This window comes from Prinia subflava, chromosome 1 (assembly GCF_021018805.1).
Source record: "Prinia subflava isolate CZ2003 ecotype Zambia chromosome 1, Cam_Psub_1.2, whole genome shotgun sequence".
Lineage (NCBI taxonomy): Eukaryota > Metazoa > Chordata > Aves > Passeriformes > Cisticolidae > Prinia > Prinia subflava.
In genome coordinates, this window is record NC_086247.1 from 81,734,096 (window position 1) to 81,878,274 (window position 144,179).

Genomic DNA, 144,179 nt, shown 5'->3' on the forward strand with positions numbered 1-144,179 from the left:
AGTCCCTGGGTGGGGAGGTGAGAGCCCCCCAGGGGGAAGGTGTCGCACCCCCGGCTGCTGTGTGCCCTGGGACTGAAGAGAGTCACACAACGCGACAAGAAAGAATATATATTATTTAATTTATCTTGAAATTAAAAGTCTAGAAAAGGGTCCAGATGTCAAAAGCACTTCTCTTCAATGGGAAATATGTAAAAATTGTGCTTGCACCCTGTGTTCGACTTCTTAAACTTGAGCTAGTAGGGAAAATCAAGGAAATGTCTTTGCTTTTTCACTTTTCTCAATACTTTATGTAAATTGTCAGATACACTTTATAAATGTCCATGCATTGAAGGCAAAAGGAAAATTTAGCATGCTCACTTAAAAGGAATTTAGGCATGGATTTGCTGGGAGCCTAACTGCCTAAGCCTATCAAAATCACTGCTCATGAGCAAGTAGTAAGCAACAGTAAGAAAACACTGCTAAGGTTGGGCTTCCAGAGCAGAAGTGCTCTGGAAATTCAATTTTGAAAATCTGATATGCCAAAATCCAATTTAACTTTTTCCTTAAGTATGTAATTTTTCACATGAGACTTGGAGGAAAGTCTAGACACCAGTCCAGAGACTCTCTCCTCCCAACACCATTTCAGCATCTTCCCCATTTAAAGTCAAGTGCATGCACAGTCTTTGAAACAGAGACCAAAACCTCAAATTCTCATTCTTAGCAGTGGCCTATGAAGCATTAAACTATTTTGTGTTAGGAGAACCTATCTTCCCCAGCAATTGCTGTCATCTGGGATCCATTATGCAAAAACGGAGGAAAAAAGTTTCTTTGAGCCTAACCTGGACACCAAAATATGTACTAAATGGAGTGAGCCATGATACTCAAAGTGGAGCTTGCTTATTTACCTTCTCATCAGCTGAATGCTTAGCAGCTCCTTTCTGAGATTAGTCTATTTATAAAGAAAAAAAGAGAAACACTGTATTCAAATGCAGAGATAATGTCTCAGACTTAAACTACAACTGCAGTTCCAAAGCAAAGCTGAGAACCTTGGAGCAGGCAGCTCTAAGCAGTCTGAATAAGTTTTGAGCCTTTCCTTCAGACACAAAATCCAATGTATACATAATGCACAGTATACAAGAAATCACTGTAGACTAACATGATTCCAAAGGAACAGGTAGTAAAAAGAAAGGTATTGCAGTAAAATCTGGAATATCTGACACATGTGAGCCTCACTCCTGCCAGAAATGATTTGTCATGCATATTCTTTTGAAGGAATAGACTACTTTCTTCTAATAGAAAGCTGTGAATCATTTTCTGTTAAGGAGAGCAGTATAAGAAGATAGTAAAAGAGAAGAAACAGATCTGTGCTTTCTTTGTGTTTATAGAATCAATCATAAAACAGCACAGGTTGGAAAGGACCTTGATGGATCACCCAGTCCAAAATTCAGTGGGAAAGGAAACCTAGATAATGTTATCTAAAACCCTTTTCAATTGCATCTTGGAAACTTCCCCATGATGAGGACTGCCATGACCAATGGTTCCAGAGAATGACTGTTTTCACTGTAAAATACTCCTTTGTTATGTCCAGATGAAACCTTTCCCAGTACAGCTCTTACCCACTGCCATGTGTATTCTTTGCATGGTCCCTTGTGAAGAGGAGGTCTCTGTCATCCTAAAAGTAGTGGAATCCTGTGATGAGCTTCCCACTGATACCTCTCTCCCCAGGGAGGAAAGACTTAACTCCTTCAGTCTTTCCTCCTAGGGCAGGCTCTCCAGCCCTTTGATGGCCCTTCATGGCCCTCCTTTGGACCCTCTCTAGTCTGTCTGCATATTTTTTCAATTGCGGGGACCAAAACTGGACACAGTATTCCAGGTGCACCCTCACAACCGCTGTGTAACCTAATTTACATAATACACATCATTATAAGCATGTTTCTAGCCCTTTGAGTCCCTGTGTTGATGTGAACCTGAAGTTGCATCATTCTTGTTTACTCTGATAAGGAATTTGTTGTTTTTATTTTATTTTGTGTTCTTTCGCTGTAATGGTTAGATTTTTGGATCCAATTGGGATTATCACATTGTACCTCTGTAATTTAAAGGTGCAATATTGGAAAATTACCAGACCATAAGAAAAGATGTGACTTAAAAGAAGTTCTATTTGCAATTACATTAACATAGGTGATGAACTGGAAATTAAGAAACTTTTCTTGATGCAGAACTGCATGTCTTGGATTACCTAAGACACTGGGTTTTTTTCTCTCTGAGAAGCTCAGACAGCCAAGCACTTTGCTGCATTTTAGTAATTCTGCTTGTTTTTTTCATAGTTAGATTGTCTTTCAAAATACCCACAGAGCAGTCATAATGCCACTGCCAAGTTAATCTGAAGAGGTCTCCAGCCATCACCATCAGCAACTGAATTGCTGTAGAATAGAGAATACATTTTTGTCCCCTACTAAAACTGAATACACCTGGCTCTATTTCACAGTTACCTAATACCACATGCTCCAGTGAATAACTGTGTGTCTATCTGCACAAAGATGTTCATAAGTGCACACAAACAAGTTGGTTTATGATAATCTCTCTTTTTCAGACATCTGCCATAATGATCCCAGATCCCCAACAGCTTCTGAAGTTTGTTTCAGTTTGGGTAGTGTTCAGTTTATTGAAGACACAAACACAGTCTGAACTTTACATGCCTCTGGAGTCTGCAAAAGGCAGCTGCAGCTTCCTCAAGATTTTCAGTACTTCCTGCTATGGGGCCTGATTCCCTACCGAGAGCTGCACATGAATAAGAACTCAGCCTCTGTAAACAATTGTTTCTTCTGCAAAAAAAGAAAAAATAGGATCAGCCTTAGGGATGCAGTGGTCTTGAACAGAAAGATACTCCTGCAGAAAATGCAACCGAACAACAAAGATCAGGACAATACCTTCAACTTTCTCCACTCTCTGCACGTTCATACCTCATTGTGATTATATAGAACTCTTCATATTTTTGAAAGCTGTATCCTTGCAGCAGAGACCTCCTATCACACATTTCTAAGATCAAGGAAACGAGAGAGTGGTTTTGAGGGTACATTGTTGTAAGAGCCTTTGTACTTTTCTGTAGAATATCCAATTGATCTACACACTGCAAAGTTATCCTGGCTGATGAGTGAAGTGTTGAGGAGTTAGCCCTAATTCATCTCTCTGGACTTGCACAGATAACCTGGGCCCAGAACTTTACCTTCCTCACTCCTATCTTGACAGACTTCTCTGATGTGCTTGAATGAGGGGCCTGGCCCTCCTAGGCTCTCTCTATAGTAAAAAGGAAGTGTAACTTCAATTTTCTGAGTCTTTCAGTATTATTGAGTTGGAAAATAGGAGATTAAGATACCTAAATTTTATTTTATTTTCCTTAGGTAATTGCTTTAAGTAAAGAGGATTAAATGAAATCTTTGGAGCAAAGCAGTGATGGAGATCCTAACTGTTCAGTGTTCAGTGCCAGTTAACAGCCTCTGTTACACAGAACAAGATGCTTTTGGAGCTTACTTCAGACTTCTCATGTTCTTAACAATGCCCTTTCTAAAGCAAACTCAGCTCCCAAGGCTGAGCAACCAGGCTGGCCAAGCCCTTATGAGAAGCCATACCTCTGTCATGTGGTCCTTGTCAGTTCTGCACCCTCAAAAGTCCTTCTGGGTGTCTTCTTATATCCCCTGGGCAAACCTAATTGTTGTTTTGGACATTGAGGATAGCGGGGACATATTTTGGAGGGATGTCATTACACAAATAATTTAGCTTGAATCTTTACTTCTGGGCAATTTTCCAGACACTGGACTATTTGAGTTGAAAGTTCTGCTACACCTAGGACAGTGAAATGGTGGGTAGTGAAAAAGGCCGGTACCCAAATGTGCTGTGAAATGTAATTGTCACCAGCAGAGAGCATGGAGGCAGAAGCTCATCATGGAGATGTAGCTTCATTCAGGCATTCTTCATCCTTATGATTCTGTAAACAATGAAAACTGTCTAACCTTCACATGTGACATTTCTTTGAGTGTACTTTTTTTTTTTCCTTAAAATAATTTCCATAAGTTTCTACACATTAATTGAATTTGAGTCAAGAGCATTATTTTTACATGGGAAACACAGAATCATAGTAAATAAAGTCCCAAGGGGTCATCTAATACATCTTATTGCCCAAAGGCAAGATCAGTTATGACTAAACTATTCTTGAGAGATTTTTGTCTCACCAGTTTTTGAAAGCTTCCAGTGGCAGAAGTTTGCATGTTCCCCCTTGACAGTGTACATTAGTGCTCTGCCATGCCTATAGCTGAAAAGGTTTCTCCCAGTTGCCAACCTAAATCTTTCTTGCTGTCATTTAAACCCATTTCTTCCTGTTCTATCTGCGAGGAATAAATAGAAAGCTTATTCCATTCAAAAAATTTTGGGTTCTGAAAATTACAGTTTTACTCTGTCTGATTATTCCCCGGATTTATAAGCAGCATACCCGTTAATCTCTTCAGCTGTGATGCTTTCCACTTCTTCTACACACATGATCAGCTAGCTTTAATTAGAAAAGCTAATAAGATTGACCTGATATAATTTCTTCTTTAAAAATCTGTGCTGGATGTTACTTCCCAATTTATTCTTTAGAGTGTTAAAACCAGATTTTTTTTTTTTTTAATTTGGTTGATTTGTTGTTAATAGTTTTAAAACATAATAATTTTTATATCCATGTACACGTATATATAATCTATATTTATCTATTCATCTATGTTACTAGGAACTTTGAAAGTCTGATCCATAATTTCCTGGTTTGTGCTTCCTCCTACCTCTTCTTTTACAGATTGGTACTCTGTTTTTTCCAAGTGTCCTGAAAATGTACCTGTTCTCCAAATGTGCACATAGATAAGTGCAATACTGTTTGAGCATGTTTCAGATACTCCTTAGGGGTACTAGACTAAATATTTTTTTGTTCAATTTAGTTTCAACAAAACTTCTACAAGGTGTCTCTAAGCAGTTCTGTTTTGAACTGAGTTCTTATCCCGCTGTGAATAAGGCTAGTCAGCCATCTGATCACAGCTAATATTTTTCTAGTGAAACTTAGAAACAAAACCTCTCATATCTCAGATCTTTCAGCATTCTTACTTTCATTCCTCAATAACATTGACTCTCCTGAAAAGCAAGTAATCTCTTCCTTCTAATGAGGTGTTAACTATCTCAGCTAGGAATGAGCATTTTCCTCATTGTGCATAAGAATCTCTGTGCTGATTTTAAAGACATATGACTTTAATAAGCTGATACCGAAAATCTGAGCTGCCTCTTATGTTTGCTGACTGCCAAATGTTCCAAATGTCCCCAGACAATATACCCAGCTTTCTTCTGGCAGCTTGTATAAAATATGAAATATTAGCCATAGAAAGCACCACAAGACATCAAAAGTTATTTTGCAGTATGGAAATTAACCAAATTTGAGCTCAAAAAGGGGTTATTTAAATACTGTGTTCATTTCAATATTTGTATGAGTAGCCACATGTATTTTCTGATGTGCTTGAAGCTCTGAAAGGCTCCCTGTTTTGTTGCAGTGGAATACCATGCAAAGTAATCAGCTGGTGTTTTAGTCAACTCACATACTCAGCAAGGGACAGTACCTGAGAATCTGATGGATCATGGGAATCCATCTGACTAGAAGACCAGAGTTGTCTTGCTTTTCCAAAATGAATAATGGACTCAAATCTCTGCTGACACAAAGCCCGGGAAATGAAGCAGCAAACTCTCTGTGAGAATGAGGGAAATATGGCCTTTGTTCTGGCAAAAACATTAAATTCACCTTTTTTAACAGTACCATTTTATTCTTTTTCGAAGTGCTGTCTGGTCACTGTTGGACCCAGAGCCAGAGAAAACAGGCACAGTGGTTATTCTTGAAGACCATTTTGAAATACTAATTTTACCTTTCTGTTTGTGTTTCTTCCTGATCTCACCAGAAAGATACATTATATTAATCCAATATTATTTATACTGTCTAGTCCTTGAAAGGGGCTTAAGTCAGAGGACAGAAGGGAAAAATTTTCAGTCATTTTTGGTTTACCCATATATCTTTGTTTGACCAAGTCCCCTCATAAAAGATGTCTTTAATTCTTGCTTAAAAAATTCAAGTGGGCTTGTAGAGCCTGATTTAAAATGAAATTTTCAAACAATAGCTCAGAAGGATAAGGCCCCATTTAGGAGGGGAATTTCATCAGAGCAGTGTTCTCAGAGATTCATTTTATGGCTTATTGAAAAACACTTCTTTGAAATCTGACAGTGTTTATGCAAAATTGCTTTCCCCAGTGGATGGGTCATATCTTAAATATTTAACTTCTGTCTACTTTGTATTAATCTAGGATAAACAGAGTGTGTGGTACAAGTCTTTATTTTATTTTTTTCTATGTTCAAAGACCTGATGAATTCACTAAAGATTTATTTTCTGGGAGAAAAGACCTGCTTTTCATCATCTGATTACTTGGGTCCCATAAAAAAGTTCAACGCATGGCAGAATCTCAACTCCTAATCTTTGTTGGCAAGGTAACATCCAAATAACATAAACCATGGGTCTTCAGCATTTTTCAACTGAACTTAAGTGGTCTATATTAATTATACATAAAGTAGCATGCCAAGACTTCAATGATACTGAAAACTTGCTGCAGCAAAAAAGATTTCAGCGAGAGAGAGGCCCATTCAAAATTCACTGCCAGGGTTCAGCACTCCAGAGTAGATTGGAGTGATTCTGTGGACATACTGTCTCAGTATATAGAAAAGGCAAGATTTGAAAGATTATTTTTCCAAAACCAATTAAAGACAGTGAGTTTGAAATTTGCTGAAGTGCTGAAGTTTGATGGTTTCCTTTCTTTTGGTTCACTTTAAAATCTGGTCATGAAAATATTTTAAAAAACAGCATATTCAGTCCTATCTATGCTCAGCCAGTCAATCAAATTTCAATTGGTGGCCAAATAGTGGCGCAGGAACTGGATATTGTGTGGTATCAGCAAAATCAAGATGGAATTGATTGTATTATAAGGATATGGAGAAATAGGGATCTTGGACTTGGGGAATAAAAGCAGATAAAAGAGGAAGTAGATATGGACTTAGATTCTGTGGAATACGAAAGGGCGTAGAAAGGCAGAGACTGAGTCATGCAAGGAAACAGAGACGTGAAGGAATGAGAAATAGAAAATATAGAATATAGCAGCTGATTAAAAACAAAAAAAAAAGTTAGCAACCGATAAAATTCTGGTACAGACTCGGAAAAAAAGGACATTGTGGTGCTGTGTGGTTTCTAGTTGAGTGTTTTCTTGCGGTGCCTATAATGGTCCATTCCTGTTTTCCCCCATGTTGTTTGGTATCTCCTGGGTCATCACCTCCCCTTTGCCAACTGTCCCTCATTCCCTGGACCTGCCCTTGTTCCAGAATGTCCCATGTCACTCCTCCCTTGAGCCAACCCTCTGCCCAAACTCCTCCCCTGACCCTGCCTCCCAGTGTTGTCAATCCATAGTCAACCCCTCCTTCAGGTCCAGAAGTTTCCATGCTCCTCGACACCCTGTTGGTTGTCTTAAGTCGTATCCTCCCTCGCGTTCCCCCATTGGCCCCTGTTTTGTAGGTCCCTCCTTGAGTTCCTCCCCTGTTTGCCCCTGACTGGTTTCTGTTCTGTACTCTCCCCTTGTTCCATCCTCGTTTAAAAATCCTGGTTCAGACTTGATTCTTGTCTTCTATCCCTGAGCGTTCCTCGGAAGTAAGCCTTCCTTGGCAAAGATACAGAATATCCCTCCCTTGTCTCCTACTCCGACCCTGGGCGCATTCCATCCAAGGTGTGCTGCAGAGCAGCCTTGCTGCTGCCAGGGAGAGCGGTAGCCCTGCTCTACCCCTACCCAGACCAGAAGTGGTCAGGGAGAGGCCGCTTTCGGCACAGTCTGGGAAAGGCGCTAGTCGGAGTTTCCCAGGCACCAAGTCAGGACATATAGCAGAGTCATGTAAGCTGTTGTAATTCTGGTAAATAGGGAGACATTATAGTCACCTGGCACACATTCTGTGAGGTAAATTAACAATTACATTCTTACATGGTATCTGTTAGTATTGGGGGTTTTTGTCAAGATACTTCCAGTTTTAAGAAATAATCAAGTACTTTTGAAGATTAAGTGCATTATCCATCATGAAAGTGTAGTATTTGTAAAGTTCATGGAAAATGTAATTCTGAAGATATACAGTTCTAGATTTAAATGAGAAGTAGAATTCTAATTCAAATTGTGAGTTATCAAGTTCAAAGGCCTCGCACAAAAGGTCCTGAGGACTGAGGAAATGAAGGCTATTTAAACTACAGATGGTATGAAACTGGCCAGTAAGGTCATGCTGATGGCTGGTGATGGCTCTGTTCTGGCACATAGTTATCTAATAGTTTATACACTTGCAGTTAAATTAAAGTCAACAAGAATACAAAGATATGTAATGCTTGTTTTCTGATATGAACATAGGAGAATACTTTTCACTGGATATGTAAAATCCATCTCAATTAATCAGCATTACTTCTTATTTCAGGTTAATAATCATGTGAGGCATCAATAGATTTGACTGTTGTTTTATATACCTATGATATTTACCCAAATATTTTCAGTGTCGCTCTTCCTGACTTGACTCTTGATTTTATTTGGAGCTGTACAGAGTTCAATGCCTGCAACAAAGCATTTCCAATTTAATTGGAAGATAGAAGGATAAAGAAAGATAAAGTGATCACACTCTATATTTGGGTCAGGAGCTGAAATAAGCCCAGTATTGTGATTTCACAATTGCAAACTAATGCTGCCTGTGCTTTCTTGCATAAATTTTTGCATTGGATACATTCTTTATTCTTTCAGCTGTTCAGTGCAAAATCCTGTCCTCCTGTGCTGGTGATACTCTAAAGGTTTTCCTCTTTTTCTGAGAGATGCTTCCTGGATGTCAGGAAAGGAAATTGAAGCAGCAAAAATGTTTTTGCACACATCGTTGCTACTCAGTCATTTTAGCTCCTGACCTCACCCTCCTCAATTAAGAAATCCTTGGAGCCTCAAGACAGCATCTGACTTGCGAAGTACTGGGTGCTTTCTGCTTCATTTGCTGTTCATGGCGCCTTGACAGGAAAGCATGCTTCTCAAATTAGGAGGACTGTGGAGACTGCTCTTGTGTGTCTGTACGCACACACAGCTCACATACCCACACGCGCGCACGTGCGTGTACGTACGGACACGCGCTACGGCTGCATTCAGCCTGTGACTCTGCAGTTCCATAAAGACACAGTTTATCAAATAGTTTATGTTACTTCTTAGAACCAAAGGCAGAGGCACAATGAAGTCTGTGTTTATGCACTTATGTGTGAAAATATGTTTTAATGCACAGAGCTATATCTGAATGTGTAATGTATTTTCATATGTACGTGGGTGTGTATCTTAATGCATGTGTATGCGCTCTCTAGACACAGCTGATGGTGTTTGGGTCCAGCAGACACTTTAGACTTTGAAAGAATGTGACTAAGCACAGAAATAACTTAGATGTAAAACTCATGTGGGGAGGGAAGAAGGATTTTTAACTTTTTATTTTTATAGCTAAAAATGGGCTCTGTTAAATGAATGCAGTTATGCTGTGAATAAGGGAACAGTGAGCTGAATATAATTCCAAGCCACATGCACAATGTGCATCCCACAGAGGAATATGGTAACACTGAAGTGCTACAGCACTTTTATCCTACCTAGCAACTGTCTGGTTTTGGGCTTCATGTTACTAATTTCTCTTTCCACATCTCACCCTTAGTCTCATACAATGGATAAGAACTCAAAACAAATGCTTTCTCCTTTGACCACATAATTTTCTTCAAGCACCTTACACGAGATAAAGGGTAAATAGAGTTCATCAGAGATAATATTAGAATACTGAAAGCAGAAGCACCATTTTCATGTAAGGTTTTCTTCCTCAAACACTGTGGCAGCAGCTTGGAAAATACAGTGATGGCAGGAGGCAAGGAGGGGACACATGCCCCCATGTTTGCAGCAGGTTGGCTTCTTGATGGATAGGTGAGCTGCCAAAGGTTGATCACACAGAGCAGAAGGGCAAATGACTATGCAATTGCAACCCTATTGCACTAATGAGAACCCAAAGTGCACCTTGCCACAAAACTTGCAATTATTGCTGCTGGATCAAGCCCCAAAAATGCTGCTGACACAATACACTTTAAATTTCGTGTTTATGTTCCAGAAAATGACTCCTTTGGAGAAAACACTGAACTGACCTTCAGACCATAAACCCATGTCCTCTTGCCCTTAGTAGTGACAGAATTGATCCCCAGAAGCCTTTTTAAACTTACTGTTCATCTCATGTTTTACTCTTTCTCATTTTGAGAGCTATGGGATAATGGAGAGAAGTTGGAGGAAATTGGAGGTGAGACTGCTGGTAAATAACTCATTAGTTTTGAAGAAAAAAAAAACAAAAGGAAAAAATACAGTGAAAAAGGACAACTCACATTTTTGTTTTACTTCCATACTGAAGGAAAACCATAGCAGTCTCAGCTTTGAACATCCTAAGACATTAAGAATCAGCTTAGTTTACCTGAGCACAGTGCTACTTCACCAGCAGAATAATTTTTTTCTGAGCCCTAAAGTACACAAATTCCTTCTTTTTCCTTTCCTTCATTTTCCTCATGTCTGTCCTGAGATTAATCTCTTATGCTTCTTTTTCCTTTATATCTCATTGTCTTGTGAAATCAACGTGACAAGTGCAGTATTTCAGTAAACATTATCATTTTTACTTATTGTGCCTAATTTTTAAGTTCTTATTTGGGTTTTTTCCAGGCACATCCAAAGTTTTCATTCCTAGAGGTGGGTCAGGAAAAAAATAAGTTGCTTATTCTTTTTCTTTATGAAGAATTTGAAATCTACTTGACTCTTAAGGGAAGCATATCTTCAGATAAATATAGCACTTTTTTTTCTTCTAACTTCCTATTACTTTTTGAGTTATGAATTAATTCTAACTCACACTGATTTCTGAGCAGTAAAATCAAGAAAAGAAAGATGAGATCCTTGAATTCATAGACATATTTATAGTAAAAAGAGAAAAAAATACCAGAAATATTAAAGCTTTTTTGTCACCCCACCTCTAAAGTCAAGCCCACACCAGTGTTCACTGGGACCAAAAGTTAGTTAAATCTAAAAACCACAAGCAGCAGTGATCTATATGGAATCACCACAAAAATGGTATGCACAGCTAGTAGGGAGTACTGTCCTAGCTAATTACACTTCCCTCTCATTTGGGCTAATTATCTTGCACACTAAATTTGCATCCCTAATATTTCTAGCTCTAGACCTAACGTTTCAAGCCAGTTTGGAGAATTCTGCCCCATGGTATATTGCACAGCTTAAGTACTGCTTGCAGCACCAAGGTATACAGCCAGATGCCATCTCATGCTCTTCTACTTTGGACATCAGCACTTAGCCCTTTGGGGGTTTTTTGAAAACCTGTACTTGGGAATGCTGCAGGAAATCAATGGAAAGACCTGTTTGGCTCTCTCTGTGGACAGAGCCTTACACAAGGTGTGCTATAAAATGTAAATAATAAATAAAGTTCTTTCCCTGTGGACTCAGTTGTATGACCTACTAATGTAAAAGTGGTTTTAAGGATGCCTTTGTTGTGTATGTTGTTTGAAAATTATATAAAGACTGTCGTGAAAGGCAGAGTTGCAGTTCAAAACTAATCTTAGCCAATACTGGAAGTTGTTTGGGGTTATTTTAAACCTGAATTTAGCTTTGTCATCAAGTTAACAAGTATCTTTAAAATGCTCAAAGGAGGAATTGTATCAGAGAAGAGAAAAAGATGAGACTAAGCAGACAAAAGTGGATATAAATAAAAGTATATCTGTGTGTGTGCACATGAACACACATGTATTTATACATGTGTGCATAAACTATAGGTAGCATCTGTAAAACAAACTACAGATTGCAATCTTGGCCTGTGTGACTCCTGTTAAGGGCAATTTGTCCAGAAGAATGAAAGGTGCAGCAGCAAAAACAGTTTTATAGCTCTCCAATCACTTCTCTCATTCCTGCTTACCTATAGCCCTGAGGGAAGTGAAATCTTCACAGACTGTCTATATGAGTAAAGAGAAGCTAGCTTGTTCAGTTGTGCTTTTACTATTTTGTAAAATAGGTTTCTTGGACTAGCTGACAAATTGTGGGAGGGTAAATGGAATGATTCATTTAGGCCAAGAAAAACTTCTTCAAAGAAGATAAAAATTAATTTCCCCTACCACAAAAAGAAAATGTAGACATCAAAAAAATGTTAAAACAAAGCAGAAGCAGAAACATATTAAAAAAACATGACTGCAAAAGGATTTTCTCCTAAAAAATTACTGTTGAAAGTTTCTTGCTGCTCTGACCAGAGTTCAGCATTTTTATCTCTTCTCCTGGTACCAGTTGCTAAGATTTCTCAAAATAAAAAGCAGACTGATCTTGATATCAGAAGTGGTCAAATCCAGCTCTAAATTGTCTAAATTTCGGTGAAATCTTTGGCAGTGGCAACTGTATTCAACTCATAGTATATAATCTGTACAGAATAAGTAAACTTGTGAAAGTATTTATGGGGTCCTTTTGAATTCTTGTTGTCTGCCAGTGTTGTTTAAAATGCCAAGTAATGTTGTGGAAACCAATATCACTGTTTCACTGAGGCTCTAAGCAATGTTTTATTTCTCGTCTCTTAGTTTTAATGAGAGCGTGCTGCTTGCTGTTAATAGAGCTGAGTAAACAATCTATGTACATTTTATTCAATTACTTTAGTTCTCTTTCTTCTTATGGTAATTACCTATGAGCGGACAATGATTGCTGCCATTTGCTTGTTCCTCCCAACTACTTGCTGATTATTCTGCACAAGCAACTTGTAGCCTGTGTTATTGCAAACTGAGTGCTTGCAAGTGCTCCTTTGGGTATCGGTGTTTGGTTGCCTAAAGCCAAGTACTTGCTTCTTTTCCATGATTGGATGATCTACTTTGTCACAAAACTCACTCTATTTAATAAATTTATAGCATCATCCTGAAACATGCTCTCTAGACTAAAAATGTGGAGCTACATCATGGTGATTGAAACCTACATATTAAATACAGTCTGTATCATGATAAATATAGTTATTCTAAAGTTGATATACTTCTCTCTGTGCAGATATTTATTTAATTTTGTTGTTGGCATTAACAACTAGAAGTGTTTCTTTTAACCGGTTTCCTGTCAAGACAATTTCAGTTGTCATTAAGGAATGCAAATTAATTCATAAGATGACATTGAACATTTGGTATTGTTTCTTTACTGGATTGTAATGTTGCTTTTTAGTCCCCGGGTTCACTTTATATGGAAAGTGCAACGGACAAACAACTATGATTTGCATGAAAGCAAATATATTTCTGAAAGTCTTTTCAGGGCTGCTATCATAGTAAATCTTTTCCCAGCCTTCTACTTATTGTAAACAACCTAATTTTTTACTATCTGTAAGATTAACATTTGTGCAGGTCCTTTTTTGAAACAACATTCTGAACTACGGAAAGCTAATTTATTCCAAAATCACTAACCCATTTCTAAATTACTTTGAAACTGAGTCATATCTGAAATTAACTGAAGGCAATAAGGAAGATCTGGATCCTTAGGAGAACATCTCGTGCAGTCTGGCAGAACTGTGTATCAGTTGCCACTGTCAAGGTCACTTTAGAGTCAGCACCATTTGAAACAGGTGGCTGTTGATCTTTTCTGATAATACAGCATATAATTCCACATAGATGTTTAATCTAATCTACCATGAAATCACAGCAGTAATTAAGCCATAGACTTGAACCTTTTTCTCAGAGCTCATTTTTGCTGGTCAGATCTGGTTATTGGCTGAATAAAGTTATTTCACTGCATGTCAGTTTCTTGTGTTTCTCATTATTTCATTAGCCTGCTACCTAGCATTTAGGTTCCTATTTTTCCTCAAAGGAGATTAACAGGTCTGTCCTCTCAGTTATGGACTATGCTGACAGTCAGAAGGTAAGGGAAGGCACAAGGGGAGTTTCTCTGTACTGGGTGCAACAGAAACAAATTTAACAATATGCAGAAATTACAAACTGTGCAGACAGATGTTGCCTTCTGATGGAAGGCAAGGCGACTTGGGTTCTAGAAAGCAGCATAGCAACTTGGCTTCTCTCTGAGTTACTTGGTCTACAGACACACTGGCATCAATATGATGGATGGTCTAAAATGGTGTTTATTCTTTCACCTCATGGTGTTAAATAGTCAAAGGGGGCTTTACTACGTAAGAGGGGGGCAGAGGGTCCTTATCTTTCCATGACATCCGAAATCTTCTGGGCGCCTGTCCTTATCTACCACACAGACAGACTGTGATGTAAGACCATGGTAACTCAAAATGCTTTTACAAGTCTCTGTCAGCTAAATAAGACCATGTGAAATGATCTGTCCTGCCATAACATCAAAGCAAAAGACAGTAAGCTAAATAAATATTTTACAACCTTTTACATTTAGTAATTGCCATGTTTTCTACTTCAGACCGAAGAAGCTATTTAAGTCCAGTTCTAGTTTCTGTTTCCAGGTCTGAACCTCTCCTAAAGTGGAAGTGACTAGAGCATTTGCTTTCAGACTTCAGTTTCTCCAGCTGTAAAAATTTTGTTTGTCGTCATTATTTTTAAGGTGATTGTAGACTAATGAATGAAACTATTCATAAGTCATTGACTTTTGTCTCTGTTTGACATCCATCTGGACATTCTGCCTGTAGCATACCTCTGGAAATTGAAAAGATTGCCCTTCTTCATTTACGAAAATGAAAGGAATTCGGCCACATTTTGATATTATTTTTCTTCTGTGTTATCTTGAGGTAGAAGACATAAATTTGAAGTTTTATGACATAGAAATTTGTGTGTTTGAATTATCCATAATAGGAAGTGATTCATAGTGTCTGGGATGATTTAATAAAACATGAATGCGAAGTTCACTTTAAGGAGGTCTTTGTGGTTTTAATAGCTGAACCAAGTATTCCCTCCCGAGAAAGATAGCATCTTGGTCATACATTAAATTCCAGCAGCAGTCCAATCAGAATGTCCTGTAGCTGATGGATACTAATGAAAAAGAATGAGAGGCTAATGTCGAGTCCTGCAGTGTTGTCATTGAAAGAAACAGATATTAACAGAGGCAGCATTTCTGAAGCAGCTTTTAACTTTTGGTCCCAGTAGATTTTGGATGAAAACTTGTCATGTCTTGAGTTTCATTGTCTCTGTTACCAGAGATTTCAGTAGCCAGATGGGCAGGGAAAATCTAAGGTTGCAGTGCATTTTATAAAGGTTAGTGATATGTGAGAAAAGATACTGTTAATACACATTACCTTTGAAGTGGAGATAATGTTCAGTGACACAAGAGCAAAACATATCATGCATTATGCTTTGCTGTTACCCTCATTATTGCTGTGCTAATTCTTCTCAGGAAGATTTTGATTTTCTTCCTAAATGCTTCAAATTCAACTGGATTGTTGCAGTCAAGAGCTGATTTTTCAAGTTTTTTATTTTGTTTTTAACCCTTATCAAGCACCAACTTGCCAGAATTACTGAGTCTTCTGAAACACAATTCAGCTGACAAATAAAATGGCTTGTCATGTTCTAAGTTACAAATGTAAGGAGTCATAATATCTTCAGAAATACAAAAATATAAAACTCAAAAAGAAATTGTACATATCTCAATAACAATAAAGATTGACTTAAATTGTCTAAGTAATACTATGGTGGAGAGTTGTATATGACCATCTCCTACTTTTGGCTTTTTAAGACAGTTAAAATTAGATTGACTGTACCTGTTTATTATGCTCAGGTATTCTCTATCATGATACAAGGACAAAAAAAAATACTTAAGAGATTATTATCTATAATGATGCTGACTCATAGGAAAGTAGATGAACTTTTTAAAATTAATCTCAGAACTCCTTGCTGTTTAATTGCCTAAATCAATTTTTCAACACCATTTCTCCAAGAAAGTTTGGAGAGGTTTTTTTATTATATATATTTATGTATGATATGTATGTGGGAACATTATCTAGTTTCTGCAGAAAGAGAAGTGTAAGAAAAAGTCTTCACTGTGTAAGAAAAAAATGTGGTTTATTTTTAAAGATGAACTGTTAAACATTTTCTTATAAGATGCTGAAATATATCATGTGAGTTATATTTCATGTTTATTGTTGACCTCAAGAGGTGGAATACTTAAGTAGATATGGACCATTCATGAGACTCTTGAGGTAGTTGCAAAATATGCCCTTCCTCTCCAAGGAAGAGGAGAAATAGAATTATTGAATGGAAAGTGATACACAGCTAAGGATCCTTCTAAAAAACCCCATTCACATAAATTTTCTTTATACTTTGCCAAGACATATTAGGCACAACTCCTGTGAAGTTTCTAGAGCTCATCATATTTAAGACACAATAGTTTTGATAACATGGTAAGTCATACACTGAAAGTTCAAGGTTATGGAAGGGCTGCTTTTGAAATGCTATGCCTTTCATTTACCAGAAACACACAGAGATGTATCAACTAGGCATTGTCTATGAGTATAGTGAAGATGCAAGAAAAACATGACTGTTTTTTTCACCTGAGGGAGTTGCATTTTTTCATTTTAACTCAAGACTGACAGCTGAGTATTACATGAAACCAGAGGCACTCATCTAAAGTCTGTACAAGCCAAGGTAAAGATCTATACAGATTTCAGCTGTGTTCCTCTTGAAGTCAGTAGTAAAACTCCCAGTGGTACAGATTTGTTGTCAAATAATTTAGCTTTAAAACAGATGTGGTGTAAGGAAAAAAGAATACATTAAAAAAAGGGGACAGGTGTTTTCAAAACTGAATGGGGCAGCATTGCACTGTCAGTTAAAAAGACAAACAGCAAAAGATCCTAGCCATTACATGGTTTAAAGTATAGCGGGGTATCAGAAGCAACAACAGATGGTTTTCCTATGAATGAAACAACTGAAGTGGCTTTATAGGGAAATTCTGTAGATCCAAATATTGAGCTTTAATACAGCAAAACAGCTTATTCCTTCCTTGCCACTCCCTAAGCAAACTTCAGTTAAAATTATAAAACAAAAAATCACTTTTTTTTAAATTATAAAGTCCTGATATATAGCAGTAATAGCATAACCCTGACTCTAAGTGTGGCTAAAATCCTCTCAGGGCACAGCTGTAGTACACTGTGAATATCTGCTGAGTCTTCACTACATCTACCTTCCGCTAACTATTTTGTGAGATATATTTACTTCACATTATTATTATTATTATGCATATTCTGTTGCTGCTGCTTCTTCTAGCAGGACGGCTTGTGGTGCACCCACACTGTGGAGTCTGTCTGGGATGAAAACTTACACTTCTCTTGAACAACCAGATGGGGCCTCATTTAGCATTAAGGCTTACTAAGCATGCCTTGCTTATTTTCTGAGCAGGGCACTAAGGAAAAATTCAGACACCTTTCCCAATCTTCCATTCAGAATGGTTTTCCCTATCCTACATAGATTTTAATTGGAAAAGGGCCTAGTTAATGCTGCCTCTCTGCATCTTCTGGCAAGGTGCAGGTGCAGAAGGCCAGATTGGGTCTCACTGTGTTCTAAGTTATGTTACTGAGTGTTAAAAACCCCACTCTGTTTGTTTCCACCTATCAGGACTGGAACTGATATTGCAATTGTTGCCTGCCAGCAGACTAATCACAAGAACTGAGAGATGGCCGTGCCCAAGGCAAAGGGCAGGAGCAAGGTGAGTGAGAGGGTTCTGGCAGTCAATTCTTCGAGGAGGATCAGCTCTTTCTACTTGTCAGTTTTATTAGCTCTCCTGACAACAGTAACCACAACAATGGCTACCAAAGACATATTATTTACAGAACATCATATCCTTTGAAGGGATACAAGCCTTACACTGACAGCAGATCACCTAAGATATATCTCTAAGACATGGGTTGAACCACTTTCAGAAATGAATCACAAGCATCTGTCCCTACAGATACAGCAACAGCCAAAAGGAAAACTTTATACTTTTCTAGGATTTTCTAGGAACTTATGGTGTTTGGGTGCATTCAATATTCTGAATTAATTACTAATAACTTTCTTTGAGTTGTTTATCAGCATACTCAGTAGTTTAAATCTGTGCTGCTTTTATCAGATACACTCCTAAGTGAGATCTTTGGGTAGTATAAACTGCATAGCTCCAGTAAAATCTAGGAAATTACAGTGCTTTACATGAACTGAGAGTCTGATAGCTTTGAGCAATAAAATAAATTTAAGTTCTCTAACAGAATTGGTTTCACTCTTAGATTCCAGTTTCTGAAGTGAAAAGAGTTCCTATAATGAATTCAGGTTTGGCTCACAGCATGTATTTTATATTGCTCACTTAAATTTGCGGTTCCTATTAATATGTCTTCTGGGTGGCTCATTTGATGGTAAATCTGTGCCTGAATTCACCTGTATCAATAAACCAAAGCTAAAAAAAAATACACTTTTTTTTCTGCCACATTTCGTCTCCTTGTATATGCTAACAAGTCTCATGATAACCTTGAAGTGTGTGATGGAAAGAAAAACACGCACACACATTTCTAAACTAGAGGAAGCCAAATTAATTCCAATTAAATACAACTGACCTTTGGGGTTTAAGAGACAAAACCTCTCGATGTCTTTTTTTTTTTTTTTTTTTTTTTTTTTTTTTTCCCCTTTGGAAATGATCCCTGATCAGTGCTCCTAAGTTGGTTGAAGTAAAAGTCCTCCACTGATTGCAATAATTCAGGTCATTCTTTATATACTTAAGCACTCAACGCTGAAAATAAGGAGTACACATATTCAGATAAATTGTCTACACAAGTTTTGGCAAGAAACAGCAAGACATTTCTGCAAAATAAGTCAGCCAATGCATGGTGCTTGATAGGTCTTCATGTTGCAAATGCTGTTTAGCTACACAGTCCAGAGAAGTAAGTAATTCCAGAAATATGCATCGGATAGGGGAAGGTGGAAACTCACGGAAGGGTTTCATTATCTGCCCCACCACACAGATAACTCTGCTCATTCCAACTCCTGCTCCTCATTTTAAGTGCTGTTAGAAATTGTAATCACTGTGATCACTATATAATTTACCACACTATACAAAATATTTAAAACATTCTGTGCCTATTCATAAATAAACAGTCCCCAATTCACAGCTGTTTTGGTAAAATTTTCTCCAAAGAGTCTTATATCATTTTTCTTTTTTTCTCCAATGTTTCTTTCATAAAGAAGTGAAAAGTATTGCTTGTGATGGGCATGAAGTTAACTATCAGATCTGCTTAGATCTGTGGAAGAAGAGTTGGACGTTTTCTCTGACATTTTTCTTGCCTTCAAGAGGATTTTAAAATTTGAGTTCTTAAGGGAGTCTGAGCATCTTTGGCACTCATCTCCTTTTCAATTTATAATAGATAACTAAGCCTGTAAGGTCTTCCAAGAATTCTTACTCTTAATTTTTGATACAGATTTGTTTTCATTAAGTGTAAGGACTTCTTTCATTCTTTGCTGAGTTCAATTCTAATTCTCCCCAGAGAGTCTAAAGAAATAACATATTAAAAAACAACACGAAAAAACTTAAGTGAATCATTCAATTTTGACATACTGGAGAACGCAGTCTTAAAATTGGAAACTTAAAATATTCATTCTGATTATGAGAATAATAATAGGAACAGCTGCCAACAATTTTGTAACTTTCACAGTAGTCTTGAGCCACCCCTGAGCGTATGAAAACGGTTTGACCCTCCACAGAACTACTGATTTTTTCAATTTGGAGACAGACTAAATAGAACAGAAGAGAAATAAATCTGAAATTTTGAATTACATCATTTAAATTTAAGACAAAGAACTGACCCCCATAAACTATATGACTAATTAAATAGCTATTAATTTTCTTCTTTCAAACACGACTCACATCAAGAGTGCAAACCTCCCTGATGTACAGTATGGGACAGAATTGTACAGATGAAGTTCTGCACAACCTGAAGTTCTACAACCTTTATTCTACAAGAATAAAGCTTGTAGAAGTGGAGATATTTGTTCATTTTATCCATTACAATAACAAAGTTTATACTGTAAAAGGAGTTCACATTTAGCATAGTTCCTTTGTATGCTTAATATCAGTGATGTTATTCAGCTGGAGACTGAGCCTCACACTAAGTTTAAACAAAGTCTTTTCCTTTTCCAAAGTTGGTGTTTTGGTAAGCTTTCTCTTTTCTGCTCACCTGTCATCTTTTTATGTTTCTGTCTGTTCTATGTTTATCCATTGTTTCTTTTTATTCCTTCTGGCTTTATCTCTGCAAACTTTTGACTTTGAGACATCTTAATCTTTATACAAACTTTTCTATATACAAACCCATTGAAGATTACCTAAACTGGCAATGTTGTCTTTAAAGGAAATAAACTAAACTCTAAGATTATTGAAAATCACAGATTATAGACATGTTAAAGAAACTCAGGATTTGCAAATACTTTTTTTTTCCTTTTCATGTACTCATGCAATGGAAAAAGTTTACATTGCTGCATGTCACAAATATGTCCTTTACTCCACCAAATGTCTTAATTACATAACTTTATACATATTAATTAAAAGCTGCAGAGGTAAACTTTCAGAACATCAGTCTGTAAGTTCATCCCTCTTAAAACTGAACCAAGTAGGAGTGGTGAAAAAGACCTTTCAGGACTGATGCTATCTTCCTGCATGGAAAACCATAGATTTCTTCCACCTATCTAGAGTCTTAAATGTCTTAAATGTTGCAGCTTTATTTAGCCCCATTGTAAGGATTTGCTTCTGTTAAGTTCCTTCATTTAATCCATGTAATATGCACTGTTTTTTCTGTTATTTTGAAAACTTTCCATACACAAAGTTGGAATTGCTCTATAAAATGCTGCAATAAAGAAAAACAGCTTGATGTGTTCTTTCTTGCTCATCCTACCATTTCAATGTTAAATTTATTAAATTGGCCCTAACTTTGTGTAATTAGTAAAGACATTTAACTTGAACCTTTCAAAACTGGAGATCCTGTTTAGGAGACTGGGCTATAGTCATTGCAGAGAATGTTCTTCTGTTGCTGTGTGAGCATATTGGGTCGCATGTATTTCAACTTCCCCAGAAGAAATTCCTAAAGCTTTATTTTTGCCTTGGCTATCAAATGTATGATTGGGTTCGTTTGTTTGCATTTTGTTGGCAGTGGCTTTTCTCCTGTTTTCCTTGTAATAATAGTGGGAATTTGTTATGCCCTTCATCCTGGGTATTCACAACGCTTCACTGCTGTTCAGCATGGTTTATGGCAGTAAGGCTAATGGCGTGCCTTTAACAGACTGGAGCCACAATTGCTTCGGAGCACATGAGGGCATGCACCAGGGAAGTATGTAAAACACTGCTGGTCTGAATTGGTAGCATTTTGTAGACTGTATATCTTGCTCCTGGTACAAAAAGCTAATATGCAAAGTGCAAAGCAGTAACAAACCAAGCCCTACATCTCTAGGTGGACATAGCTGTATAAAACAAACACATTCTCTCACTCTCTCTCTCATGCACAAGCAGAGCAAGACCTCTTAAAAACTGATCTACCAGTATTTACCCTCAGTGGATCCCCAAGACATTCTATACTTTAGAAACTTTCATATTGATACAAAACATGCTTATCTGGAATGGAATTTTAAGTAAGCAGGAAAAAAAAAAAAAAAAAAAAAAAAAAAAAAAAAAAAAAAAAAAAAAGATGGAGAGTGTGTGTCAATACCACTGCAATAATAAAGGTTTTGACTGTCTTGGAGGATAAGCAGGATGTTACCATGTGAGAAAGCCCTTACCCTCTTTTGAACTGAAACTTTCCTGCTGATTTACATATGTGCTTTTCTGAAGTTTTTATTGTTCACTGGTGAAAGCAAATAAAGATTTAAAGTTAAGTTAGTGCTTATCCAGCTAGGCTTCTCTATGCAGTCTGTAGCTTCTAAGTGGGTCAAGCCAAAACTTTGCTGGTAAGTCATTGACTAAACTTGGTACAACAGATATAAATAATAACTGAGTCTTTTCCTTTACTGTCCTTCAGTGTAATTGAACAGGTGCCTAGTTGTACCATGTATGCCTGATCCCATCAGAATAAATTGAGGCTAGAGAAAGGATGACAAAAAAAATGAAATTTTAAAAGATTGCCCCAGAGGGAAAGCTGTACAATGCCTTTGGTAGAATTCTCTATTGGCCTCAGTTCTGTAAACTTGAGAGTAAAATCCTGTTTTCCCAACTTTGTAGGAAAAATTTGAACTGATTTCCTCTGAGTAAAACATGGTCTCTATTTCCCTCCACCCTCCTACCCTCAAGTTATGGGTTTAAGCAAAACATAAATCATTGCTCTTATTTGTCCAGATCCCAGTCAGGATTATTCCCCCACTGTCCTATGTCATTAGGAGTGCTGTGAGAGAAGAACAAATTCTCACTTGTGCTTTCATATTAATCCAGCAAACCCTCCTGAGCTACATCCTTGCATATACTATGAAGTCAGGCATTTGTCTTTTCCACAGGACATTTGCCTTGGTGGTAGCTAAGGACATTCCAAAGCACAAGGCATTTCAAGCTGTGCTATTTCTACTTCCCCCTGGGAGCCATTTTTCTGCAGATAATCTGGTTTTTATACCTTATATTATAGTCTAGAAAAGTTTATATGTATCACAATGCTTAGAACATTATCCTTAAATAGATACAAGATGCATTTCTGTAGAAAAGCTCATTTGAGCACCTGTATTGTAAATCAAATATTAACAAATTCTACTTCTGGAAATAAAAAATAGACTCTAAAAACTTAGTAAAAAATAGCTGTGATAATAGCTTTATGAAACAGGCAAATATTTTATCAATTTTAATAGCTGGATTAATTCTTGAGTAGGTCAAAATTAGGGCTTCTGTTAATAGGCTTTGGAGACGATATTTTGAGGATATTATTGTAAGGATTGTGAAGAAAAATATTGCTGTGATACTTCAGGCCTCTGCACCGAGATTTGGGAATTTACACCAAAGGAAATAACATCAATAAAACAGGGTGCTGTTCTGCAATGGAAAACTACACTTTTAGTGCTTACAGGCCTGAAAATAGGGAGCTAGATCTCCACAATTAAAAAGAAAGCAATTTCATGTGCTCATAGTTAGAGTTTATTTGTCATTTGATAATTTAAATAAATAATAATAAATTTGTTTGCAAGTGTTTATAAGAAGTGCCCAATTGTACCAGAGAAAGTGAAAAATGTGTAATTTATCTGACCAGTCATAACTTTCTGCAGACTTAATATCAACATCAATCTTTTAATCAGAAACCTAATGGAGACAAACAAACAAAAGCAGGAAAAATATATTGGGCAAATTCTGATAGCAAACACAAGGGCACTTTGAGTTGTCATGAGTATTTAATAAGTAAACCCAGGCTAAAGCATTTATCCCATTCTTTTCATATTAGATTTAACGTCAGCTTTCCAGACCTGATCAACCACACAAAGTTCAGGGTGTGCTTAGAGAAACACTACCTTGAGGTTTGATTTTATGCAGAAATTAACTCTTTTCTAAGCAAATCTTCAAAGCTGTGACATCTGGTATCTTATCCCCACAGGTCTGACATTAAATGAAAGGGAAAAATAACTGTAAGGGATACAAAAGGTTCTGGAAAACTAAAAATACTAATCGCACTGCTATGATATCCTCCCTTTTTTTTTCCAGTAGCATGTGCCTAGTTTGTTTTCTCAGTATTGCAGTAACACTTGCATCATCTTGATGCCTTCATTCTCATGATAGCTATGAGTCATAGAGATAATTATTGGTGGAATGTTCTCTAATTCTTAATAGTCGTAGCCTATTATCACATCATCATTATCACATTATCATATTATTTATTTGCACATTCAGTATAAAATGCCTGAATTCAACTGTCTAGTATTGTCCTCATAAATTTCTGAAATAATTGATAAAATAAAGTTCTCTTTACAGTTGAATCTTGTCCATTTCCTGTAATATCTTCAGTTAAACATTGCCTACCAGCCAATGGTAGCAAGAACCTTAGCATATACACCACCTTTTTTTGCAATGGAAGTATTCCTCCCTGCAGTTGATGGCCTGTGTACTAAACATAGCTGAGTTGCAGTTTATACAGAAAATTCTCATAGTTAATCATGCTATCTCACAAGGAGATTATTTAGTGTCCTTTTTTTTTCCCCCATTTTTTTCTCCTGTTAATATACAGTTATGCCAATCATTAAAATATTGTCCGATGAATTTGTCCTGAAAAGAAATAAAACACTGAAATACTGCCTTGATGAACTTGTCCTAAAAGAAGGAAAATTCAGTAAGACAGGTCATCCTAATAAGTTGCTCAAATAGCTCCTATCTATTCAATCTTTATCAGTGCCAGTAGAAACCAGAAGTATTTTAATTTATTTTGAAGCTGTTGAAGCAAAAAGATATTAGCTGTGGGGCTGTTCTTGCAAATTGCTGAGCACCTCTGGGAGACATTCTGTACTTCAAACTCTCATCATACCACTGGGAACTGAGAATGCTGAACAGAGACGAAAAATAATGCAAAATAGTTTCTGCAAATATTTGCCCACATTTTAAATAAAATCAGTTTTGCTTTGTTTCCACCTTATTCTCTATTTGAGCTTGATGAGCATTGGCAGTATATTGGCAGACATGAAGGATAATATTTATGCTTGCAATACTAACATGATCATTCAGTCAGTGAGGAAGCAGAAAAATTATACACCCAGCTACCTAGATTTGTTGGCGTAGATGATTTGCTCACAGTGCCACTGGTAATAGTTCAAACTCAGTGCTGGATCCTTGCTAGGGATGGACCTGAGGGATTTTGGTTTTACTCTATGTTTAATGTTGCCTGGTAGAATTCACAGAGCAAATGATCATGCAAGGGTGATAACACAAAGATGATAATAAGCTCTCATTTATTTATCGGTATGATTCAGTAGAGAAAGTATTCAAACTTAAAAAAACAGATGCTTTGATTACTGCAGCATCACTGTTTTCTATCTTGCTTCAATTTCCCAGTCTAAAAAGTGAGCATTTTTCCTGTTCTCCAACAGAGCTCTTTGTAGATGTAGAAGTATCTTCCTATATATAAAAAACCCATAATATTTGAATCCTAGATTTAGATCTAAAATTTAGAAGTCTTCTGCAGCTTCGACCTTCTTGGACAGATATACACCAGACTTTCGTATAGTCTAGGACCTCAGGATAATAGGACATGAATAAAAAAGAAATGATAGCTTAAAGAAAAATAAAAGGCAAAACAGAAAAAATAAACAAACAGAAACCCTAAAACACCTTAGTAATGATGACAGTAGGAAAATATAAATTATTAAAATATAGGAATTTTGTATTCTAATTTACTAAGAAAATAAAATTATTACAATAACAGAACACTGTTGAAATTTGTAGTCCTGATATATTTCTAAATATCTTTCCATTGATCCACCAGGATAAAAAGAAAAAAAATCACAAATTTGCATTATTTTATGGCCACAAACCATAAATACAGGTTGTTAACACAACCTGAGAATTATTCTTCCTTTGAATGTCCTTGCATATAGTTCCATTTACTACAGTTATGTTACTCTTTATTTATTTTGACAGAATTAATTGCACGTAAAAAGCTTTTATTATTTTCCCCTTTACTTTTGCCTTCTTTCTTTAAACAGTTGGCTAATAAGGCCAGTAAGGCCACCTCACATCTCTGTCACATTTCACCTCTCCCTCAAATGCAGATATGACTGCAGGCTTGCTTTTTTACCAAGTGATCCCAATTCAATTAGAAATTAATCTCTGTATGCAACATAGCAAAGTGAATGAGTACTCTTCTAAGGAAAATAAGAGCAGATCTGTAAAACTAATGTAAAGGAACTTACCTTTCTGAGATGAAGGGCTCACATTCTGCTCACTGCATGAATACCTTGTAGTTCCCTTTCTCCTCCTTCTTTCCTCCTTTTTAGCTGTTTGGATTGTCTGCAGCTTGGGAGAGGTGGTTTTTTTTCACTAGACTCAAGAGGGAGGAGGACTCATCTGAGCTGGAAATGGTGACCACCATTTCATCTGGACATAGCACATTGGAATCAAAATGGTTTGGGTTGGAAGGGACCTTAAAGGTCAACTAGTTCCAACCCCCTTGCCATGTGTAGGAATGATCCCTAACTAGCACTACTTTATCCTTTTACACCACATTTGCAAAAAAATACAGTTTAACTGCAAAATATAGACAGCTACTGTTACCTTCGTTCTGGTCTGCTCCTGTCCCAGCCTACCACATCCCCTTGTCACTTGCCAGCACTTCCAGATCTTCACCACAATCTTTACTGAGCTGAGTCTCCCTGCCACGCAGTAGTTAAATTCTCCCTTGATAATGGTCATCCCATTGACTTTCTAACAAGTCAATGTTAGAAATCCCACCTTACTCTAATGGAAAATTTTCTATGAAGCATGTACACATTTAGTGTTTTGCCTTCTGCTCCTGAAAAGTGATAAAAGGCTTTTTAAGAAGACAAGAATTTCTGTGATAATGCTTGGGCAACATTTTGTGATCTCATTTGCTCAAGACTAAGGGTGCTGGTCTTCCAAGTCACCATACACTCAGTATCTGATGGCATATAGTAAGGAACTACTAGTAACCACACAGCAGCTTTAGTTTCAAGGTTACCAAGTAAACAGATTTCTTAAGTAGGTAGAGAACAAATAAGTAATATCTTCAGCTTTAAGGCCTACACAAAGCCTTTGAGTACTTTTCAAAGGATAAGTCAGCTGAGTTGATGTCCTCAGTCTATAATGAAAAAGCAAAAGTTGAAATGGTGGACCGATATTTATTCTAAAATGTTAGCATTACTTCTTTTGATGGTCAAACTTGAGGAAATTACACAAAAAAATAACAAAATATTCAAAATACTACATCATTTGTAGAACATGTGACCAGTTTGTGCCTTTCAAGTGATTGTTAACATCCTTCATTTGCATTGCAGTAATACTGAAGAATCCAGTGACAGGTCTAGAACCCTAATCCTGGATCTTGTAGAGATGACAAAACAAAACAAAAAAAAGTGGCCCTGGTAGGTAAGAGTTGAAAGAGTTGAAGGTGCTTTTGCACCTTCCCATTTGCCTTGATGTAAACTGTGTTGACAAGACTGAAATTAATAGAATTGTTCTCTTTTAGTATGAAAATAAGATAATGCAGACTTGAAAAGCACAGTGATGAAAGTCAGGGTGAACACGTCTTTTTTGCCCGCATCTTACCATTCCCCCCATGTCTTGGCCTTGGTGAAATATATCTGATATGCAACTTTCCATCTTCTCAAAAACATTTAATGGGCAGAATTTAACAGTGATTATTCAGGTTAGCACCTGGGAAACATAGCTTGGAGGTAAAAATTAGGAAGAACTGCCTGAAGTTCACCACTCAAGTCTGTAGAGAGTACAATGCACAGGAGGGAAAACCTACAGAGCAATTTTAAGTGTTATTTTTCGAGTTCATTATTAAATGTAGAGAATTTTAAAAAGGGAATTATGCTTCCTGAAGTCCTGAGGGATTTTACTACCAACTGTCTGAAAATTATCATTTTTATAGATAAGCCAATTAAAGGGAAATAAGACTTTTGCATCATACTGTGAGTACTAAACAGGGAATTGAAAAGGATCGGGGTCTGCTTAATAATTTAATAAGATTTTGTGTTTTGTGTTCTCACAATGGGCAGTAGAAGTGCAAAACCTTTCCTATAATTTCAATTAGAAGTGAGTTTTTTATTGATGTGGGTTATATGAGGACAGAGTTCTTTATTGCTGTATGTACTTTTCCAATAACAACTGTTTTGGGTTGAAGAGAAGACTGAAATGGTGATTCATGGTTCTGCATAAAGGTGATAAGGAGGGAATCCAAATTCAGTCCTGCAGTTATTGGCCAAGTCCTACTTGCTCTGAAAAGTGCAAAAACTCTTATTTTTCTCAGCAGGCTTTGGATCTGCCTGTTAACTGTCCCTCTCTTGCTCAGGCTGGAAGTAGACTTATGATAAAAGTGTCACCTGACATTTTAGTCTTTGCAAAGGGAGAATCCTGAGTAACCTTGTTAGTCCAAAATAAATTGCATTTGGATCTTCAGGAAGTTTCATACTAAGAGTGCTCAACTAAAGTCCATTCCTTCAATTAAGCTCTGACTGTGAACATAGAGTGCTTTGCTGCACATAAGCACATAATTTAGATTTACAGTGAAGCACCCAAGAAAAATAAACTGCTATGAACAGAGAAGGAGAGAAAAAAGAGACACAGAGAGAGGCAGAGGTACTGCTCTGGCTTGTTTAGTATCTACACAGACATTGCCAGCCAGTTGAGGGAGTCTGCTTTGCACTCACTGGCCTCAGCTTGAATATTGTGTGCAGTTTTGGGCACCACAATATAAAAATGACATTAAGCTATTAGAGCATATCCAAAGGAGAGCCATGACAATGTAGAAAGAGGGGATGGTCTGGAGGGGAAGGCGTATGAGGATTTGCTGAGGTTGCTTGGATTGTTCAGCCTGGAGGAGACTCAAGGGAGACTTCATTGTGGTCTTCAGCATCCTCACGAGGGGAAGAGGAGAGGCAGGTACCAATCTCTTCACTCTCATGAGCAGCGACAGGACCTGAGGGAATGATCTGAAGCTGAGTCAGGGGAGGTTTAGGTTGGACACTGGGGAAAGGTTCTTCACCCAGAGAGTGCTTAGGCACTGGAACAGGCTCCCCCAGGGAAGTGATTACCACTCCAAGCCTGACCTCATTCAAGAAGCATTTGGACAAAGCTGTCAGGTACACATGTGACTCTTGGGGTGTCCTGTGCAGGGCTAGGAGTTGCACTCAATAGTCCTGATGGGTTCCTTCCAACTCAGTATATTCTGTGATTCTGTGATTCTGTGATTCTGTGATTCTATGTGTATGCCCCTGTACACATACCGAGAAACACAGAAAATGTTTTTTCTGAGCATACCTTGGTTAGTTTTTAAGGCACAAGATAAAAGAGGTTTCTATGAGCCTTTATTCATGAGCGTAGCTAGTCAAAGTATTTTTGTGTGAAACTGTTTTTTTCCTTTTTCACATAAATGAGGTTTTGAATAAAAAGAATGTTTCAATGGAAAAGTTTTGTTAAGCCTTCAAAAAAACCACAACCAAATAATCAACAGACTTTGAGTTTTCATAATTTTCTTATATAAAGATGGTTCTAACTGGTCCCAAATCCACTTAAAAAGAGAGAGAGAGAGAGAGAGGTTCTACAGAAAAATAGTCCCTCTATTTTTCAATAAATTGTACATGGGAGGCATGAGCGGGTAAATTATAGACACATTAAGCTTTTTAAAGTAGGTTGGAGATTATGTGCATGTTGTTCTACTGCCACAACATGGTACCAATTCAAGGCTTCACAGGAACATAAGCCAATTTACTTGGTCCTCATTTTTAGAATGACAGCAGAGCAGGATCTAGGGAAAGGAAGCTGGAGGAAGAAAGAGCATGTCCCTCTGTTCCTCTCTTCTCTACATCTCCTGCTTTCTCAGCTGATCTGATTATTCTGCTCTGCCACAAGCATGACAGCACTGTTTCTTCAACCAGAAAAAAAAAAAAAAAAAAAAAAAAAAAAAAAAAAAAAAAAAAAAAAAAAAAAAAAGAGAAAGAGGCAAGTCTGGATTTAAAAAATGGAAAAAACTCAGAGGAAAGAGAAAGAAGAAAAAGGAGAGTGGGGCTAATGAGCTCATGCAAACTTCTAAGGAATCCTTCTTAACCCTCTGAAATAATTTCAGTAATTGCTTTTTGTGAAGGCAGAAGTAGAAAATTGTTCTCCGTTTTCCACTGTTCAGGCAAGAGACAGTGATGAGCCAACTGAAAAATACATTCTGCTCAAACAATTACACTTGCCTTCTAGACAGACGGATAATGCAGTTGCAATTTCTTGTGTTCTTCTGGGAAGTCTTTGAGCATTAACCGATGCTTAATTTGCCCTGGCAGAAGGGCTGGCCCTTAATACACACCTTTGAATTCTGCTGGGCAGAGTAGAATAGAAAACATATTCAGGGCCACATAAGCTAAGAATCTTCAAACTTTCTTCCTTTAGTCTTGTGGCTGGGGGGAAGAGATCTTGTTTTGGGGCCTGAGTAGAAGGATCTCGTATTATTTATCAGCTAATATGGTTCAGTGCAATACCCCTTTTGCTTCCTCTTTGTTCTGCATACACTGGAGAAATGAAGACTTTAATCAGACTTCCAGGAAAGGAACACAATAAGGTGTCCTTACACTACTAAATACTACTTGGCACAGTGTAATAGTGAAAACCCCTAGAATAGTCCTGTATTATCTTAAATGCTGCCATCCTATAATCCTGCACATATTTTTTATCACAATGTGCAATTGTACTGCTCACAAATGTGAAAGTGCTGATACTTTATATTATAACTGTATGTCTGTGTGCACACACGTATATGAAAGCGTGTGTGCAGGTATCTACAAACACTTGCATTCCTTGGAGTCTGTTTTGGATTTAGTTTGATGTTCCTTGCCTCTTCCTGTGGCAGATCTGCACTGTCTGCATGCAAGGAAGCAATCATAATAATGATTGACCTGACTGTCATGCTTGAACTGCTCCTGACAAAAGCCTGGGTTGAAGGAAGAGGATGGGAAGCTGTTAACCTATAACAGCAGAAACTGTATGTAGAAAAACCTGAGTTGATTTGAGATGGCAGTGAAGTTAAGAGAAAGAGTGGAAGCCAGTAAGTGGGCATTAAACTTGAAGCCAGTGGTATTTCATCAGATATTAGCATTGCTTTAATCAATCAAAAATTGAGACTACTTTTTTTTCCACCTAATGATCCTTTCAATAAAGCCAGTGTGCAGCTGAGTGCGCAATGTGGCTGTCTCGTGTAATTCCCCTGAATGAGAAAGGTAGGCCTAAGAGTGCCATGTAAAGTTGGATTTTACTCTTTTCCTTTCGCTGTGAGGTATTTTCGAATGGTGTTCATGAAGATGAATGTTTGGTTGCCACAATTCTGCTGTCAGAAAGCAGGGGAGGGACAGGGTGGTGATGGTTTTTACACCATCTGATATGGTTATGCCTGTTCCAGCATGATTCTACAGGAGCTGAATGGTGGTGATACTGGTGGTACACAGCATTACATTGAAGCTCATATTTTTGTTTTTAAATCATTATGCTTGTTTCTATTTGCTGTTTCTTTCCTATTGTTTTTTTCAGAGACAGCTTCATTCAGAGTAATGGAGCACTGGGTATTAAATGAGAGTGCCTGTAGTCCAATGAACTCAGTATGCTGCTCATCTTGTTGCTATCCTTAATCTAAATAACCTTTTTTATGCTCTGCTGGAATGGCATTTTCAAAAGGCTATATAGTAGTAAATGAGAGTATATGTCAGTAAGGATTTGCTAGACAAATCAAATCTTCCTGACAAGTACATTTATTCATTGCTATTTACTACACACTCCAGTTTGAAGGACAATTTTTGTGATCGGATCATTAACATTTAGTGTCATTTTGGCAACATTTCCCAACTTTTCTCTTTCCCTTCTCTCTTGCCTGTTGCGTGCTTAGCAGCCTCTGCCTAACAGAAGTTATCTTTACAAGGATTATATCACCAATATGTTAAACAGATTTTTTCCCCCTGACTAGCTGGTTTATGGCACAGAAGGCGCCTAAGTGCTAAAGTACATCTTAAATACAAGGTTTCTAAGTGCAACATTAGGAATCTGCTACAGTTACAGCCCTGATAACAAGCAGAGATTTTCTTAAAATATTACAGCTTCCTGACAGGCATATATACATGTTAATTTTATTCAGGCCAGACCTTCAGTAGATATAAATCAATACATTGATCCCAAACTGAAGGCTTGTCTGTGACATTGAAAAATGTCATGCAATAATGTGGAAACTCAAAGTATTTTGCTCTTTTTTTTTTTTTTTTTTTAATTGTGGTTTCATTTGAATAAAGTCAATTTCAGTAAACTTTTACTTAGCAAATATTAAATGAGAAAAACATAGAGTTTTCCTCTGTTTGGAAGACTTTGTCTTTTATCTCATCAAGTGTTACACAGCAGAAGTGCTGATGTGCACAAGACCTGGAAACTGTGGGAAGCAGAACCCAGGAAAAAAACACAGTGCTCAGGCAGATGGGATGTCAGAAGAGAATCACCAAGATCAGACCTGGGAAGAATCCAGCTTTCTTCAGGAACTAGGCAGGCCATAATAGAATTACCTCTTTGAGTTTGAGTACTTCTGTCAACCCAGAAAAATACCCTGTCTCTTAGGTATTTCCCAACTAAAATCTTCATATAACAAAGCTCACAGGTTATTTTCAGGCTAAAACCTCCCCACAACAGAGCTCACAAAACTGTGCAAGCAGCCAAAAAAGCCTCCTATAGTCAAAATTCTATCAGAAATTTCACTTTGGAGGATGGAATCTGGCATCCCATTGAAAGTTCAAGTTATCTGTTTAAATCCAGTGACACCATTTTTGAGTGACAAAAATAAGAAAGGAGTAAAATGTACCTCAATTGTTTGCAAAATAAGTGGTGATTCACCAGGACTTAGCTGAGGATTGAGTCACTCAAAGATATATTTTACTATGTTAATAAAGAACTAGTTTCTAAAAAACCCCACCATCAAATTACTAGAAACACTCTTAACACAGCAGACATCCAAATACCAGACTGCATCTACCAGGCCTAACTGGGAAATAATAAAGCATCAAGCACAAAGATAAAAAATTGGCAGGAAGGAAAGAAATTAAGAAATTATGGACTTTCATGGTGAACTGCCACCTTGCTAGTAATATTCTGGTTGCCTACTGCCATTGTTAACCAAGTCCTAGAGTAAATGAAACACAAAACAAAATAAATACAAAAAACTTAGGATATTTATTTAATGTATTTTTTAAATCTTATTCTTTTTTTTTCTTTTTCACATTTCTCTAGAGTTAAGAAGAAAACCCAGACACTGACATTACAGGTAAGATTTCTCTACACAATCTAACATAATTCCCTGACCAGCACCAAACCAGCCCATTCACCTGGCTGGCTATAAATAAGGAAAGAACTTGGATTCCCAGGCAGACTAACCCACCTGTTCTCTGCAGGCAAGCTATGGACAGCCCCTGGGAAACTGGGTGCCCTCACTGCAGCCAGCATGAGCCTGAGTTTCTGATCACTGGAAAACACTTTGAAGACAAGATATCTGCTTGAAAAATTGGCTATAACTGTGCTGTTCTTGAGAAACATTTTAATTGTGACAAACTGCCACATTCCACTGGAAAAGGAAAAGTTTCAGCCACTGAATTTCTTACTGATTCTCATTAGAGCAGTTTGGATTTCATATTTCCAGCTGAGTTTATAAGCAGGTCTGTTAGGAAGATCATCTTGCATTTGGAAGATCTGGTTTTGAGTCAAGCAGAGCAGGTACACAACAAATCATTGGCTATCTATTTTTTCAGTTTCCTTCCCTAAAATTGCATTTTGAAAGTGAAAAATTTTGCTTCATTATCCTGAAGTATTCCCCAAAAATTACTAGCTATTTCAGGTTTTTTTAATATGTCGCTTTTGGTGCTGCACTTTGCAATGCTGTCAACTCCTTCTCTCCCCTGGATTAACCCAATAACAATACATGTGGTACTGTGAGCACCGTTGCTGCAAATAGATCAGTCAGACATTCATAAAGGAGGAAATGTGATAACTGAGCAGGTCAGAGAAAGCAAATGCTGGATGCTAACTTAATTTACAGAGTGTAAAATGTCGCCAATGAAATCTGCAGAGCTACATGGGTCTAAACCAAAGGTAAATAAGAAGAACTCCATAGAATGCAAAAAAAACTGTCCAAGATAATACAATGTTATAAAACAAGATTTAACATAATAATCCAAATGAAAACTTAAGCATGTGTCATCTGGTAAAACTCCCCTTAAAATTAGTTTACCTCAGTGAGGGCATGGTCTCCTCTTTGAATTATTCATCCTTCATGCTGTCTTTCAGTCCTTATATTATCTGTTTAAGAATACACTCTGCAAAGACAAATGTGAGTAATTTGTGCTGGATAAGGTTCACAAGAGAGATGCTATTTCACCCTTCACCCATAAGCACAGGAATGTGTAATCAGAACATAGTCCTTACCAAGAAGTTGTTTCATGATTTCTGTGTTAGAATTCCAGTAATCCCAGGTAAGATGGCTCCTTTTTTTCTTGGATCCAAGCTATTTTCTCTGAACCAGAAAGGGATTTACTGTGGAGCTTTTTAGAAACAAACAAGCATAACATGTTGGCAGACACAGATACAAAAGATTCATCTATACTGCATTTAGAGTGGTGCTTGGAAATTCTGTATGAATCCATCTTCATAATCTTTAACTAGCCACACTTATACATAGATAGACAAATGTGTGTCTTTGTCTGATCTTTGTTTCTAGGTCCACACATAATATAAATAGCCTTTAGAACTATACCACACACTGGGGTTTTATTGTGGTTTCTTTTTATCACTCCATAGCAGCACAAAAATTCTAACATGAAGGCAGATATAAGCTAAAAATATATCAGTGTTCGTAAGTCTTACCTCGCGCACCTTATCTTGGAAGTGTGCAGGATGTGGGCTATGTCATTTCTATTTAAAAGGCAAAAAGGATGGATACAAGGGCCACCCACCTTCATAAGACTGCAGTTTACTCCACTGAAGAGAAGTGAAGAAGAGAGGAAAAAGAGAGGAGGTAACATTTAGGGGGAAAAAACCTACAAACTATCTTTAACTCAACTACTCAACTACTCAAGCATATTATCATCTCACTTTCTTTTCATGTTTCATGAGCTGTGACATCGTGCAGTTCCGCAAATCTTGGAAATCAGAGAGATGCAGGATCTGTTGTACTTGCTTGGTTCAAGGCAGTTGCTGTTTACCATGAGGGCAGGCATCTGCTGTATCCAAGCAAGGTCTTCACACATTATTTTAGATCTGCTTCATTCTCCCTGTTTCCACCACCATCAGGTTCCTTGTTCTGTCAGAGCCTGCAAGAAGATAAAAAAGGGATGCAAAATGCACTTCAGGCAAAAAACCCATGGTGCATCTTAGCTTGGTGGGTCGGAGGGCTACTCATGAAAGCAAAACTGTCCCCTGGAAGTATTCCTGAATCAAAAATGGCAAGTGACAGTAATGAAGACTGCAGACTGGAAAATTAGGTTGCCCAGCTTGGCAACTAGTATTTCATAAGATGGATAGTTAGGTTATAAGTAATAGGGTGGAAAAGTTTGGGGAGAAGGGACAAAGAAAATCCTCTTCCAAACAAAACCCCAGAGGCTCTAAGCTGATCCAAAAAGCAATTATCCTACAAAGGCATATCTACTCAAGAGATAATCAGAGCTCCATCTCTTTCTTTCACCACTGTTTCTCTCACAGTTTCTGTCTCTTACAGTTTCATTTTAGTTTCTCTTTTAGAAAACACATGACAGCAAAATATCCAGCTGCTTATGGAAAATTCAATAGCTTTTGTGATTTAAATCAATACAGTTTAACAGGTGCTTGTTTTGCTATTCACATTTGAAAAAATTACTGCATTTATAATTCTGCCATAATATAGTTTTCTTCACATTCACAGCCTTTGACAACCTTTGCTCACTCGCCAACCTCCCTCACATTTCTGGTAATACCAGATCCTGATAATCCTCTCGCACTCATACTTCCGTCTCTTGGCTTACCCTAGACAGCCATTGTATCAGCTTTTCATGTACTACCATCATTATTATTTGAGGTGTTTGTGGATGTTGTAATTGTTGACAAAAGCTTCAAATTGTTGACTGGTTTAAGAATCTAAAAAGCTCTCAGTGTTAAGTCAAGCCTTAGCCTTCTGACCATATTGAAAGATAGACCTAACAAGAAGTGACAAGCAAAAGTAGCAACAAGAATTCCTCTAAAGAATTCACCACTTTTCCTATTTTAAAAAATTAACAGTTATTAATCTGGTTTACATTCTGTTTCCTGTTTTATTGCCCAGTTGTAATTGTGTTAAGTTATTAATGCTCAGGCCTTTTTTAAAATTAAAGATCTGCAGATTGAAAAGTTATTTGGGAAGGCTGTAAATTAGGTCCTAGAAATTAAGAACATTTTACAATCTGGGAAAACAAAAAGATCATTAATATAAATGTGCTTGGATATATTCTGCTGTGCTGTGGTCCCCAGTTGTATCATTTTGACCTAATGCAAAAACAGGAATTGGTCTGATTGAAAAATGGTGTTCAAGGACCATTGACTTTTTTCCTCTCTTTCCACATTTCACACGTAAATTTCTAAATCCTTTTGACTCATCCCAAATGTTAGAAATGAAGGCTGCACATTTTGAGGAGACTTTGTCTTGGTTTGGTTTGGTTTTTTTAGTTTTTTAAATTACTATAATTTTTATGTGACATGTTTTGGCAACCTTGAGCCCAGATGTAGCCGATTTTCACTGTGCATTTTACAAAAAATAAGGGCTGAAAATAATGACAGTTAAAACCAAGCTGTTTTTGAATGCCTGGCAAAGAGTTTTCCAAAAGACAGTCAGAATCTTATTGTGCACGCACAGTATGGTACATGGCCTGTTTCTTTTTCTATACCTAGTGGATCCTCTCAATAAAAAGATGAAAGCCTCAGCCTTTCTGATATGTGAAGGATGCAGTGTCAATTGTTTGTAGATTGAACATTCAGACCCACATACACATCCAGAAAACACTTCAAGGGCCTGGAAAAATAAAATATCCTCTTGTGTTGACAGGGTTGCTCCAAAATCCAAGACTGGGGTAGTGTGAGTGTCATTTTGTGACTGTTCTTGTTATTTTCTACTTGATCAGCCTTATTTTTCTTAATTTATAGGCTTATTAGTTGAATAATTTTGCACTCTTTTATCTTTGTGTTCTAGTCTTATGAACAATAAATTCTACCTTTAATTCAGTGTAGAACGAGATTTTATCAAACAATACTAATTTTCAGTACAATTGTAGAGAATTTGACCAAAAAAAGCAATATTAAAATTTAGGACAAAAGTCTCTTTCAAGCACAGCCACTTAACCGACAATGAGGCCGGTTAAATCCTTTGGCTACCTTCTTTTCAAAAAATCACACAGTTGCTAAACTTATACTGGGCTAATTTCTAAACCCAGGGTTACATCAATTTTATGTACCTATAAGACTTTTTTGCTTAATAAACTAAAAAAAAGTTTATTTTTTTATTTTTTTTACTACATTCCAATTAAGTGTTTATTTATTCATTTTGACTGTGTTTACCCTACCACCAAGTATTATTTTTCCTTCTATAAGCCTTATTTTAAGATTAACCTATTGTTTTGGTGTTTGGTCAGAAGTCCTTCTGTCTGGGGAGTGCAACAGTGTCTGAGCCCTAAATGACTGGTTTAAGCCTTCCTGCTTGTCTAGGCTATACAGCAAAGATAATAAGTATTTTACAAACAGATCTGCTGTGAGCACTCATCAGTTAAGGTTTGAGGACAAGGATGCTGTCCATTTAGCATTAACTCTGTGACACCAGAGTTTAGGTTTTGCTGCTGCAAAGTGAAGGGATATCCCTAGGTGAAGGGATATCTCACACAAGATGTTGGTCAGCAATTGCATGCCCTCTGGAGTACATGATGCTATTTAATGACCTACAATTTCTTCACATCAAGAGGTCTAGCTCTGCTGCTGAAAATAATCACACAGGACATACTTTAAATCTGCGCTCCAGCACTGAGCCTCAACTCATTCAAATGCCAACAGATGCAAACAAGGTTTAAAAGAACATCCCAGCAGATGTTCATATGTACAGACAAATCACAGACTTTGAGGTGTACCAGATCAGAAAGGAAGCCTTGTAAGTAAAGATTTGGTGTTTGAACAAGAAGTGCTATGAGTTAAAAATGTAATAGATGTCAATTTGCATATCACTGAGATTATTGCGACCTGGAGCTGAAATTCATTTACCCAATGAATTGTGGTTAATAAATATAAAAACAAATTAGATTAATTCTTTCAAGTTGCTACAACCAACTTTCCTCCCTGAAAACTTGCAATCAATGCATGTGAGCAAAGTGAGGAGCAGAAGTTCTGTCGGAGAGGTGGAGCAGCACACAGCTGCAGTATTGTCAAGAATCAACAGAAAAAAGAATGGAGTTACCATAATAAGCACTGGAGAGTCTTACTCTGCCTGGGTCTGACCTTACTTTCTTTGCCCTCTTTCTCCTCTTATTTCTCCTTGGTTTTTAGTTGCTTGGCTTTTCCCTTACTTGCAATTTTAATTTGCCATCTAAAATCCCACAGCCAGAGGAGATGCCTGCATTCTAAGAATGTCACAAGAATTGGTAAGATTCTACTTATAATCTGATATTAAAATCAGATACTCATGTTCTCTCTTCCTTCTTTAATCCTATTCTACTCTGTGAGGCCAGTTTGCTCCCTTTCTTATTCAATTCCTATGTGGAGGGTTTTGCAAAATGATCATTTTTATATTCTCCAAAATTTTACAATCTATATTCTTTTTTTCTCCTGTTCTTTTTGGTTTCTATTTTCTTCTTATGGCAGCTCTTTTTCCAGAAAGATTTTTTTTTCTGACATGACTTAGGATTTGTTTTAGTGGCCTCAACTTTTATACAATATCCCAGCATTGTCTAAATTAAATACTATAAATTTATTGTCTGTTGTAAATATGTAATATTATGTCCCAGACTGCTAGGAAAAAATCATAAATCAAATTCAACTGAATTTCACAAGTGGAAAACATAAAGTATGAACTTTATTGATCATGTCTATATCTATGAGTATTCACACAGCAGTTATTAAATTCCTGAAATACTATCCTAAAATAGATTGTAATCAGAGTACAATCTCTGGCTGGTTTCTTGGAATATTTTTTTTTTCTTTGCTTCATTCAAGATCTAGATTTGGAACTTGGCAGAAATGTCCCTTGGCAGGCTATTACTGGTAATGCTATTATTGAATGACATCAGGGATGAAACAACTCAGTTTTGATTACCACTACAGTTATTATTCCCAAAAGTAGGAGGGGATGGTGTATGCTCCTGGACATGGTCTAAATACAATCTAAGCTGAATCACAAGAATCACCAAAAATTATGTAGAATCAAGTATGTTACCCAATTAATCAGAGTATCTTTGATGTAGCGATGTGCATCTTTCGCTTAATGAAAGAAAAGTTCTGGTAGTCCTGTGTTGTGGGCTGCTAAGAAATAGAGATGTGTGGGCTGTCAAATATTTTCTGTGACAAAAATCTCATCAAGTAATTATCTGCAACAAATGTTGGGTCCAATTTCTGCTACCCAGTCCCTTTTGAAATTCACCAGAGGGTGATTTTGGCAGCCTGTCAGTAGGAAAAGAGGAGAATGAGTTGGGAAACATTAATAAAAGTTGAAAACAACAGCTTCTGAAACATTTGAATCATCATTCACATGCATGTAAAGAGACTGCCAGATGAAAAAATAAGAAAGTGCATTGATGGGAGATAACAGAAAATTAGAAAAGAGACATTGGAGAGTTATATTCAGAAACCTGATGTGAAATTTAAACTGTTGTCTTTTTTTTCTCAGTTTTTTTCCAGGTGGCATCTCTTGCAAACTCAGAAAAGAAATCCTGTTGCCCTTTATCCACATACACACACCTGCTGGGCTTAAATACCCATAGTAGAACAGATCCTCATTTTTGTTTGTTTTAACTGAGAAAATAATGAATTCCCAAGTGAGAGACGAAGAAGGCTGTAATAGTCATTCTGAGAAAAATAGTCAAAAATATGAATGCAGCTCCAGCCACTGTAACCAGCCAACTTGGCAAGGAGAGGGAGGAAATCCTCGTACATCATCGGGACAATGCACCTTCCATCTCATCTTCCGTGTTGCCACATACAAAAGAAACATGCACATACTGTGTGCAAATGCAAATGACAGATTCGAAAAAGAAGGATCATGTTATTCAGGAGGCTGTTCTCAATCTGCATATTGTCAAGAGTTTGGTCGTCTATCACCGAAACATCCTGGCTTTGCAGTCTTCCTCCTTCTTATTTTTTTCTTCCTACTCTTTTTTTCTCATTTTCCATTTTCAAAGAAATAAATAAAAAATTCTACCTACAGGCAAAATTATCATTAAAAAAGAATAAACCTGGATTTTCCTCTACTAAAGACCCTTTTTGCTCAATAGATGTCAAAAGTGTCAAAAGACACTTTGTCACACATCAACCAAAAAGCACTCAAAAAGTTTCTGAAGGGTTAGGAATTAAGGACTTGGGATAAAATTTGCAGAAGAAAAGGCAAAACCATTGGCTTAAAGAAATCTTGGGTTTAGACTCTCATTTTCTCACTATGGCAGTATCAAAAGTTTTTAATGACAAAGTCAATGATAGTTGCAGTTCTTTTAAAGGTTTTGAAAGCACTAAAAATGTCCTTAGTCTGTGTAAAAATAGGCCTTATATATCTGAGGTAAACACTTAGATTTTCTTCAAAACATCACAAAGAGATTTTTAGACCTGTGCCCGAAATTGCTGTGACTCGTATTTTAGCCCTAGAGGAGTTCCCATACTGGGTATGAAGCAATATGTGTGCTTGTCCTGTTCACCTCTATTTTGGAAACTGTGAAAGCACTTATGTGCCATTCTAGTGGTCTTCAAAAATCCTACAGTCTGTTGCATGGAAAATTATAAATATTCCAACTTTTATTTTCATTTTCCTGAGGAAATCAGCTAGCCACATGTAGCAGCCAAATCAGAATAAAAGTCAAAAACAGTGCTTAAAATTTGCTGTCCTTTGTTTCTACATATTTCAGTGGTAGTTTTCCTTAACCTGAAAATCCAGACAAAGGGATTTATTGGGGTGACTGCATGGGCTCCAGATCCAAGGGCAGCTCAACTTTGTCTTTCTGGCTTCAGTGCAGCTCATGCCTGCTGCCAGCGTGTTACAGCGTGCAGCCCATCACCAACTACTGCGAGGCTGCTGCAGCAAAGGTCTGGGGAGGAGGCTGGGCTGTACAAGGGGACGTGGACTCACCCACGAGCACGGGTCCGAGAGGGAGAGGGGGGCATTCAAAACAAAACCTGCACGTGGTGCAAAGGCCCAGGGTCACAGAATTGTTCTTAAAACATTTAATTTGGGTTTCTGCGACAGCAAATTGTAACTGTTAAGGAAGAAAGGGTTATCAGCATTTTAACATGGTAAGTTTCACTTTTGCTGATACTAGTTTGCTCCACACCCAAAAAAGAAACCCAGACTGAACAAGTGATTTAGGGATTTCTTTCTGGTGCTGTCATGGACTTAATTTTGTTGCATATCCTTCAGATGCCAGCCAGAAACAGCTAAGTGGAATCAAGATTACATTACTAAATGTCATGGTTCAGTATTTTTACCTTAGTTAATGCTAGTCAATTGGTGTAACATTTCAAAGTTACATGCTCCTGAGATACGCTGTCCAGAAAATTTAAAAATAAGAAAGCTTTAATAATTAAAACCTTAAATATTAAATTCTTATCATGTACAATTACAATCCCAGGGCTCAGGATCAAAGGAAACCATCTTTGAAAGGTAACATTTTTAGCATCAGATGCACAGCTCTTACTTCTGCTGCAAAAATTACAGACCTCCTGCCTTATTATTAAGAAATGCTTGCGTACAGTGCCATTTGCATAAACTCGTGTTCTGTAAAGCATATCCTCTCTGCTTTACAAGACTTTATGCTAGACTCTAACAGCATCCAAATGGAGGTCTTAATCATACTGGTTTGTTTTGTGACCTAATTACCTCAAAAATCTCTGAAAACCAAAGCACAAAAAACTGTTTTAATAATACAGCCAAAATACTTAGAATTAACTTCTTTTCCTTCACTAAGTCAGCATGCCATGAAAACACTACAGCCCGCTAGATCAAAACTAACATTTTCTACAATATTTTCTCTCATGTTTTCAGAAGAATTTTGGTGACTGATGGAAAATAGATAAAAATAAAGTTATATCTGAATATTTGATAATATCTTCCAACTTTCAGAATCAAGGAGGAAAGATGAGGAAGCTTATAATTACTATTCCTTTTTTTTATTTCTTCTAAAATTTCATTAGCAACTATAAGAACAGAAATGTTGGACTAGCAAAAGAAAGATGATTTTCACTACAGCTATGGTCTGCCTGAAATCATGGTGAAGCATTTTTAGAAATCCTGATAAGTAAAAGGACGACTCCAGATAAACTTTTTGTGGGATTTATTTGTCACTGTATAGCTAGCTCCAGGCCTATTCTAACTTCATATTATTCTAATTCCATATTCCATTTGAATTCTGATGTATTCGTGGGGTTATTGTATAGCCACTCTGCAGTAATTTCTCAACATACTGATTTCTCCTTTGAGCTATGGCAGTTTCATCCTTCTGAATCAGTACCTATGACCAAATTTCTCCAGTGTTTGGGTTCTATGTGGGTTTTTTGTTTGGTTTTGTTTTTTGGTTTGTTTGTTTGTTTTGGTTTGGTATTTTTGGTTTTTTTAAACTGTTATGATCTACTAACTGGTTTTTACTGCTACAAGCTGAAACGGCCAGATTTCATAGTCTACTTTTGATGTAGGCAGTGAAATTAAGTTAAAGACAAATAGTATCTAGCATTAGACTCAATACTATGGATTGCAAGTCACTAATATTAAAAATCACTTTAGCAGGTAGGCAATGAGATAGTTCTCACATGAGCAGGTGTTTGAACAGGATACCCAGTAAAAAATCTGTAATCATATCAGAACTACCTAAAAGCTGTAAGTTTCTCTTAATTTTCACAGAGGAAAAATGGTATATATTTAATTTACTTAAATAGTTCTAGATAGTGGAATGCATCCAGTGACAATAGTATTTTTAAAGTACTTGAGTTGAACATTTTTAAGGCCATATTTATAATAAATTTTGAAAGTTATCTTACTCCTTTTGTTAATAATAATATTTTGAAGTTTATAATCTACTCATATTAAACAATGTTCATTTAAAAATATGAAATCTGGGTATTTAAATTTAATTGTTTACAATAAAGACTAATCTTGGAGAAGTAATCATACAAAAATCATATTTTGGAGGATTTAATGTAAACCTGGTTGTTGTTTCTTTAAATGCACAGAAAGGCAGGAAATAACAGTGACTACAAAAGCAAGAATTGTAAAGGAGAAATTCGATCTTGTCATATCACTTGAATTGAATGAACTGCTAGTTTAAAAAAAATCATAATAAAAAAGACTAATATGTAATCTGGGGTAAATCAACATAACTCAAATATTTACACCAGACAATGCTAGAATATTTTGACTTCAAAAATCTATGATTTCTCAAAAACATGTATTCATGACTGTGTATTTCTGAAGTAGTAGTGTCTTCTTGTGCTGGAAACAGTGAGATTTCATGAAACCACAAAGATAACCATGTTTTCTCCATATGACCCTGTCTTTTAGGCCAAATAAGGGTGAAATAATTTCTTTTGATGCCACTCAAACAGTATCACAAGCAGCAGTCCCATTTCCCAGATCTCCCAACCCCACTCCTTTTACCAGGCATTTTTACTGGCTGATACCTCCTGTTCTGTTTCCCATGTTGTCCCTACTGAACTCATCAACCCTGCTGCCAGGTTAGCTTTGTTTAAGGGAACAGCTAAAGGTGCAGAACTGTGCCCACAGCACAGATGGGAATCCCTTTCTTGCGGCTGCCAAAGTCCCTGTTGTGCAGCCCAGATGGGGTGTCAGTGAGACCACCCAGTGCCCACTGAATTCCAAGAAAATCCATTTGACAGAACAATGGGATTTTCTTTTTTTGTGTCCAATGTGGGGTGTTTAAATGCAATGAATGAAAAATTAATTGTACAATTCAGAAAAATTGGTCAAAAAAAAATAATTCAGAAAGCCAAGAAATAGAAATTGAGAGGAAGAGTTCATAATTGCATTCACTATAGGTAAAGAGAGATTATTTCACTGTCAATTTTAGTCAAGTCACACTGTGCTCTGTGGACAGACTTCATGACTGGATTTTGATAAGAAAATATACAGTTGAACAGAATGCAATATAAAATATGTGACCACTATATACCGTGTATCTGGTCTGGGTTAGAGGAAAACTATTTTTCAGTTATTGGTAATGAGATGGTCTTACTAATTTTCATATTTTTCCTGTGTATATAATTGTACAGTCCAAATAATTGTCATATAATATTTAAATTTAAAAAAAATAGTGGAATAGAAAATCTTCTAATATGAATTCCAGTAAAATTTGCATGAAAGAAGCAATGGCAGAGAGTACAGGAATAATAATAAAAAAAAATCTTCTTGTTAATAGCATCAAGTCTGGTTAAGATATAGGCCGGAAGTGACCAGGATAGGCAGCTCACAATCACATAAACAAGTGCAAGTCATCAAATTATAGTATCACTCTATCAGAGAAAGTTTTTCATAACTTCTTTTAAATTTTTATCTAATAAAAGGAAATTTTGCAACCTTTATGATATCTGAAACCCTCCTTTGAATCTTGCCTTGCCTTGCCTTCCTTTCCTAGGATATTGCATATCTTATTAAGCTCTAATAATGAAAAGGGCATGGACTTCAGTGAAGGGAAGGAAGGAGTCAACATCTAAAAATGAAAAGGCAAAATTAAAAAATGTTTTGGATTTCATCATTGCATTTTTCTGAAGTGTGTTCTTTAATTTAAAAATCTGCTTTGAAATTCTATACACAAGTTATTTTAAAATGTTGTTATCAGTTCTAATAGCAAATCCATGCCTTTGGTAGTAAAGAAGGCATTTCATGTAGCAGTGCACTTGTTCTTCTGCCCACAGGATGTGTTTTGATTTGCCTCCATTTCAGCATCTGCAAGAGCTTTAGTATAGAAAACTGGAGAACTTTCGGATTGGCTAGAAACACTAACTCGTGGGTCAAAACTTAATTTTCCCTTAATTTCTGAACGCTTGGCTGCCTTTCCTGTACTCTGTGTTCACTGTGCTGTTATTGGCTGTAAAGGGAAGAGAAAATCAAGAAACATTACTTAATGCGTGAGAGGCCAAACTGCCATGGTAATGGATCCCAGAAGGACTGCAGAGCCATTTTTCTTCTCCTCTGATTCTCTTTGTTCGTGAAGTTCCTATGTTTCTACTGCCAGCTAGAGTGATCAAGTGCCAAAAGAAAGGATTCTGTAAATCTTTTAACACAGATACAAAGCAGCATGTTATTTATAGAGATGAAGAAAGTCTGCTCTGCCCTTTTCCATCTTGAATTGTGAGATACACCACCGCAACAAGATCTGCTCTTGTGCAGTATTTTGCTCAGTATTTCACTACACATATTTTTACTTTTGGGGTGGGGAAGCTTTCCTCAGTAACATTTGTGAAAGAAAAGGAAAAATTGGTACATTTGCTTTGTGACAATCTTCTGTTTTGTTTGATGAACATTACTGGTTTTCTGGTTTTTCTCCATCCCTTCCACCCATAGTACAGAAAATCATGATCCAAAGGATCACAGCTGGGACAAAATAGATGGGGAAAAGACAGAACTACAAAAGCACAGATGAGAGGGTGGTTAGCTAGGAGGCAGATTTTATTCATCCTTGAACCTATCTTCTCTTTCTTTACCCTAGCAAATCTTTAAAGCCAGATCTGGAAAACACTGCAAAATTCCAGAGGGGGAAGCACCACTCTCCCAGTGCTCCTGTTACCAGGATTTTAAAACTTCTGATATTGTTTATTGCATACCAACAACCATGAAAAAGGTTATCTTACTTGCCAAACAATTATTTTCTGTTTATTAATAGTGCTTTTTATCAGCATCCAGAAGAACAACTCATTTGCATACTTCCCCAAGGTTTATGGGAGCATTAGTGTAACTGCTTCAAAAGCTCATTCATCAAGTCATTCCTTTAGCTCTGCTAGGGCTCCCAGCAGCATGATATAGTAGAAAGTCAAGCTGGGGTAAAGGGTTACCATAACTTAGGATCACATTTTGGGCAATCAGCTCATCCATTTGCTCCAGCATTTATGTGCAAACTTAAACCTGTCACATGTGGAGAACATTGCCACATTTCAACAAAGGCTTATTAACTGCTATTCTTCATAAGTTCAAATTAAAAGAAAGACTTACCCAAGGTTCTTGCTTTACACTTTTCAGGACTCAGTTTCCTACAGTCAGGTTTGTTTATTGGCTTCACCGTTATGGGTCTTGGTAATCCTGCTTATGTTTGTTGTGTTCACAGCCCTTTTAATGTGGTGTCTTAAATAACAAATACAGTCATTTAGTTCATCTGAAAATTAAACACAAGGGACACAGGGTAATGATAAATGAAATTATGTCAAGTGGAAGAGATATTCAGTCAGCACCAAAGGAATTAAGGTTTGACTCTGCATTATTTAATTAACAGTCTGCAAGAGGGGTTAATAAATGTTAATAATATTAACAGTTCATACGATCTATTAAGATGAAGTAATACATCCTGCAATCTCAAAAAAGGACTGGAAGGCAGAACACTCAGTGCTCTCTCACTGGCCTTGCCAGAGAATCTGTGTGCAGCTGTCAGATCTCTTTCAGTGCATCTTCCAAACTGCCCAGTCACTCAGAGGTCTGTGTAAATCTGACACTGAGTTTTCAGAGACATAAAGCATCCACTGCTACCGATGTTCCAGCAAAGTCAGTTACCCTGAGCTCACAAAAGTGGTGCTGAGAACAGCTTCTGCCTCGAATATGGTGTCAGTCCAAGAGGATGCAGCAGAAGGAATCACCTTTCCTTCACCGTGGGGAATGAGGGTATCCAGGCCTCCTGCTGAAAACAGGTCACCTACACAAGCTGTGCACACCACTGGTGCTAAGTCACTGAGCAAGCTGGAAGGAGCATGTTTAGCTGTGTGTCCTCTGGATTATTAATGTAGCTGTGCTAAGATATTAATAACATTGCATCAGTGGTGGTCCCAAACTGCTGTGCCAGAAAGGTCAACTACATGAAGAATTTAAAGCAAAGAAGTGCAACAAAAATCTACACTCAATTCAGTGAACCAACCAAAAATTCCAGTGCTTCAAACAAATAAATACCAGTGTCAGTTAATTTTAAATGACAGATATGAGAACATTGGTTTACCTGTATTCACTTTCGTATTGTTTTTCTGTAATTGTAGTACTACAAAGGTAGAAATTTTTTTTGTTCATATTTCACCTATTATTTGCAAGGTTCCAAAGAGAGATTTAAGACTGCAAAGGACATTATGGTTGATGTAGAATTATTTTCTAAAGGATTTAGGTCCTGCTAAATTTAGGTGTTCATTTTAATGAAGAATGACATCAAAATCACCATGACATCTCTGATAAATTTTGAAACTGTATTTTCACAACAGTTCAAGGACAGAGTGTGTTCATATTGGTGGTTTAGTTCAGATCAGGAGAGTGGTTTTGAAGAAAAGAGTTCAATCATTCCTATGTCCCACATCATTTGTTTCACACTTTGTAGCAGTCTAAGACTGACTGAATATCCATCCCTTTTGGATGAAATTAAACTGAAAGATGAACACCAAAAGCACAGCTAAACAGATTCAAATATTTGTGGGGTTTTAGTCCATGTCCTCTACTAAGTAGTCTGAAATAACACACCTTCCTTAAAAAATTTGTAGCCTGCACTTTGAATTCTCAATGTTAACAGAGATGCAATTCACAGAGACACAGTTCAAGTCTACTAGGACAGCCACACAGAGCAGATAAGATTTTGTCTTCCTTTGATTTCAGGAACTACAATTGGCAAATTCCCCCAAAGCCACAGAGCGACCCAATACGTAAGATTTGCAGGAACATCTGCTACACAGACAAATTAATGTAAGTGCATTTTTAAAGCCACCAATCTGAATACTCTCACACTGATATCCCCTTGCCAAAAAAATTTGCCTGTTAACACTGATTTCAGACAGATCCTCTACTAGAAAACTGACTGCATTACCAGCTCCTAAACTCATATAATGCAATCGAGGTCCTCCTTTTTTGACATCTAAGTACTGTGTATAAATGCACCCAGATACTGAACAGCACAAACATGTCCAATCCAGGGAGCTTGAAGCAGTCTTAAAGTCACAGGCACTCGTTCTTGTGGAGGACTTTAAAACCCTGGCATCTGCTGGAGAAGCAAGACAGCAAAGCACAAACACTCCAGGAGGTTCCTGGAAAGCATCAATGACTTTCTGGCATGGGTAGCAGAGGCTCCCACAAGGATCAGCCTTATACTGACAAACAGGTAAAGGCCTTGTTGGGGGTGTGAAAGCTGGGGCAGCCTTGGCTGTACTGACTGTGACTGTGGAGCTCAGTATTAGGGGAAGAGGATGCAGAGCAGCAAGACTGTAGCCACAGACCACAGGAGAATTAACTTTAGCCTCTTAAGGGATCATTTGGGAGCACTCCTATGAGAAAAGGTCCTGCAGGAAGGAGGAGTCCAACTCTGGTTGATACTTAAGGACCGCTTCCTCCCAACTCAGGAATGTCACTTGTTTCTCACAACATCCTCATAGGTAAATCAGGAAGCATGGACTGGATGAGTGGACAGAAAGGTGGACTGAGAACTGCCTGAACAGCAGATCCCAGCGAGAAGCAATCAGTACCACAGGATCTTGTTAGAGACCTGTCCTTAGAAGTGTTCCCCAGGATTTAATACTTTGTTTATCATATTCATCAATGACTTGGATGAAGGGGAAGAGACCTCCTCAGCAAGTTCACAATAGCACAAAGCCAAACAAAATGGTTGTGATGGCACAAAGCTGGGAGCAGTGGCCAATAGCCCAGAGAGCTGGGCAGCTCCTAGAACGACCTCAACAGGCTGGAGAGATGGGTAGAGAAGAGCTGCCTGAGATTCCACAAAGGCAAATGCAGGGTCCTGCACCTGGGGAAGAACAACCCCAAGCACCAGGACATGCTGGGGGCTGACCTGCTATAGAGCAGCTCTGTGGAGAAGGATGTGGGATTCCTGGTGGACAGCAAGCTGTCCATGAGCCAGCAGTGTGCGCTTGTGGAAAAAAGGCCAAAGGTATCCTGGGGTGCATTGGGAAGAGCATTGCTGCCAGCAGGTTGAGGGAGGTGATCCTGCCCCTCTGCTCAGCCCTGGTGAGGTCACATTTGGGGTGCTGTGTCCAGTTCTGGGCTCCTCAGTGCAAGAGAGACATGGAGCTCCTGGAGCAGGTCCAGTGAAGGGTCACAAAGATTATCAAGGGCCTGGAGTACCTCACTTACAAGGGAAGACTGAGGGAGCTGGACCTGTTCAGTCTTCAGACAAGACAACTTAGAGGGGCCCTCAACCATATGAGTGTCTGTAAGGGCCTGTAAGTGTCTGAAGGGAGGGTGTCAAGAGAATGCTTCCAGGTTCTTCTCAGTCGTGCCAAGCAATAGAACAAGAGACAGATGTGCAGAAACTGATACACAGGAAGTTCCACCCAAACATGAGGAAGAATTTATTTACTATGTAGGTGACCAAGCACTGAACAGACAGCCCAAGGAGGTTATGGAATGTCCCTCACTGGAGATATTCAGGAACTACCTGAACACAATCTTGTGTGATGAGTTCAAGGATGACCCCAGTTGAGCTCAGAGATTGGACCAGGTGATCTGCCTTCCAGATCTACCCATTCTGTGACTGTGTTTCTGTGATTTTGTTTTTTAAAAGTGTAATGTTTTGTCAGGATACCCAAGTTATTCCTAGACAAGATTTAAATGGCATGTTTACTTAAAACAAAGATATGCACTAATAGAACAAAGAATACAAACTGCTCAAAAGAAAAATAAATTTCTATGGCTGCTGCTAACAATTCATTGTTACAAGCATTTGAGGTTTACTAATTAGCCTCAAAAGTTTGTCTCTGATCTGTCATGCTCAGGAGAACTGCCAGAGCTCTGCTTTAGCTTTCTGCCATTGTTGACTGCAAATATCAGAGACACAGGGCAGACTCTTAGCCAGTAGTGGGAAGGGTCTACTCTTATTTCAATTTCTTTTGATTTTTCTCTGCTGTGACTGGGCAATGAAAGACCTCACGGTCCTGTGAAGTATTAAGACATCTTCCTTTGTCAGCCTTAGAATATGTTCATTAACATTTTAATCACATCTCTTAATTAACATATTCCCAGCAGACTTCAGGCTGCTTTTCTTTTTCAGAAGACTCTAAATATGCATGGGTAAAATTGCACATTTCATATAACATAGGGAACAGTAAGTACAATGTTTTTCTTGTGAACTTATTGTTATTTGGTCTCTGCAGACAACACATAAAGGGGAAGGTGACTGTAAAAGGCAACTCTTGGAATAGAGAACTTATGCTAAGAAACACCTTCTTCCCTGAAAACAGATCTTTCATTTTAGAATATACTTATTAGGAACATACATTCTAATAAACTAAGTGATGCTCTTGGGAATTTAACTGCTTATATTCTTTTCATAATTGATCAACCATTAGCATAGATTTGGCCTAGCATATGAAGCCTTTCCCAAAAATTTCTTGGGCAAAATTTGGGAGCCAGCACAAAGTAAGGACATGTTCTCCACTTGTTCCCAGTTGGTAGCTTAATTATTAGCCCTGCAGATAAGAGAACTTAGCAATGGGAAAGGGTCCAGACTGTGCTAGCTAACATGGGAACAAGAAAACAAGCCCTAGCCCTATTCAGTTTACTGTCATAGATGTAGCTACTACATTCCAGCATTTTAGTGCAAATAGCATCGGTGGATGTTAGTTATTTATCTGAACATCATCCTTTGCATGACTAAGTAGCTTTCAGCCCAGGAGGCTACTCCTTTGATTTGCAGTGTGATCTCTGACACTGATTTGTTATCTCAGGTAGTTTCCTTTGTGGGCAGGAGCTATTTAAAGACAAAATCACGCCTAGTGCATTTCTATCATCTCCTGGAGCAAACCTCAGATGCACTTGAAGCCACATGAGCACTTAAAGCATCTGGTGCTGCATGAAAACCGTACCTGTTCAACATCACTGCACCTTGCAGAAACAAACAACTTCTCTAAGAAAAAAAAATCCTGGAGAAAGTATTCTGGAAAGACTTAGAAGTTGCCTCTGAGCAGTTAACAGAAAGCTTGTTACTAAAAGACTTTTTATTCTGTGATATTGATCTGGAAGTTGTAGGACATCATTTCTACAAACAAACAAGTAAAAAAATCCAAAAAGGGTTAAAAAGCAAAATTTACAATGAAGAAGAGATATTTTCTTTTTATTTTCAAATATTTGTACAAAGATTTGATTATATATTTCCTAATAATATCAGTAAGAATTGTGATGTAGCTGAAACCTTGTGAGAAGCTTTATGAATACTTATAAATGCCATTATAAATGACATTAAATAGGATACAAAAAACTTCCCCCATACCTACCTTTCACCAGAAGTAGATTGAAAAAAAATCTTAAAATGCTAGGAAATCAATTTATTTTATTGGTTTTGACCTTTCTTCTTTCCTCATTGTCTTGTTTCTGCATTTGTAATTGAAATACAATACAGTGGAAAAGGTAGCATTATCACAACAGATCTGTGTAAAGAGGAAATTAATTTAGAATGAAAATGAAGACTATTTCTTACTAGAACAAATTTAATGTTTGAAGCAGAGGCCTGGCTACATGCACATATGTCTGGTATGGCAGACATGGGAAGAAAGAGTATAGCTCTTTCAGAAAGCAAGCAGGAGCAGCAAACACACATGTACAGCTGTAAAACAACAATAGATGTACCACAAAAAAGCAGGAGCAGACTCCTGTTCATGAACAGATGCTGAAACAGAAATGAAGTTCACAGCAAAGGCAAACAATGCCAAAATTGAAGTCCTGTGGACAAAAGGGCAGAAATCCAAGTAAAATCAGCATTTCATTCTGATACACCCACTGTGCATCCAGTGTAGCCATAAAGGGGCATTGCTCATCAGACTTAGTTTATAATTTATATATAGTACATGATGGAATAAAAATAAAAATAATGAAGCTTAATGTATGCATTTGGACTGTAATATTCACAGTCTCAGCTGATGCACTGCAATGTACAGCATCCTCAGCTGATATGTACATATAGATGCTGTTTTCTGGGCCATCAAGTAGATAATGTCGAATTTTCATAAGTACAGGGTAGAACATGAGTCATGTTATAGCAACTGACAAAATTTCCACCAGGTTCAGTGATGTTAAATTTTGGCCTGATGTATCTCTCAAGTCCTCTGAAAATATTGCACAACCACTGTTTTTCACTTCAGGTAGTTTTTTTTTTTTTTTTTTTTTTTTTTTTTGTTAAGCTAATCTACTCTTTTTACAGATAAAAGGGTTTAACATTGGAGAATGTTATTTCAATTGCCTCAAACATTTTCTGGGACATACAGATATTGGTTTTTTTTCCACACAAGATTTTCGAAATACTTCATTTTGACAAGATCAAATAACCTTGTCTAAGCAACTGGTTTGGTTTTTGATTTTATGAACCTTTATCACACCCAACAAAAAATTCATTATCCATAGCTGTTTTTATAAAAGTCAAAACAAGTCAAAAAGAAATTGTCTGCTCTTAACTAAATTAAGGAAGTCACGGGATTACTTGAGTATTTCTGAAGTGAAATTATTTGGAAATGTCATATTGAGAGAATTTGCAACTTTATGTCCCAATTTGAGATGAAAGGCATTTCTGAACTAGATGGAAGACTGGAAAAACCAGGTAGCTCTTCCTCTCACATCAAACTTCAAGGACTTTGGGAAAATCAAAAATTCCTTTCACGTTATTTAGAGCTCAGTGCAATTGTCCATGGCTCATACAAGATGCTTCTTTTGAATCAGTATCCATGCTGAAGAGCTGCTTTCCTTGCTGTCAGTTGCAGCAATTATTCCCCTTGCAGCTTTACACCTGCCCAGTGCTAACCTTCAGATTTGTCAAGGCAAAAGAACACCTGGTGGAAGGGAAACTACCAAAGTATTCTAAAAAACATGCTGTCACACAGTTTACAAAGCTAGTGGTAGAGGCAGTGACAGGGAAAAAAAATCTGCTTTCTTCTCTAAGCACTTCCAGAGCCCTACAGTTGGAATGCAAATGAGGAGACTGCTCCAAAACTGCAGAGCTACTGTCACTGTCTAATTGCAACCATCTAACTCTGTGGCAACATTTGGGCATTATTCCTCATGTCTGGAAGTTGAAACAGGGAAAGCTCAGTGTTATCAAGTCTGATTTATAGACTATGAATACTTTGTATTGAGTACAAACTAGCCCTTGGGCAGAAGGATGAGTTTCATATACATACATCTTTTTCCTTATTCATAGGTGCTTCCTTTCCTTACAGGAGGAGGTTGTTCACTTTTGCAATAGAATTATTTGGTGTATTTGGTCTTCAGCCTCTTCTTCTACATCAGGTAAACTCCCTTGTACACAGAAGCATACCATAAAGGACTTCTGGAATTTTTGGTGAAAGAAAAGGATATGAAATTATGCACTATTACTTTTTTGTCTTCCTTTAAACCACCTATAAAGAAACAAGAGCTCGGTCCAAGACTATACTGCTCTTTGTAAGTGACAGTGGGACATTTATGCCAGCTGACAATACAGCCCATGTACTTGAACTACAAAATGACAGGTTCTCCTGACTGTACATGGTCATGTTTTTCTAGACATGCAGATGTCAGCATGGGAACCCCTCCATTCAGCTTGATATTGTGCAAATTACAAGGATTTGTAGTACTATAAGCACCAAATCTGTTAATTATCTGATCACAGGAGGGATACATTTCTGTATAGTACACAGATCTGTGGTCTAGGACGAGTGATATTCTATCCTGGCACCTCATTTCTCATGAAGGAGCTGAACTTGACTTCCAGTAGCTTGCAATGCTGGAACCTGAAGGCTGTGCCACAGCAGCGTTGCATGAAGATGGCTACTTGCCATCAGATGAGCACAAGTCAAGCAAAACCAATGTCAGAGTCAAATGACTGCATCTCCTAAATTCAGCCTCTGCCTTAGAGAGAAATTTCAGCATTCTGGTGTGCATTTGCCCATTCAGACTCATCCAAGAGAATTTAACTCTTAAAATTATATTTCAACCTTTCTGTTAGAGAAAAAAAAATAGAAACAGCTTCAGATGCACTCTTCTCTGGTTGTGTTGCTCTGCTCAGCTGCTCAGTTTGGAGGACTGAAAGGTACATAATTTCACATATGTGGGAGATCAACTGCATGTTTTAAGAGAAAATGAAAGCATCACTACCCCAGTGAAGCTTCTGACTCCTGCTTGTATCGTGCATTGAACTTTGTGGGAAAGTGTAATAAATTGAATAACATTTTCCAACATTTTCAGTTTCCTGTTATACACACACACACAAAAAAAAAAAAAAAAAAAAAAAAAAAAAGCTTCCTTTCTGCTAGACCAGACTGACATATTTTGGAATTCTAGCTTTTTCCTAACTTCTCTTTGTTAAGGAGCAAAGCTGCTGCGTTTTGGAAAGAAGGTACTGTAGTAAGACTGCAATCATATTTGTGTGCATGTGTACTATTTCATTGACACATAAGTAAAAACACCCCACTAGGATCAGAATGTAATAAGTAGGACTTTCTTGTTGTGAGCATTTAGTGGCATTAATGTGTTTTTGTCTGTATTTCTTTCTCTTTACATTTTCTTCCAGCAAACCATCTAGGAATTAAGTTTTACCAATATGAATATTCATTCTTTCTATTACCTCTAGTGGCATTGGATCAAGCCCAGAGCATAGTTGCAAGTGTATGTACATGAATATTTACAGGTGCCAAATTTTAAATCCACGTTTGCAAATGCTGCACTAGAAGAGGTTTCTTCCATTTGCAGTCACAAACATGACAGTGCCATATTTCTCTTTTGACCTATCACAACAGCTCCAGTCTGAAATGATGATTATTCATGGAAGACTGCGCGTGATCAAAACAGAGTTAAAAAGATTTGCCAAAACAAAATACAGTGAATAATTGTGAATAATAAATTCCAGGAAATTACAGTCTGAGAGCAGACTTTCCACAGGCTTAAAAGGAACATCAAATAATTTCTTTGTTAACTTTTCTTAGTATCCACTGCATCAAATTTCTTACTGCAAAACAGTTAAAAAATACAGCATAATCTTTAAAGTGCATCAGACTTCTGACGTTACATCTGAAAAGGGAATAAGCAGGGTAGAAGACATGGCATTACCCCCATTGTGCTGTCTATGCTGACCATCATTCACAATGGGCATGCAGCATTCCAGAGTTCAGTGTATTCTTATGACAGCCTGAGATTAAGCCACTAAGGCTGGAGCTGAGCTCAGTTATCTTCATGACTGATAAAGCCAACTACACGAAAAAAGTGTACAGACAACCACACAGGCACTAAAAATAGTAGAGGACTGGAGAAATTACTTTTTGTTTTTGCTCTTATTGCCCATCAGCAAATGTGTTGACTTTGAAGATATTTTAGCACCCACTAGACTGCCAGTGTTACAAGCTTGATCTGTCTCCTGTGTGTTGTAATTATACTGCAGTGATCCCAGTGAAGGAATTCCAGTGAAGGAGTGTCTCAGATGGATGAATAAACAATTGAATGTTATAATAAACCTTTATAATTAAGGCATTAAATTACAAATAGATCAAAACAAGAAAATTATGGAAATAAACTTTGCACATATTTTTCTTCGGGAATTCTTTTTTTTTTTCTTCTTCTTCTTTTTTTTTTTTTCTTTTTCTTTTTTTCTTTTTTTTTTTCTTTTTTTCTTTTCTTTAACTGTACTCTTCACAGAGGCGAGAGGGAAAAATTTAGCTTTCTGTTACAGGACAGTCGCCAAACCTGCAGAACTTACATTTCTGAAGAGGATTTTCCTGATCCTATAAGCAAACATCTCACCTGCAGGAAAAAAGGCTGTTCAGCACTGCTTTTCTGCTCATGGAAAGTAAGCAGACACCTGACTCTTCCCTGGCTTAAATTGTTTTTATAAGTCCATGGGTGTCAGTACATTTTTTCTGAGCCACAATCCTGATTGCAGAGTTCATCTGTCATTTAAGGCAAGGACACTGGCATCTGGATTCATGCATTCAGGTCTCTGCAATGGCACTGAGAAGCTTCAAGCCTTCAGGCAAGTCACTTAAACCAGTGTTTCAATTTATCCTTTTACAAAATAAGTATAAATAATAGCACTTTCACTGGGGTGTTTTGAGGTCAAATTCTGATCCTGTTTCAGCAAAACAAGGAGCAGCAGTTCATGGAATTGGGCAAAAGCAATCTCACCGTAAATGTCTTTTATTGTAAAGTCCTTTACAAACTTCATACAATGCAAAACAATGAATTGCAACCAGCTCAGAGATAAAGGAGGTAGAGCAGCAGGTACACGGGGCTAAGCACTGTCATGCAGAGGGTTGAAAAAAATCCAAGGATCACAGCAGGAATGTTTAAGTTTATTAAAATGCTACTAGCATCTCTCTTTACGGCTGTTAAGTAAAAGGCAGGCAAGATTATATCAAATATCTTTGCACATAAAACAGCAATGGATTTGACTCAAAAGGTGTTTCTTCCCCCGTTGGAATCACTGCTTTCAATTCGGTTCTACCACATCTAAGGCTAAGATCTGTATTTTGCTTAAAAATTTAGCCTTTTGGATGCTGCCAGCAGTCAGTCCCTAGGAATACTGCAAAATCTTGCCTTTCCTCTCATCCCCGCTCCCCTTTTCCAGGCCAGCAGGAATCACTTAAGGCTGCATCCCTCCCCCGGTGCCCGCCGGGTCGCGGGTCTCTCCCGCCCCGTGCCCCTCTGCCCACCCGCAGCCGGCTCGCTCCCCCCTTTCTCTCCTTCCCACTCATTTCTCACCCTCGCTGCCGCTCACCACGACTCTGATCTCTCACTTCCTTCCCATTGCACATGCACACATTAAAACATCCACAGCTTTTACAGCTGTGAGCCAGGAGGAAAGGGCATGACAATTTCGCTCACTGTATCTTTTTACCATTGCAGCTTTTGGCGTTTCTGCTCGATCTGCCCCAGGCAATTCTCCCTGAGATATTAGTTGCAATTAAAGAAAAGAGCAAAGAAACTGTGAGACTTTGGGGGGGGAAAGAAGAAATGTAAATCACATATCAAGCACTTTTGGGAGCACAGGGAAAGCAGACTGCATGTAAATCTGAGCTTGCAAGTCAGTTGCTTGAAGAAACAAACACAATTAAAACAAGCAAGCCATTCTATGTTGTTATTGCCGTTAATATCAATTAATCTATAAAAGACTGTTTCATTTCAGGAAAACCTTTCTTAAAGCAGCTACTTTGCTTTAACCTTCATTTGTTCTTCACAGCTGGAATAAACGGTTAATCTCTCAGGGAATCATGCATGGTATTTGTTATTGATTTTGTAGCTCAATAACATACCAGGGCTGCAAACGGGTTGGTATCAGATTAGGAAACAACTACTTAGAAGCAGACACCAGCTGTGCACTTGTGATAAATTACATTTTTCCCTATGAATTTTATACCTAGTTATAGTTAGTTTACAGGATTTAGCACCATATGGACTGCCAGCTAGCGAGGTAACAACCCAAGACGCAAACACTTTCCTCAGTGAAGGAAACTACCTGTAGCTGGAGACTTTTCTTTTAGAATGTTGTATCGTAATAGTGGATCAGGAAATTGTGAAAGCTTTGTCACACACCTCTGTGTTTTGGGTTTGACATACACACTGAGGTTGTGTGAAAGAGCAATACACAAATGGTAAATGTGCTAACGTGAATATACAGAGAACTTGGAACCAATGTAGTGTAAATACAAGGTTTTTTTGAAAAAAATGGCAGTATTGTTTTCAGAGCTGTTTAAAAGAAATCTCTCGGAGATTTTTACAGGAAAGAAAATTTCAAGCTATGCATTGCATTCCAAAGATCAATTCTACAGTGCCATATTTACAACTAAAATGTTTCCAAGAATCATTTGAATGTAATTAAAGTTATTCCAACTTTTTCAAATACAGGACCAGCTTTTCTTAGAAGAAAAGGTGGCATCGTAAATAAAAATAATTGATTGAAGTCACTTTATTTGGCAGAATAATGGACCTAGAAACATAATGAATAACATATATTTCACTCAGGGCTTTTCACGTCTTTTCTTTATTTCCCCAAACTGACCATTATTTTATACACATACATACAAGACACTCTCTCTAAGAAGAAACCCATATAAAATTACACACACGCACACACACACACACACATATATATATACATGCAATGTTTTCTGGTTTTCCACCAGCATTAAGAACCCCAGTTATATAATACAATCACTAAATCTAGATATGGAAAGATCTGATAAATGACTCTTTGTGTGATGCCTCTGCCAAGACAAAATTATTACCTGATGCACATGCAGAAGTGCTGCTCCCAGTGTGGTCACGTTATTTTCCCTGGGAATTTTCTAGGCCACTGGTAGGCTTATTGTTTAGATTAAGCTAAATTGGCCAGATGAACTGGGAACATACTGTAGAAACCTTACTTCTTATTCTCTTCTGCAATGGTTACAAGTTTCCTGATATAAACAGAATTATCTGAGCATAAAACTAATGATGAAACTCATAGACTAACAGATGGATATGCCACCATCAGTATAATCTAGCATCAGTGAAATGTTAAATATAAGGACTGTGTTCCATCTAAGTTTAAATGAGGGTGAAATGTAGCAAATAAGGCCCGTAGTTTATGAGAATATTCTGTAATAAAACTGAACTTAAAATGTAAATAGGCAAAAAGATCCCAAATTTGAACTTGTTGATCAGATTAAACTGCCATTTATTTGTAAAGTAACCTTATATAAAAGAACATTTAAGGACTAGACAGCATTTTACTAGCTTTTGGATTTAATATCAGGTATTCACAAGACCCTGCAAAAAAAGAAGTTGCCATAGTATGGCTGATATTCAAGCGTCAACAGACATTCCTCGAGCTGAGTGAATAATTAAAAAAAATTGAATAACTTATTCAAAACTATGAAATTCATCAACTAAATTACTTGAATAATACATCTATGAATTATGAACTGACTATGTTGGGTGAATAATACATTAATAATTAATATGAAAAATATAATTAAATTCTTCAAATTAATTACTCAGAGAATACGAGAAACCATAATTATTCTCTATGCTGTACTCAAAGAATAGAATGCTTGAGTAGTCTGTATGCTCTTACAATTTTTCAGTGCAATACATAGGGTGTATCTTTATAATTATGGAGTATCAGGGTGATATCTCAAATATCATTTCAGGCTAAGAATGAAGCAAAATGTCATAATTGAACAAAATAACATATGTTTTAATAGAAATATGCTAATGTTGGGATGTGTAACATGGCCTAGTTGGCAAAGACTGGCTCTGTCTCTGAACAAATTCCCAGGAGAGGGAATTTTTCGACAGTGAAGTGCCAGGGCTGTGCACTTGCTAATTTGGACCATAGGTTACTTTCAAATACGATCTTGTATGGTACCTGCATCAAGCAGTGAGTGTGGTTCAAGGGGCTCAGCCTCCCATCCACCCTCAGTGCTGGTTCCCAGTGGCTGGAGTGGGGACAGCACTTTGGTAGAAAGCTCAAGTTGCAGAACCTTACTTTGCAAGGACCTCTGTCTGGTATGCTTCTGGATCAAGCCACACTGAGTCCAGCTGTCTAGAAAGAAGGGGAATGTGCACTCCAGGGGCTTTAAAGTTCTTAGTTCTGCTCCAGGACTCACATCACTGAGCAGTACAGACCAGCCATAGTGCCCAGCTACACGCTTAGACAGCAGCAGGTAATTAGAGCATCCATGCCCCTTTGTGTGCATTCACATTTGATATTAACATCACATTACAACATCAATCCTTTTTCTTTTTGGGATAGGGAGGTGTGCTTTCCATAAGGTATAGAGTCTCTCCTTTCTCATACTGGCCACTTTGCAGAGAGCACAGTTTATGAGGAGCAGAAGGGAAATTGGCCTGCAAGCTGAGAATGAAAAAATTACAAGGTTCTACTCAATATCTTTCTTATCACATTTTCACGTAAGACCACGCAATTACTTCCTGTTGGATTCTGGCACATACCATAAAAACACACTTGCATTCTCCATGCACACATAGGGTGAGGTTGTGCTCAAATAGGCAATGATGTGTGGACAGATGCCAGTGAGAGCTGTGGCTGAGGCCAGTGCTACATGTGGGCCACGGAACAGCTGAAACGAGGACTGATGTTGAAGATCCTCACTCAGTGATAGATGGAGCAGCAATTTTTTCATCCATTAGATATTAGCAAAGTTAGCACATTAATTATGCTATTACAAATGGAAAATGCAAATTAACCACATACTCCATCTTTCTGTACTCTATTATTATCTTCAAAGATGGTAAATTTATAAGATAATTTGAGGAAATAAAAAAATCCTACATACCCAGAAATGGTTTTGCTTTTAACTGTAAAATATTTTTAAAGACTCTGAAACAAAATAAAACAACCTATCAACCAAACACAAAACATTCAGAAAAAAACAACCCTTCAGGGAACTGTTTGTCCAGTTTCATAGCCTATCATACCTACACACCTTTCCGACAACACCCCAAAAACTGAGTATTCTGGTTTCAAAAATACGTTTCCATAAATTTAAAGTCTCCTTAAAGGATATTTCAAGCAGCTTGCAAGTCTCTGATCTGATCTGATCTGATCTGTCTGGTTAATCAATGAACAAAATCTGTTCTCTCCTTGACTGTAAAGATAGATACTATATTATTTATGTCTTTTTAGGGGATCCATTACCCTATAATCTCAAATCACTGTCTTTTTAAGATTTTAGGTCTGTCCCAGACCTTTCTTTCCCTATTAGCCCCATTCTCAGCAACAAACTCCCAGTTTTAACTAAGCTATACTAGAGGTCCATTCCTTCGGTTCATGAAAGATTCCAATTATGTAGAATAACTAATGAAATATCCATTTAATCTGATTAAACACAGCCATTTTTATTCCCTGTATGCCTTTCCATTTCTAGGAATCAAGCATGCTAACTAAAGAGAAGATATGTCTCTGGGAGAATAGCTGTGCCTCTTTTTCTGTGCATTATTATGAGGCAGGGTCTTTAGAAATGAAGTTCCTCTCTGAAGGGACACCTACTCCTACAAGAGCAACTGGTGATGTTTGTGTGTGACTTTCTGCAGCCAGCTTGTTTCTTCCTTCCCATGTCCTGGCCTGAGATGTGGGACTGTACATAAGCTTGAAATTGGCAATTACATCCCGATTCTTGTAGGCACGGAGCATCCTCCCCAAAATGCTGAGTCTCCTGGAGTGTTAATGACATCGGTGGGAGTGAAGGAGCTTGGTTCCCCACAGGGCTGAGGCACAGCTTCTCTCACTGGGGATTTCAAGTCCTGTTTATTCCTACAGATTTTCATGCCCTATCAGTCCTTGAAGGTGACACAGGAGAAAACATGATGACAACAGGGCATGACAAATCTCAGGGAAGATTTGAATGTAAATACTCTCCCGTGAAATGTAGATATTATTGCAATAACCTGAACAAATCAAGAAATTGGCTGGCAAGGGCACAGGATCATTATCACATTGCAATATCTTCAAGGAGAAATTGTATAAGGCCTTTTATAAGTTTATTACATTTCTGAAATGAAATAAAATATTAGATCTCTAATTTTTTTTGTTAAATTTCATTAGTAACTCCCTACATTCCTTCTTCCTGCCCAATGAATTAGCCTTTATCATATTTTTGTCTGAGATAAAAATGAATGATTTGCTTTTGATTAAAAAAAAATAAAAGAAATAAAAAGAAACCTTCTGCCTAACTTTGAACTATGAATCAGCCTTGGTGCTCTTATTAAAAACTCCCTAACTTTTAATTGCAGAACTCAGTCTCTGCTGTCCCCAGACTGTGAAGTAAGATTCTTGGCAGTTACTCAAAGGAAAAATGGCTAAAAAAATCAGCATTAGTATTATCATAACTTAAAAAGAAGGTGTGCTGTGAGAACATTTTTTTAAGTTGGAAGTTGCAAATTTCTGAACTATGTTCTATCACTGAATCCCTCTACTGACTTTTGACAAATTGTATTCATTCTTTATCTCATTTCATCAGAAATTTCTAGTAGACACTTACTCGGATAGAGTATTATATTTGAAATTAGTCCTACAGCTTTGAATTTATATTTGTAGGAGCAAACAGCATAATGCAATGCAAGACTATTGGAAGAGAAGAAGTCTTCAGTCACTGGAGCAATATTCTTTACAGGACTTTGCCCAGTACTACCCTTTCTCTATAACAGAAAATAGTAATGGTTATAAAGTAAGGGAACTTTTAAGAAAATCTTTTTGTACTGTTTCTCTGCATTACTTCATCCAAAAAAATCAAACACAACATAGACAAAATGAAGGCTCAGACAGAAATGTCTGTGCAAAATTCCACCAGCATTACTGGACTTTTGAGCTGCTGGTAAGGAAGCTGATGGCAATTCAGAAAGGAAAATTTTCCAAAAAACAAGAAGGTGACAAACAACTTGGAAAGTTAGAGAATGAACTGTTATGTAAGGGGAAAATAAATCTCTCTGAATGAGTCATAAAATGCTATACAGAGCAGAACTTTTACATGTATACTTGAAAATTAATATTTTTCCATGTGTCTCAGGATAATTCTGATTCAGTCTAATCTACTTACAGTTCAGCAAGGAATACATAAATGCTGCCATTGTATTCACAGACAATGCCATGCAAAGTACTATAGAGGGATTTGAGAGCACAGGAATACAGGGTGAAATAAAACGGCTGGAATTCAATGGGCACAGACACAAGGCACTGAACCTATCTATGACTCTTTTTGTGAGGTGGCTCTGGACTGTAGGCTAAGCTTGGCAATGGAGAAGTTCCCCTTTTATGCTGAAAAAACACTGAGAATGCCTTCTTTGGCACACCTTTATGAATGACATGGATAACTTTGGAGAATCTGGTGCTATAGAAAGGGCAAGGAAACTGGCTGATTAGGCAAGTGATTCCAAGAAGGCAGCAGGAGTGGGAAAGATGATAAAAGCAGAGGGTATTAGATGCCATCACACGATGTTAGAGCAGATATTCAAAGATATGTGGGGTTTTCTTGGCTCCCTGGACTTCTTTACAGCCACCCCTGAAATATGACACATGTAGAAATAGAAAACCAGGTGATCAAGCACTGGATACTGTAAGGAGTTTACTGTAAGCAGATTGGCACCGGTTGAAACTGAGCAAAAAGCTACTCAGAAAAACAGAATATGGAGGTTTTGGTGTAGCTGGAGGGCTGTACTCCCCATCCAAACAGCGTTTTTCCAAATAACCAAGTTGGGTTTGCTTTACCAAGCAAATTTCCCTGAATGGAGAAAGAGGATGCAAATCTGTTGGAGTAAACGTGAAAACAAGCATGATGGGGAAAGTTGTTTGCTGGGAACAACACATCCTTTTAGATTCTTTGAGGTCCCCTGTCTGCCCCCAAGACCCCCAGGAGCTGCAGACAAGATTTTCATATTTTGTCTGTCTTAATACAAGGATCTATGAGCAGTTCATTGATAAAGTTGTAGCAGTTTCACCCCTAGTGATGTATAAGTACTTCAAAGAGTACTTCCCCTGGAAAAATGCTGATAGATCTACTAAAGACAGAATCTGAGGTTAACACCAAAAATTATGTTGTCATTTAGATAAGGAATGTTAGATGCTGGCTGTGCCCCAGACTGGCTTACTTTATTTCTATACTTATCTCATTTTTAGCAACTGATCTACATCCAATTTTTTAAATTAATCAAAATACCATGGACTCACAAGGTCGTGCCCTAGCATTCTCTGCAGTCATTTTCAACTGTTAAGGTTGAAGGCAGGTATACAACCAGCCAGGTTTATCCACAGGGTCCCAGCTGAAGAACTACTTTGTTTTGTAATCAATCTCATGGAGCCAATACACAAAGCCAAGTATATGTGGGACCAGCTATCACTATAACATGGACTTACATACACTGTAATTTTAAACAGCCACTGGCTGAGCTAAGTGTAACAGCACAATTCTAGCAATAGAAGGAAGATAGCATTAAAAATCTTTAAGAAATCCATTTTTAGCTCTAGGTTTATTTAATCATTCATTACTTTATATAACATCACCCAGACATCTTATTGGCTATATTGATTCAAAGCATTTTGTTAGATATTAAAAAGTCAGTAAAAGTAGCATGAGATGGTTCAGCCACAGCCATACGGGACTGTTATTGAAACATGGAAAACAGAGTTGCAATGTAAGCAGTCAAGTCAGATAAATACAATGTCTTCACTTTCAGATGTTGTTCCTTAGCATTTACCTTTCACCTTGCTACCCTTACTCCTCATTTCCCAAAGGCTCTTTGTGGATACATAAAAAAACAAATTACTATGGCCACGTTTCTTATGCACACACTTAGAAAAGGATATTACCTTGTGGAAGCCATTGTCACCTGTGGGAATGACAGCCTTGGGCAGCAAGTCAATGCTTCTGCTGGCTGTGAAATCAACAGAAAGACCCAACTTCACCGTGGAGGGAGTCAGAGCAGTGGTCAAAGTGGTGCTTCCTCTTCAAGTCCCCCTCTGGAAGAATCCATTTGTCTCCATTAGCAGTCCACAGAGCCCAGGGAAGCAAACATTTTCACCAATACAGCTCCATTGCCTAGTTAAAAAGTGAGGTGAATATACATTCTCTCCTACTTCTGCTCTGTCCACATTATTTATTAGCAGTGTGTTGCAACATCAAGGCAGCTTACAGGACTCAGGAAAGGCTACACAAATGTAGCAAAGATGCACACTACTCAAATCCACATTTTTAAGACTAAATTCAGCTTTCTGGTATTTATTCTCCCATGCTTTAGAACATATTCCAGCTATATAGAGGTCACTAAGAGGGAACATTTTCTGGAACAATGTATGGCATAACTGTTCTTCAACAATTATGTCACAGAACAGTTATCTGCTCTTAGTTTTGTTTTCCTCCAAAGCTATTGGTATTAATGTATACAAGAGATGGGCACAAAACATGTGACTTGTTCCAGTTTGGCAATCTCCATTTTCCTGATTAATGTGTGATTCTGTGTTTGATATCTTATGATCAACATACGTACAATAACATAACAATGTGTATTTTCCTGTGCCCATGGCAGTGATCAAAATGTACCCAACTAACAGTATTTCTTATCCTTGACCTATCCAGGTATCAGATGAACTGTTCCTCTCTGTCAACAAGTGCTTCCTTGCAAATACCACGGAGTCAGGCCCCAACGCTGCAAGACCTCACTGGTATGTCGCCTGAATTTTGCCCATTTGTTTCACTGACCAGAAAGGGCCACTCCCACTGTGGAGATAAGAGGCCTGGAGTCCAAGGAAGCAGCTTGGCATTGCCACAAGGAAATCACTTCTCACACATAACGCAATTATAGCACATCTTGTCTCGGTATGTACGGGGAGTAAAGGATTTGTTGTGTGCTTTACTCAGCCACTCTGGCATTATAGTCCTGGTATGCAATAATAAAAGTGAAGTCACCAGAGAAGTCACAATGAGGAGCTCTGCTGACTAACTCCAGAGTCTCCCAAGGATACTCATTTGTCATGGGACTTGTTCACAGCTAAATGGATGGCAAAGTAGCTCATGGTCTCTCTTGATTCTTTAAAGTGCATTTGTCAGAAAAAAGAAATAAGAGATTTTCAGCTTGTGAGAGTAGAGGAAACCTATCAGGAGTCCAGTTATTTCGCTTTCTTTCTCTCTCTCTCTCTCTCTCTCTCTCTCAAAGAATTATTATAATAATACAGGAAAAAACTAACATTTTCTTCATTATGCTGGCAAGAGGTCATTGCTGCTGCCGAGTGCTTTACATCCAATGATCCCAAATATATTTCACCCTGGAGATCGCAATGTTATTACAAGAGAGGTGTGATAAAACCCAAATCACAAAACCCCATAAACTTAAATAAGCTTTTGCTCATATAATTCTCAACTTTATTGAATTCTCCTTCTGTATTTCTGTGAAATGTTGTACTGTATCTGCATTTACACGAGAGCCCTTCACAACAAAGATAGTAATAATCCAAAAGAAGAATATTGCATATGCTGATTTTTATGTAATGAAAAAACCTTTGCATAAAATAGTAGGAAAATAAAAAAAGTGTGCAGAGAGTCTAGGAAACCTAGGTTTGTCCAGCTTGAGGAATGGAAGGCTAGGGAGAAACCTTAATTGCTGTGTACAGCAATGTTATGTGTTGGGATAGGAAAGACCAAGCCAGGTGCTTCTCAGAAGCCCACAAAAGTAGGATCATAGAATCACAGAATCACAGAAGGGTATGGAAGGGGTGGAAGGGAGCTCTGGACACCATCCAGTCCAACCACCCCATGCCATGTGCACAAACATCTTGCACAAGATCAGGGTGCTTAAAGCCACATCTGTATATAAGGACATTCTCACCTGTGTTTTTCACATGGAAAGGACTCTCTGATGACTCTGGAAGGATTCTACAGATTGATAACGTGTGCTGTTGGCACAAAGAAATTAAGTAAAACTAGGCATTATTACCCCAGCTGCATCATAGTAACCCTGTTATTTCTGACGGGTAAGAATAGCAGCCAGTTTCAGCAGAATTGTTTTGCCAGGATAAAGTAGCTCATATAGTAAGAAAGTTTAAGGACTCAGAGAGAGACCAGATGATTCACTAGGATTGTATTTCACCAAAATGTCACTCTCAGGAAAATCTGTGCAAGTGCTGTAAATGCTTAAGTTTGTGGATCCTTAAAGCAGAATGGAGAATTACTAGTTTAAGTGAGTTCTTCAGTTAGGTGCTTCTCAAACGATCAGCTTCTGCTTCAGGAATCCCATTGACATTCATTGTCACAAGACAGAGGAAAGCATCATAAATTATACATTCACAGACTTCAAAAAGTTCTGAGAAAAAAATAAGTAAATGGCTGGATGATGAAACAGCTTCAAGCTTCAAGCCCAACTCTTCAAAGATATCTGCACAGCAATTTTCCATGCCGAACTGGAATAAACATCACCCTTTCTGATAAAAGCCACTTCTTGTCCCTTTAGGTATATTTTTGCTTTTCTTGAACATGTTGGACAAAGGGACACAAAGAGTTTCGCAATGGTGAAGATGGAGTGAGGATTCTTTGGCTTCAGTGGAATCATTTGGATTTTCAACAACTGAGGCAGGTATTGATTGCTTTGGCAAATGAGTAGTCTCTCCACCTAAGTCTATTCCTTTTAGTTAGTTCAAAATTAAGAAATCCCTTTCTATGGAGTAAATATTTCCAAGCTAATTTGGATGTCTGAAGTTAGGCACCATGAAACTTCATTCTCTCCTTGTAATTTAGTGTTGTCAGTCATTCAGCAGCAGTGAGTAGTAATGAGGACTTCCTGACCAAGCAGAGGCCAGTCCAGACCATGTTCAACTCAGCTGGTGATTCTCAAAACCCACGCTTGAAGAGTCCCACTGAGCAAAGGAATACAGCTCCCAGCCCCTTCTCCCAACCAGGGGACTACCAGAAAACATTCAGAGTTGTGACCAGAACAAGAACTCTGTCATGTCTCTGTCCATGTGAAAACTAGAGCAACACATAGAAATGTGCCAGCACTGGGGAAAAACAGTTCAGTTGTATTTGGCTGACACAAAGCTGCAAATATAATAGTAGTTTGCATATGGAATATAGAAGATGGGGCATTATTTTCCTGCAAATTGTTCCCTGCAAGTAAGAAGGAGTGAAAGAAATACTGTAGCTTTGCATTTCTACCATCTCCTTCCTCCTTCTTTAATTAACAAGTCCTGAGTGTAGGAAACAAATCATATTGTTTAACTTGGTTTCTTGGGACACAGGATTTCCAATGGCATCCAAATAATGACAGTTTATTTGTAGGAATCATCCTCAAATAATTTTTAAGAATATTATATATGTTTATTATTTTAAATATATTTTTATATATAAAACTTCTAAATGTTTGGGTGTTTTCTTTCCCCTCACAGGAAGTTTTCTAAAGGCTGCCATATGACCAAGAGTTATGTAGCAGCTGTTCTAAAATAAGAAATGGCAAACTCTTCCAGCCTGAAAAAACCTATCATAGTTTGTGTCAGCTAAGCCCTGTTGGGTTTCTGTGTGTAGGCAGTTGGACACGAGAAACTGCTGTCTGCTAAATGGTCCATTCAGCTTCTCTTTAGGTCTGCATGCCCTCACCCACATGGCAGAATCTGAAACTGGAACAAAATGTATTTCCTGATTCATTTAGGAAGGTGTAGGGGGGGATACAATCCTTTAACAAGTAGAAGGAAAGAGTGAAAGTGCAGCAAATAAAGATCAGAATGCAACTCGATCTCTCAGGAACCAAAAATGAAAGGTAAGTGTGGGCACAGCTTCTGAGAACCATAGGCTTTAGTTGTAATTTCTCCTCACATAACTTATTGTGACTCAGGTCACAGTCTCAGCTAGGGCAAGTTACTCCGAAAGAAAGCAAATTTCCCATGTCACATCTGAAGGTTAAATTGAAAAATAAGGAATGATTAAAAAAATTAGAACAATTCTTCAGAAAAGACAAATCTAATAAAGTAGGGAATTGTGACTCCTGAAAAAAATGGTAAGAATATGAATCATGTAATGAGTAAGGGCAAAATTATGCTAATAGAGACAATCATGTTACTCTGGGAATGATTATGCTAAGCCTCTGAGCATGCCCTATATAAATTAGTGATTTGCTTAAACCTGAAAAATCTGAAACAAAAATAACTGTTCTTGTAGTAAGAAAAATAGATAAGTATGGGGGAGAGAAGGGCAAGGTCACATTAATATGATTATAAATATTTCAAAGCTATTGGGCATATCCTGTGCTAATTGCCAGCCCTATTTTACTAAAGGTGAGTATGAGAATCTTGCCAAACCTCCAGTGTAGAGGTAAAACTTTGATCATTATTTAGTGCTTGTGGTAGAAAAACAGTAAGAAAAAGGCAACAGCCCATCTCTAATTGAATTCAGTAGAAGTCCTAAGGAACAGATTATACCTCTAGGTAAAGGTCTTGCTACTATCCAGCAAATATAGTTGTGAAGGAATTACTTCTCCTCTAGAACAGGAAGGCCACAATATGCTCCATCCTTGCAATGTGGGATGCATGCCACCTCCTCTACATCAGCTTGGCAGTTAACACTTGGTAACTTCCTACTCACTGCAATCCCTTCCCGCTCACAGGGGAGGTGGGAAGCTCCTGATTTCTTCTATGCAGTGAGCCTAAGAAAGATCTAACAATGCATACAATAGCATGGGGAACTCTGTACCACATTAATTTAGATATCATGACCTTAAGTTAGATATAGGGCTCAAGATTGTTCCAAGAAAATCTACATTTTTCACCTTTTTGCTTTGACTTTTATTCAAGAAAACTGTTGTCTCCTTAGCCTTGATCTAAATTCTCAAGGAGTGTAGAGAAATCCTAAAGATGGTGATTATTTCTCTTAAGAAGAGAAGGATCAAAGGAAGCTCAGATGAAATTTGAATTAAAACACCAGGTTGGCTCAGCACTTCAAACCGCAACACTGAGTCTGTAACTGGAGCGATGTCTAAAGCAGAGCCAAGTTTGTTTTGCAGAGGCATGCTTCAAGTGAACTCAGAACTGCTGAGCAGACTGTCCCAAAAAAGGCCACACACCTCTGATGGCAGCTGCTTGGAGGGTGTCAGCCCTCTGAGAGACAGATTGAATGAGACCACCAAGGCACTGCTGTCGTGCAGAGGCACGGACCTCTTGGAAGGACACTCAGCCTGTCCCAGGCACTGCGCCTGCTGCCACAACCCCCAAACACTCAACCACACCAGGACCCTGTGCTGCTGCCCCACGGGGCTGAGTCATGGAAATGAGCACAAAGAGCCTCTCTTGTTCCTCCTTTAATTGCTCCAGGGTGCTGCCTGTGTCTGAAACACGCAAGCACATATTCCTTTCTTTTGTGTGAATAGAATAATAGCATTTACATCTATTGTAAATAGATGTGCAGAGCCAAGGGAAAAGGAGGCTCCTCACCCTTCTCCTCCCTCTCATCATCTTCTATTTTCCTACCTGAAAACCATTCACAAAGTCAGGACAAAGGAGGTTTTGTAGCTGAAGGAAAAGATCTGCTATGGGCAGATTCAGTAATCTTGCTTACTTCAAGTAGCATTGTATTTCATGGAGTAACATCAAAATAGCTCAGTAAGACACATTCCTCAAAGAATGCGATATTCAATTGTACAGGTGAGTTTTTTTCCTAGGAGTATAATGAAGCTTTCTTAGACCTCCTTGACGTCTTAGAAGAGTCATAGGAGATTTTCCCACAGGACTGGATGTCCCTAGCATTTTGAAACAATGAGTTTCAAAATTCTTAAAAAACCACTCAACAGAACCTGAAAGCAAATCAAACTATTAATCCTTACTATGTGATTTAGTAAAAAGTTAAAAAAAATAAAAAATAAAAAATAAAAAAAATAAAAGGAGAGATAGGCATCTCAAACCAATTAAAACCACTTTTCTCTATTGCAGTCAAAGCCAATTCTTCTTACAGAAGCTTTTCTTTGGTTTTCAACTCTCATTTCTTTCTTGCTTTGGCAGGAAAATATTTTAAATTTTTTTTTTCATTATCAAGGGAAAAATGTTTTGCCTCTTGTTGCCCTGGTTTTTCTGAGATTTTTTTAAAGCCTTCTACTTGCTTATAAGATGGAGTCAGTTCTTTAGTTACTGTACAGTATTAAGGGTCAGTTTTTCACTTTCTCACACTCTGGAACATAAACAACCTTTCTTGTTTTTGTTCACTGTCCTTTGCTTACATATTTCCAGCCTGAAAATAATGTTGGTTTACAGCTGGTCTGGCCAGTGGGGTGAAGGGGTAGTAACCCCAGGAGCCAATCTGATACCAGAGCTACAAAATTATAAAAGGAAAAGAAATAAACAGACTGGGCCCTTTTTTGGTGGGGAGCAGCTTTTCACTGAAGACCTCTGCCTCCATGTTGTTGATTTTGCGTTCCAGGCAACAGCCTCTATTTTCTTCAGATTCAAAAATGATTACACTCATGCAAAGTTAAAAAAATCACACAACTTTTAGGCAATGACAAGAACAGAACTTTTTTTGCTACAAGAGTAAGTTTCTATAAGTTGTGAGAGGCTGAACTGAGAGTATGTCAACAATTTGTGCTGCGGCTGCTTTCCTGCTAGAGTTAGGACTTGATTGAAAATGTATAGACTTTGGGAGCTTTTAAGTTCAGGATTCTGTGAGTTCAAATTCGGACCTTCATCAAGATGACATACCTAGAATAGACAACCCACACCAGGCTGGACAAAGAGCAAGTCATGAACACAAGCAGTTAGGACCAAAACTTCATAGCCTATATCTGACCACTGAAAGTCTGCACTTATTTTCTCTATCACTACACATTACTGAGAGCACCCTCTAAAGTTAGAGTTGTGGTTCCCAAAATCAGATCAAACCAGATGGTTTCTGGAGCTTTCCCCTATGAAACACAGGGCAGTGCTTTGGTCTGTGTGGTATTATGCACAAGATGTACAAAGGCACACAAATATCTTTTCAACGCCTCTTTTCCAAGCCATTAATATCATCTGTTTGTACACATGAGGAAAGGTAAGGTGCAAACCACTGTAACTAGAAGGGAGAGGTGTCAGTGAGATAATGTCTTCATGGCGCTGTGACCTCTGAAGTTTGGGTATCCAGAAGCAAAGGGAACCTGCCTGGAGCCAGAACCCTGAACAGTCCCATCCAAATGGTGAGAGATGCTGGAAAGCTCTTTTCATTCTCCATCAGGGAAGGGGTAAGAGACTTGTACAAGCACTAGCTGATGCTGCTAAACCCCTTGCCACATGTAAGACCTCTTGAGTCAGCAGCATGCTGTGCTGATTTTGTCTGCTATTTCTACTGCATATGGTGTAGTTTCTTGTATCAAATGTGATTTTTAGAGGTTTGCTTTTGCATCTTGCTGTCAACCCCCACACAGACACTTTGGTTTTTGTAGGAAGCACTTTTATTTCTTGGATCTACAGCACGATTAAATGAGTCTTTACTGAAATTGTTTTTGATTTTGTTCTCTTTTATCTTTTTTAATGGTATTTCCCACCAAATTGACTTGCAGATGCTAATACTTTGACAACTAAAGAAGCAGGTATGTGTGAGTTGTCGTCTTGCAGTCAGTTTTTCCAGAGGCAAAAAGCAGCACTTCCCTAGCTATTTAACTTTTTGTCTACCTACCTGCATTTCAAAAGCTCTGTAAGACTCTTTTGTGGACATGTAGCTCCAAAGCATTTAAGAAGCTTCACAAGGATTTAGCTATACAATTTGTATAGTCTCTAATAAAAATTATGTGGTTAATGCCCCATGCAATCCTTGGACTTTTTTTACAATAGCAGGGCAATTTGTATTTGCAGAAATGTAGTCAGAGTTCTCTGTTAAACATCAGTAGTAGAATTATGAAACCTCTTTGCATAGTAACTCACTTTTACAGAACTAGGCCCACACTGGTCTTATCTTTCCATATTAGGCTTGATATGTTGAATCAAGCATTTCAACCTCTAGCTTCCATCAAAAGATAAATGACAGCTGTCTCTGAATTAATGGAACATGAGAGCAGATCAGTTCTCTGCACACTGCACCCTATGAAATGTTTAAGTACATGTTCACCTGACCTGACCTTGCTACTTCCATTTTTCCAGTTTGTTTTTCTGGTGATTGAGAAAGGTGAGGGAAAAGTTCAGCCCTCATGCAGAATGTTTTAGTCATATACCATTGTGACATCCATCAGAAATTGCCTCTGTTTCCCTAAAATCAAAAAGGTAGTTTAATACAATTTGATCCTATTAAAAACAAAACAAAACCAAACCAAAAAACCAAACCAAACCAAACCAAACAAACAAAGCTCTGCAAATTTCCTAAGATCTTCTCCTCCTATTATGTTCAATATTTTTGTTAAATACCTTCCTGTGAAATACTAGGGCCCCAGTTGTGCTACTCTGGAAAGATCAGGTGGCATTTCTTTGCATGTAGTATAGTAAGATACCCCACCTTAACCCACCTTCAAATAAGAAAAAATGATATCAGGAATTATATTCTTGAAGTGTTTCTGGAACAGTAGGATGAAATTATATCACTCAAGGTTTTGTGTTGTTTTGCTTTCAACCAAATTCTTGACCATGTAGCAACCAACCACTTGAACCAGAAATTATATATGTTCTATGTATAATAGATAATAGATGTGCCTATATATGTAGTGCATGGTATTTATGTGTTTACAGTATTAAAAATAATCAACTATTTGTATTATTTTTACAGGTGAAAAAGTAAGAGTTTGAAGAAGGCCAGCTTAACAGCTAGACATAGAGGAATAGACTAAGCCAGGACTTGTCTCTGAAAACAAATTTGTAATTTTATCCAAATGTCCCAGTGTGAAAATAATTACTATAGGGGCCTTAATTAGGATGAATGGGACACCAGTAAGCTGTCTTAAAACTGTGGTGCAGACTGCAGCGTATCCTTTTCAGCTTTGGAGGCCCAGGAGAATGAGCCTTTGGGAATACAGGTCCCAAAATTGCACTGAGATACCAGCCTGCAGTGGTTGTGATGGACAGCTGAGTACAGCAGGATTTGGCAACAGTAGGTAGGATGAGAAAGCAAGTATTTCAAGACATTCATAAATACACTTTAACGGGAACCTTTGTTTCACAAGCAGGATGAAGGTGATGGGCTAACCTGAGACTCAGTCATAAAAGGTCAGTCTACCAACTGCTCACACAAAAAATGTCACAGTACTTGTGGTCCTAATTTTAACACACAGCTGCTACAATGGCTTTCCAAGGTGGACATTTATGTGCTTGACTGACTGGATTTCAACTTCTGTAACATCAGTCAAATCCTAATCACAACTACTGAGATAAAGCAAAATAGATTCAAAAAGACAGAAGAATCAGACATGGAAACTGAATATTTTAGAATAAGGTACCTACTTTATATCTGTGAGGTTCAATTAGGATGTTAAAAAAAGTAGGCATTTGTGTAGGTATGTTTCTGTGCATGAATTTTTAAACAATATTCTAGATATTGTTTTTATTTTGAATTCCATTCTATGGCAATATGAGGAGAAAAATTTCCATACAAATGGAGATATAGGCAGAGTAAAAGTGTGTGGATGAGACCAAAATTAGAATAAAGAAAGGATTTCATTTTTCAGTGATCTGAACTTGACATTTTCTTAAGCTTCTCTTATGTTCCATAAACAAAATAAGAACAGAATCAATGTCTGCTGTTTTTGTAGCCAGTCTCAAAGTTTCAATACAAAAGAATGACATTTGGCCTCATCAGAATAAGGAACGGGGTGTGTACGTGCCTCTGATGCCTCTTCTTACTTGTACTCATCTCCTGAGCATTGCAAGCATACTTCTGAACCATACAGACATGTTCACAATCTAAGGCTTTTTGCTTTCTCTTTGACCATTCGAATGCAAAACAATATGTATTATTTTTATCCACTTGAGTTTGTCTTGTCTGCTTACATGCTGGTTTTCTGTGTGTGGAGCATACTAGTCATAATAGGGATATGTACTGAAAGTTTTTAAACAGAGACTTCAAACGTACACGTGATAAGGTACTGGAAGAATACTCTTTATTCAAGCTCTTCATAAAACTTTAGGGTTCATGTGGTCCACAGAATTGGCATCTTCACCAAAAGTGCAAATAAGATGAAGCCTTGGCAGTTCTAATGAAGTTAAAACTCAAGACCAGATTCACAAAGATTCAAATGTGATCTACTTCTCTGTAAAGGTTCTTATATTTGGGACAATGGTATGAATATTAGGTGCTGTGCTACCTGAGTAACACTAATAACAGAAAAAACAAACCAGGACTACAGTCTCTTGAAAGCAGAGAGCTGCAGAGAAAAATTATAAACTGCTTTGCTCCTCAGCAGCTCCAAATAAAGCTAAAAAATTGTAGCCTGTTTTTGTAACCTGAAGGAAACCACAGCACTCCATGAACAATATGTGCACAACACCCTGAAATCACATTGGTGGGGAATGGCAGCTAAACTATAGCTTAATGCCATCAACACAAACCTCATTTTCTAGTAATAAGTAATGGAAACAAGAGTGTCCACAACAAACTGAAGGAACTGTGTCGTTTTGAAATGCCATGGGGACGAGTTACAGTCCTAGCCTAAATCCTCGGGACCAGCAACTGTCAACACAGTTTGAAACAAAAAACCAGATGACTACAACCTGCATGGTCTTTTTCAGGAATGAAAGGGAGGAATGAAATTTAGACCCAAATCCAGTTTGTGAATAGACAGCTCTATGCAAGTTCACATTCCAGAGTTTCTTATATCTTTGCAATAGTTACTAGTGTTTGACTCATTACCAATGCATCATTAAAAAAAAAGCCTGCAGCAGTAGTTTATTTGTGCTCTGCTTTTCTCTCTAGAGTTACAAGCATTCAAATCATTGTGTGAATTTGATTTTTATTTACATCAAAACTGAAAAGCAACCTCAGACACTGAAATAGCATTCACTAGATGAGGATGTGCACCCAGGCCTGTTGGAGATTTTCTGTACCACTGACTTTCTGCAAGTCGCTGCAAGAAGGCACAACTTTGATTCATGGATGACTTTTAGGAGGAAAGGTAGAGGAGAGAGAGAGCAGATGCATTTGTGCGCCTAGATTATTGCTCCAGGAGGCATTCAGGTGTCTGTAGGTACAATTCTTTATAAAGCTGTGCTGGTGGTAGAGGTTTTTTGATCTGCTTTTGTGTCAGTCATCGTTTGCCATAGGGCAGATCACCAAACTAAGTTCAAGCTCTGCTGTTCTATGACATATTCTTCTTGAAGAAAAATTTGTTTCTACCTTTACTAAAGAATGGAAAAATTAATTTCTGGCAATCAGGAAAAGTCTAGAAACTGCTAGCCCTAAGTGTTTAAAAAACATAAAGGGGAAAAATTATTTTTTATTCTCATAATTTTCAAGCTGTGAGATATTAAATTTAAGTGTAATAAGGGGAAACACTTTAAGAATGATGAGTGAAAAAGAGAAGAATTTATCTGTTTAGATAAATTTTCCATGTTGCAGCTCTTCCCCCCTACTCTGGAGCCTTAGTAAGAACATCCTATATAACATTTCTTCCCTTGAGGTAAAAACATCATGAAACTGTCACATTTTCACAGAGGAACAGAAGCCTGTTGTAAGGCAAGTTGCCTTTGGAAGGAAAACAAAAGTGAAATTTTGTGAAATGTTATCCTTATTGGCTTATTTCTTATTCTTTAATATTCAATAAAAAACTTATTTTCATTTTCCTCTTTTCAATCACATTCAAGTGTTTTTTTTAGGCTTTTTTACAACCTTAATCCACTTCCTGTGATATCCCCTTGCTTTCTGATATTTGATTTGGCAATGTCAGTCACCTGCCTTGAGTGAACTTCTGACACTTCACAGGGCACCAGTGTCTATCCTCTCCACAACCTGAAAGAGCGTTCCTGCTGGACTCTTATTCGGGAAGCTCTGCTTTGGGTCGGGAGGGTCAGGATGTGCCTGTGGGGAAAGGGCAGGGTAGATAACCATTGAAGAAGAGGTGACTCCAGCTTTTCCCAGACACTTTCAGCTAGCCAGCCCTGCGGAAACAGTCTCTGCATGCTTGGAGGCACCGCTGCACACTCAGGCGCTCCCGCGCAAACCTCCGGGCAGACCGACAAGCAAGACAGAGTGCTCCTTGCACTCATTAAGGAATTAGCAGGATGCAATCTAGCTCTGTATAATTAGTCAGTGAAACTCATTCACACTATAGTGATCACTGTTATTAGCGAGAAGCAGCAGCATAGTGAGAGAGTGTCAAGCAAACCTTTCTGCCCCAAGGGCCGTGGTCAGAGCAGCCAGCTGCAGGCGTGTTCCCCTTGCCTCGGCTGCTGGTCGGGGTCACTGATGAGCCTTCTGGTGTGCTAAAGGAGCAGGCAAGGGGTTCACTCACTAGCAGGGACAACGTCTATTTTCTTCTTGCTATTTCTGCTGTTTTGAAGCATAGAACACCAGTAAATCAACCTTCTTCCAGTACAAAGGGAAGTAAATAAAGCATCTGGGGAATAGAAAGGGAAATTTTATATGGAAGAGCCTGATTTTTTTTTTCTCCAAGAAGTGCTGTACACATCTGCAAGCTCAATATATTTCTCTAGAAGGGATGACTGAGAGTGCAGAAAAGCTCTTCAGAATTATGCTGAAGAAAACGCCACTTGTGGAAGGGCAAAAGCAACACAATAGGTAAAAGAGAAGTGGAAATGGGTGTATTATATCACCATTTATTTTCTGATGCAGACACTGAAGAAAGATTGCCTGTTCTGATGCCTGCACAATAGTGCCTGGCTAGATCTCATCTCAGCACAATGTATCACGGTGCTTTCAAGCACACTCTCAAGCAGCCACTGTCGGCACGCAATTACCTGAAAGACACATCTACAAAGTGATTCCAATGCAGGGAGCTGCCTAAGAGACTTATTATACTGTAACAATATAAATATGTAAACATTACACACTAGAAGCCTTATTGATCCTTGCTACCAGACATGACATCATTATTAATAAAAATGTAATGGGAGAGCTATAAATATGCAAAATAATAGCATATTAACCTAAATAACACCAACAAATTGTACAGCTTAGCATAAAATTGAAAACCACTAACCAAACACTGTGTGGTTTGCTCATAGTAGAAGCAGTCAAGAATCATACATAATGCAACAGTGCAACTGCTAACAATAGTCTCATGAAGATAATTTAGGCTGGAACTGGACAAGCTCCAGGAAATCTGCCTGGAGAGCTAATGCTGAGCTTTTCTTCTCTTTTTCAGTGAAGGAGCTCAGACTTCTTTGGCTCACTGTCCCAGGTGAATCTTATTAAAAGGGAAAGGATAATTTGAAAAGTTAAGGAAGAGGTAAACAGCCTATAAATGATACAAATATTTACAAATAAAATAAAATAAAATAAAATGCTACAAAAAAGTACAAAACATCCTCCTCCCCCCCCCTCAAAAAAAAAAATCCACTAGAAGAGTACAGACAGTTTGGAAAAAGAAGGAAAAAAAGCAAGAAAAATGAGGAAAAATTGAGACAGTCTGTTGCCAAATGTTATTCATTAAATAAAAAGTACTACTCTGCAGAAAAGAGTCCAGGGAATGTCAGACATCATGGCAAAGAAATGTTAGACTATAAATTGTTCAAAACTGGCACCATATTTTATATCCCTCTAAATACTGATTATTTACAACCTATATAAATAACATTATTAGTGTAAAAGCATTTCTTATAAAGACTAGGAAGACACACCACTAATGAGAGTGGAGAGTATGGTGCAGTTCAAGCAAACTAATAGGCCTAATGCAGAAATTACTTATGGAGGTTTTCTGCCTTTTATTATGCAAGAGGTCAGACTAGCTCCTCCAAAGGGTCTGTTGTGGCCTCAGAGTCTACAAAACTCAGACATTTTAGCTGACAAAGGCTTTTCCTCTCTTTTAATTTTTCTTTCTTTTTTTCTCCAATGGGATGAGGCAAGACACAATGCTGAATTCTTAGAAAAAGATGTTTAAATATAACAGCATTCATTGTGATGAGGACTTAGTGAGGCAAAGGCAGTGTGAAGAATGTGAATCTTGTTTGTGAATCACAGGTTTGTGACACTGCAAGGCTGGCCTGTCCCATATCCAGAGATCCTCCTAGATGCTGGAAAAACCTGCCACCAGAGGCAGAACTGGCAAGAATAGCTCTGTTTCACTTGGCAACTTTAAGATATCAGTAAGAATATTTCAATTCTTTTTTTTTTCTCCTTTTCCAAAACGTATCTGCTGAAATTTAGATCGAGTGAGAAATATGAAGGAAAGATTTAGTTTAGTTGAGTGCAATCGAAAGACACACAGAGAAAAGAACAACCTAAATATTTTTCAAATCTTTGAATTCCTGTGATTTAGTCTTAATTGTGTTTACAACATGATCTTAACGAAGTATCTATTATTTGCTAAATGCAAATTACCTAATAGTACTTGAAAGGCACATAAACCTTTCACTGAAGCTAGGCTGAATTTGGACTTTGTAATGAAGTCTCAAACTAGATGAGATTTGGAGGGCTTCATAATGAAATAATAAAGACTAAAAGTTAAATAGCACTTTTCTTGAAATCGCTGTGAAAACTTTAACTAGCTTATCCTTATAACTTTTAAGTGTTGGTAAACCATCTGAAGAGCAAGTGTATGTTTGTTCATAATTGTTCCCTTAATGCCACTGCTCTTTTAATTCTTACTGCTCTGAATGACTTTACTTGTACGCAGTTTGCAAAATTCTCACAATTTTATTATGATATGTAGGCTTTATCTTACATCCTTAACTAAATCTGGGAATAACACAGATTTTCTTAAGTATTTTTCCAATCTTCACCATCAAAGAAGATAGGACTAAAAAAAGAAGAAAACACATCTTAAAAGCCTGAAACTCAGAAGAAAAAAGAACCTCCAAATAATTAAGAAGTTCACCTAGAACCTGGTGGTTTGCTTTCCTCAAACTCAGCACCTGAAGATTTGAAATTGCTCAGGCCATTCAGATAATGCGTACACTATTTTATGGCAGCCCAATGTCAGAGTCTGACTTTATATACACACACACACACGTTAAAGCTCCCACACTCTGCACAGCACACACTGCCAGCCTGAGATGAGTAGGCTGAGAAACTGAGACATGGAGATGGGAAACAACTGAGCATAAGAAGCTAGCCAAATCAGGGGCAGAGGGAGGCAGAAAGCTCCGTTCTGATCGTGAAACCAAAGCCTATCCTAAGCACAAACTCCTATTTCCCCCAGCCTTTTTTTTCTTAACAAAATGTCACTTTTCATTTCGTACATGTGCTACATACTGCTATATTAAGGACATAAATATTGCTGTTTCTCACTATTTGAACATAGAGAGGTATTTTAGTTAAACATTAGTGCTAAATTCTATCACTTTGGCTTCTTCCCAACTGATTATTCAGAAATGAAGCTTATTTGAGAGAGAATTTCACAGGCAGCAGGTGATATTCTGAGCTGAAACAGTGTTTGGTGGGTTTGGCTGTTCAGTGATTCTCATTCCTCCCTAAGTTCTTCTTAGTGGGGGTGAAGAAGAAAAAAAAGGAGAAGGAACTTGTTGTCCTTTATGTTCATGCGTAGTTTTACAAAAACTTTTGTGGGTGTGCAGCCTTTATTCACAATATTCCCTACCAATCATTCCTTAAAGTTCACTCAGTTTACATTTTTGGGAGTCTGGCACTGAATTCAATAGACTGGAGAAGTCTTACAAAAAGGACTAGATATGTGTATTGGAAAAAAAAAAAAAGAAAGAAATGTAGGAGCAAAGAATGAATGTTTCTTATTCATTGTCCTTAAAAGAGGAACCAAGTGATATTCAATAACAAGTTCAGAAATACACCACAAATATATTGCAGATAGCAAGTACATAAGTAGCCTGTGGAACTTATCACCAAGGGAGACCAAGAATAAACTGAGATACAGGGGGGGACTACACATTCCCACAGACAAAGACAGTGCTTGCAGTTTCAATCAGGTGAACCAGCCGAGCCTGTAGCACCTGTCAGCCCAGCACATGCTTCTCTCCAGCCATGGCCCAAACATCAGGACTGCTCTGCTGGTGACTGCATCACCTCCCAACAGCTTCCTTGAAAAAGTCCATTTGAGTCAAATCTGCTGGCCATGTCTGGGTTCTTAGGACCTGTCACACAGAAGGAACCCTCGAGCCCAGTCCTATCCACAGGATCTACTCTGGTCTACCTTCAGGAAGCAGCTGAAGCCAGCACATACAGAGGATTTTGGAAGGAATAGGAGCAAATACATATAACTGCAAAAGGTCATAAGAAATCAAGGAGGGAATTCTCCAGATATGGGGTTTTTTGCTTCACTGACTTTTTGAGCTTTCCCTGAGTAACCAGACAAGATAGACCATCCATCTGACCTGCGACTGCTGTCGCTGTGTTTCTAAATGCTAAAGTGACATTTGACAGAAAAATGTGTTATACATTCTCTATTAAATGATTCCATTTATAATGTTTTGGGCTCTAAGGTCCTTCTAACGGCTAGACATGAGTGTTACAGGAGCATGGCATACTTTTCTCTGAGGGTTGGCTGTAAGAGAACTCTATCAACATTCAAGGGTTCAGCTTTCACAGATGCAGACCAAGACAAGTTCACCTTTTCTCCATCAACCTTTCCACATAATGTACCACAGCCTAATTGTCAGACTTGTTACATCTGAGACAGAGATTGCACTCTAGTTACCACATTTTAAAGAGTAAGTTTGATAGAAACTCTGATCTCAAAGTGACAGGCAATTGCCAGAAAGGAACTCAGCACTGTAAAATAGTGAGATCTTATCTTTAAAAGAACAGAGATGACACTCATTATCATGATATTGGATTTTTTATATAATGAAAACTTAAGTTAAAAGGGTTAAAATTGTCTCTTTGTTATCATATTCAATGCTTCTCATATACATATAAACATATGCACACATATAAATATGTGTGTGTATGCATAAGATCATGGATGTGGTTCTTTCCTGTGCTTTTAAAAAGAGCACATCTTTCAAAGGGCAAAACAGCTTTCATTAAAACAAAGATTTCAGGATTAGACAGCACAGTGTCATGCTGCTTTGAAGCCCCTCAACAATTGAAGAAAAGATACATTCATATATTATTCTGCATCACAGAATTTATCTTATTGGATTTCAGATTATAAAAGGAACAATTTGCAACAGGCACAGCTCCACTTCAGCATCTGAACAAACAAGAATGCTGTAGATAGTTAGGGCTAAATCTTGCTATTGATTTCAGCAGGAGTTGCAGTAATAACCCATAGACACATTAAATCCTGCATTTTAAATAGTTTTAGTTCTCATTTTCATATTTGTTTCCTGCATTAAAAAAGATTTTCCTATTATGTATTGTGATATGTATAAAAAAAAAAAAAAAAAGGAATTTTTTACCCTTAGCCTAACTCACTAGTTTTCAGCAGAATCTGTAATGTCTGGGTCCAGCCTCACACAATAATTTGCAATAACTGCAAATGCAAAAAAGAGCCAACTGTTGCTAGTCAGTCAGTGGAGGGAATGGATAATAAAATATCTGAGCAAGGAGCTTATGGAAAATGACTTTTTTTTCTTGTATATTTCCTTCAATAAATTGTTATTAAGATAATGTATAAGTACTATGCATTTTCTTGAGTGAGCACAACAATTAATTTTATTTCTTTTTTACACAAATATATCTTTTAAAGAGGACATTAAGGAAAATGTGAAGTAAAACTTGTGGCAAAGGACTTAGTTTATTTCTACATTGAAGTTTGTAAAGCCACGCTTCCAAAGGAGAAGAATAAAAATAGCAATAGCAAGATTTTGCACAGCAACTATACATGCTAAATACAGTGCAAAACCTTTTAAACATCTTGCAGAAGTAGCATTGCTGCAACTAGTTCTTAGTGCTGCTACTCTGGTTTGTACACTAAAATATACTCTAAACACATGGGACTTCCTTGTGGTAGAAATGGAATATCAGCCTTGGTTTTTAGTCTTTAAACCTAGTCAGTGTCTGGAGAGATGGTACTGAGAAGGGAATGGTCTATGGCTCTTCAGTCAGTCTTTTCTGGAATTGGTAAAATACATTCAAATAAAAAGGACTTCACATCTGCTACTGCAGTATGTAAGGGGAGAGAAGTCTGTCTTGTGGTTTTCCCACTGTCAGAAAAGAGCAGGCTAAGGACTGACAATTAAAGCCCAATCAAGACTGCACTGGCATTGCTACTGACTGATAATCAGAGAGACACTGTCGGCTGTGAACTTGCCTCTGTCTCCTTGCTCTGCTTGTCTTCCCTACCTCTGAGGAATGCAGCTGGCAGTTTTCCTCAAAATGCTGGTAGTAAATCAGGATGTAAGCAGACCCTCTGTGGTCCCACTGAAACAGACAAGCTTGTATTCTTCAGTCTGTCTCCTAAGGAGCAGTGAAAGCTGGCAGAAGGAAAAATCCAAGTACACTCATAAAGTATCCTTTTACTTTTACTGCTGGTATTCACTATACTTTACCCTTACTGCTCTGTCTTTCTCAGCTTGATGAAGAGTCTTTTTGGAAAGCTAGCTACCACTTCACCCATTTCCATACTGCTTCCCTCTCTTGCCCCCTGCCTTCTTGGACTTTCCCTCTCCCCTTTCCAATTCTAAGGCTGCCTCTAGCACTAGGCCTGCACTGAAATTCATTAATGTGTGGTACAAAGAATCCATCTCAAAGACACCGCAGTACAGGTTTCTCCTGCATTGGTACAGAGCATTAAGGACAAAGGCACATTGTACAGTAACGTGATTGGTTTTATTCCCTTGCTTATAGCCTAACAAAAGCTGGAAATTAGCTTTCAGCTCATTTCTCTTCTGCCTTTTGCAAACCTACTTTGCAATATTTCTAGAGGACCCTTGAATACTTTTTAGGCACCTGAGCTCTTGAGGCCCAACAGTCTTTGGTCTGCAGCATCTGTGGGCACATAGTTCATAGCCCCAAGCTCCTTGTCCCCACAGTCTGCCGCAGCCAGGTCTGATGTACCACCCACGTCCCGCTGCTGACTGAGGGTGAAACTGCAGCAGCAAATGTGCAGAGGAGCAGCAGGAGCAGTGCAAGGGAGCAGCTGAGGGGCACCACAGCACAGGCAGTGTCTCTCCTGCCAGGGTACCCTCGGGCAGTGCCAAGGCACCTGGGGATAGCGACCAAGACAAGAGACCTCAGGCTGGGTAAGGCAGTGACTCGTGGGCCATGGACACAGCTGGGGAGGAACCAGACAGGCAGGTCGGGCCAGCAGCCAGGGTGGCAGGGATCTCAGGGCTGTGACAAAGTGCCCTGTGGGCCCATCGTGCCAGCCCCCACCCTGCCTGCAGGAGACATTTGGGCGGCCCTGGCAGTGCACAGCGACTCTGTTCTGTTCAGATTTTCTGTCTATTCCTCTTCACTCTTCAGCCATGCTCTGAATCATGAGGGCATCCACATGAACTTAACTTTTCTACATGTCTAGACCGAAATAAGGAATAAGAGTGTCCTTTATTCACCTTGCTGCTTCTGCCTACCAGCAAGGCTTTACTTACAGCTAGTTGAACGGTATCTGCAAACCCTATGATGCCATTGGCAAACCAGGAGGGGGCAAACTCACTCTCTCGTGCCCTCATGCTCTGGAAGGTCTGCAAGACAAACATGAAAGCAGCCACAGCTAATATCTTCCAGGCCTCAAACTCCTGGAAAGTGATTTGTGTCCTTTTATGAAGCAACCTCAATGGCTAGCAGGCTGTTGGGCCATTGATATAGGTCATGTGTTAGAGAGATAAATTAGCCATCTGTACCTGGGTATAGAAAGCCACTGCACCACAAATGCACGGGGAGTATATCATCATTCCCGTAATAACGCATTAGCATTCCCCTTTGAGCTGTCGTCTGTGTTATCCCCATTTTTCATATCTCACGTCCTCTTTTGTAACACCTGAAAGCATTTCTTTACTGCCAGGAAAAAATAAAAGACACTGGTATTACAATGCATGCTTATTCTCAGGTACCAGCAAAATCTGATGTTTTGACATTAAAAGTCTCTGGCAATCAGTTAGTCATTTCACAAAGACTGAATCAGTGCTGTCAAAGATTTATTGTTTTAAGTCTTTCCTATTACACATCCATTCACTTTGCCAAGCAATGTCTTTTAATAATTCTGTTCAGACTCTAAGCACTGCTGCTGTCACTGCTGTACTTACACAAGCAGTAAAATCAATAGATGGATGGACAAAAATTAAATCATTTAATGGGTTCTGGTTGAGTTGATTTGGGTCGCAGGGTTCCCCAATGCTTCTGCATTATTTCATATTCCTGTACTGCCACAACAATGCATGTTTCCACCTGGTTGCTATCCTCCAGCATGTAATAACAGAAGATGTAGGCTGGTTAGATGATTGTGTGGAGTCATGAGAGAAGCCTTTGATCTAGCTGGTCAAAACCACAGAGGTTTCTTTTTACAGAAAGCAGCTAGCAGTCAAAATCATTTATCTAAACATGCTCCTTCCTTTCTCTGGAGAGGATCATGCCTGTTCTACAAGTGTGCACATTCTTACTTTCTCAGTATAAGCCTTGATATGCAATAGAATCCTGTGACAGAGTACACAGGTCTCACTTTCCATGCCTCAACTCGCATTGGAAAGGTAGCTTTTGCCAAGAATCATTGTGCTATGGGGGAAAGGAATGGCTTCAACAATTTCTTCTCATGACTTTAGAAAAAATGGAGTTCTAATCCTGGAGTCATGCTAAATAGAACTATCCCAAGCTCCCTAGATCCTAGCAAGACGTGCATCCCTGGGTGTGGAAGTAGAGATTTCTGGAACTTGCTGTTGGGTTTTGATGGCTGGAAGTCAGAACAGAAGGGTTCCCAGCCATGTGTAAGTTCACTGGATCATCCATAGGGCTGCTGTAAATTAACCAATACTACAAGAGGTCTCCAGTTTCCTAGCTGTTGTGAAACTAGCAAAACACAAGGGTGATTTAAAGGCATCTATCTTCTTATATTGTTCTCTGGTGAAAGCAAAGAACCATTTGTCCTTTTCTCATAAGGGGAGGAGGGAGAGAGGAAAGGAAACAAGATACGGAATTCTGACCAGTGGCAAGGTCTTATGGATGTTACAGAAAGCAAGAAATCTGCACTATTTAATAAGCTGAGAGCTCTGTATCTGAATGGAGAATGGGAAAAAGTCCATGCAAGCTATAATGAGTAAGTTTCTTGCCAGAACAGCCAGAAGTTGCTGTTCACCAGACTTCCTTACCAGGAGTCTGCCAGCACAAGTTACAGCTGCTCTATGTTGCTAGATATCCTCTGAGAAACTAAGGTAGAAACACCTGAGAAAGGTTTTGAGTTTCATAAATGAATGTAAATATACAGTTGAAGCACATGAGAGATGAATCCAGCTGACAATGTACTAAATATTATAGTCTACTACACAAATACGTAATTGTAAGCATGCTTATTTCACTATGCATAATCAGGTTTGGGTTTTAATTTTTTTGTTTTATTTTTTGACAATGTTTTATTTATTTTATGGCATGAAATGGCTTGGAGTAAATAGGCTTCTTAATCTGTTTCTAATTGGCATGTTATACTTCTGAATCAGGAATAAAAGGAATTAATAAATGTTAGAAAAATTGGATTGAATATAAGATAAATTAGAATAGAGCCATTATAGTCCTTTGAGTAAGTATTTAGAAATTAAATTATAAATGTATTTGAAATGTTAATCATTTATCCAACAGGCTATAACAACTGGCAAAACACCATTACAATTTGTCACGTAAATTCATATTCAGACATAGAACAAAAGTGTGGGGAGAAACAAAAGGGTACTGTGCATGGGCAGTCATAGCTGTTGCAGAGAAGCATTGATTCTCTGTGATAGTTTCAGAATCTTTTCAAATCTTGAACGAAGGAAAACCCTAAGAAAATCTGTAACTGACCGATAAAATATTCTTTTCAAAAACTGCTTCTTGCATAACTTATGAAGACACATTGAAAATGCCTGGTTATATCATGATCAATAGAGGAGGCCAAATGTACTCAGTGATGCAATGCTCTATATATCTCAGGTACTCCTGTCTTATTACCAGTCTCACTGACAGAGAGGCTGCTCATCTTCACAGAGTGCTGATGAGCCACAGAAATGCCACTTTCCATCGATTACAGACAAGAAACAAAGATACACGGGATGAGATCCCTTAATAATTTCAGCAGCTAAATCTCTCAACCACCCTACAGTGCCCGTTCGAATTCCACTTTATCATACAAATTCTCTCAGGTCATTGTTGCTCCCATTCCTGGAATAAGCACTTGGGCAGGCAGGGTGTCTGCTGTCATCACAGACAATTTGAGAGGTGCCCTCACAGAGCAGGTTAGCAGTGGCATAGGGCCAAAAGCAGTGAAACATTCCCTCATTGCAGGTTGCTCTGCACAGAAGAGGCAAAATGATTCCCTGCTGGCTCTGTAAGTCGGGATCTCAGCAGCATGAGGCAGGGAGTAAGTTAATGCTGTGATGTTCTGACTCTGATGCAATGCAAAGGGCAGCAGATAGGAAACCACTAAGTGCACAGAAGGAGAAGAGTTTGGGCTTTGCGTGTTACCAACTTCAGCAGCTTTATTGAAAGCCTCTTGATATTTGATGTTACAGACTGCTGGTAATGATGCAGGTTTCTTATGCAACATCTTAGATGTTACACCCCTGTGGATGCAGAGGTAATCACGCAAACACAGATCTCAAAGGTTTTTTTAAAAAGGTACAGGTCTTCCTACTGTCTGTTAGAGTAAACCCTTGATTTGTTTACAGACTGACTAGTAAACCTCATCTGTGCTTGTATCATAGTTAACAAACTCTCCTCTACCATCAAGGACTGCTCCCTTACTGACTGCTGTCTAGAAAAATGGGGTACACCTCTCCCTGCTTTGATACCAATAAGACAGTAAATGAACATTACTTCATAACTCAGCGTTGTAGAAGCAAGATATATCTCCTGTTCAGGACAATAGTTTGGGTACAGCTCAAGAGCTGAGATACAGTAAAAGAGAGATTAATGAAATTGCATCTACTGCCAAGCATCACTTTAGGCTTTCAAAGACAGAAATCTTGAGAATGCCTCTTTATTTGCCACATATCCCTAAATCTAGCTACAGTTCAAAGCTATCTAATTTATTATTGATGCAGACCCATTAGTATCTGCAGGTAGACACATCTCAAATGAGTCAACAGCATCCCAACACTCAGACTGTGCTCTTTGTATCTACAGTAAGACTCACCTGTCTCACGTGCTGAGCTTAATTGAAGATTTGAACATAATTACTGTGTCCCAACTGCTCCACAGTTGGTGTCCAGAAGATGAAGGACAAAGCTAATGTCCACCTTCTGGCTGAAGATACTGGACTACCCATCTCATCCACAGTGCCCTAGCTGATAGAATACAGACCATCAATGTGTACAAGAGTGTGAGAGTCTCCATCCTTGTGTGGAATAACTAGGTATTTAACAGAAAGAAAGGGGGAAAGCAAGAGATCTTGTGACTCTCCAGGCCTTGCTGCATTGACTGCTCAATATAAATTGCACCTCACAGAAACTGGAGAAAAGCTCCTCTGTAGTGCCGAGTGTGCTGGTCACTAGGGCTGGTACTGTCTCACTCTCAGCAGATAGTTATTTCTCCACACCATGCTGAAGGACATTGGTGGGACACAATGAGCCTTTATTTCTGCAGAATAGTGCTGCTAACAGCAGGATTATTCTGCTGAGTTCAAATCCCCTCAGGCGCTGGGGGAAGCTAAAGGCTGGACTTTGACACTTGAGCACACTGTGCTACTTGGCGTGCCATTGTCTAAAAAGAACACGGTGCTCTCGTTCTGTTAGCTGTGTTTTATGCCTGTTTTTGAGAGCAGCTGTGAAATCAAAGCTCTGTGCTCTCTAGATGACAAGACACTAACCAGGTAAAGAGGCCCAAGTAAAGCGCCAGACTGCTCAGTGATGTCAAGGCCAAAACACATGCACAGGCTGCAGATCAAATGCAAATTTTACTGGCAAGAATTTTGGCTCCTATATTCTTTAGTTGTTTACAAAGCTGGAGCAGCTGCAAGCATCTATGAGAATAAAGATTTTGGATCTGGGGTCCTTGCATGGCATTTTGGGAGAAAAAGACCACTTATGAGCTATACCTAAGTGACTGCTGTTTCCAGTAAATAGCACTAAAACTCCAGAATAATTCTGTGGACCCTGCCATAGAGAAATGAACAGTCTTCAAATTCCTTCTTACCTCTGAGCCTCCCAGAGGGTCAAGGCAATTATTTACAAAGTCAATTGGCCCATGACAGGGAGAATTGTTTTTTATATAGTTTTTCATTCCCAGCTCCACTCTTGTGCCTTTCTTCAGGACTCATGCCTTTCTTCACTCTGCTGCCTAAACAATATACATCAGGCATATTTAAGTTTACTTCTCCCCATGGGGAGCTCTTGAATTGACTTGCTGTCCTGGTGTGTGGATACGTAAATCAGGAATGGACAATGGCTGATTTGTATTTATGGTGAGCAACTACTGTGAATCCTAAAACAAACCTATTATAACTAGGAAAAAAAAACAAAACCAAAACCAAACTAAACCAAACCAACAAAAAAACAAACAAACAAACAAACAAACAAACAAAAACCCCCAATCAACCAAATAACCAACCACACAGAAAACACAAACAAACAAAAAGACAAAATAAAAAAAAAAAGTTTACTTTAGCAAGTAGATTTTTAAATGTCTACTGAAGCCTTATGCCAGGTTGTCTTCAGACTGAGTTCATCAGTAATTCTGTTGACTTCAGTTTTTATCAGAGATTTTGCCTTCAGAGTAATTGTTTCAATTTTCCCTACCTGTAGATCTGTTTACAATACATATGTTATAAAGGGCAAGTTACAGCAACTTCTGAAATACTCTAAATTTGATTTTTCTTTCTTATCTTTATCATGAGAGAATAAAAAGGTAACAATATTAAGTAAAAGAGGACTATTATAATATTCTCAATGTACACAGTCTTGATTTGTCAGAGGTTAAACATTTTCTTTCCACTTTTTACTTAATTTTACAGTTCCTAGCTGATGAAAAATTTCATGTCCGGTCTTACTTTTGGTTGAGCAGCTCTGAAATGCAATATGCAAGATTTGTGTTTCTTTAGAAGGCTGTGTGCCATGCTTCTCATAGAAATACCTCGCTCTTGCTCACTCTGACAGGAATATTTCAATGCATCCATCACTGACAAAGCTCAAATCAAATCAGATATTAATCAAAGACTTCTTTTTTTTTCTTTTCTTGTAATTCGAAAGAGCTCCAAGAATAGAATAAATTCAGCAAGATAAAAAATCAGAAGAAAATGCACATCAAAAATACTGGAGATATTTTTGCCTAAGGCAGTGCCCACATTACTCTCTTCCATCCTATAATTTCTCCTACTTTCCTCCATTGCATGAATTAATATGAGGTTCAGAAAGACTGGCCCAGGGGCCATGTAATCTCCTGACTTTCATGGGACAAGTCCTGAGAACCTACCAATGACTCAACACCTAAAACTGACCCAGGCAACACAGCAAAAGCCATGCTTGTAGATAAAGGTCCAGGTTTTTAAAGAGCCAGGGCTCTAAAGGCCTGAGTGATTCCCTGGAAAAATTATGGAGTTTAGTCCCTCTAGCAGGGTGAGTTACAAGACAGCACTTACTGTTTCTCATCCCTAAAATGTAAAATTTTTTTCCCCTTATAAGGGAAAAAAAAAAAAAACCAAAAAACAAAAAAACCACCCACAACCAGAATGAATACCTACATGCATAGACCTGTATACACTCGCAGTTACACAGACTGAAGATAATTGCTTGAGTACATCACAACTCTCCCCACTCCCTCACCTTACCCCAGTTTTTTGATGGTTAACATCAAAATCCATCCTAAATGAGAACTTACTGTATTTTATTTTATCCTGCTGCTTGGAAATGTGCACAGCACTACTATGAGAAGGATGCAATTTTCCACAACCATCATTTTCACTGTCTAGTCAGAGATAGAATCAATATGCCAATGCCAGTAGCAGATGGCAAAAATATGCCCCACAGACGTATGGACACTGACTGAGTTTTTTCCCCGTCCCACATCGGGTCTGTATGAGGTTCTGAGTGTTCCAGTACTGCATAAAAGATCCACCTGTGACATTTTTGTTTAAAAGAAGATGAGCTGAGAGTGCAGAAAGACATCCACACTGGTTTCCTTTCCCGCATTCCTTCCAGAGTATTTCAGAATTGCATTTCACACTTTTGTTTTGCATAAGCTGTTCAGCATCCCTGATTCTGCTTCTCCTAGTGGTTAAGCACCTTTCCTGAGTAAAGTGATACACATTGCATTTTATTTTTCACACGGGAGTCAGGAAAAAAGTCTTTATACTAAGACAAGGGGCTTTATATTAAACTAGGCAGGCAACCCTCTGTATTTATTAGCATAGCTCCTTTGAAATCAAAAAGCTACATTATTTACTGGCTGATATCTGACCATATTTGAAATTCAGGTGTAAAACTTACTGCTGATGAGTGGTGGAGCAGCTTTAAATAGTAAATATGATACATGGAAAATATGGATATGTTTTGAAACTTTTGTAACTGAAGATCTACAGCTCCCTTGAACTGTCTTTTTCTTTCTCTGTCTAACATAAAGAAACATCATTTTGTTATACATAGTGAGATGGATATGTACTGCATCTGGGAACAGGCTTTCTCTGCAGATGAATGACAGAAATCCTAAGCTCTTTTAGAATTGCAGTTTTATAGCAAACCTTAGAAAACAATTTCAGACAGGTTTTGATGTCCAGATTACAATAGCAAGCTGTAAAGAGAAGAGGTTCTTATTTTTTAAGCAATATTTTAAAGTGAATGCAACGTGACTTCATGCCTTTGGTTTATTCAGTTCCAAGTTTCAAGTCTCAACTACAAGAATATTCCTTATGCAAAAACAATGCAGAAAAAGACATGCAGCCAAGAAATCATGCAGTCAAGCTAGATAGGGTATAAAAATTATATCATCTATCCATATAAAACTGGACATAAGCTTTTTTTTTTTTTTTTTTTACAGTGAAACATATCTAGTCAGGCTGTCCATCTCAGAAAACTGTCCCTTTTTCTCCCCCATTCTCCCCAAGGACCACTAGCCTTTCAGCTCCCAGTCAGATAATGACAGTTACCCTCCAGATGTTCCTCTCATGGGCAAGCATATTTTCAGTTGTGTTTTAGTTGTGAGACCTGGTAGCTCATACTTAAGCAACTCCTTGCATTACAATCAACAGAGATTAAAGAACATACAATTCACAGCGTTTCTGCAGCAAAAGAAGAAGCACTTTTTCGTGTAAGAACCATCCTGAGAAAAGTTCACCATGAGAAGCTACAGCTGTTAATTCCCTTTTTCAGCTTTGCAAGGACACCTGGACAGAAGTAGAGACTACTCTGAGAGATAAACAGAAGTGATACCTACAAGTACTGGATTTCTAATCAAATATATCAAATTAGTCAGTTGTGGAAGATAAGTAAGTCTTGTATGGGATCAAATGACCACACACGACTAACAAGCTAGAGCGTTCACAGGTACACCCCTGCCACCAGACACTGCCTCTCACTCATCCTTTGCTGTGCAAGGCATAGGCTGTTACCTCAGCACCAGCTGCACGAGTGTAACCGTGCTGGAGGGGTTGTGCACTTCTTCCTGGGACAGCCTGAGCCTCAAGAGTGTGGTGCATTTGCCCACGGTGTCTTTAGGAGGAGAAGCTGTTGTGCCAGTGAGAGCCACCCAGCCTTGTGCCAAACACCCTCCTTTCAGCTTCTCCTCCAGCACACTGCCAAGCTGAGGCAAGGGAACTCCACTGCGGGACACCAGCACTTCTATTTTGTCATGTCCATGGGGCAAGAACCTGTATCTGTACACCTAACTCATCTTTTCCTTGCACTGGTGCAGCTTCTGTACTATGTCTCTGCCTCAGCAATTTCTTTAAAGACAGCCACGTTTCACTGGAAATTGCTGTAAAACAAAGCTTCGTGTTGATGCAGGATGACATCCTCAAGATGTAAATGATGTGAACCAACAGCCAGGCATAATTTCTATATTTTCTCAGAGTGAAACAGCTTCTCCCCCTTCCCTTGGCTCCTTGCCTCACATTCATCCTTTCCCACATCAAATGCACAAATTCATCACTGGCTGTTCTTCTGGGAATTAATGTTTTCAGCAAAGCACCGCAGTGACAGGCATACTGTGCAGAGACATTCAAAGATTCCCCAAAATGGCACTGATGAGGATACTCTTAAAGGAGGGACGTGACCTATGAAGGGAAGCATGCCAGATTGCAATTTGCTGCAGCACTAAAGGGTCACTAAAACCACAATTCTCACCTTTCTTCACATTATTTTTAGATTCAAACCAACCCAAGACAACAACAATACGATTAACACTGAAGCATTTTAGTGACAACACGTTGTTGACAAATTTCTGTAGTGTCCTAAGGGTGTTTTCTTGTAATTAAAATGGGAGTCAAGAGCTGTTTGGGCGAGAAGTTGGGATTTAAAAAAAAAATAAATTAAGAAATTAAAACAAACAGCACAGATTATGAAGAAAGACAGTCATTGCAAAACAAAGTTTCTGTGAAGAATGGTATAAATGTGTTTCCAGTTTCAGAGTTGATGAAACAACAGAAATTTTGCAATTATATTTTTGTTTTGATTTTCTTGCCATCTGAGGAAAATTTCAAGCCATTAGAAGACCTCACAGATGGGAAACAATACAGGACAGATTCATTCCTTTTTATATTATGGATTGGAACAGCCTTTGAATTTACAGAGGAAATGCCTCTCTGCACAGGATTTGTTGAATTAAGTGTGCATACTTCATAAATCCAATCAGACTTTGATCCCCTAGCACAAATTTCTTTTTCTTTTTCTTTTGTTTTGTTTTGTTTTGTTATTTAGTGAAAAAAAGGAAAAAAAAAAAAAAGAAAAAAAAAAGAAAAAAAAACCAGGAAGAATTTGGGGAAAAGAACAAAACAAAACAAAATTTTCTAGTGGAATGCAGTGGTCATTAGGTTAAAGTCTTAAATGGGCTTTGTATGAGTGAAAGTCAACTGACTTTACTGTTGCTAAAGCTGAAATGTGAGTGAGACATCTATAGAAATACATGTTTCAATACAATCAGTCGATTAAGCAATCTCATTGTTCAAACACTGCTAAATGCCTTGCAGTTATGAGATTTTAAACATCAATACAGTTTTTAAAAGTCAGTATATTACTTTCTCCTCTGGAAATTTATTGCAGTCTATCTAAACTGGAATAAGAGAACTCCTGCTGAGCAATAAATGCACTGAGATTGGATATCATGAGGAAGATCAAGGAGTTCAACCCAGCCACTGTGCCTAGTCATCATAAAGATTCCTTTGCTTCATGGGCAACCTCCAAACTCTTTGTAAGTGTGTCCAAATGAGGGCAGCGATGGCTACCCAGCGTCAAGGTTACTGGAAGACAGAGCAGCTTCTCCTAGAAAGAGGTGTTATAGGGATTCAACTAAAATACCTCAAATAAGGAATGTCTGTGGGAAAACTATCTAGTCCAGCCTCTGGGTTCTCACTCAGGACTAGAAGGCTTCTACACATTAAATTAATTGCCGGTTCGCTTAAAATTAATAAAATATTTCCCTAGCACTTCAGTCAGCTTGCCAGAGGGTGCCATTGAATCAACAGACTGGGCTGAATTTTTAATAATTGCATGATCGCTAAAGCATCAAATGCAAGGTGTTTCAGGAAGCAAGATAAGCCCTCAAAGGCCCTCTTAGCTAGTCTTTATTAGGAGATAGATTAGGAAAAAGACTGGAATGGATTCCTCTTCCTGATACATTGATGTAAATAAAGGATGAATCACTAAAGTGCAAAAACATTGCAAAATCTAAGTCAGTCTCAGTGATCTTTAAAACTGCATTGACAATTGCTAAAGCAACATTTTCCTTTTCTTAGCCAGTTCTTACATTTACTGCATCATTTTTTTTCAGTTTTGTTGCTGTAGTCTCAGCAATTTACAAGAGTTTGTGAAGCACAGATAAAGGCAGGAGGTAAAGGAGGCAGAAAAAATTCAGATGAAGGGGAAGGAGAGGTCTGCCATTGCAAAATAGGGAGGGTCAGAAGCGTCTGAGATGCAATTAGCAAGTATCATGATTACTTTTGTGCCTTTTGTGGGTTTAGACAATTGTCTATTGCTGATGAGAAGCGCACAGAGAATTCAAATTTAAATTGGAGAGGATTTCAAGATTTTAAAAGTTAGATTCATCTAGACAAGAAAAAATTTCTAAACATTGCAGACTTCTATCACAAAGAAAATTCTGACAGGATTTTTTTCCATTCTATATTCTCATTTAGAATCAGAAACAACTTCAAAAAAAAAAAGTTAGAATGCTGTAGTGAAAAGGAAATGATGCAGTATTTAGAAGATATTCTCTCTCCCTTCTTCCCCTTTCCCTTTCTTCTCCTCTTCCCCACCCCGCCCCTTCACCACCACTCCTCCCCTCCTCCCCCGCCCCCCCCCCCCATTTTTTTTCTTTCTAATCTTTGGGGAAATAAACATAATAAGATACATTAACTTGAAGGAAAGCTATTTTCCAAGACAAAATGGTCTGCCAATGTTTTCTTTAAGATAGTGTATTGCTGCTGCAAGTGGAAGTGGAATACCTAGAACACCCACCGGCATGAAACAGGGCTGATACATTGTTTGATCCTAAGTGCATTACTCCAGCATGCATTCTCAGCAAAACTGCTCTGGAGACTAGAAAGGGAGTCTATCAGGAAACAAAAAGAGCAAGTAAAATTGTGTGACTTTCTGCTTGCTGCAAACCTTTTGAGGTAGTAGACAATATGGCAGCCAGTATTTATTATTGGAGTACTAACATAGAAAATTAATGAACTTAGTCTGCTCACTGACTGATGAGTTGCCCCACTCCTGCCCAGAGGTACCTGACAGTGATTGACAGCTACAGAGAAAACCTAAATCACTTTGCAAAACATGTGATTGACGTGAACCTCAAACACTGCAACCTTTCAAAGGATAATCAAGCACATATGAAAAAACCAGGATACTAAATTTCTTGTCTTGGAACTTGTCTTTTAGGCTCCAGTGATGCTGTAAATCTTTCAATGGACACTCCAGTATGCAGTGCCATTGGCAGTGCCAATGACTTCAGGTACAAAAACTCTACACATCTGCAGCACACTGCAGGGTCAAAACCTTATGGCTGTCTTCCCACATAAAGTCTGAACTCCCCATATACGAAGCACCAATATTTCCACTAGATGTGAGAATGGCCTGGTATATTTTTGGTAACAGTTCTACAAAGGAAATGCTCAAATATATGTTCAAGGTTTGAGTATTAGTAAATGTTTCACACTGAAAGCTAAGGACAGGGGAGAGTTGTATGGTGTGTGTTTTAAAAAATTCATTTACATTACAGTGGCATATTTTCTGAGCACAGAAAGATGATCCTTGCTCTAGAGTGTAAAGTCTAGAAAGACAAAGATAAATAACAGTCACAGAAAAGAGACACAATAAACAAATAATCTTAATGGTAATTGCCAGTACCTCTTGTTAATTACAGTCTCTCTCCCCTCACCTTCCTCTCCTTTTGCTTGTTTATTCAGTTAATGCACTACACTCACTGTTTTTAACAGCTACTACAAATTACAATGCACTGTATTTATGTCTTTCTTCCCCCAGTATTCACTTCCCTTTCTCTCCACAATTCATCCATGAGATAAATCTCCAGGATGGGTAAGAAATTTTGCCTGATAAAACTACCTTACTCTTCCAAGGTAGCAGGCTCCTCCATCTATCATGTAAGTTTCTGGCAGATATCAAAACCTTTGCTCAGCTCCCATCTAATCTCATAAACCTCTGCATTGCTGCAAGTATGAATTGCGAAATCCACCTAACCACTGATACCACCCAACAAACTGATAAAATGCTCAGGGTTTTGGCTCAGCTTTCACAAAGGGATTCTCACAATGGTCAGAAGAATATTTTAAAATGTCTCATCTGTTAGTCTGGGCAACAGAGCCAGGATAGGCCAGCACCATGAAGCAGAGCAGAGCTTTGCTGAACCTAGAAGCGAGTATCTGGGAGTACAGGGAAATTAGGTAAGGATTTAGCCCTAAACAAAAGCTCCTAGAAAAGGATTCAAACCCTGCTGTGGGGTAGAAACTGGACCTGAGACCTGAGACTTTCTACATGCCACAGAAGAGGTCAAAACAAGCTATTCTCTTTGAGTAAAACAGTTCCCCTAACTGTTCAATTACTTTGCATGAGTAATGACAGAAGAGTGACTTGAGGATGCCAGGAACCTGGTGACTGTCCTAATCACTGGGCTCTGGAATCAACCTTTCTCTTGTTTAATGAATATTTAATAGTAACACTTCCATTCCACATAGAGATGTCATGAGGAAAAATTATTTTAGCCTGATAGGTGCTCGGATACCAGACAAAGGAAACCACATAATCAACAATCCAACAGATCCAGGGTATGAAAGACCAGGAAAAAAAAGACAGATTTGGATGGTAGTAGAGGTCAATTGTATTGTATTTATATTTACATAATGAAAAACGCAAGTCATGCCTTAAGTAAAAAAGGAGTGAGAGAAGAAACAAAGGACTAAAATATTAAAATAGAGCACTTCAGCAAGTAATTTGACAGGGATGAAAACTCTGGTGAACAAACAAGCTCCTTTTTTTATGTTTTCAAGATCTACACCATTAGATGAACTCTTCATTGCCAGCTTGTGCAGCTGACAAGTGCCTCGTTACACTTATGAGAGAATGTGAGGATTTTAAGAAAATGTCTAACTCTTCAGCGCAGCTCAGCAGGCTGGAAGTTCAGAGGGTAGGAAACCATTTACCATGTGAATAAACTGAAAAATGCCTTTGAAAATTACATTTTTAATTACAGTTGACATTTCTGAGCCTCCTGCTGATGGTATCTCTCTAAAAGAAAAAAAAATGAGACCAAGTAAACACTACAGGATAAACTGTACAGTTCACAAGTTACTATTGATAGAGGCATTGACTTCACATTGCTACTCGCCAGTTTTGTCTAAACCCCTCTCACACATTAATCAACTTGATCTCACATGTAATCTCTGAAATGGCAAAGCAGCAGTGTCCCTGATTTTCTGAGAGAGCTCAGGAGCAAATTCGAATGCTCAGCTTTGCAATTGCATTACTGTATTATTCCACCATCTGTAAACCAAACCTCTGTTTTTCTGTAATTCCTCCAGGATCAGGGATACACTCCTCAGGGCTGAATACCTTCAATGGAATGGGAAGCTTCCTTGCTTCCCTCTTGGAGATACAATCTTAGGAAAAAGGCTGGGTATGCAGAGGGAAGGGAATCAAGGGAAAATGAGACAAGGTCTTTGAAGCCCTGTTATTTGGGAATCAGGGGACTGAAAGTCAGTCACTGCAGTCTGAACCTAGATGATTGCAAAGAGAGCCAGGCAAGACACTAGGCAACCTAAAAAAAGAAGGCCCACTGATTGTGCAATTCACCTTCTCTTGCCCTTGTTTTTGAGCTGCCAGACCAAGAGATACATTGCAGAAAATCTGCCATTCTGAACAACCCACAGAAGAGCCCAGTCTTGAACGCTCAAAACGTTTTCATTATTTCTCTTTAGCAAAGGTATAAAATGATACTTTGGAGCAGGAACATTTTACCTGCTGCAATGACTTCCCTTACTCCACAGAAAAGCCCTGAGCATTATGAAGTCAATAGGAATTTAGATAAATTTTGTCTTCATGCTTTCTTTCCAGGGGTATAGCATCCACATAATTTAATCTGGGAAAGTGTGAGGATCATCTCTTGCACTGCTGTAACTACAAAATTGGCTACAACATGCTAGTAAGCAAAACCTTGCTAGGCAGTATTCCCAGTTACTGAAGCACAGTTGTCTGTCATGAAGCACTGTTAGAGCAGTGCCTAGAACTCATTTGACCTGTGTTAGCCAATGTCTTCCTAAATGACCTCCATTTCCAGTTTGTGAATCAAATATAGGCAAGGGCATTTTTTACATGTAGCTACCTGATCCCAAGGCATTTCTTTATGTGGAAGCAAAGCTTTCTGTTACTGTTGGGCTCAATAATCCAGAACTTCCCAGAACCATTAAATTCACTAGAGAAGACACAGCAATGAAAGCTAAATATGTCTGCTAAAGCAGAATATTGAATTGTTGCAGAGATGCCTCAAAACCAAAACATGTGTCATACTCAGCTTGCTCTGGTCTGCCCAATTGAATGTAAGCTTTCTTCGCTTTTAACTATAAAAGTATTCTTCTAATACTTCTGATACAAACCATTAAAAGAAGCCATCATATCCACACCTACAACACTTGATTGTGATCTTCATCAAACCTGGTGACAAAGAAAAACCTCTTTTGACATAGCTACAAGTTAGTAGGAGTGATTAAACAACATGAACATGAACAGCACAGAGTCATATTAATTGGATATGTTCCCAGATATCTGTACTGATATGATCCTAACCTCATCACCATCTATTTCCTCCAAATATAGATAATTAATTTATTTTGAAGGAGTGGGACTGGGCACTGAGAATATGACACATCTATTCCTCTAAGAGCTCTATGCAGTCCAGTCCTATATACCTCCATCAACGAGCAGCACCAGATTAATATGTGAGCAATTCCTGAGAGCCATTGGTCAGACAAACTTTGCCTCACAGTGAGTTCATACATGATCTTTAAGAGTCAACAATTGGTATCAAACATATAATTTTAGAGCTTTTCCAGAAACCTACTTATCCTTCATTATAACATTTCAAGGTGTTAACTGTAGCCTTGTAAATGACCAGTCTTGAAAGCTTGACAAATCACTTTTGTCAAGTTTGTGCTAACAAATCACTTTTGTGATAGAAAAATGAACGGAAAAGCTAAGACAGAAATTCAAATTTAAAATCAGCATATTTTTAATGACCTATAATTCAAAAACTTCTGACAGCACATCTTTGGACTTTGCAGAAATATTTCCTTTCTTTTGTAGGAATTGTGGCAATTTCCTGGCCAAGTTAAGGTGCTAATTCAGAAAAGCATCACCATTCAAAAAGAATGTAAGCATATAACTAACTTGGAGCATGCACTTGAGTCTCTTTGACTTAATGATAGGATCTAAGCACATATTTACATTTAAGCACATGTCTGAGTGCTTTCCTCCATAGAGACAGATTTAAGCTTGTGCTTCAGTGCTTTCACTGTCTAATTTTCCATGACAAAGCTAAAGGCAGATGTAAAATAGTGTGTTAGAATGGAAGCTGCTTGCCAGGCTAAGTGCATATAGACAATCAACCTCTGCAAAATTATATGCAAACATAAAGGTGCACAGCTCATTAGTCGGGCACTGAGGGGCAGAGAGACAATGGGCCTCTGAACCATGATCCCAGCTCACAGAAATGACAAAGCTGGGTCTTTTAGCTGACTGAAGAAGTGATGGGAAAACTAATAATGAACTTGTATCCACCTTAACTGAATCTGAGGTTAAAGCAAGAGAGGAAATAAAAGAAGGTACCTCTCTGGGTTTGAGTCAAGTTCAGAACAAGATGGGCTTTATATGGGGACAAATACGCTCAGGCAATCAGTGGCTGCTGTTGCTCTGATTTCTCTTGAAAAGGTGCAAGGTTATGGCAGCATGACAAAAAGGAGAGAGTGATGTCTGGAAAGATCTCAACATTATTGTTTCCTGCTTCTCTGGGACTTTCAAATACCTCCAGTAATATGAAGTAACATATTCCCATGGGAAGGTGTTTTGGAAAAAAAAAAAAAAAAAAAAAAACCAAAAAAAACCCAAAAACAAAACAAAACAAAACCAAAACAAAACCAAAAAACACCAGCTGTTAGAGGATCTGGTAATTTTGAGATATTTTTCTCCTCCCACCCCCTCAGTGCCCCCATCCCCTCTGCCCAAATACACAGTAAAGTCAAAATACCTAACCTCCAATGTTATTCTCTGTTCATGAAATTGTTAGTGTGTTTTATTTTTTTTTTAAGGATTTCTCCTTTACTCTTAACCACAATAAATGACTGAAGCTGTGATTTATTGTAGTGAGGAATCAAGGTGACATAGATAATGTAGACATCTTGTTGATGTGTCTCCAGAAGAACTGGGGCTCAAAAATTTCTCCACTCTGACATGCAGACCCAGCCATGTATATATTCCATTACCATACACTCCTATAGGCTACTCACTCAACCTATATGGAAACCAAGAAAAAATAGCAGACAAACTCCCTACATTGACACAACCGAATTCCATCAACTGAATCATGTGTAAAAGCAGCACATAAATTAATCCCAGGTAGCTAAAGTAAACAAGAAAGAAAACTGCTGAGATAGGTCTGAACATTCATTACAGTTCATCACAACTGCTACTGGTATTTCTAAGGTTGCTGAAAAGATGCCTTGGAAAGGTTTTAGATGCCTTTCATGACACAATCTGAAGGGAAGCTGTAGTAACATTGCTTGCTCCTTATAACTGGCCCTCATCACTAAGTGAAATTAGTTCAGCTCATGTACACTGGTTGTGTAAAAGACAACTACATCAGGACAGAATAGTTGTCCTTGATACACCTTTTCTGAACCAAGAGCCAAACACCAAGTTATTTGGAGTGAATTGACTTATTGCTAATATTCTATCCTCTGTTTGCTACTGTTTGTAATACTGTTTGTAATTTTTCAGTATTTTCATAGTATTTATTCTATAAAGAATACTGAAGAGTGGAGATGAAGGTATAGAAAGACAGTTATAAAGGTATAGAAAGATCTCTTAAAGACATTTCCACACCTAGCTCAGTTTTCTGAGTGAATCTTGTATGTATCCAAATTAGAAAGATGTCTCCCCAGAGAACATGGTACAATAATCCTAAGGTTCAACTCATTATGGTAGGCTGGCTTGGAAGAAGTATCAGGATAGTACAAGAAAAACACAGCACAGTATTAAAAAAAAATAGGAAAAAAAAATAGGAAAAAAAAAAGAAAAAAAGCATACTGAGTAACCTCAACTGAACAATCAAATATATACTCATAATTTTTCTCATTATGTTATTACATAGTCTCTAACATATTCTTCTAGTACTAGAAAATATTTGCTTCTGAAAATAGATATTTTTTCATGAATCATAGCTGAACTGCAGTCCAAAATCAGTATCATAGCTGAGCTGCGGTCCAAAATCAGTATTTTAGATGAAACAAATGTCATAAATACAGAAAATGTCATGAAACCAAAGTATATGCTAAAGCTAAAATATATAAACCTCATTTAATATATATATTGCATTTCCTTTAAAAACGGTCATCTTTCATATCCATCAACAAGTCAGACTGAGATGCAATGTGTAGCAATAACTGGACAGCCTTGTTTCAGTGCATCACTCAGCCATTTCATAGCTAAATAAAAATAAGAAGATTATTTTAAAGGATAAACAGATCATTAAAATGAGCTTGTGATGACTGTGAGTCTTAAAGCCACATTTTTGTACTTAATTTGGTGTTCTAAGTGAATCTGGAATTAAATTGAAGGAATAGACCAGCATATGAATGACAGCAATGCAATAATCCTGTGACTTCATTCACTAAAGGAGACTGCACTGAAGAGGGTTTCTCAATAAGAAGTTATAGGAGAAATTTAAAAGTATAGGCATGCAGTAATTCAAAATGAGTTATTCATGAAATTTAATTACTGGACTTGACTGAGACCTATTCATTTTAATATACATTGTATCCAATTTTTATATATTGCCCTGTTAATGCTGAGCTGGTAAGAAGAAAAATTTAATAAGAAAATCAGATATTGGACAAGAGACATGGATAAACTAGCCAACAGGGAAACATCAGAAACATGATCACACATTTAACAGGATCTGTTTCCAAGGCTCAGTGTCCTGTCCTGTGTAAACAATGGGCATCTTCCAGTACCATGCACTGACAGCCCAGAATCTTCTCTGATACCAGAGGCATCTAAGTTGCAGAACCAAAAGTATCCGCAAAATTAATGTGCACACATATTTAGGTTTTTTGGGTCTGAACTACCATCCAGGGGTTAGGGATAACCACGATAGTCACAATGCTATGAATTAAAAAATAATTATTCCAATGTCACCATGCTATGTCTTTACATCCTGATGTACAGTTAATCCCTATGCCTGTCACTTGAGAGTCTCTGGCTGCTTCTGGACTACCATGCTGTTTGAAGTCACTTCTGCATACTGGGGTCTAGAGGGATCATCCCAGGAGAATAAAAGGTATTCAGACAACTTTAACAGCAGTGAAAGTGAAAGGCCCCTCCACATAATTATTTCAGATGGAAATTTCAGCTACAGCTCTTAGGAAAATTTCTTTCTCATCTAAATAGGGAGACTAAGGTAACTGACTAACTAAGTTGATTATCTAAGTAACTCAAAACTCGCAAATATAAATCCACCCCTCTCTTTTTTGTACATCACAAAGTTTTAATGATGAGCCTGTTCCATAGTCAGGTGGTGATTTAAAGTAAGACATAGCATTATATGAATTGTGCATGGCTTTGGGGACAGTGGTGCAGATGGAGCCCAGGTTGCTGAGGGCCAGGTTGAGCAGGAAGAACATGCTAGTGTGCAGGTGGTGGCCACAGGCTACAGCACTGATGATGAGGCCATTGCCCAGGAGGGCAGCCAGGGAGATGCCCAGAAAGCGGCAGAAGTGCAGGAGCTGCAGCTGCCACATGTCTACCACTGCAGCAGGAGGAAGTGGCTGATGGAGCTGCTGTTGGGCATTTCTTCACTCTGGCCATGGATTCCTTTTGAAGGAGGAGACAGTAACAAGTCAGGGGAGACTTTCCTGAGCAATGCCCAAGCTCTTTCTCCCAGCCCTTGGGTGCTTGCCTCTCAGAGCAAGAAGTACAGCTTTCTTTGTTTGACCTTTCCATTTACACTGCTCCCTTGACACACAGCCTCCTCAGTACACCAGGTCTACCCTATGCAAGTGGGTGATGGTCTTATTAGCTCTGACTGGAAGAACTGAGGGTACAGAGGTGTGGCACTGCACTGAAGGAAACATCTGTTGAAAGGGATGCATATCACTCAGGGCAGGCTGCTACTGCAGCGGGTGGTGCTAGGCGTTGAGACCAGAACCACATTAGCATCACCATGGCATGGGAACATGTCTGTTTCTATCAGCATTTGCTTTGAATCCTAGGTCCCTCTCTAGTGCACAGGTAACACCAGATCCTGCTCTCCTGAAACCCAGCTGACAGTCTGCTGCACGTGGGTGGACATGAACATGACTCAGGCATCCACCACTTATAAACTTCCAGGCTTGCTCTCCAAGGCTGAAAGACAAGTCAAAAACTTCAAAAACCACCAACTGGAGCAAAACATTTTGTATAGGTGAATTTCAATTTTTTTTATCAGACAACTGCTATGTTACAGCCTAGGTTAATATATCACTGCAAAACAACTCATGTAATTTTCATTTTTGACTGCTCCAGTACGTGAGTTTTGCATCAACTTTTGGCACTGAAAGTGGGTTTGGATGACAAAGTAATGTCTGCAGTGAAACACATTTCCCTTCCAGTATGTCATTTTTTAATGTGAATAAAACCTTTGCTATCAGATGCTGAAGTGTTCAATGTTTAAGGTAGCATTGCTGTAAGCAAGAGTGAATGGAAGCATATGGAGAACAATTGAGTTATTCATAAGGTGCCACTACAACAAACTAAGCAGGCCACCTGCTGTTTCACTGCCTCAAGAGGCTTTTCTCTACAACTCATTCTAAAATAATTTGGTGGCAAGGCTGGCACTGAAGTCAGATTATAAACTTGAAATTCAACAAAAAGCTCACCAGGGTTGTGCAGGCAGGGGTGTTTACTTACAGGCATTCTTCTGTGTCTTTTTTGCATACATGTTGCCTGCACAATTCAGCAACACTGCACTGCTGCTTTATAGAAATAGCTCATACAAAAATAAAACATTTCAGCAATTAGGGCTCCTACAACAAATTTATCTATCACTTTTCAAATCCAGCACATTTCATAATAAATGTTAGACAATAAAGCAGTACAGTTAACAGGGAACAGAACATATCCAACAAGGAAAGCAGTAATAGAGTGTGTTGCATTACATAGGACAGGTTTTCTCCAGCATTTTCACCTAAACTCCATACTCCATGCATTATCATCCTCTGCCTTCTGTGGGCTAACTTTGTTCTCTGTTTGCTTTTGGCCTGCTCAGTTGATGTAAGACATTTCCCATGAGTCTCTTTGTGGCTGGGGTAAGGACCCAGAGCAGAGAGCAATTTAGGTTGGAAAATACCTCTATTAAAGGCCAACCACTAACTCAGCATTATCAAGTCCACCACTGAACCATGGTCCTAAGTGCCACATTGAAACATGTTTTAAATACCTCCAGGAATGGTGATTTAACCATTTCCCTGAGCAGCCTGTTCCAGTGCTTGAGAACTGTGATTCTGGCAAACTTTTGGGTTTCCTCACTCCCCCTCTACACCTTGCTGGTTTCTTCTAAGCTCTCAAATGCCAGGTCTGAATATCTTCTCACAGACTTCCAGATCGATCACCTCAAATGGACACATCGATGGAAAATCCTGTTCTGTCATATGCATCAGTCTCTCAAAATTTAGCAGAGGCTTACAGACTTGGGTCATGATTTTCCTTCAGACACAGTTCACTAAGATGTCAAGGTATTCATCAGTTTTAGGATTTTGTTCGAGTGCATTGTTTAATGGAGCCCTTGGTCCTTCATTGTGAACTTAAGACTTGAGCATAAAAGACATGTCAGCAGCTCTAGGGTGACTTGCCATGTTTTTAACCACTCCAATGAAGTCAGCCTCTTTTCTGCTTCCTCAGCTACCCTTTATCCCCACTGATCCTGTCACCCTCACGGCACACACGTGCTTTGCACACCATGCACATCTCCTACCTCTTGAATGCTTCCTTGTCTTTCACTTCTCATCTCTTCCTCCAAGAACCTGCTCCTCATTCTTATTTATTCTCCCCAGCTTCTCTGCTGCTTAGGAGCTTGTAAAAGAGGGGGGGAAATGAAGTGGATTAAGTGTATGTGAGAGCAGTTGTCTCTGCTTTCAAGCCGTGCCAACGCTGCAGTCTTGTCCCACTCAGCATGGACAGCCTAGAGAGAAACAGGCTTTTGGAGGGGGGGAAATTAACTGCTAAATTCTACCAAACCTGCAGGAAGCACACAAACTGCAGGCTTCAAAAGAGTTCAAACAGAGCAATGGTGTGACTGAACTCCTAAGTAGTGTACTGTAAGGGTATTTTTCATCTTAATTGTTACCAACCTATAGGATTACACTGCTGTGTTCACAGCTGTACTGTACAGGTTGCCTGAATCATCCAAATCCAACCCCCAAACCCTCCCTTATTTATTCTGGAGTGTGTTGTGTTGTTCAGGGTGGTTATCACCGTCCAAGGAAATGTTTTATTTTCTGCTGTGTGTTGTATTTTTCAGCTCTTTAGCCAGACTATTACAGTCTCATGCTGGGCTGTCAAAACAACTCAATCTATGCTGACTAGCTAGAGAGAAACATATAGTTTCCAGCCAGTGCCTCCAGAGTAGCAGTTCAAATAGGAAAGCATCAGGGACTGTGATCTGAATATCAGAGGATCACCACGATTAGAAGCTTTAAAAAAGACTTCTATGGGTAATAAATTATTCATAGCTTCAAACTATCTTAGATAATTAAAATTGCCTGCTTTCAGCAGATATGCCATCTACTACAATGCTCCCCCTTCTCATGGATCTGATTGACACTATCTCTTTCAGATAGCTGTACCCACCCTGTGTTTATGCGTTTGACAGGTGCGCTGCGCGCACCCTGTGCTGTATTATTCACTCGTGTGTGCATGCACATAAAAACCCTTACAAGGGAAGTCTGCTATTGTGCTGGGAGGCTGACAGCAAGTATGCTAAAATACAACAGGTTAGGTTTAACCTAATATGCCATAGAAACAGCCTATCATAGATAAAGGCCCAGAGAAGCCAGGGTGCAGGGAATAAATAGTAAATGCTGTGATGGAAAGAGAGGAAAGTGAAATCCTCTGTTCCATGAAGAAGCTGACACCAAGCATGTTACAATACCTATTGACAGTAAGATGAAGCTGTATTTCTTCATTGAGGTGATGTCAGCTTGCAGTGAGGTTTGGTTTGATGTTCCCTGAAGTCTGTTGAAGCATACACACAATGATTTTGGTTTTCCTCCCATTCTCTTTTCAAAGCACACACTGAAGATATATTCTTTGGAAATGACTGTGTGCCAAGGGTGACAATACTGTAGTACATTGCTCCTCAGCAATTTAAGACATCATTTACTAACCCATGAAAATAGAGGGAGAGAATATATTTATCCAAATCACTGTCCTGAACTTTTGACTTGAAGAAAATTTTAAAAATTAGGAAGACTTTTCAGTTCCTAAGAGAAGTAAAGCAATTTCAGTTTGGAAGACTGAACTTTCCTACAGTTATGAAACACCAAAATATTTTAATGTCATTTTGTACTATGCAACCTTCCAAACCCATACTACTTCCATTCTTAAGTATCTATAAAAAGAGAGTCTCTACAATAAAATTAAATCACTGCATGTATCCTAGTGAAAGTATTGGTTAAAATGTGTAGGTTATGAGGTGTTTGCAGACTGAAAGAAATCATAATTAAATTAAATTACATGCTTACATGGACTACAATTACCATTTACACCATGTATGCTGTTATTCCTGATTATCTCAAACAGCTTGTGAAAGAAGAGTTGTTTTTAATTTATTATATTATTTTTAATGGATGTAAACATCTTCAATTTGTGACTCGTTAGCTTATCCTGGATTTTCATACAGTACAATATGATGAAGTGATAGCTCTAAAAATAGTAATTTATTCCCCTTTGTTGACATCTTCTATCAGTTCAAGCAGGGTGCAAATGAAAAACTCAAAAAAGGCAAAATAAAGTATGATTTTCCAAAACTGGGATGCTTTCAGTGTCTATAAACTTCCTCTTCCTTAATTCTGGTCCTTTTTTTTTTTTTTTTAAAGAAGAAATGGCCATTAGTCCTAAGGTTATGAGTAGGCTCTACCTCTTATTTCTATTTTTTTTTCACTTCTTTCCTCTGTAAGTGAATGGAAAAAAGACTATTAATTAAGAAAAAGGCATTGCAAACTATCTTCCATAATAGAAAGAAAACCCCAACTAGATAAAGTATTATTGTCTTGATAAAAATAAGTTAAATCAACAAACTAGTAGGGGTAAGCAGGGAGGTTGGATTTAACTTAAGTAGCCACAGGCACAACATACCGGATATATGAAAGCCTACAGCAGCCAGGGACCAAGAAGTAAATAACAAACTTCTGTGATGAGGAGATTGAGACAAACTATTTTCTTTGTACTTGAATACAGGACTGGGGAACTGGATTTGAATATTAGACTGGGTATTGCCTACCTGCTTAATGTCAAGGCTATGTGTTATCTATTATAACCAGAAATCATCTTTCCATAATAGAATAAAAACAAAAGTCCTCATGCAAGTACAATAATACATCTGAGATTCATTGTCGTTGTATGTGCTATAACATTGCTAAGTGGGTCCTCTAAGTTTTTTAATGCAGGAAATCAAAACCACTGGGAAGAGCATGCTTTGAAAAAATTGAAAGACTACACCAAAAGGAATCTAGAGATGCCACAAGATGGACACTCTTGTTCTGCTAATCTGAACTGTTTGTGTGACAGTACTGAGTTTCAGAAATACTACAAGATGAACTATTTCATACTTCTGTAAGTTAAGGTCATGTTTGGTCTCTGTTCCCAGAGGTGCTAACAGACAACTTTCCATGTATTCAATTTATGAAGCAGACCATTAAGTTATTGGACTGATCCTTTCTTGCTATTAATATAGAACTCAATCTTGGAGATTTTCTGCATGGCTGTATGGATTACCTGAATTTCTGTAGACCTCAGCAGTTCAAATTTGGAATGTAATGCAAGCAATTCAGCAAGCAGTGCCTGAAACTTACTGGCACAGGAAAGTATTCATTTTTCATTGTATTATTTTGAAACACTTCACCACATAACACACTGCACATGTCTTACCTGCAAATTAAAGTCCATTATTCGCATGTTGAGAAATGGAGGAACAACTAACGTTTCACAGGTCTTAAAATAAAAGCAGTTTACTTGGATGTATTCAGCCTGTTTCAACATCGTTTTCTGCTCTGAGCAAGGAAAATTATATAAAAAAAGCTGAAATACACTTAATGCCATCATTTATCCTACCATCATACCTCAAGGCAAAATCAGTTAGAAACTGTTTCTTTACCAGACATTTGTCTTATCTGCTGTTAAAGACCATCAGTGAAGATTTGACCCTCTATCCAGATTTTTTTTTCCCATGCTTAACTATCCTGACCATTTACAAGCTTTGACTGATGCATAATTTCATTCTCCCTTGCTGAAAACAAATGTCTTATTTCTGACACATTGGACACTGGGAACATTTTATTCCTTTTCTGTTTATATCAATGTCTTTTTCATATCAATGTCTTTTTTCTTGTCTTGTGTTATATAAACATGTGCTTTCCATCCCATTCCTTCCTTCTTTTCCCACAGGTTCTGACCTTGATCACACAACATGCCCTTCAGTTTCTGGAGACTCACACGACCACTTCTCTTTGCCAGTACACTATCTAAAACTAGACACCATATGTTAGTCTGAGATTCTTTCTCTGATGTTTTAACATAGGTGACTACATAACCTATTTAAGTTCTGCGTCCCTCCCTATCTCCCCACAATTTATTATCTCTCTACTCCTTAACAGCAGATAATGGATAACAAGAGGTGCGAAGACATAATATGATGTTCCACTAGTGTAGCAGACATAAGCAGCAGGAAATGTTAAAAACACATCTTCTGATTTCCTTTCCCAACACAGTCAAGCTTCTAAAAAAGGTTGAAGGAGAAGCAGGCCAGGTTGAGGGATAGAACACTACTCCTTGTCGCAAGGCCAGACAAAACCAAATGAGACAATGAAGAGGAATGACAGCAAGAGTACTTTTCCAGGTGCTACAGCTGTGTCTGCACTGATGGACTTGCTCTCCTCAAAGAGCCTTCTGATGCAGCTGTGTGTCAGTTCTCCAGAGGTCCAGCAGCTTTGGCATAACCAGAGGGATCAGACACACAGACAAAAATGGCAAATACTCAGAGCAAACCATGGACAAGGGAAGGCACACAGGAGTCTCTGACTAGGGAGGTGAGGAGCAGTGGGGAGCCTGCCATTCAGCAGATAAAATGGGTCATTTCCCAGAAATCAAAGAAGGTGACAGCCAGAAAGACTGAGAGATCTTTTAAAGCAGGAGAGTCTAGAAGGCACTTTCCAAAATTACCTGGACAACTCTAGTTAAGTGTTGGCACTAAGAAAAGGCCGCTGCTACCCCCAAGACAAATTTCTAACCCTGTAGCAATCCCTTTTCAACAGGCAAAAAGCTCTGCAGACCTCACACCCTCCATAGGTGTGTAAGTGCCTCTGAGAAATGGCTACACCAGAGGCTCAGTTAAAAAGAGGATGAAATGAGCTTTCCTAGAGTGGCATAAAGATTTAGCAAAGATAAGAGCTAGTAGGAGCCGATGCCATGAACTAGCTTCTAGCCTGCTTGATTCCTTGTGCTGTTATGTCTGAGTTCCATGGAGCTAGGCATAGCTCAGTTCAGGGGAGAATCTAGCCCTCAATGCCTCCCTTGAACTTTTTGTTCCAGCCTCCAGGACTCCCACCTGGCTGTGTCTGCAGAGCTGGAAGAGAAAATCTATCCCAAATGAAAAGAAAAAAACAAATAAAGTAGAATCCAATACAAAAAAAAAAGAGAAAATAAACAAGTATTCCATATTTTAGATAATCCTTTTGTTAGACATGATAAAAAGCAGAGGGAAAAATCACTGTAATTTCCACTTGTTGAGGAAGCCTGCTGGGCTGGTCTCTGGATCTATGGGCAGCACACTCTCTCCTTTGCAAACTATTGGCCTTTCTTTTTTATGACCTTGTGTAAAAGTTAACTAGCAAGAGACAGTTCTGGTGAAATTTGTGGAAAACAAGCAAGTGCCTTCCAGAGACTTTGTGTATGAAGCACCAAGCTTTAATATTACTGCAACATGGGAAGAGTTTGTGGAATTTGTGGCTCAAAAAAACCCTCTAACTACATTGTCTCACTCATCCATTGCAACCTGTAGCCTGAGAACTTGTTCAGACTGGAGTGAGCTGGGCAGCTCAAATGAAGATACATCTGTAAGGACATTTTCCCAAGGGATTAAATGGAATAAATAATACACAAGGTGCCTTGGAAATTACTGTTTGTTGCAGGAGTATTAAAAACAACTGTTTTCCTCTGACATCCTGCAAAGCAGTTTACCATGAGAACACCTCTAACCAAGGAGTTTCACAGAATAGAAACTGGTTTTGAAAACACTGTGAGCACCCACAGCCTATTTCCTCAGCCAGGGTAAATCCTGGGTGTTCATCAACCACAGTTAAGAGTTGTTGAGCCATCCCTTACGTCTCTCAAGAGCAACACAATAGCCTGAGGGTCAGAAAGACAAAAATGCTCTTGGATACACAAGTCTAATAATATTTGCAGAAAGCCCAAACTGGACCATATGAAAAAAAGATTCATAAAAAGCAACTCTGAGGCAAGTCTCAGGCACAAATTCTGGCAAGGGGAAAATCCTGACCAGAATGAATGCCTGTGCAAAACTGTGAGCTGAATATCACAAGCTGAGCTGAAGCCCTTTTGAAACTGTGGCAACCTGTTTTATTCATCTCTCTTTCTCAGATGGCAGATATGTTGCTAATTATGTACTGGACTGCCCAGCATCCTAGTGAGTAGCAGACTCAGTTTTCTGACAGCTGTTGCTGTACTTTTATGAGATCTTGATCCTTTAGAAGATACTGTGCTGTCACAGACAGTTATATTAAAACCTTTTTCTCTGAGAACAAAATCTGAAAAAGAGGAGTGAGTTGGGCATTTGGGTTCTTCTCCTCTAACAGATTTCTGAAAGCACTGGTTCTTTCAAATAAACAACCCCAACAGTCATCTTTTCTCAAAAACGCATATGGTCTCACAGAATAAAGATTTATTCTGTCCTTTCTTGATGGGGGTCATGTTTGAAAAGTGCTTTTGCATTATGTTTAAGGGTAGATTGCAAAGCAAACAGAGCAATTATCCTATCATCTGGGACAAAAACAGGTGAGGACACAACGCAGGAAGTGGGGATAATAATCATGAGGATTTTGGCAAGTGTCAAAACCACACAAATGCTGATTGAAAATCTGGGCAACTTTACATATCCTAAGAATATTTTTGTAGGGGAAAGAGAGAAAATAGGCAACATTTGTACCCAAACTTGGGATAGACAGAACTATTTGCAAGGAATCTGCCCATGAGGAAAAATTAGGCACGTAGAAGAAAGAATGCCTCTTTGGGGGATCAAGATAAAAAGATTTTCAAAATCTAAATCTGAAGAAAGTTGTTGGACTCCTCACCTTCTTAAATTGTTATTCTTTTTCCTGTGAGAATATGTAACACTACCACAACTCCACTGTAACTTGAAAGTAACTCAAATAAGAATGAAAACTCTCAAAGTAGTATCTGACTGTAAATGAGTTCACAAAAGCCCAAGTAATTTTCATCTTAAGCAACTGAATACATCCATGAATACCCTCTCTACAGGTTTTGAAACCCATCACTACATAAAAAATACTCCAATGTTAAAAACCAATTAACAGGCTTATAATCTTGTTTAGTTGGATTAAAGGTCAAAGAGTGAAAGTTTGGCACACTCTGTATGCATTTTACTTTTTTCTTTTATTATTGAGTGAATTGTACTTCCTAATTTGAGTTTTTCACAGTGCAAACCATGTATTTCATAGAGATTTTTTTTCCTCAGAATCACACAAAATTTTCTCTTAGAAAATTCTGTTAAAATGATTCTTTGGGGTTTAAAGCCATTTATCCTTCAACCTCACCATTCATACAACCAAGACCTAGAATATTCACTGCTTAGTTATGAATAATATCAAGCTAATGATAATGGCTTTTAACTCATAACCAGCACATAAATTAAGCAGTTTCAGGGCTGTTAATTTTTTTTGTTTGTTTCTTTTGGTCGAAGTTCATCTCTATCTCATAGCTTTCCAGAGTTACATTGGCTTATGAGAACTCAGGGGATTATTCAGAAAGTTTCTCTCATCATTAGCAACAAGAAGTTAGTAATTAAAGTCAAAATACACCTTTTAATATTCAGGAAGAATACAAAAATAACAAAACTAAAAAGAGAAAAAAATACCATTGAAAATACACTTGGGTGTAGAATGACAGAATAGAAGCCAATGAAACACTGTCACAACAACGTGGCACAAAAAGCAGAAAATGCAAGGCATATAAAATCTCTTTTACCTATATCTGCAACAAGGTCTGTTTTCCAGTGGAGCTCCAGTTTAACAAATGGCATAAAATTAGCCCTTGTTTGTGATGACCACATGCTGCTTTCTTACTTGCTGAACAACCACAAAAATAACATGTTCCTGATAGTGCTGGAGAAGTTGTTGGGAGTGTTGAGCACTAAACACTTGAATTAATAAAGCTGATGACAAGTCAAGTGTTTCCAGCTATCAGGATCTCTATGAGTCAAATCCAGAGATTCAATATCAAGACATACACTGTCACTTTTCTTAATCATATCTCAACTCTACTCCCTAAAATCAGATGCCCACACGTACTTGGCTTGGTATAAAGCAAAGAGTAGCTTTTGCCTTTGAAACTGGTACACTGCCTGCCTTCAGAATGCTGGCCAGGCACCAGAAGGTCCTTTCCAACTCTAAAGAATGGGGTGTGACTAACATTCTTAAAAGTTCAGGATTGTGGACCTCTAGACACATTATTGAGAACTGCCAACGTTGCACTAGACTGGAGTGCCTGAAAAAGCCTGTTGAAGATTTCTTGGAAGTATTTTTTGGAGTCAGCTACAGATTTTGTGTGCTGTCTTGGACAATGTGGATATTTATTCTGCTTAGGTGTTAAAGCCAGGGAAACTGGGACCCCAGTTTTGGAGGTCAAAGGAGCCCCAAGAACCTATTTCAGCCCCTACAATGAGTAACCACTTCCTAATTTCAGGTCATTTGAATCCTAGTGAAACACCTGCAATAACACCAAGGAGGCAGAGAATATCTACTTTAATGACACTTTGCCTCCATCTCTCACCTCTAGAATAGGAGTCAGAGTGTTTTTCTTACCTTACCAAGACTGGTGAAAATGGAAGTGCTTTACATGGAAATGAAATCAGATATTTCTTTTCTGGGAAAAGATAAGGTCCTTGAATAGTTAGTATATTTAAATAAAGTGTATCATTTGAAAACTTAATTATTTTGGTAGTGGAAAATGCTTATTATACAATTCTAATTAAAAGAAAACAATTTTCATTACCTTTTGTAACTATAACACATTTATGAGAAAGTCAGCAGTAGCAACGGGTTATGCACTTTTAAGCAATTAAATTTCCTACTTGTCTGATTTTGTTAGTCTAATCAATTATACCAGGAATTTAATAAAGTGGACAGTTAAAAGAATTTAATCTATTCTCTCTAGAACAAACAAGATTAACAAGATAAGGTTCCAATTTGAGAAAAATATTTAAGAGATAAGCTAAATTAGAAAGTGAAAAACTTTTGTGATTCCCAAGCAGTCCCATAAATGAAGAAAATAATTAAAAAAAAAAAAAAAAAAAAAAAAAAAAAAAAAAAAAAACAAAAAAAAAAAAAAAACCACCACACAAAAAAAACCACCCCAAAGGTTAACAGGCAATATAAGAGTAATTTCTTTCCTCATAAAATAATTAACCTTTGGAAAAGGCTTCCTGTCAACACAGAGGCTTTTACTGTGCCATTTAAGGAACTAGGCACATTCCTGAAAAATGAACAATAGCAAACTTAAATAAGCCTTTGAAAATAAAGCATCTTGGACATAGTCATTTCCTGTGAAAGAGCTTCTTTGCAGTGTAGAAATCAAGCAATTCTCTCCATCTTTTGACAGGAAAAACAAGCACAACAGGTATTTTATAAGTAGGGGGAAAGATTAAGCAATTTATTTTAAGTCTTCTTTATGCATCCTTTCGTGGTTGGTTTAATTCCAGGACTATGAATTTTCACTAGATGGATTTGCTCGTTATCTATATGCAGGTCTGAACACCAAAGTTAAATGTATGAAATATTTCTACAATCACTGTCTCCTTTCATATGAGTTGCCCTGTCAAAGCATTATTTTGTAAGGAATACTTGTATATCTTTGTTACTATAATTCTCACCTTTAATGAAGTAATGAGAGAAACTCCTACTTTCAAAGCATGTTACAAAGATCAATACCTCGTTCTCACTGAAAATAAATAAGATTTAGGTGCCTAACTCCCTTGGAATCCTCTGATACTTCTGGAAGCAATCTCCTACGGTGAATAATCACCAGAATACAAAATTAAAAAAAAAGAAAAAAGGAAGAGGATAAAATAAGCTTTTAATAAATTTATATATCTGGGGGAATGTTTTAAAGTCCATAAAGGACTTTTATTTTACATGAAGAAATAATCATACAGAAAAGCCATATTGAAACAGCAGTAAAATATCACTCATTAGTAAAGCATTTCATTTCCGGACAGATGGAAGAGCTGAAAACATTCACCATCTATCTCTGTGTACATCCACTTGCTCTTTATAAGCAAGAATTCTATGCTGTGTACAGGTTACAGTGATTTCTCCAGGGTGAAATTGTCCTTCCCCATCTCACCATATTCTGATAATGACTGAAATGAGTTTAATAAATGGAAACACTTTTGCCTTGATCGTGTTTTTCATTCATTACTAAAGCTGAGAATATTGAAGTTGCAAATAGTGTACAATATCTTATTAGAAAAATAAGTGGCTCCAAGTCAGAAACAAAAGACTGGCATCTGATGATGTAACAAACCAATACACTGACCTATGCTGAAATAATCATTCTACAGACCTGGTTCAGAGAAAAAAAAATAAATCCATTACATTCACAATTTATAATTATATTTAGAAGATGCCCCAGGACAAAACAACTAAGCAGTGAACTATTCATCTTACTTATAAAAGCCGCTGTGTTAAAGTGGAAGCTATGATACTCAAGAAAGGCTGATAAAATGACAAAATATGAACTCCAAGATTTGAACAAAATGGCTGTAACCTAGCAAGAAAGAACCCCTTTCCTATGAAGCTGTGGAAAGATTCATGATGCATCTCTCCACATTAACGTCACTCCTGCAGCTTTGCTCCAATAGAAAGTGCAAGAAAAGCACTTCTGGCAAGGGCTTTCGCGTGGCTTTATGCAAAGAACAAATTTGGTATATTGATAATTTTCCCTTTTTAAAGATACTCTGTTTGCTGTAAAGATGAGACTTCTGCAAAACTCAAGAGCGGCTATACAGTATTTGTCAACACTGAGTGCACAGTGAGGATTGTAAAAATCAGGTGTACTGATGTCTGTGAAGTTGTCACTTAACTGAGAATCTTTACATAAGCACAGTATACAAGAAAATATTCATTTCTTATATGTCTGCATTTTTAAGCATGAAAGACCAGGAAAGATATATTAATGAACAGCAAGAGTCCCTTTAATTAAGGCTACAATGTGGATTTACATTATAAGATAAAATTTGGCTCCTATCTCCAGCTCTAAATTCCAGATTCATAAATCATATTGGCCTCAAGATTTGTAGCCTAGGTCACAAGCTAAGGTAGGATTTTTCCACCAAATTTGCAGTAAATCAGAGGAGTTCATGAATTATGAACCTATGAAATAGAGATGTTCACTATAGTTCAAAAAGTCTCAACTTTTTTTGTTACTTCATAGCCAAAAGAAGTAAATAATAATAACTGCACAGTGGAAGACAGATAAGATTTCATTTAGTTGACTTTTGTGGTTGAGGCCTGTGGCACAGCACAAAAATTGCTTGATAGCCATCGCATCAGACACATTATTAACATTTATATAGAAATGATTATATAAGTTATTCATCCCATGGAGAAGACGTGTAACAGATATTCGTTCCTTCAATCTGGTTTCATTCAGGCAAGCATAAGTACTCTTCAATTTTATATGTCCGCAGACTGCTCTGTCCACATGAACACACACATGCAGCCCCATCCTAGGGCCTTCCTGCAACTGGAAAACTGTGATTCTACTGGAATGAATGGAGATGGAGGGAAGACAGGTATTTAACTACCATCCTAAGCCCTAAAAGCAAAAGGTGAGTTAACACTCATACCTGCAACCCCCCCACACGTGAATTTATTAACATAATACCTTTAATTTTCTTTAACATATCAAAACTAAACGTATTAATTATATGTAATTAATTACCTTTAACATATTAAAAATATATTGTAGGAAGTATAAATATAGCAGTGGGGACAATTTTTTCTTTATTTATAATCTATTAGAGCATAATGCTGCAAATTTTTCCCATTGGTTGATGGAAGTAATGATCAGACAAAAGCATTTACAGGGGTCCAGCTTTAAAGCACATTTGCAGCATGATTTTAGTCAAGGCAGCCAATATTTTTGCAAGGATTAAATCTACTTACTTTTAGGTTATTGCAAAACCATGATAACAATAATAAGAGTAATCAGGACTGGCATAAAAATGTGCCTGCTACCACACCAGGTTTGTTTACGCCACCCTCCAGAGATACAGCCAGGGCTGTATTACCCAGGGCTGAGCACACAGAACAACAGCCCAAACTCCTCACTTTACAAACCATCCATTTTTATTCTCCTAGATGCTCGCTACCTCCAGTTTTTGGCAGGAGAGAGACAGCTGGTTAAAAAGCAATGAAGAAAAGGCAGGGGGGACAGCAGTAGCTTCACCGTGGTGCGGGCGAGGGGAGGGAAGGTCAGCAGCACAGAGCCCTGCCCGGCAGGGCTGCCCCGCTCGCGTCTCGTCCAGCCACGGCCCCTGTGCGAGCGGGCTCCTGGCCAGCCACCGCAGAGGTGCCCAGAAATGTGCTTTGTGCTTTCCCTCAGCCCAGGGCTGTCTCTGTGCCAAACAGGAGACGGACCAACTGCTGTGTCAGGAACAACAAATACCCTGTTCCTTGTCCAGCCTCCCATCTCCTCCTAAATGCTAAGGTTTAAACCAGAAGCCTTTGCATTTTCGCACACACACCAGAATGGACAAGTGCATCTTTTCTAGAGCTGGTTGAAAGGGTAGGCAAAATGGTTTTTAAAAAACACAGTCGTTCTCCAAAACAGACACATTTGGTAATGGATTAAATATTGTTTTGAAATTTTCTAGTTTTCACTGAGCTCTTATTTCTCACTCTTTACTTTGTAATTTCTTTCCAGTGATGTCATGAAAAATACCCTTTCTGTCCCACTGTAACCTTTATACATGCAGGATTCCTCCCTCCTTCCTTCATTCTGGAAGCCCTGACTATGTTTAATGTCCATTCCTGATGTACAAGATATGAAAAAAACAGAGATGCCTTTCTAGTCTTTATTCAGGAGTGAACTATCTGCTGTGTTAGAAAGCTTCTGCATTTTAGAGGAGAAAAAAAATGTAGATCACTTTAAGCTGTTTCAATAGAAAAATGAAGGGCACATTAAGGAATAAACAGCTGCTTTGACATCACAATGATATATGAAAAGCAGGTAAAATTCAGTCTACTTTTTTTTTTTTCTGAGACATGCAGGTGGCTGAAACCAGCTTTTCTAAAGATGACTGAGAAATTTACTTGAAAGTGTATAACCAATAAAGCAGTCCTTTATTAACAAAAAACAGGAAAATACCAAAAGAGTTTTTACAGTTTCTTCAATGCTTGAACATAATCCCTAACTGTGACTTTTGCTCCCAAGGCTGTTTGCAGCATTTTCTTGTACAACCAGCCTGGAGCTTGAAAAGGAACTAGTACAATAGCATTAAGCCTCAACATGGTGTGCATTAATAACTGACTGGTGCATACCTTGGATTTGTTGCATTAGGTAAGAGGATGAAAGCACAGTGCCTTCCCTTTTGCCCACCCAAGAAGCACTCAGACAGCTTAATAGTACACATTCTTAGGAGTCTAATTACTGCCACAGAGGAATTATTTTCTATTTAAAAAAAAAACAAAACTATGGATTTTGTTATTCTACGCTCTTTTAAAAACATTCTTGTATGACTTTTTTTTCCCTAGAGTGTCTTTCCACTTTGTAAAGTGGGTATCAGCAAAGAGATGTCAAGAAAATACGAACAGACCAACTATACATACCTCCTTCTGTGCTCTTTCAAATACACATTTGCTAATTAACTTGCTTAACATTTCCTAAAATTCTTATTCTTTTTTCTTATTTCCATGGAGGCAGTAGCCTTTTTAACAACAGTTACTGGCCTCAGCAATAAGTTTTATCTTGTTTTCCTTCGTAAAAATAGACCAAACTTTTATTACTAAGGTACTATTATTAAACAAAAAAAAAAATCTCCAAAACCAAAACCCACACAAAATCCTAGAATTAGCTGAAAACTCGGAATTCACTGCTGAGATAGCAACAGAGCACTCTAAAATGTTGCCATTTCTCCTATCCAGCTGAAAGCTCTGCCCTCTCTTGAGCACCCATTTAATTTTCTACCACATTATTGTCCTCATCCCTCTGATAATTTTTTGTGTCTTGAGCCGTGTAAGGAAATGCTGTGGACTAAGACCAGGCAGGGGAAGCAGCAGCCCTGCAGGCACCTCGATGAATCCTTTTAAACATAATGCCTCTGGCTTCTGAAGAAGTGATTCATTGGCATACGTGGCCCCGCTGCTTTCAGTATTCTCCTCAAAAGCACCAGGCAATGGGCACAGGAATTTCTCAGCCCATTAGTGAGCAGTGAGATGTCAGGGTATGGTACTGGGAGTGGGAGGTTAGTTCATCGTCCTGCAAGGAGGGCTCAGATAATTGGGTCAACTGAAGCTTTAAAAAGCCAATGTTCTTACCTAGACAATAGTGGAAATTATTTCTAATAGCTCTTTAAGGAGTATATGACAGTCAAACCTCACTGGCACTGCAGACAGGAGAGGAAAATAAACCCACAACCAAACAGCTGTGAAGGTTCTACACTGCCACGACACCCATCTGCAGAGCTGTGTGCAAATGCTTTTCCAGTGTGCTGTGCCAGCTTACTGAGTGGCACAGATTAAACTCAGGTTTTAAGAATTTGCCAGATTAGGGTTTCAGTTTAGACAGACCACACGCCAGATTGTTTCTCCAGCCTTTTACAGTAACATTAGCCACAGCTCCTCAGCTCTGGCAACAGATTACCACACCTAAAATTCATTTCATTAGCTTTAACTGATCTGCCACAGGCCCAATGACAGCCTTGTCAGGCGATTTCTGACAGCTCCAACATCTAGATGATTTCTGAATCAAACGGGGAAAGAAATATAATTGCTTTTACCTTAGTAGGTAGCAGCAATCCTTCTTTGTCTATTATGCAAGAAGGTTAAAAAACACAGGAGAGCAATTTAAAAAAATCCTAAACCCCTAAGAAACTACACAAAAAACAACCTCCACCCCCACAACAAACAAACAAACAAACATATGCCCAAAAAAAAACAAGAAATGCAGAAGACAGGAGGTTATAGATACATAAGAATCAGGGAAAAAAAATAAAAAGCCACCAAAAAAAATACGCCGCCCCCTCCCCAACTGTGTATTTTTAAAACTAACACCTAAAATTTGCAAAAAATAGTATTTTTTTACTTTACATAGGATCATGCCCATGTATATTCTCTGCATTACATGACATATGAGCATGGCAAGGAAATAAATCATTATCTTTGGGGTCTTAGTTTTTTCTTCCTCCTTAAATAAAGCCCTAACAACAGAAAAAAAGATTCAAAAGAGGGAAATACTCAGAAAATATCAGAATGAGAAGAAAGCAGGGTTAACTATCCTTTCACATTTCTATTAGCTTTTCCACCTGTGTGAGGATATACCACCTTGGCAAGCCTTGCACAGATTTACTCTGAAGAATTTATGCCTTTGGTCAGAGTAAGTTTAATTAGTAGCAAAGCTAGATCTCAGCCTCACAACAAAAGCTATTCCTCTAGAGCTTGTTGTACTGCAAATTCACACATCTACACTCCTCCCTCCAGAAAACAAACAAGCAAAAATCCCAGTCTTTTGATAAATCTTTATCTCATAAATGGATGCATATATTTTAGGAGGAATTTAAACGTATTTGAAATAAGGCAGAAATGGAAAGGGGGAAAAATAAGTTTCTCACTTCAAAAACCTTCAATAAGCTCATGTACATTGCTGTGGTATGCACTTTGCCAGCTACATTTCTGAAGGTTTGAAAAATGTGACTCTGAGTTTTTAACAGTGCAGTGTTTGCAGTTAATCATCAGCTTAAAAAGACATTGACATCTGTTGTCTAGAGAGAAAAAGAAAAATGTAAGGGGGAGAGTAGGCAGGGGGGGTTGAAAATTAAATCAGTTTGAATCCTCCTTAGTGTTACAGAGTCAATAGCAGGAAATTTGCTCTCAGAAAAATGTGGGGTTGTGACCCTCTGTGTTTCAAGACATCCTAATTTAGCTTGATCCTTCATGCTCTCTGCTCCTCCTACTTGTACCCTAGAGGCAGGTTTTCTCCTACTGAGAAAGAGATTAAGGGGGAAAGTGCTGAAAGAGGGAGGTAGCGAAAGAAAATAAGGCAGGAATAAACTGGAACTGAAGTCCTAAAATCTAAGAGATTATTAAAATTCAATCACTCTGCAGTGAAACTTATTTTTATGCAGACACCAAGGACTTCTTTGAACTGATGTTGAAAGGTAACACGAAAACTTTTTATTAGTGTTTGAGACCATTTTCTGAAGACACCAGAGAGAGCTGTTTTTGACGTATACAAGTAGTGCTCACACACTATATAATGAGTATACATCTACCAAGACACTTTTCTTCATCTCAGTTTGGACCATACGAGTGAATCAACTTCCCAATTAAGTGGTAAACTGTGCAGGCTATGAGACAGTTGATGAATGGTAGCTCCCTAGCAATTAGTGAAGAAAAACAATGCTAATGTAGAAGATGCTAAAAAATATTAATCAGCTGTTAATACAGCTCCAAACGCATTAACTATAGTTGTGTTGCTTATCCAAGTGGTGTATTTATGGCCACAAGCAGCTGACTTTCCAAGCAGAACATACCATTATGTGCCTGAGTAGAAGCTCCCCAGCCTACAGAGCAAATAGAGCAAGGAAGGAGGTGGGAGGGACGGAGGTGGGTGCAACCTCAACTCTGCTTTCTCTTCCCAGTCACTGACTGCCCAGAGCAGCACTCAAATCACATCCTCTGTGTAGTCCATGGGAACTCAGAGGAAACAGAAGTCCACTGGAATTTGCAGTGCCTTCTCAAGGCTGGGCTGGAGATGAGGTGCCACTCTTCACTCCCAAAAGCACACCAACAAACAAGGATTTCCATGCAGAACACCCAGCTTCTCATCTATCTGTGCCTGGGCTCCAAGCCCTGTTCAGCATGTGTTCCTGGCTCTGTCCTTCCAGTGCTATCCCAAGGAAAGATCCAGGTGGACTAGACAGTTCATGTCCCACTTTAACACTGTGCCATTTCCCACAAAGGCAGCAGGTCTCAGGACTGCAGCAGGCTTTATCTCCTGCCAGGCTGGACTGCACATGCAGTATTCACCTCCCCAGCAGTGCTAGTGTACACTAGACATTATCAGAGGAGATAGGAGGGGCTGGAGTAACCCACCTGAGTCCAGGTTTCTAAGATCTGATCATTAATGCATTTGTGATATAACCTGAAACTCCACAAATTCAGCAGTTGTCTTGCTATAGATGTAACAGATCTTTGTTTCAAGTTCATGAAAAGCATCATCGATTGCATTGAAGCTACTTGACACATGAAAATATTCACCTCAGACAGTATTCCAGAACTGGGCATTTCTTTGTGAGCAAACACTGATATCAGTGTATGTGGGGATCATCTTCCCAAGCTAATTGTTTGCCAGATTGATAGAGATAAATCATAAAATAGGATGTCCTTGATTGACAGCTTTGCTATCTAATCAGAGAAAAAAATCAAGAGGACAGCTTAGATCAAAGATCAAATTGTTCCTATTCATAGATTCCCAGATTTTAACATCAGAGAACAAAAAAAAAAAAAAAAAAAAAAAAAGAGAAAAAAAGAAACCACACACATTTATCTAGACTAACCTTCCATATAAAATGGGCAAAAAAAAATTTGTATTCCACCCATAACTACTGCATAACCATAAGCGTACTTTTAGAAAGACATCCCATTTCAATTGATATCATTCAAGACAGGAAAAATCTGGTTCCTGCTTAAGTAATTTCAGTATTAAAAACATGCTCTCGAATTCAAGTCTGAATTCAACCAGACAAGCCTCCTGCCATTAAAAGCTGATCTGCTTTAATCAAAAGCTCTTGATGCATCTTGAAGTGCAAAGACAAGAGAAAAAAAAAATCCCCCTTTTCCCATAGAAATGCAAAAGTCTTCCTATACTACCAATAATGCTTTAGATAAAATATTCTAGTTTGGTGAACTGTGTTCAATTCCAGTAATAATTTTCAGTTTGACAAGCAAACAAAATAATATTGAGAATATGAATTTGGTATCAACTGGAAATTAGTTTTATTGTATCTCTATAAAGATAAAAGAAGTTTCCTGAATCTATGGTGTCTAAGAAATCTAAGAGGCCCCTTCCAGTAGAGTTAAGATTGTCGTCTGCAACACATTGTAGTAAGTGTCAGCTCTTGCCAGCACATGGCATATGGTAATCTTCCATTTCTTGAAAAAGAAAAGCCTTCAAGCTATTAGATACCACTTTTTCACACCTGATGTAAAGAACTAATTTGAAAATTTAAAAATAAAACAACACATTTTTCCTGAACATTTTGAAATGAAATTTCTAGTTTGCTCTTGGCCAAAACAGTTTGCCAAACTTACAGTTCATTTCAGTCAGCCTATCAACAAGAGAATATATCATTTGAAAGATTCACTCATATGTAATGGCACTTAATCACAGGAGGCACATAATTTCAAGTTGCTGTATATTTTAGTTTCATACAAAGAGTTTAGAACTGTTTTGTTTACAATAGTTTCTTATCTTACATCTTCAGCAGACACTGATATTTTTCATAAATATTCATCCTGCATGCTCATAAATATTTGATTCATATTAATTGTTTGTTTGTTTTAAACATAGATTTTCCTTTAGCTGTCATGACTAGACAGGAAGGTATAGAGGAAGGTGTTTGCATGGGGAAAAAAAGTGAAGGAAAAAAGCTTTCAAAGAGACAGAAGTAAAAATAAGTGTCTAAGGCAACACATTACTTCCTAGATTTTGGTAGAACACCTCTCTCCTTGTGATAGCATTTTTGGGAAGGATACATATTTGCCCTGTATTGTTCTGCCCTTTGAAATGCCATTGAGAACTTAAGGATATCTTGTCACAGCTACATCACATCCAGTGAGCTCAGGATGTCACAGGCACACAGGTGATACTTAATTTTATTGTTCTAAGGAAACTGGGACTAAGAGAAGGTTTCTTGTACCATCAGAAGGAGAGTAAGACAGGAAAGAAAATAGGATATCTGGGTTAAAGGATAAGAAAATAAGGCTTACTGCCCCTGAAATTAGTGAATAACTTCATTTCTTAGTGTTGCAGTTTATTTGCACAACTAAAAGCTATTCTTTGCTAAGTTCTGTGTGTGAAAAGTAACAGGGGAAGGGATAACAGGTCACTGAACAGACTAGAAAGGCAGCCAGTTCACAGAGCTGTCCAGCTGCATGTCCAGAGTTAATTTCCCTATATGTGGTTGTTCTCCTTTCCATGTGTTTTAAAACACTAGCCCAGGAAAAGATGAGAAGCACATGAAACATGTACTGGACAGCGTTTTGCAGACTAGGGTGGTACTTTCTAACATCACTTATCATGTCAGGAGACCTAATTGCTTTTCAGTTGCATTTCTGTTCACTGATAGCAGGAATTTATGGACATTCAGGAACACACTGGAAGAACAGGAGACAGGTGTCAGTTGAGTGTGGATTATAGATCTACACAGCCTGTGTTCAGGTGTGCTCCAGGTTCCCAGACAATTACACTGGCCACCTCTAGGCATTAATAAAGAAGTAGTAGCTGATGCAGAAAGCCATGTGAGCAAAGGGCATTTGGACCTAGCCTGGATGCTTCAGCACCAACCTGCTCTATCCTAAAGGAGGTTTGGTGAGACCCCCAGAAAGGCACCAGTTCTGCTTACTGCCAGGTGTGGATAGAACAAAAGCTGGGCCCATAAAGTCCACCAAAGTCCTGGACTGGCTATGCCACTCTCTTCATCTCATGTTCCAGCCCCCTCTGCAATCAGAGTAAGCTCATTGCACAAAGCACAGCCCAAGTAAATGGCCATAAAAGTTCTGCAAGAATCAGCTTGGCCTGAAAACGCATAGTAGCTCCAGGCTGGCCTCGTGAAAAGCCCCTCAAGGATCATCACATTATGTTCCCTATTGCTAATATTCCATGCATTTTCTCTAATGTATGAGTTTCTCCAAACCTCCATTACCTAAAATAATGGGGTTGTCAAGATCACTGACAGCTATGTTAGCATAAAAATAATATGGGATGCAGCTCCTTTGTATTTCTGGACTTGAGCCAGCTATTAACCATTGCCAATTAAAAAGATACTTTCTCTTGTGGCAAAATGATCACATAGCTGTCCACTGTGAGGCTTCATACCCTTTTTTCCAATATCTGGAATATTTTCCAATACCAGACATTCTTCTGAAATTCAGAGCTAACGTTCAGTATGGAAGTTGTTATAGAAATATTAGAAGTAATCCAGTATCTTTCCATGGGGAATTTAAGGTTTTTTAGTCTGTTAGTTTGTTTGCTTTTAATCAAATCAGACAACAAATCAGTATCTCTGTTCCATGTGTATCTTCCACATTCATTCACACAATAGACCTATTATGTAAGACTTGGAAATTACTGGCTACGGACTAAACATGAATTTCCAATTCACTTTTGTTGCCAAAAATAAGTTAAGTTTTAGAGGACAGAAGCTGCAGTGGAACTTCTAATAGGTCAATGCAGGCCATAGCTCTGCTATACCTTTGGTTACTACAGTTGCACTTGAAATATTTAGAGGACTTTGTGTCTCCCAAACTGAATATCTGCATTGCAAAGACAGAAAAAGCTCAGCTAAAATGATGCCTGAGAGGAGAATAGGAACAATTTTGTTTAGTTTTGAAACAGACATTAGAAAATTTAGTTGCCATGAGAACTCTTCGGTTTCATACAAAGAAAATTGTATTAGAATTGTTAAGTTAAATACTTAGAAGCTAGAAAATGGCAAAAGTAAACTCCTTCTTTTCAACCTTCATTATTTTCTTCCCTGCAAATATCATTAATTATATGATAAGATTTTTTTTTTTTCAAGCAAGCCCTTTCCTTATTCAGCCTGTAAGGTGAAAGGTGTTCTCTATATATACAATTATTTAATCTTTTTTTATCCCAACAATTCATGCTTCTAATACACTTCACAAGCACCAGGTCGAATACACAATATTTTAGTTCCAGTGAAGGGCTTCCTAGATTTCTGTACTGTACTATTTGGAAAAAACAAACAAACAAACAAACAATAAACCCAACAACAAAAACACACACACACACAAAAAAAGGAAGTATTCACAATTTTCATATTTTTATCCTGGCATTCAATTTTAAAGTGAGTTGAATTTCTGTGACATTCAGGTAAAATTCCTCACTAGTACCCTAATATTCCAGACCACCTAATCACCTACAACAGTTGGAAAGAAAAAATATCATTGCACTTGTCAATTATTTAAAGGTTTTTGTGCTAGGAGGTTAGACATGCAATGTTTATAACCTTTCAAAAGAATCAGTATATTTACTTCTAAGACTGCTGCAGACTAACAAACAATTTCTCATTCGTGGCCCGATTGATTGTCTTCATGGGGAGCTCACGAAAAGTAAATGTTGGTTTATCCTTACATTCAGTCCCCTAATGTCTTCTGAGTTATCGGTGGAGATATGGCAGAATGATATCAACAATCTGCATAACAATAAAAAAGCAAATATTTTGTTCACATCTAACAGATGAAACATGAGTCATATTGCCTGCAGTGGCATGAGTGGAAAATGTGATTAAAAACATAAAAGTGAAAGGGAAAGAGAACAGCAAGAGTAGATTCTGGTTTACAGCTATTAAAGTGCGTGAATATTACTAGAGTTACTGCACTTCAGAAAGTCTGGTTTGTGCCTCTGAGATTCCAAAGCCCTCAAACAACAGTAAACTCAATATTGGATATAAAGACACATGCATAATATTCCCACCTCAAACTGAACAAGTGAGAGGAAATTTTCATAATACCTGAGAGAAATTAAATTTAAAAACTTTGTGCTTACCTACTTCAACAAAAAAAAAATATAAAAGTTGTAGGTTTGTGCTTGTTTGTTTTTGTTTTTTTTCCTCACTTTTGCAAATAGCAAAACAAGTTAAGGGCTCCCAAAATTATGATCTATCTGGTTTTTAGATAGCAGTGAGTTCAGCCTTGCGTGGATCAATGGTTTGATGCATTACAAGAGTGCAATCTTTCTGGGAATGTAGATACATGTTTGAATTTCCAAATGCACGGAGAAACTCACAGTGGTGCAATTTATGTACTTGTCTAATTGCAAATATCATCAAGGCTAGCTGATTCCCTCCTGTCAATATTCCCATTTTACCTAAAAATATACTACATATATCTCCACCCTCTCCTTTTCTTTCAGAAAATGAATCTCCCAAACCTCTTATTTGCCATTTCTGCTCAGGAAAAGAGGACAAAACCCTCTTGCTATCTCCTGCTGGTGGAGAGTCAGTAGCAGCTCATTAACATCTGTCTTAGTTTAAAGCAGAGCCCAGGCTGCAGGAATGTGTTCAAGTAAACCACCAGCACGATGACCCCCAGATGACCACGCAGACAGAGAGAAGTGCTGCATGGCGCAGTGTACACAGAGCAAGATGTTTTGCTTAGATATCTTAATAGGAGAGCAGAGTTCCTCACAGACAGCTTGAAAATTGCCTTCTGTATCACAAATATTACCTTTCCCTGAAAGGAAAATACATCAGTTTTATGCAGCTGGAAAAGCAGTTAAGTAAACCAAGGAATCTAGTAAAAAAAATATTGGGTTTAGGTCCTCCTTTCTTATTCCCTCTTTCCTCTCCATTACTAAAGCTCTTTTTGCTATAGCCCATAATAATATGTGTTTGTCAAATGGTAATTAAATGCAATTAAACAACTCTAATCTTATAAAAATTCGTTATTGCTACTGATCTGATGACTCTGCTAGAATTATTGTAACACTCTGTCATTTGTTCTGAAAACATACTATTGATTGGATGCTTATTTTGCCATTTAGGTACAAAACCCCACCACAGTCAATATCCCAGTCTCAGTGAGGTCAGTTCGTAGACTCATTGTCTTGTCAAGGAGGAGAAATATGAGTTAAATGCAGTACTCTGTGCTGTGGACCACTTAAACAACAGTATGGAAATGCAACTGAAGAAACTCTAGTTCTTCCCTAAAATAAAAATATATTGTCCCTGGCCAGTGTTTTTGACCTTGGGAAGGCTTAGCTGTAGCCACAGTGTTCCTACAGAAGACAAAATAACATTTTTTTCAAATATTGTAAGGTCTACTTATGAGCAAGCAAAATACCGGACTTCAGGAAGAAAAACCCAAACCTGAGTATTCTGATGTGTCTTACTGCTCCACCATGATGTGAACTGTGAGTGAGTTGCAGCAATCTAGGAGTGTACTGCCTGTCAGCTTGGTGGTGGTGACTCTCCCTGGGTAGGTTTTCAGCCTGCCCCAAGCCTGAGATTAAATTTGGTTGTTTACATGGCTGCAAAAGCTGATTTGTGGATACCTTCTCTACTTGCTATATCCTAGCTGCTAGTACAAGCAATTTGGCTTGCTCTGCGCATTGTCTGCAAAGTAAAATTGTTTGAATTAAATGTAGATGATTTTTTTAAACCAAATATTTTTTACTCTTTTAAAACCACAAGGTTACATGTGTGGGTATAGCCCCTACACGTACTTTTTTGCTATGAGGAGTTATTTACTTTCATAAAGAAGATCTACTCTGCTTTTATAAAAAGACAACAGCAGTTGCATGAAACAAAGCAGGACTGTTAAATATAGTATTTTATATGAATGCTTCTCAAATTGTACTTATTAAAAAAAATAACAAACCCAGAAAAAAAACAACATTCTCCCCTTCTCATTAAGTATCATGAACGATATAGGAGGACGGATGTTGTAAAGTGCCCCCCACCCTTGCTGTTTTCAGGCAAAGTCAGAAACTATTATTTGGTTAGTGTAATTTTTCATCCTCCATTGAACAACTTACATGACCTTTAGTGTAGGTTTTAAAGCTCAGTTGCCTATTCATTAGGTTGACAAACTTGTCAAAACCCTGCAGAACTATGTCAATTATGTCAAAAATGCTTACAGGTGCCACAATATGTGTCAGCACTCAACTGACTCCTGTCAGCCATTGCTGAAATGACAAGAAACCCTTCTGGGGACAAAGCAAGCAGAGGGAAAGGAGAGAATCCTACTCATTTTATTGACACTCGTCACTCTTTCACCCTAGGAAGGGTTGTTGCAATTCCTTCTTTTACTGGAATCTGCAGCATTGTTCTTTAATGAAATGAGTAATTAGTTGCCTCTCAAAAAAGAACCTCAGGGTGGTGATCAACAACCATTTGAACATCAGCCAGTGTCCAACGGTGACAGCCAGCAATGTGCCCAGGTGGCCAAAAAGGCCAAGGGCATCCTGGCCTGTATCAACAACAGTGTGCTCAACTGGAGCAGGGCTGTGACTGTCCCCCTGTACTGGTGGCACTGGTGAGGCTGCACCTCGAATGCTGTGTCCAGCTCTGGGCTCCTCACTACAACCAGGAGACATGGAGGGGTTGGAGCGTGTCCAGAGAAGGGCAGCAGAGCTGGTGAAGGGTCTGGAGCACAAGGCTGATGAGGAGCAGCTGAGGGAGCTGGGGGTGTTTATCCTGGAGAAAAGGAGGCTCAGGGGAGACCTTAATGCCCTCTGCCATAAGCTGAACGGATATTGCAATGACATGAGGGTCAGTCTCTTCTCTCTGATTACAAGCAATAGAACAAAGAGGAAATGGCCTCAAGGAGTGCTAGGGGACGTTCAGATTGGAAATTAGGAAAAATTCTCCACTGAAAGGGTGGTCAAGCATTGAAACAGGCTGCCAGGGAAATGGTAGGATCACTACCCCTGGAAGTGTTCAGAAACTGTGTGAATCTGGCACTCAGGGACATGGTTTAGTGAGGAACATGACAGTGCTTGATTAAGTTGAACTCACTGATCTTAGAGTTATTTTCTAATCTTCACAATTCAATGTCAAGAAACTAATATTTCATGATTTTTTACTGTAGCTTTCTGAGCAATGTATTTTTAAAGAACCCGAAAAACAAACCAACCAAAAAAAATCTCTATGGCTAAGATAAAAATTGATTAAAAGTACTAATGTACTCAGAAATTTTCTTTAAAACTCTTTTCCTGCTTTGCTTTGCAGCCAGCAATATTCTGCAGTGAAGTTCCTGAAAATCATCAAATACACATACATTTCCATGTAGATAGGAATCTACAAACTGTAAAATTTACCTCTGCTCTCATTCATTTGCTGATTAGTTATTTCTCTCAATTTAAATTATCCATAAAGAATGCAGGTAAATAAAAAGTATCTCAAGGAGAAAGAAAAGATGCAAACAAAACAGTTTACATTGGACAGTAGGTAGCAGTAGTAATTCTCCTTGCCTATTTAGTCTGCCCTGAACTACTACCTAACCAAACATTCCTGTTTTCTTTCTCCATAAAACCTTTCCAGTAAATGACAGAGCGGGCTTTACAGGCCAATCTGGTGACAGCAGAGAGTTTATAATGTCACTGGCAGAAGAAAGTGACTAGATGAATTACCCTAGAAATTTTAGATTAAATAAAAACCAGAAGCTGCTATGTATTAACCTATTTTTTTTTTCTTTTTTCCCATCCTATAACCTTTTCTCCAGAAGGTGGCTTGTTCCTCTCTTTCCCATTCAGCTCACTAGAACACCTAGTAGGGATGAGGGCTCCACTGGGCTTGATACACAATGAATACGATACACAACAGTGAGCAGCAAAGTATATCCAGAGACTTAAGACTTAAAAACTAATTATATAGCAGGGACAAGCAGAGATAGGGAACACAGCAGGAGACAAGCAGTTTGCCAAAGTTTCCTTGGCATGCTATTCCTTTCCATCTTTTACAATAGGGGAAAAAAAATAAAAGAAAAAATCAGCATACTGTTAGCATTTTTCACCCACAGGTCTCAAGGAGCTTTACAGATGTCATTGCTATTCCCAGCTTTTGTATGCTGGGAAAAGAAAGTATGTGACTTCTCTGAGGACTCACAGTGACATGATGGCAGACTCGGGAGCATTGTATATTACAACAGGTATCCTTCATATTGCTTTTCCTTTGTTGTATTTTGGTGGTTTGAGGGGTTTTTTCATCAATATGAAACTGTTACTTTCACCTTCTCTCACTCAGTTGTCGCCTTTACTTTGAGGAGCAGACCAAGAATCTTATCCCCAGTTCTAATGCATAAAGGGGATCTAAACTTATATAAGCACACAAAAGAGACTCCTTCCACATAGTGCTATAAACATATGTGGGTCTGGCTGTGTCTCCCTCCTTTTGAGAAAAGGCACTGTCTTATGTCCTAAATTTCCTCATGAGGGACAAATACTACTGTCACAACAAGTGCATAGATCAGACTAGTAACTTTTCATGGACAGGATAAGAAAACTGTGCCTGGAAAGCCTAGCAGCTGTGCACACTTCTGGATCCCACATGCAACTAGCTAACATCAAACCTAAGGAGAGCTGGAAGCGCCCTGAAAAATACTTCCCATTCACATCAGTGTACGACTTTAAATAGAAAATAAAAAAAACCCAAGTGGGTTCAGAGGAAGATGTCTTAAGGCTCCAGTTTCTTGAGAGAAAATGGATTTGCTGTAGATAAAAGGAAGCTAAAGAAGGCGTCTTAATCTAGTCTCTCCCCGGTTTTTGAAATATTTGTTGGGAGTTTTGGTTCATTTAGTAGTGAAAAATGAGTGCTGAAGCAGGAACCTCATATACACTGGATGCCTCTGATCATGCAAAGCCATACAAAGGCAGGCAACAAGCTGCCCTTACCAAGTGTCAGAGCTACACTGAGGAGTGGTATCCTGATAAGTTCAGTCATAACTGAGCAGTGATGCATGCCCAAATGAGTGATTAAAAACCAGACTGAGACTTTTTTGACTAGAAAGACTTCCATCTCATTTTCACAATGCTATTTTTGTACTAGAAAGAAACAAAAAACATTACTTGGAGCTGCCCAGGTCCATATTTTGATTTTCAGTCACAATGTGGTCTTATGGAAGATCACTCCATTCCTGCAGCAATCCCACAACACTTGGTACTTCAAATATTTTATAGTAACTGCTTAGAGTAAAGAAGCAATGAGTTCCAAAACTTCCTGCTGATTTTTCTTCATGTATATACATTTTTCAGCTGAGTAGTCAGAGCTCTCAGATGCATTGGTATGGGTCTTCCTCAATCTTTCTACTGGTAGCTTTGTACTTTGTCTAAAAAGGTTATACAAACATTAGGTCAGTGAAATATAGCACCATAGATTACAGTTATGGCCTCAGTAGAGCAGTATTAAAGTTTCAGTTCTTGCTTTGTGCAAGTTTAAAGGATTATCCCAAACACAACAGCTAACAGAAAGACTGAGCTAGCTGCAGTTCAGAGCACTCATGGGAATGATGACTGGAGCACTTTGCTCTGCTCCAGATATTTTTAGGATAGTTTCATGATGCAAGGAACATGCAGACTATAGCAGAACAGTAGCATCTGGTGAAATAAAGGAAAGCAAACCCATGTATGTTCCATATTATCAAGTCTGACCACTCAGAAGCAAATCTCTATGTTACTGTGAAATCGTACTGATGGAAAATTTTAGATAGATCATTTAAAAGTTAAATTTTCATGTATCCAAGTGTGTCGGAGAATGAACAAGGATTCAGAGAACTTAAACGTATGATTTTAGGCTGTACCGATAAGTACATTTTGGAGGATATGTGGTGCCAAAGTCCTTTTATGTATCTAACCTTATTTCTTCTATAGTGCTATTGATTTACCTAGACCTACCCCTGTGTAAAAGTGCTACTCTGGGTAAGATTATTATAATTTGACCTTTAAAGACAATTTCAGAACATCCTAGTTAATTTAATTTTATAAGTGACATTAGCACCTATCACATATTACAGATGCTCTTAGAAAATATTAAAATGAACAGTAGATGTGTAAAAAGAGGCAACAGAGCACCTAATGCACCTTAAACTAAACTACCTCACAAAAATGTCTTCAGTCATATTAACATCCATAAAAGAAAAAAACAGTGCTAGGAAGTCCTTTTCTCCTAACGCATATGCTGTTGTGAGGGAAGGCCTGGGAGCAGATCCTCTGAAAGTTCTTGGCAGTCTTTGTAGATCAGTAAAACAAACGTGTTCCAGAAACCAGTGCCTTCCTGTGCCTATCTCTAGGACAAAGTCCAGATCTGAACAAAAGGTCAGCAGAAGCCTCCCTTTCTTGTTAGTCTTAATAAAGCCCAATCAAAACACAAAATATTTCGTCCTTTACAAATGGGACTAAAATCAATGAATGAATTTTACCTGTAATATGGGGTCCAGTTAATAAACCTATTTCAAACTCACACGAAGAAAGCAAGGAATCAGGGTTGCAGGTAAACCAAGTAACATAAAAATTCTAAATCTCAGAAACAGCACACAGCATTTTCAATACAATAGTGCCAGTCTTAGGCAGATCTTTTTAAAGGTAATATTTTCATTTGCAGTTTTCCAAGTTCATCTGGCTTCTGATAGAGTCTATGTTTGACTCTTGCTATATGCTTAGTAGGTTTCAGAGTTTTGTTATTAAAACCTGTATATATTTACTGCCAAACTTTTGCCTCTTGAGTTAGAAGTTTTCCATGTTTTACCACATTTGAAAATGTTAATATAGATATACTGTACACATTTATTTGAAAGTAAAAGCTTTTAGATGTTTTTACAATAAGAAAGAAACAAACATTTTCAGGAACAATAATCTAATCCAAATAAAAGGCTAACATGTCTTCACCTGAGCTTGACAAATGTATTTTAAGATCATGGTCTCCTACAAGTTATAGACAAAATTTAGGAAACAGTTGTCATAGTTACTTCCTCCCAAGGCACAGCAACTAGAAAGGGTTGTTTCACTAAAACTAAGTATTGCACTACAGTGAAATTTTTTCCAATATAAATGATAAAATAACACTTCATGTGAAGTCCACGTTGTCAGATCATTTCTATAAGACAAATGAGAAGGAATTCAGAGTACCTTGATGTTAATTCAGAATTTAGGTCCTCTTCCAAAGTTCACCTGAGCACATGCAAATTCATTTCTCTGGTATACCATCAGACAGGTGAGAGAGATCATGCTGATGTGTCATTACACAGCTGCAGATGGGCTTTCACTTTTTTCTTTCTTCCACCTCCTACTCATCATCGATTCTGAATGATGCTAAATTAAGTTCAACCTGATTATATGGATATGCAACCCTTCTACATTCAAACAAGCTCTGTGTGGATGGAAAATGATCGATTTGAGCCATGGCTCTTCTGGCTTTTCACATTCTTTCTTAACAGCACTCACCACCATTAACCAGGTATTAATATATTTTCATTGCAAGTTTCTCATTTCTCTTGCTCTGTAACCAATGTCATTATCTTCTTTTCCTTGTTGGCACACTGCACTTTATTCAGAAGAGTCTGACACTCTTGCATATGTTGCAAGGCTTTTCTCCCCACTCTACACCATCACCAACCTTGCAGTTCTACATGCGTTTTCTGTGATTTGTCAACAAACTTCTTGCAAGGCAGTAGGCACCCTTTTAAATTGAGTTATTCTCATCAAATTTGCATCAGGCATTATTTGCTAGCCCTTTGACTACCTTAATATACTACTTCCTACCAATTTAAGATTCAAGAAATTCACCTGTACTTCTCTGTCTGGAAGATACATATGTGTTCCAGGAGGTGTGAGGTAAATGCTACCCTACCTGTCCCTTGATTCTACCCTGCCAGGGACTGATTATTTCATCCTTACAAAAGAAAACTCTGTGGGAGTTTGTGCCGCTTAAGCACAGCAGGAAGGGACCTATAAAGACATAATGACAGAGAAGAATATTTGTCCTTTGCATTATAAATCCCACTGTGTGACAAAGGCAGGTAGATCCTTCTACCTCAGGGATAAGAAGGAGGCATGGGAAAAGATGACCATTTTCTTCTTTTGCTCGTAGTTATCCTTTCACTGTGTAGCTCTCCTACCTACTGAGATTTTTATCTTCCCTCACATTCAAAGCTCTTTCGGTCCAAGTATTCGTGCACTTTTCCCTTCCACAAAGTCTTCTTTGTCTACGTTTGGAAAAAGCACACATAAGAGGACTAAGCTTGCAAAATACAAAGCAAGAGTTCCACTCAGCAAGCTTCTTTATTTTTACAAAAATTAACTTCCTTTAAGAAAATGTATTGTTCTTTACAAGGTGAATGCACGCTTCTTATCAGGACTGAAATAAATACACCAGAGAAGCTGATGAATTTTCAACTTTGTGAACACGAAATTTCATAGTAATATGAACCAACTTTCAAAAACTTCATGTAACTTTAGGAAAAAGGAAATTAGAAAAATGAGACAGAACTCACAAAAGATAGCAGAAATATTTTTTTTTTAAACAGTGGCCAAAAGACTCAAACATTGAAAAAAGATTTTTCAAGAAACTTTTGAAAATGCTGGTTTTGACTAATCCAGAAAAAAAGAAAACTCCAAGCAGAATGGAATGTCTCTCAGAAGAGAAATAACCGGTTCCATTACTTACAAAAAAAAAGGTGAAATCCTTTGGAATCCTGTCAACACTTTAAATGGCTCTCATGTGGTGACCAAATTCACTAGTACACATCCTTCATTGAGTCTGAGAGAATGGTGATGACAGAAGTGCTAATGTTCAAAAGCAGAGGATTTAACACCAAATATATATGATATATTATAAATATATCAATATTTATATATATATAAATATATTAGAGTCCCAATATGAATATGACAGCAGTGTTTTAATAACAAGTGGGGTTTTTTTTAATTGAGAAAGTTCCATAATTTTTGCCACAGAAGAGGTTCTCCAGAAGTCTATATACCCTAATGTCACAGAGAAGGATAATCCATCCTGCCTCTGCTGGCAGTGAAATGGTCTACCAGTGCCACAATATAATTTGCATCACTATCATTATTGCTTGTAAGCAAGTTCTCTGATCTTGAGATATAATTAATGTAGATGGAGTTGCATACACATAAAACAGGATTAGCTCTTTTCAAGATGTCTTTGATCCTACTCATAATTAAACCCCACACCCCCAAATATAGGATAGAACAGGTTTTCAGGAACATTTACATAAAGGTCTGTAACTCTGTTGTACATTTCCCCCACAGCTTCCAGAAGACTAACGATCTCATTTCTCACATTTTGAAATCAATGATGTTTTTGAACAGGTTATGGTAAAATTTTGGGCATTGCTTCACAAAGCCAATTAGAATAGTAAAATAAGATTACATATTCATTTTAGGTCACTGCAGTGACTCATTTCAGCATGTTACACATCTGTGGTACCTCTTAATCTATCTTTAGTGTAATTTTTTGACAGTTTGCTGCAAATGTTTCATTCTGACTCCTTTGTTGTCTGCTTTCACCCTTGCCGATTGCTCTGCTGTGACAGCAATGACTGCCAATCATGTCTGATATGGATGAGAATGGCTGAAATGTGTCTCAAGCCATTGCTAGGGAAGCCTTTACATGTCCCTGAAAGTTTTTTTATTTTTCTAGAAAAGCATATGTTTTTTTATTATATTTTGATATTCCTGATGTTATGAAGCTCGTTTTGTTACGTTATAGAATGGAAGGAAGTTATGTAGGTAAATGTACTTCACTCACAAGTTAATATGCATATCCCATTGCTACAATACACGTTCTTAATGGAAAATAACCAGGTGATTTTCCTAGGGTGACCTGGAGACTTGAAAACATACAAAGTTCAAAGGGTATGACCACACAGGCAGCTTTTGAGACCTGCTTTGCACGTACATTTGTAGGTGTAATTCACCTGAGATGGACTTCCTGGAAATGTACATCTGGAATTACAGAAAAAGAGATGCTCATTAACACAAATAATATGCACAAAATCTCTGCCTGCCAGAGTATTCTGACTTTAACAACATCTCCCAGAGAGGCAGAAAGAGAGTTTTTCATTGTTTCAGGTTTTTTGTGGATTAAATGCAGTCCACAGAGGTACTATGACTGTATCTGCATCGCATATCTAGCACAGAGCCTCAAACTTGGGCTTATGTGGACTTTAAAAATGTGACAGCTTTTTGCTAATCTATTTAAGAAGAATATACCCTCTGCTATGGAACAATACCTTATTTACATAGCCATTTTTTTAAACTTGTATTATAGATGTTTTCAAAGTTATCAAATAAAAAAGCCTGTGCTACAGCTGTCACCTTAGCCCTATTGTGGCCTGTGACTCATCAGAAGGATCTTTACACTCTCAGGTACAAAACCTTTGTTTGTTGTCTTAGTGCTCACATTGCAAAGTGCACAGGCTCCTCCGTGCCAGACTACACGGCCCTTGCTTGATAACTTGAGTGAGCATAAAACCACCAGGAGCACACAGCACTTGACAGATGCACGGAGCAAACTGCTGGGTCTGACAGTGTGGTTATCCAGCTTGCTGGCAGGAAGCGTTCCTTTGCAAATACAAGAGAACTGATCACAGCCCTGGTAGCGTGGGGGTGATTTCGTATTGTGGCACAGCCTTTTGTCACTTCTGGTGCTGATATCTGCGGTAAGAAATGCCACTGAGACAAGAACAGTTATGCTAGAGCCAGTTGTTGCTGTTAGCTAATTAGATCCTCATTCTGCCTGTTAAATTCCAGTAAGGCTTCTGTTTGTTTTCATTAAATTAGATATTTTCTTCTGTACAGTATCCACTAAATTATGTAGAAATGCAATGTTTATGCACCCACAGAGGAGGATCAGAACACATCATCTGCTCTGAAGCACTGGAGTAAGAAGGCAGCAAGGTGGGTGAAGCTGATTGGTCCTTCCCTTTCCCACAAGTCTACAGTCCTACGAAAACCACAGCAATGTCCCACATGTAGCAGGTCAATACAGCTGTAACTTCAATATTCCTTGTACTCCAGAACAGACTAAGACCCATCAGCCACCAATATAATCCAATATATATATTCCTCTCTCATCCTACAGCCTGACCATAAAATGCAACTGACAGTAATACAATTTCTGCAGCCTTCTCTTGGCAAAATTATTTTATTCTGGCTTTGATACAATTTTTAGGATTTAGTCTGTTTTACCATTACAACAGAGTTTTGAGAATTCCTATTGTATGTTAGATATTGTCTAATAAATTGTGTGAAAAACCAAAGAACTGAATCCATATTTAAAACCTACTGCAAATTAGATTCAGAGAATTACATGCAAATAATGTCATGTAGATTTCTAGTAATATTATAAAACAACTCTTATTTATTCAAACAATTACATTTTCTGGGCACCATGATTAATGTAGGTGATTTCAAGCTATGCGACTTTAATTTTCAACAAATAAAAAACCAAGGAAGAACCACAAAACAATGCAGTCAACAACTACCAATTAAGGACAGATTTTAAAACTGCGTGAAAGATAGAGAAAGTGAAAGAAAGTCCTTTGATTTCTTAGGATTATTCAACTTTAAAGTACATTATGTTCAAAACCAACAAACTGTTTTTCCTGTGAAAGTGGAAAAGTTACTGGCGACTTTGGATCTATTTTACCTTGTCAGGAGGTAAAATTTGATTATTGTCATGCCCTAGTTTGAGTCAATAAGTGTATACTGTCCAAAGACAGTAAAGTCTTTAGAAACAGCAGAGTTACAAGGGGTCACACTCAATACTATTTTTTTACTGACTAAGAACAACCCTGAAAAAGTTTCAGAAAGGGAAAATTCTTGGGGACAACTTCACTTTATTTTTTAATTCTGTAAAATTCATTGTGAGTTTTGGATGAATTACACCAGGAATTTCTAATCTAAGTAAAAGAAATGCAACAGAATTCATAGAAGCTTTGAGCCAAGGAGTACACTTACATCCATGTATTTTGTTTGCATAATGAAAAATGGTTTTCCCTGGAGGCAGTGGCTGAAAAAAAACTAGCAATTGGTTTCTTATATTGCCTGTGGAGTCTGACTATTTTCAAATAATTTTTCAAATTTTAGATAATGATACCGGCTAAGAGAGGTTTTCAAACACATCTTCTTACTCATATTTTTAAACTTAAAACTTGTTTTAAGCAGTTACCAGTTTGACTGCATGAAAAATTAACATAAATTACAATTATTAGTATTTTCAAATTACTCATTGTTTTCTGCACATTGTATTATATAATCAGTTTTAATTCTCTCAGGTTTTCCTGTGCTTTTGCACTCTTTCTCCTATGGCTTTATCTTCTAAGCAGGTGACAGATGGATTTTCACCAAAACAGGACATGAAGCAGCCATCAGAGACAGCTTGTCTTAAGCAAACTGCAAGAAAATCTGCTGCTGTAGGACTGAGAGATGCACAGCTGTTGTGACAGAAGAGCCATACTGCATCACATGGCTGAGCTCTGAGGGTGAATCCTGATTCTCCACTGCTTGGTGTCTTCCTCTGTTATTAAAAAATGCCCACAGTGAGCGCAAACGTGATGCAAAGTGCCACCTGCTCTGGAAATCCCTCCTCAAGGCTGGGGCTGACCATGGGCACCTTAGAAATAGTGCTTAGCACCATAGCAATCTGCTTTGCACAGACAGGCACTGCACATCTGTACAGAAGTATCACAGGGGAGGGTACAGCAACCCTTGAATATGCCAAAGTCTTTCTCAAAGCATCTCAGATGTATGGTAGCTTCTGTTTTCCTGGGCAATACTGCTGGCTAGGTTACAAGAAGCAAAATCACATTTACTTTGTGATTTTATGCATTTCATTTGTATAATTTTGGACAGTATTTTTTTCTCCAGATGTCACTACTCTAATTTAAGACAACAGTACCTATTTCATTGAAATCTGTTGAGATAAAGCAATTATATAATGTGAAAGTTCTGCAAACCTGATCTATATATTGCAGATCCATAATTTGTGCTCTACATGTCTGAGTTGGTTTTCATGCTCCAAGATCCAGCCTATTTTATTTGGCTTCTGGTTAACACATTTAACAGGGCTAACTGAAAGCTACAATTGCATGCATTTCAACTTCTTTCAAGTTTCATGAACATAAAAATAGGAATATGCCCAAAAGAGCTGCATATATCACTTTTATGTCACAACAGTGCAGTTTTCAAAGCATATTTGCTGTTTAGTAAAATGTGAACGTGATGACATAGAGTTAGACTGATGTAAATGCTTCACAAATATACTGGGTCACCAGAAATAAACATGTCCACTTTTTTTATACTTTGCTCAGCTGAATACAGGCTCTCAGGTTTTTTTACCATGCAAAGTGGAGTATTTTCAGGTACTTCACCTCTGAGACAAACCCAGGCAGGAAGGGAGGAGGTCTGGAAGACCAAGGTTGTGAGATTTATTCCTCTCCAAAGGAGATAATCAAGTGCTGAAGTACTTTGCACCCGGGAGGGGAAAGGATGCTGTAAGTTGGGCTTGGAGACACAAAGTTGTGACAGCCTAAATCTGCTGAAGGAGGTCAGCAGGGTAACTGTGGGCAACTAGAAATAGTACCAGCCAAAAGAATAACTGACTTGAGACAAGTTAGCTGCAGAAATAGATTTTCTGCTTGATCAGTCAAGGCAAAACACTAATCTTCATCAGTATGGGATGTCATATAGGAGTCCTAGAGGAAGTACTGAGAGCTCTGTGAACTCCAAAATTCTGCTGATGGCTTAACAGTGTGTCACTCCTGCAAACAAACTACTCCAGCTGAAGATACATTGTGACTGCCATCTCTTATGAAATTAAAAATGCTTTTTACTTCCAGTTTAAGAAAGACCTTGATAGATGTTATTACTAAGGACTTGAAATAATAGCAATGCAAAACCTAGGGAAAATTCACAATCAATTCTTGATGTTTCCAATATTCTGGTTTCTTAACTTCATCTGAATGATTCCTGAAATTATAGCTGAAAATTTACAGATTTCCATAGTTATCCCAAATGTTGTCCTGTTGCACTGATCAGCAAAGAGATATTTGGACTGAACTTTTCACAAATATTGCATTAAATTATACTTCTTTACATTTCACCAGTAGAGGAATGAACCTTTTAAAACAATATATTGTTCATGCACCAAAACTGCATTTAATAGTTTTCTGCTGTATTGTTTTTGGTTCATTAACATTCATACTGTTGTCTGCCACCTCATTTGTTTCAGTGTTTGCTTTAAATTTGCCTTGCTGAAATAGTTTCACACTGTGCTTGCTCCTCTCATCTGTTCTTTCTATCTGACTAATGTTTTTAGTGTATGTTTATATTTTATATATTTATGTAGATTCTGTGCTGACTTATGCTCATCTCTACACATAGTTATCATTTGGGGCAAAATCACACAGCCCAAATTCAGTCTTGTGAGTGGCCTTTCGGAAGAATAACATTCAGGTATTCTTTTGTCACAAGAACTGCATAATAATAATATGTAAAATTCTTCCATCTTCCCCAGAAGTTTAATTGTTAAGTTCTAAACTTCCTGTGCAGAGCTTGACCCAAAGCTAAAATTAAATTCATCCTCCACTTCAGTGCCTGTCGGAGGAGTCCTGGAGATTCAGGCCCTTGAGACGCAAAGGTCTGATTTGCAAGAGAAACGTTTTTGTTTGTGAAATGTTTACACTAAGCAGAGTACTTGAGCTTGTCTAGTCCAAATGGGCTGCACAGTTTCAATCAGGAGGTGTTGTTTTGCAATCCCCAGCAATGCCATAGATATCAACTTATGCTGCATGCACCTGGAATAAGTGATAATTTCTCCAGCAAAAGGTGTTTATTTACACAGTCCAGAGGTATTAGGATCTTCTTACTCCCTGCAGTAATACTCTTCCTTGCTCTTCATGGATCAAAGTGTTGTAAGAAGGGAAGAGATAAGGCTCTTCTTACTTACACAAACATCTAGATCCTGCCATTCGTTTACAGCTGGTTTGTGTTGCTCTGCAGGAAAAAAGGCGGAAGAGAAAAAGACTTAGGTGATGAATATTCTCCAAGCTCATGGAAATCCCTCAGTAGCACTGACAGAGAGTATTGGCTTCCTCACCCTTTGGCTCCCTATTTGTGCAGTCAATGGCAAGAAGGGCATTGATGACAAAAGAGTCTAGATAGAGATGTCAGATTCTATCCCTTTACCTCAGATTCTTAAATAACATGCAAGAACTTAAATTTTCAGTCTTCAGAATGAGAGGTTTTAAATCAACTATAGAAAGCAAGCATTAAATCTTTCAGAGGGGTCAGCCTTAATACACCAAGTGTACTGAAAGGTAAAAAAGTAGTCTGTCCATCTGCATCCCACTGTTATGAAATGGTTCATAATAAAAGCAGTGGATGAGAGTCTAATTCTTCAGAAGGACATTTAAGATAGCTATCAGTTGGTACCACTATGGAAATTAGTCAAATGTTAATTTAGCCTAAGGGAAGAATGAACTAACATGAATCTTTGTGTGAATCAGTTGTTTCCAAATTATCTGTACTCTGTCTTAGAATACTGTGAGTGTAATAATTTCAGGACACTTCAGTGTCCCACCCTCCCTTGGCCAGGCTGAGGGGCTCAGCTGTGCCCTGCGCTAGGGCCACTGCAGCTGTCGGGATCCAGCACCTGCTCCCAACAGAGAGGAGTGGACTGAGTTCTAAAACTGTGAAAGACAGCAAGGGAACAGGTGACAGCCAATGAATCACATCAAACAAATCTCATTTTCTTATATAATGGGTAACTATTCTTGCAAATAAAGGAGAAATAGTGTCACATGATGCCATCATTTAGGCTTTTGACATAACCTTCTGTGACACCCTCAGAGCCAAGCTGGGAAAACATGGGAGACTTACTAGATAAAGCCTAGTTTATCAGCTGTAGGAGAACCCTAGTTGCTAGGAAATTGTCAAAATGCAAGGATATATCTGGCAGGGTGGAGAAGGGGGTCTGCCCTTATTCTGGTTCTGTGGAATATTTTCATTTAACAGCCAGGACGGGGGAATAGAGAGAATGCCTGTTTCACTTACAGGTGACACAAGTCTAGCAGGAGCAGTGAGTGCAGCAGAGACCAGAATTATAATTCTAAATTACTGCTCTAAACTTAAGAAGTTACCTGAAAAATAAAAAGTTTAAACTAAGTAGGGGAACCACCAGAGAAGTACAAAGTGGAGAAAAGCTAGCTAGGAATTGTTCCTTCCAATTCAGGGGTTGCAGGGGGCCATGCTACTCAAAAAGTCCTTGCAGAACAAGAACCTTTCCTGCAATCAAAGTGCAGGTTGGTATAATTTTCTAGTATATGGAGATTTACCTAGCCCTGTGGTCCTTTCATTTAGTTCAGACAGTAAACTGTGCCCTCTTCGTGGACTACACAGTAACAAAGAGGCTTATTCATGCAAAAAAATCCAGAAGATTGAAACAACAATAATCAAGAAAACATTACTGAGGATAGGCTGAAAGAACTGACACTGTGAGGCTAAAGAAAAGAAACTGAAAGTCTTACAGGGATGAGAAGATAAGCAGAAGACATCAGAATAGGCTTCAACTATGCAAAAGCCAAAAACAAAGAGGAAAGGCATGAATTGCTTTTTATGTTTATTGCTGGCATAAGAGCTACAGAGTCTGAACAGCAACAAGGAAGATGTTTGTGAGCCACTGGAAGAACCAGCAGGAAAAACAAGGCCTTGGAATACCATGCCCATGAGAGCTAAGGAACATCCATGACAATAGCACTTTGTAAGCAACATACACAATCACTCAATGTGAAAGACATTGTTATAGTTGAATTCAGTCTAAAGTAAACAAATAGAAAACATATGACCTTCTGGGCACTACCTTTTTCTTTTCTTTTTTTTTCTTTTCTTTTTTTCTTTTCTTTTTTTTTTTCTTTTTTTCTTTTTTCTTTTTTCTTTTCTTTCTTTTTTCTTTTTTTTCTTTTTTTTCTTTTCTTTTTCTTTTCTTTTTCTTTTCTTTTCT